Here is a 121,997-nt window from a genome sequence, read left to right as displayed (position 1 = left end):
AAAATTTACTCCTGTAAGCACTTTGCATGCATTACTTTAATTTGCACAGCCACCCTAGTGAGGTGGGGTTCGTCCCCCTCTCCCCCGCCCCACCGTGTTTTGTTTTGTTTACCATAAACATGAGAAGCACGGAGAGGTTGGATGACCTCCTTGTCTGAACCAAGATTCAAACCCAGATAGACAAATCCAGAGTCAGCCTCCTGCCCTGCCTACTTATATACCTTTGGTGGGCCAGTCATCCCGACATGCTGTGGGATTTCCCAGATCCATAAGGAGCAGAACTTGGTTTAAAGTTGGAAACACTCTTTTCCCCTCTTTTTAAGATCATTTTAAAGAGGGTAAGTTTTAACGTTAGAAAGGATTTGAGGAGCGATTTCACACAGGCCCTTATTTTACAAAAGGAGAGCTCTGTCAATGGACCGCGACTGTGCAAACACACACAGACACTCGTACGCAACCCAGTATATGCCTGATCCAAGCACTCTCTTTTCAGACTTTGTGACATCCCAGGATGCCTTCAGTCATTTCAAAGGTGTGATCGAATTCTCAAAAGAATATTAATCCTAGTCCATTTTAATTATGAAAATAAGTACACATAGACCCATATTCCAAAAAAAAAGGAGGGAGGACGGGATGCAAATACCAAAGCACCACTGCTTTGGGAAAACCAGAGGGAGCGAACAGAGGTCTCAGAATCTATATGGCAGCCTTCAGGCATCACCTCTATCCATGGGGTCCCCCCAAACCTGTTTAATTCCTGTTCTTCATCTGTACCCCCCAAATGACCTCTTCTTAGAATGCTCTCTTCCTAATCCCAACCCAAGTCTTCTCATGAGCACCGAAATTCACTTAAAAAAAATGAAGTGTCTCAAACTATTTGCATTCTGTGTCCAAACTACTTCAGCTGTTTTTGTAAAATGCCTGGCTGACCTTAAGAGTTAGGAAAATAAGTTCATTCTCCAAAATGCCAGATGATTCCTAAGTGGATCTTTTTGGAAATGCTCTAGTATGACATAAAAAGTTCACATAGCCATCTTTTTGCCTAATTTCCTAGTTTTGGGTAATTTTTCATAACAATTACAATGTGTGAAAAAACTCCTCTCTTCAAAGTCATGACCACACCCACCCCTGCCATCCTTTTAAGTCTTTGACTTCAGAACATCCCACCATGTCAGAGGCCCTGGAGACCACCTGTCGCAGACACTGGCCCGCAGTGCCCACGTCGTTATGGATGAGACGAGATACATTTACACAGACTACCGACTCCTGTGGAGGAAAGGGGCAGCACGGCTACTCTCTCAAGAGGAGAGCGCCCCAACCTTTGCCTTCACAGGTTTTTATTGGCTTTCAATGTGCACAGGAATACAGGTAAAGCTCATTAATCATTGTCAGGCAGTAAGGTTCAAATGATAGATAGCATACAAAGAACTACAAGGGCTTATCCTGAGTCAGGGTCTGTTAGCTAAGGGGCTACAAAACTTTGAGAAACAAACTCATTTCCTGCTTGGACCCTTATCATTTAATTGAGCGCATTCTTAGCAAAGCGGGTTTCACAGGATTTTACCTATTCTTTCTCAGGCCCGATCACCCAGGGAACCCGCCTTTTCCAGCACAGGGCTGCACTGCCCTCTGTCATTGTTTCAGGTTTAAGTCAGGCAGGGGAAGTAAGGCAGCCAGGAGATTAGGAGATTTCTCACAGACAGACTGAGGACTCAGGCTATGTCAAAGCTGAGGGGCGAGGGTCCATCACCCAATTTTGCTATAGCCCCCCAAGTCCTTCCCTGGGGCCTCCCCGTGATCGTGCCTGTCTTAGGTTGTTCCCCCCTTGGGGAATCTCACCCGTCATTGGCTAACTGACCAAAAATTGGGGGCCAGGCAGGGTGAAGAAAAAGGAGCAGAAGCAGCGCCCCTGCCAGGGAGATAAGCTTTGTCTCCTTAGTGGCTTATGGTCCAAAGGTCGCTCACTCAGGCTTAGCCATGGGGAGTTACAGCTTCTGAAACCAGGCAGGCCGGTTCCCAACAACCACCGATCACAGCCCCTTATTTGACAGCTTGGTCAGTGGAGGCCTCAATGTAGTAAAGGACTTGTTCAAGGTCACACATGCTGAGTGATGCGACCAGGGTTGGAACTCAGGACCTGGGCTCCCAGGCACCTGTACACTTTGTATCGCACCATGTCATCTTTACAATATCCTAATTTTCTTACTTTCTTACAGAGACTCAGCGCCCATGAACATAGGCTATGAATGTAATTAACGAAATTCTAACCCCTACTTGACCAATTACCACCTGGGTGGCTTTTCTAAGCCTCAGTCCCTCTCGGAATGTGGGGGTTAATAATTGTCACCCCTCAGGTGATCCTGAGGATAAATGAGAAAATGCAAGGAAAGCCAGAGCTTGGCAAACAGAAGGCACTCGAGAGATGCTAGTGGTGCATGGACGTGGGTTGCACGCACTGGGTAGAATGTCGCCATTAAACCCTGAGATGCAACCTTCCCAAGTTCTAGTGCACCACCCACATCCACTGTGGGACCCTTGACTGGGGGCCTGGCAGGGGGGGAAACAGGTCGCCTAGCCTGTCACCGCCTACTCCCCCTGGATCTGGATGATTTCCAAGCCAGGAAGCAGGGCCTGCCACTGGGAGCTGAGTGACTCAGGCACATGAGAACCTCTTGTTCTTCCAGAGTGACAAGAAGCACCTGTGCAAAGCCCCACCTGGGAGGACAATCAAAAAGAACTGTGTTTTGTTTTGTTTTGTTTTGTTTTGTTTTGTTTTGTTTTGTTTTGTTTTAAAGCACACAGCGTCCCACTCTCCTTTCTGCCACTCCCTCTGCCACCTCCACTGAGACAGCTCCAAAGTCAGACCTAAGTCCGCATTTGAGGGATTGAAAAAACACCCCCAAACCCACCTATCACTGATTGAGCTCTAAGTCAAATGACTAAAGAGGAATGGAGGCTACGTGTTAAAAAAAAACATGGACAGATAACATTTGTGGAGTGTGTGCTGTGTGCTAGGCCTACACTTTGATATGACGTGTCTCCCAGTCACTGCCTAATCAGGTCAGGACCATCACCACCCCCATTTCTCACATGAAACTGAGGCTCGGACCTGTGAGATGACGGGCAAGGGCTCATACAGCAACAGGTAACTGGAGCAGGAAGATCCAGGCTCTTAAGCTCTTAATACCCGTAAACATTACGTTACTGAGTTCTGCCAGCTAGCAAGACAGAACTAAAAATGCCAGTTCTTTTAAGGGCTGTGAGCAAGGATCAGACCCAGCCTTTTTCTTGTGGAGATGAAGGCACAGTGGGCCAGAGGTTTACAACAAGTTTGTGATTAGTGCTCGGGACTAGAACTCAAGTCTCCCGCTTCCAGATCAGCACTGTTTCCACACGCCCCACTGATGGGAAATGAAGCTTCCAGAGCAAATAAGCACGTGTGTGTGTCACTCATCATATGAATTAGTGAGTCGGGGCCTTGGCTAGGGGGTCAGTGGAAGTCAGGGCAGTCCTGGTCCTTCCTTAGATCCAGACTCTCGCCTCCATAGCCTCAGGCCGTCTCGGGAATGTAGAACTCTTATCATAAATTCTAGGTGCTTTTTGGTGTTGGGTGTGTGTGTAGAGGAGAGAGAGATCGCAGCGATAGTTAAATGAGAAATGTGTATCAAGCACATGATGTTGACTGAAGTTGTACTTAGTAATCGTGGGGCTTTTTTGGCAAGAAGCAAATAAGCAAGCAGAGTCTACGTTCCTTGCTTCCTACTCTCAGCCAGAGAACACATTTTTAGTTCTCTCTACCTCCCTCCCAAATAATTGAATGAGGGCAGAGAGATATAATGGCAGCGAGGTAGCCACAACTGTGCACACTTATTCACTCGGCACCCCGAGGTGAATTAACCATATACCCACAATTGCCCTTCCTCCAAGAGGCAAGGGCTTCGAGGGTCAGGGTGCGGGCTCTGGAGTCAGACAGAGCTGGGGCTAGGTCCCAGCCCTGCCACCACGATTCCCCTTGGGATGGCTCTGTGCCTGTTTCCACGTCCGTAACGTGAAGGTTCAAGCTGTGCCCAGTGCACGGGGTGGAGCAAGTGAAATGCCCAGTGCCTGGCATCAGCGAAAAGCAGCAACAATGACTGTGATAATCAATTCTATTGGGTGGGCAGGGACTGTTTATCTCCTATTTCCTGCAAGGACCCTACCACAGCCTAGAGCCGGGGAGGAGCTTGCTCTAGACCTCACCAAGTGTGTGCTCAGGATTGCCAGGCCTAGAAGGTCTTTCCTGTTTTCCTCTTTCTCCATCCTGACTATTTCCTCTGAGTCCCTGGACTTCCCTGGGATTTCTGGGGCACCACTGGAGGAGAGCAAAGGGCGAAGTGACACTGGGGGACATTCCCAGACTACGTAGCCTTGCCAGGCCCCTCCCACAGTTCCTAGGAATCCAGGCCTCCTCTGCTCCAGCTCCTCTCCTCCTGGCCTCCTGGTCTCCAGGTCAGGGTGTCAAGCAGATCTGGGTTTAGATCCAAGCCTGCCTCTGTCATCCTCCTGGTGTGGGAAGAGGTCAGCCAGGCCCGGCCCGGCCCCCGAGGAAGGCAGACCCATGGGAACCAGAGCGTCTTCTAACCCCGGGAAACCCTGACAGAGCCCAGAGAGCAATCCTCCTCTGGCCTCGCCCCATGTCCTCTCACGCTCCCTCTTCCCGGGCCCCTCCTGCTTCTCCCACCCAGAAGCCACTGTCACGGTGACTTGGCCTGCACTCCTTGCCGCTCCTAGCCAGGGACTTCCCTGGGCTGGGCCTCTGACCGGCTTTGGAAAATCTGGACTGTTAGTGATCAAAGGGTAGGCCACATCAGCCCTGGCTGCCAGCCCTTTGCCCACTCCCAGTGCCCCAGGCCCTGTGTTACAGGTGCAGCCCCAGAAAAGGTTCAGCTGCCGCGGGAGGAACACGAGTGGGGGAGCGCCCCAGACACCTGCTTGCTCCAGAGGCAGAGGGGCCCAGTCTCCCATCCTGTCTCCAGGAGGGCGGAGGTGGACTCCAACCTGGTCGCTTCCTGTCTAGCTTTAGATCACTCAAGTTCCCAACACACCCACACACTCCCTGTCACGGAGACACACACACACTCAATCATGTAATGACCCAGGCACTCACAGGTACTCTCACAAACATACCCACACGCAAATAACGAGCCAGACACACTCACACACACCCACACACTCCCTCTCACACACAGACACATACACAATGACCCAGACACCCACAGACACACTCACACATACCCATACACTGCCCCTCACACAGACACACGCACTCACAAAATACCCAGACACCCAAACACACACACACACATACAACACTGCTCTCATAACCAGACGCACACTCACACACATAATGCCCCAGACATTCACAGACACACACAAACACAAAAACATGCTTGCACACCTCCACTCACACAGACACACACATATACACCTCGGTAGATCTGACACACATAAACACAGACACACGTACATCCACGTTCACGCTTGTGTATGTACTCCCTTTTCATGGGGGAAGAATAAGACAAAAACAGACCTTTCTTTTCCTTCCCTTTGGAAAAACTAGTAGTGACTAGAGAGAAAAGACTGGCTGAGAAGGCTGGGGGAGAAGAGGAGGGCAGGAAGAGGAAATAACAGGAGGGAGAGAAGCAAGGAGAGAACCGGGCCAAGCAAAGAGATAGAGAGGCCCAGAGCCCAAGCCCCGGGAGGGGCAGAGGGAGCTGGGCCTGGAGCAGCAGACCCCAGCTGGCAGGAAAGCAGAAAGCTCTCAGCCCAGAGGCAGGAGGGTCTGGTGGCCCCAGCACCCTTGTGCCGTGAGCCCTTTCCCCACCCTGCCTGGCTCACTCCCCGCAGGCTGGCTCACTCACCTGGGGAAGGCCGGGAGAAGGCAAGGGTGCGTGCAGAGGGGGCTGCCGGCCCTGTGAAGGCTCCTCCGCTCGCTGCGCTTCTGCAGGAAGGAGGGCTGGGCTGGGCTGACTTTTAGGCAGGAGGGGAATTCCCCGAGATGGAGGAGCCACACAAGGCTCAGTGGAGGCCCCTTCCCACCCCGCTGGCTGGCGGAACCCGGGGCCCTGCTTTATCAGCCTCTACTTGTCGCTTCCCACACTGCCTGTCGCTTGCTAGGAATTCCCGGGAGGCGAGAAGGCTCTGGGGAAGAGCTGGAAGCCTGGTGATTCTCTGACTGGTCTGAGAACTGGCACAGGGCAGGGTTCCACCTGGCCTGCCCACCCCACCCCACCCCACCCCCTGGGTTCGCCCAAAGACCTCTGTTTCCTCCTTCGCCTAGGGTGGGGGATTCCAGTGTCAAGGACCCCAAGGAAATCACCAGATACCCAGTCCACATCCTCCTGCCCTCCGTCCTATGCCATCTGTTTCCACTTAGTCTGTGAATTCTCCACCGGGAAAGGGAAAATTGCTTCTTCCCTCTGTGCCAGATCTCACTCAGATGTCAAGTGGGGTCCTAGAAACCTACCCACCAAGGAACAGCCCAGCTCTGCAAGAACCAGCCGGTGCTCCAGAGCCTGGCTTCCCCATCCTAAGCCTCAGTGAGCCCAGCTGTAAAATGGGAATAACAAGTCCTGCTTTGCTTGCCTCCTGCGATGGCAATTAAACTAAAATGATGGTTTGTAGACATCCTTCAGAAACGATTTACGAACACAAGAACTCAGTTCATTATCTGCTGATACGGGGTGAGGGGGTGGGAGGGGCCCCCTGGGTGAGCTGGCCTTTCTTGCTCATTCCTGGTTCTAGAGTTTCTTCACTCTCACAGTTTCCTCAGACCACTTATGGTCTTACAGACCACTGAGGAGACAGGAACGGACAAGTCAGACCTGCTTCCTGCCTGCTCAGAACTCACAGATTTGGGGATTGCCCTGCCCAGTACAGTAACCATCAGCCACATGTGGCTATTCACAGATAAAGCAGTCAAACTTAAATAAAACCAGTAATTCAGTTCCTCAGTAGCAAGTAATTCAGTTCCTACTAGCCCCCTTTCAAGCTCTCAGCGGTCACTTGTATACAACTGCACACATACAGAACATTTCCATTGCTGCAGAGGGTTCAGCTGGACAGCATTGCTCTGGGGGCTGCAGGCCAGTTAATCAGTGATTACAGTAAGGGGGCGGGTAGAGCTGTCTGCTGGCAGGAGAAATACAGGGAGCTACGGGAACCTGGACCAGGGAGCATCTGGTCAGGATTGGGGCATCTGGGAAGTCCTTCTGGAGGAAGTGACACCTTAGCGGAGATCTGAAAGTGGCCAAGCAAGAGCATAAGAGTATTCCCAGTGAAGGGAATAGACCCTGCAAAGAGAAGAGGACATTCAGGGAACTGAAAACTGTTCACTCTGAGTGGACCATGGAGGCTGAAGCAGGCAAGGGGGAAGTAACGTAGGTAGGACCTGGAGAGACAGGCAGGCCAGGCCACAGGGGCTGCGTTCAAGGGGGCCAGGAGGTGAGGGAGGGGGACAGCTCGCTGAGTCCAACCCTCGGCCGCTTCTGGGCGCTTCCAATTGGGATCCCAAGGGCAGTGCTCCAGACGCCTCCTGGCACAATGGCCTCGCTCCGCAGAGGAGGAAGTGACGGCCAGATGAGGGAAGTGACTGTCCAAGTGAGTAAACGGAGGGACTTCCTGACTCTCAGTCCAGTGCTCTGTCCCACACCACATCCAGCCCCTCGCTTGCTGGCAGATGCCACTTTCTACATGTTCAACAGCCACATGGGACTAAAGGCACCTGTCCTTGAGGTAGACCAGGCGCTAAGGATGATGTACTTCCCTCCCTTTTGCTGGGAGCAAAATACACCTCCCCACACCCACGCTGTCTGGCACTGCCCTCTCTGCCCTCTGACACCAGACTGAAGGGAAGGGCCTCCCTCACAGCTCAGGAGCAGGCGGCAGGGCTGGTGGCAGGGCTCAGCCCCAGGGAGAGACCCCTTCCCTGAGTCCCTCCATGAAAGCTGCTGGTGACCTGGGTCAGCCAGAGCCCTCTGGGAAACTGAGGAATGGCCCTTCCTCGAGGAAATGGAGTTTCAGATTCCTCATCAGGAGAACACGTCATTCAGCCCTGATGTTTTTTAGATTGGGACATTCCCTCCAAATGTGATGTTTTCTCTCCAGAGGCCACAGTCGCCTGGGTCCTCAGAGAGTTCATGAACCCCAGTTTAGACCGGTTCCTGCCTGTGGAGTCTTCAACAGCAGGGGGACCCTGGAGGGCCAACGAGGCTGATGCAGTGGGACCTGGCTGAGCTGGAGTCTCCAGTTAGGAATACTTGGCTTGCACGTCCGAGGGAAAGAGGAGCACTGGGCTCCTTTCCCTGCCAAAATGCTGAGAGCAATTATCTTCCCACTCTTTCTCTCCCTCCTCTTCCTTCTCCCAGCAGTGGATCCCCTGAAACTGCCCTCCCTGTTCAGGCCGCAGGGCGGACACCGAGGAAGAAGAGGCCCTTGGGCTGGGCAGCGGAAGAGCTGAGTTGGAGTCCTGGTTCTGCTGCACGGTCCTCGGCAAGTCCCTTTCCCCGCTCTGATCCTCAGTTTCCCCTTCTGTAACGTAGAGGAGTCAGACCAGATCATTGCCAAGGGGCCTTCCATTCTGATACTGTGAAGAACTCTAAAAGTTCAGAAGGAGAAGTCAGGGCAGGCCAAGATGGCCAGGAAATAATAACAGCCACAGCTAATATTGAAGGAACGTGCACCAGGCGTGGTAGTAAGTGCTCTTGCAGGAATTACTGTGTGCATTCCTCATCGGAACCCTGCAAGGTGGGGTAGGTGCTGCTGTTTTACAGATGAGGAAACTGAGGCTCATAGTGGCTTAAGCCAATAGCTAATAAGTGGCATATCTGGAGTTTGAACTCAGGTCATGTCTCCAGAGCTCACCTGGAGGAGGTGAGATCTCTCTGCTGGGCCTCAAAAGATGGGGGAAGTTTGGGTAAACATGGGGACACTCTCACAGGACCACGCCTTTGAATCTTCATTATCTGCCCCAGCCCTCCCACCCTGACATCTCCGATCTTCTTGGTGTGTGGGAACAGCATTGGGCCAGCCTCATAGTAGTCAATTGATCAATATCTCTTCAGTGAATGAATGGACTGGACCCCAAGGGTTTCCTGATTCACCAGTTTTATTGAGAGCTCCCCAAGGCTGGGGGCTCCTCATGCTATTAGGACCTAGCCCAGGACTCTGGGTGTGATATCTGGGTCCCACCATAGACCTAAGAAACCAGACTGCCTGGCAGGGGGTGGGCCCTGAAGGCAGCATTTTTAATAACATCCCAGGGGTGACCTTAGTACTCAGTAGCGTTTGGGAAACCCAAGCTCCTAAAGCCAGGTCTTCCATCTCCAAAGTACAAATTATCTGCTGGTAGACAGGCAGCCAAGGGGAGCTCACTGTCATGAACCATCAGGTGGCGGTTTGCTGGCCCCCCAGACATCCAACCCGTGACTTCTGCAAACACGCTTTGAGTCTCCAAGCATCCGGCGGGTGCCAGGCCCACTGCCGTTCCTGAGTTCCCCGTGTGACCTCAGCAAGCAGAGTTTCCTCTCTCTGTCCCTCACTTTCCTCACCTGTGAAAGGGGGTCCATTCTCATTGCCCATGTATAGCCCTGAGCATAGCTATGTACCTAGAAGGACTACCCATTAGGATAATTTCATAAAGAATAACATAGGTCAGGGCCTCGTCAACTTTGGTGTCCATTAGAATCACCTGATCCATTTGGTCTTGGGTGGGTCCTTAGACCAGTGGGTGACCTTTAGCATTACCTGGCCAGCTATGTAAAAATACAGATGCCCAGGTCCCACCCCAAGCTAATTACAGAAAAATCTCAGAGGGTATGGTCTGGGATTGCTATTTTAAAAGCTCCCCAGGTGACTCAAAGTTGTGGCTCCCACTCCCGAACCTGCCCTCCCGAAAGTCGGTTCTGACGCAGGTGGTCCCTGGACCTCACTGTTCCAGGTGGTCTCGCCCCACCCGTTTCCCTCTTTCTACCGGGGAAGGTGCCTTCTCAGTACCAGGGTCAGAGACCGTGAGGATGACGGGTTTTAGAATCTGGAGAGAAGCAAGCTCTGTCCCACTTTCTGTGGGTCACAGAACATTGTACGTGGTGGATGTGGAAAGAAAAATTAAAACTCAAGCCAAGTCACAAGGAGGAGAGCAGGTACCTGTAACTCTGCCAGCATCTGAAAGATGGGATTCGGGGATGTGTTTTGCAAAATCGTGCTTTCCAAGGAAACAAATACAGAGTGGTATGTCGCAAGATTTTAGCAAAGGAAGATGATCCAAGGAGAAATGTTGCAACTTTGCTGCTGCAGGAAGTGGCCTCTTGGCCCATCGGATCTGGAACAAAGCTTAGGGATTGTCTTAACCAACCCCCTGGCAGGACAGAAGAGGTCACTGAGGCCAAGGGATAGGGAGGCACGTGCCCAGGGTCAGGCAGGGAGGCGCTGAGGAGCTAGCACCACAGTTCCGGCCACCTCAGGCCTGCTACCCTTTCCCCAGTTCCTCAACTACCTACCACGTCTGTTTTTGCTCTGCGTCCCCAGCCCACCCCCTACGCCCACACTCTCTTGGACAGCACCCAGCGTCAAAGGATGGGACTCAATCTGTGAGCCTGGAAGTACACCTGCCAGATGACAGGCACCAAAGCCAGCGGGAGGCTGGGGCACGCTAGAGAGGAAGGAGCAGTGTCTGATGATGTGGCCTGACCTCAGAAAGGAAGCCTGGTCACCAGGGGGAATTTCCCCGGGTGAGGTCTCCTGGCTATGCAAATGTCGTACTCCAATTAACCTGGACCCCGGCATGGGAGAAGGGCGAGGGGACAGAGGACCCTGAGAGAGATGAGGGTGTGGGGAAGGCAGGGAATAGGGTCTGAACCTCCCCAGGTGCCCGGATTGGGCCAGATTCATTCTCGTCATCTCACTTCGTCCCTGAGACATCCTCCTAAGTAGGAAGGCAGCCTGAGGCCAGTCAGGGGAGGGCACATTTGCCCAAGAAAATGCAGTACGTTCCAACCCAAAGGGAGACCAGGCCTCAGGAAGCGGCGGTGATGCTGATGGAGTCGCTGTGCTGCTGCCGCCGCTGCCACTGCCGCCGCTGCTGCTGACAAGGGTGACAGTAAAGAGGCTGGAGTCCGAGAAGTCTGACAAAGTTTCATTTTGGGTTTCCATCTCACTCACTGGGGAGTTTTATCCTGGGAAGAGCTAAAAGGCATCTCTCGGGAGGTAGTGACCCTGACCGGCTTTGGGCAAATCCCAGCGCTTGCTCAGAATGCTAGGGGTATGGCAGCTGGCGCCGTTAACCCTTTCACCACCAGCTTCCAGAACATTCCTAGTAACAGGAACAGAACGGGAACGACGTTTTTGAAGGAAAATCTCTCTCTCCTGCCTCTTTACCTTCCACTTACCTTGAGCCTCACTACCTCTCAAAGTCTTCCCCTGGGACCCTGCTCCCTTCTGAGCCTGATCTCACTGCTGCCTGGTTCTCCAGGGAGCTGCTCTTGCCTCCCCAGGGCACGGCGGTCAGGCCTGCGTCTGCCCTCCGCGAGTCTGGCTGTTTCTCCCCCCGCGGAAGAACATACACAGGAACAGGGGAGTCGCTGGTTTCGGGACCACGTGCCAAGAAGGGCGAACGTGTGAAAAGCAAGTTTGGGTACTTGTGCGGGGCGTTTCCTGTGTGGTCAGTAACACACACGTGGACCATCTGTCTTTCTGTTTGGTACCAGCGGTGTGTTTGTGGACCTACGCATTTTATTCTTTTCCACGTGGCCACCAGTGTGTGTTTCTGCTTCTGGAGGTACACAGTGTGTGTCCCTGTGGGTGTGACTGGCAGTGATTTGGAATCCAGTGCGTCTGATGAGCAGTATTTATAGGCTTTGAGTCAACACCAGCTACGTGGGGAAGTGGGAATGGAAGTCGTTGGCCCAGCCCAGGCTTAGCATCTCTATGTCCAGCCCCCAGCCGCCCGGCTCAGCTATCAGACGCTCCCATCCCATGGCTGTTTCTGTCCAGGTCAAGGCCATCTCCATGGCCATCTCAACTGACTGCAGCTGGCGGCGCAACAGGCAGATGGTGGGATCTGGGAGGGGCATTGGGACCATCCTGCCGAAGGAAGTGTGTGCTCTGGAGGCTGTCGCAACCCCTGGGCCCGGGGCAGGGGCTCACTCCTAGGTGGCTCTGACTGGGGGCTTCCTAGTCCCTGCTAAGCTGAGAGGGCAGTGGGATGGCCTGCACCCAGTGCCTTGGGTCTCACCTCCTGCCTTTAAAAACTGCTTCCCACCTCTGGGTTCCCAGGCAATAATGACTCCTGGCTTCCCCTCCTCCTGCATCTCTTTCATTCATTCCCCAGGGCAGGTCGGGACCTTCCCTTGGTTTCTTGTTCCCCATGTCTTTCTCTTCTTTCCTCCATCTCTGCTTCCTCCACTCCGGCTCAGATGCCCATTCCTCCACATCCGGGGAGTAAGGGCAAGCCTGCCCAGTGGTCTCCCGGGTGCTGCGCCCACCTCCTTCTCCACAGGGGCGTCCTCTTTCTAAAGGACGTCTCTAATCCTTCTTCTCTTGTCCCCAGCACACTCAGGGGCTGGCCAGAGCCTGGAGGGCCAGGTCCACACCCTAGCCTGGACTCTCTGTGACCCCCCAGATGGTGTTCTCACACTGGGTATGGGGCCCAAGGACCAAGGGGCCCTATCCGTTCCTCTACACCCCCTCTGTGCCCTCGCTCGAGCTGTTGCCTCTGCCGGGTCCCTCCTCCCCCCTTTAATGGCTTTCATTGTCGAAAGCCTACCTACCCACCTTTCGAGGTGCCTGGTATGTGCCCCTCTCCAGGGAGCAAGTCTAGGTTTCTTTGTGGTTAATCTGTGGCCTCTGCACTTGGTACTGCTTGCTATCGCGTGCTGGATGAGTTTTCTAAGCACCTTATTTCCCCGCTTAGCTTTCTGAGGGCTAGCAGCACAGTGTAGGGACGCAGGAGTCCTCAGAGGCGGATGAAAGAGGCTTCCCCTCCCTTCCTCATCCATGGAAGGGGATCCAGCCGATGTATTCATTACAAAGAACTGCTGTTTACTGAGTCCTCACCAGTCTGGAGCGGTGTGGTGAGATACATGTGCATGATTGCCTTGTTTAGTCTTCACAACACTGTGACAGAGAACGCTTTGTCATTCCCATTTTACGGATGAGGATATCAAGGCATGGCGAGGTCAGGTGACTTACCTACGCCCAAGCGGTTGGCTGGGATGCGAGGCTGGCCTGCCTGCTTGCCTGCCTGCCTCTGTAGACCTAGTCAGACTAGAATTTCCCACTTGCCCAACTTCAGCCGTAAACCGGGGGAGGTCCACCCTGGGAAACCTGACGTCTGAGGGGAGGGGAGAGGCCTGTGAGAGCGCTGATTTACTGCTTCTGGGTGCTGACACTTGTGTTGGGCAACCTCACACTTCTGCTTGGTCCATCTGCTTGGTCCGGCTTCCGCATTGGGAGGAAGAGGACAGGTCAGCAGAGACAGCAGAGCAGGAGTCAGGAGCCCCAGGTGCTGGCCCCAGACTTCAGTCGTGGTCACAGCCCTGCTCTCCAGGCCTCGGCTTCCTGGCCTATGAGACCAGGGGGCCGCCGTGGATGACCTCCAGGACCGTCCCGCCAATCCGGGATGCGCTCCCGACGGACCATGACAGGAGGCAGTCGCCCCTGCTCTACCGTGAAGGGAGGAATGGTTATGGAAAAGCCTCTCCCTGGTGTCCTTCTGGTGGCAACTCGTAGCTCTCAGCCAAGCTGGGGCACAGAGACCACCAGGGGGTTTCACTCAGCCAGCGGTCCCCACGCGGCTCTCCCATGGCAGGAAATGTGACAGTGGCAATTCCCAAACAGCTGCTCCGTGCCCCGGTTAAAAGGGCAACCCACTCCCAACCAGCCACTTCCTTGTGGCCCCAAAAACCAAGGCTGGCACATCCCAGCCTGGGGCTTCTGAAAGGGCTTGCCCAGAAGGGAGGCTGCATGGCTCAAGGCAGGAGGGGAACAGCGAGGCGTTAGAGGGAGCACGGCCCGAGGGGAAGGGAGAAGGTGGGAGAGTGTCCAGGGTGCTTATGGGAAAGCCCTGAACCCGGCTGGGCCGGGGCTGCAGGGTCCCCGTTCCGTCTGCTGCAAAAGTGCTGCCGCCCGGGGCCCATTGCTTCCTCTCTGTGGAAGTGACGGTTGTCTTTCTGTAACTGAGAGAGGGAGGTGAGAATTTCTGAGGGCCCCTTCCACACTTAGAAACCCTCACAACCATCGTCCCCTTCTCCCACTTTGAGACAGCCGCGGTTTGGGCTTCTGCTTTCTCTTTCCTTTTAGCTTTAGTTTAGTCCCCACCTCTCTCCCTTGAACTCTGGCCACAGAAGCAATCCCCGGAGAGTTATCGGTTATCAGTTGATACAGGTGTTTTGGAGGGAGCTGGGTGGGGCATTTGAATGGAAGCTCTTAAGGATTAGGACCAAGCCGGTCTGACTTTGCATCTTCAGCCTTGAGCACACAGCAGGGCACATAGGAGCCGCCCCATAAGTATAAGCTGTGTGAATGAATGAGTGAGTGAGGCACCCTGGATTCAGGAGAGTGGTTACTCCCCCCGCTGCCATGGATCTGGGGAAAAAATGAGGTTTGTCCTCTAGGCACCTGGGTCTTAACAAGATTATTGAAATAGACTCCCAGCTGGCCACGCTCCCTTGGGTTTTTCTCAAGTGCACGGCCAGATGCACCCCTTCCTTAGCGAGAAAGGCTCCCCCTGGTTTGTAAGATGGAATATGGACACACAGTCCTCTGTAACTGGAAGGAAACTCTTATTTCTAATCTGGTCTGCTTTACACCACAAACCCTGAGGGCCCCCACCACTGAGCAATCCCAGACCACCACCCACCCACTGTATGAAAATCAAGTGCAAAGTGCATGTTGGGAGATCGGAAGAGTCTCTCGTCCACCCTCATCCCCGGTTTCCCAGAGTCCCAGGATTCCTCGCTCCTCCACGTGTGTTCCCCTCAGCTTCAAGGGGCCTCCCGACTTCTGTTCCCTCAGGTCCCATCGCTCTTCCCTTTCCACTTGCAGCCCATTCGCCCTCAGTACCTATTTTTAGGGAAATTTCGTATTTGTGTTTGGACGCCTCCGCGATCTGCAGCTGATTTCTTGAGAACAAGGCTCAGAAAACAACTCGGGATCCACGGCACAGCCCCTGCAGTGAGGCCTGGCTTGGGGGCAGGGGTGCTGGCAGGTGAGCCCAAGCCTGTTAGGACCCCACTCCACACTCCCACGTGTCACCTCCCACCCCACAAAGGCTACGAGGTAAGCAGAACTGGGGGCCTGTTTTACAGACGAGGAAACTGAGGCTCATGGATGACATGCCCAGTCAGTTGAAGGCAAAGGTCTGACTCCACACAGCCTTAACCATTTTGTTCATTTATCTTCAGGTAACAGTGAAGTTGGGCAAACACCCCAAAAAGTTCAGCTGACTCTCACGGGGTTTGGGCTCACAGCCTGGCGGAGGGCAGGAAGTGGAGAAGACACAAGGTAAATTGTCTCTCAGACTCACTTTGTCAGAGACGACAGAGGGCTCTTCAAAGCTGTTGGGTCCAACCTTCACTGTACAAACGAAGAAACTGAGGCCGGGGGAGGGTGCTGGCTAGTTCAAGGTCGCACACTGAGGGGATAAGACCAGACCCACTGTCCTCCAACCACCCATGACCCCTGCACAGCTACAGTAAACACGCAATGAACTTCCAGGAGAGGCCAGGCAGCTGGGGCAGGGAGCAGAGCTCTGCAGCCAGCAGGTGCCGCCGTGCCGCGTCAGTGGACAACTTAGATCCCAGTCTCAGAGCAGAAGTGGAGCTGGGGGAAGGGAGGCTGAGAAACTACAGTTGAGTCTATTGCTTATCAGTGATCTTCACGAAGTGGAAACTTTCCACGGGCCTCCCCAGATCACGATCACATCTGGTGCCCTTGAAGGGTTCAAAAGAGGAAGTTCGGGTTTGGTTGTAGTGGATGAAGAGCACAGACAAACATCCAAGCAGCTGTGGGGGGGGGTCCCACGACGCAGGGTCAGACTCACTTGCTCCCAGGCAGGCTCCAGGGAGGACGCCCTGGCCTGCAGCTTCTCGGTTGAACACACAGATCCTCACTGGACACGTGTTTGTGTGTGTCTTTTTGTTTAAAGAGAGAAGTGTAAAGTAAATGATCTGGAGGCACATCCTACATGTCAATGGCAGACGAAAAAGCCAAGATCTTTTGCCCCACTCTCTCATGTGTGAGTGAGAAAACAGACTGGGGAGGGAAAGAGGCTGACACAAGGTAAATTGCTTTCCAGGCTCATTTGGTCAGAGACGTGTGTGCATATAACACGTTCAGAACTGCTGGGTCCAACCCTTGTTGTGCAAACGAAGACACCGGGGCTGGTGAGGGCACTGGCTAGTCCAAGATCGCACACTGAGGGAGGGACAAGACCGGACCCACTAAGTCTCCCAACCACCCACGCCCCCTGCACAGCTACTCCTGTGAAGTGTGTGGCCGACGCACACCTGAACCCAGGTATCCGGACCCCTGGTTCGGCGCTCTAGCACAACCACCCGGATGGAGGCAGGGGATGAAATGCTGGCAGACCTGTCAGCTGGCCGGAAGACATGTATCTTCCCCCATCGGCCCTCCCACCCCCACCCCCGTCCTGAGAACACTCAGTTGGCACCTGCCACCGCGCCCCACTGTTCAAAGCACAGACATTACTCATTTCATAGACAGAGGCTCGGTACATGTTTGGATTTGACAAAGCCCAAACGGGGGCAGGGGCTGTGGCAGGGACGGAAGGGTGGGGGAGACAGTGGGGAGGGGAGGTGGACAGAACCTACGACTACGGTTCTTCAGCCGCTCGGATGTGAGGAGTGACCGCTCTGGGCCTTCTGTGGCCTCTGGGGGTGGGAGCCTTTCCTAAGCCCCAGTCGATGACAAGAGCCCGCCCCTGCCCCTCTTCCCCCCACCCCTGCCCCTTCCTCAGTCTCTGAAGTTGGAGCAATCAGGCCCGGTCACGGTGGCTGGTGCTGATGACCATTTCTCGGTGGAGATGCCCGCCCAAGCTGGTGGCCCTAGTCCTCGCCACCACAGAGAGCCAGCAAGGCCTTCATGAAGTCTCCGGAGGTGTCGCCCTGGCAGAGGCAGAGGGAGAGCTGAGTAAGTGACAACAACCCTGACGGCCCCCCTGCCCCTCCCCCAGCCGCCCATTTTCCAGGAGCGGTCTGTGCATGTACAGATGTGTGTGTGTTTACCACGCCCCTTTTCTACACGGAAACAGACACGTACCACTCACACTAGTCTGAAGAGTACTTTTCTGAATTAAGAGAAGATCCCACACCAGCACACAGAGCTCCCCCATGCTTTTTCATGGCTGCATCGTATTCTACTACAAAGTTAGACCACCCTTTATTTAACAATCCCCCATGGAGGGCTTCCACTCCTGTTGTTATAAATAGTGCTGGCACAAATATTCTTGCCTTTGGGAATATGGATGGCTATGTCTGTAGCATAACTTCCTACACACAGAAACACCAAGTCCAAAGTGCACATGTTTTCAATCTGGGGATCTCCAATCTTCCCTTTAAAGGCGTGCCACAGGGTTACCTCCCCACCACGCCCGCGTGACACTGCCCGGGAGGTTTGCCACACACTCTAGTCACCCAAGGAGAACACTGACCTTCAAGGTCTTGGCCAGTGTCCAAGACAAGAAAGTGGGCTCCGCAGTGAAAAGAGTCCACACAAAAGGATCACACATTACACGCTTCCATTTATGTGAACTGCCTATAACAGGCACGTCTCCAGAGACAGAGAGCGGCTTGGTGGTGGCCGAGGGCTGGGGTGGACACCGGTGACGGGTTCAAGGACTGCGGTGGTGTGGCAGACACGGTTTAGGCTGGACTGTGTTTGCACAGTGCGTCACGTTTACTAACTTTTTTTAAATTACAGGTGCATTTTATGGTATGTGAATTCTACATCAATAAAATTTTTAAAAAACCAAAAAGAAAGGCTCCCGTACTATCAGGAAATCTGTAAGGATAAGCCTTTGCTCCGTCTAGAATTTACTGCGGTATAAACAGGGAGGCAGGCCTTCCACTTGGCAACACCCTGGCTGTCCTAAGAGGTCGCTCATCGAGAAAACTCCGTGGGAATGAGAAGGACGCCAGTTCTTCTGTTCAGGGACCTGACGCCCACCCCCTTCCCCTTCACTGACCTCCGGCCCCGGCCCTCACCTCAATGGCTTTGTGGAGAGACTTGTCGTATTTCTCAATGAACTCCCGCCGGACGTTGAGCAGGTCGATCTCACTCCGGGACACCATGATCCTGGTGAGGGTCTTCTCATCTGTGCCGGCACCCTGTGTGTGGGTGGGGGGGGACGGGCGTGGGGGAGGCGCGGGGCAGGAGAAGAAGCAGGGCCATCAGGCAAGGACTAGGGCTGCCCGTCTGCCCCTCTCCCCTTCCCCGTGGAAACCAGGGAGGGATGTCCTGCCTCCATTTGCCACACACAGTCCCGACCCAAACTCCCCTGGGCCTCGGACCGGCCAGGCAGGCGAGAACGGCTCCTGTGAGTTGAAGCGTAAGCCCCTAAATCCAGGTCCACCTGGAACCTCACAAAGTGACCTAACTTGGAAATAGAGTCTTTGCACATGTCATTAGTCACGGTCCCCCTGGGTTAGGGTTGGCCCCAGATCCGACGACCTGTGACCTTGTAAGAGGACACCTCCATGTGTACACAGAGAAGGCCGAGAGGAGAAGGGGTTCGCCCACATGCAGAGAAACAGCAGGGTTCCTGGGGTTAGAGATACTGCGGAGAGGCCCCCCAGAGCCTCTGGAAGAGACCAATCCTGCCAACACCTTCCCTTGGCACTTCCGGTCTCCACAACCATGAGAGAATGAGTGCTGTGGCCACTTGGTGTGTGGCCCTTTGTCACGGTAGCCCTGGGGAGCTAGCCCAGCACATAAGGAGCAGGCCCAGGACGGGCGGGGAGTGCGAGCCCCCAGGGAGCTCGGGTCACCGGCACAGGGGGCAGCGCTGGCACATGGCGAGTGCTCAGTCAATGGCTGTCACGTGCGGGGACCACAGGCTGACAGGGGTCTCTGCTCGTTCCCACCATGCAGGCTGCCCAGGCTCCATTGGCAGCCGAGACTCCACTCGTTGGGCTGAGAGCTCGGCCAGCGTGGCCTGGTGTCAGGGAGCCAGGGCCAGTCCCAGGGCTGAGCACTTGTTACCTTTCGTGATCATTAGTCACAGGAAGCAGCGTGCCACCTGCTCGAGTGTGAGCGCTGATGGGGCAGAGACTGTGTCCCTCTCACCCAGCTCCGGGTCTCCAGGGCAAGTCCCTCGACCCTGCCTGTGGGACTGGCCCTTTCTTTCTGGCGGGAATCTTGCCTGTGTGCTGTGGGCTGTTAGCAGAACCCCTGTCCTTGACCCACCAGGTGCAAGCAGCTGTCACTCCACAAGCTGTGGCACCCAAAATGTGTCAGAACATTGCCAAATGTGCCCTGGGGGGCAGAGCCACGCCCCACCCCAGGCTGAGAACGACAACCCTGGAGCCAGACAGAGGACGGATGCTGGTCGGCATGGGATGGGGGACACAGCTGTCACAGTGCTGACGGGAGGGGTGGCGAAGTGCTGGAAGGGAAAGGGTCAAACGAGCAGGTCTTACCTTCATGGACTTGTAAAGTTTGTCAGCGAAGAAGAGAGGCTTGTTCTTGACACTTTGAACTGGCCGGAAGAGAAGAGGGACACGGGGACACTGGTCAGAGCAGTGGTGCCCAGACTCCGGGTGGGGACTTCTCCCACCTCCTCTTCCCCAAACCCGGGCCTGCAGGTCATTGCCAACCCCAGGGTCATACTCAGGGCCTGGCTCACTCACTCCCCCTTCCTGATGTCGCCTCCTCTGGCTCAGCCCTAGGCCCAGCTCTGGCCGGTTTGCAAGTCACTTTGGCTGAGGTGCTGGCAGCTCACCACGGTGAGTAGAGGATGCCAAGGGAGGCGACCCTCATGAGCCCAAGGCACAGGGCCTCAGACTTCTCAGTGCGGAGGGTCACCAGAGAACTTGTTTAAAACTCAAGTGTTAGGCCCCAGCTGGGGTGGCTCAGTGGAGTAAGTGCCAGCTTGCGAACCAAAAGGTCACTGGTTCGATTCCTGGTCAGGGCACGTGCCTGGGTTTAGTCCAGGTCCCCCGCTGGGGGCATGCAAGAGGCAACCAACTGATGTTCCTCTCCCTTTCTTTCTCCCTCCCTTCCCATCTAAAAATAAATAAATAAAATATTTTAAAAAATTAAAATAAAGTGCAGGTGTCAGGCTTTACCCTAGCGACTCAGATTCCAGGAACATTTCGAGCAGCAGCTCTCAGAGCCGGGCTCCTGGACAGCTGCGTCAGCACCATCTGGGGACTCGGCAGAGATGCAAATTCTCACACCCACCCCAGGTGCGCTGAAGCTGCAGCTCTGAAGGCGGGTGACCAACTCCTCCCACTCTGCCTGGGACAGTCCTGGTGTGAGGGTGGCAGCCCCTGACCTCCCCCACCCCCACCCAGCAGTGCCTGGCTGGCTGTACCAACCCACCCCTTTCTCAAGGCCTGGGGGTCTCTGGCCCTCAGCAGCTGATGGATTTCAAGGCTCTAGAACCGACATGGGGGCATCTCAGCTTAAGGAGGAGAAATCAGATGCCAGCCCCAGAAAGCCAGAATGACTCTGGATATAACTATTTCTACGAGGAAGGCAGGAGGCAAAGACGCTGTGCACCCGGGGGCACAGTCACGCAGAGACAGTCCCCTGCGACAGGTTCAGGAACCCGTGGAATCACTGCACCATACACCGGCCTGCCAGGCTCCTTGTGCAGTTCCCCACCACCTTCCGAACACACCCCAAGCCCCTTGGCCCGAACGTCAAAGCTCCTACCTCCCTTTGCTCCCCTTCCTCCAAATGCACTTCGAATTCCTTTGTGGCCTCATCCTCCTCGGATGGAGGGGTTTCCCATCTGCCCTCCACTGCCTCACCTTCCCAAATCCCACCCCCATCCTGCAAGGCTGTACTTGACATGCACAGCCCTAAGTTCTATCACCTCCTCCAAGAAGCCTGCCCTGACTCCAGGCCCAGGACTGAGTCAATCCAGTTTAGAGCAGACTCGGCAGAAACTCCCATTCTCTGCAACCAACCCAGAAACCTAAGCCTGCCTCAGGGGACCCTGGGGCCTGCCGTGGATGGAGTGAAGTGGGGTGTGTGTGTGGTCACCCCTGTCCTGCAGGACACTGCAGCCCTACCCACCCCTCCTGGTTTCTTCCCCAGGGAGAGCCGTTTCCTGCTCCTGCCCCACAGCCTGGAACCAGTCCTCATGTTACCTCACCAATCCCACATGGGCATGACCCCTGGGGCCAGCACGTGGCACTGCTAACTTTCCAGTACTAGTAGCTGCCACAGCCATTGCTCAGGGACTCTGGCCATGTTCTCAATGCCCCCAGCCCTTGCTCTTGACCTCTAGCCCCTTCCTTTGGTCCCCGCCAGTTACCAATGGCCACGAATGCATCTCTGACGTCCCCAGACATTTCCTTCTTGATGACATGCTCCACGTCATAGTTGGTCATCTTGACGAACTCCTGGAAGACTGGCACCGAGAGAAGCCCCAGAGGAGGGAGGTGAGCTTCAGTTCACAGGGAGAGGGGAGATCGCCCCGGCCCTGCCCACCCAGCTCCACACACAGGCCGTGCCTGGCAAAGTAGAAAGGGGCAGCAGGTACAGATGTGCCCAGGCACAGTCGCTGTGGGAGGCAAGTTCTGACCTCAGGCTGCCTTGGGCTCAGAGCCTAATCCGTGTCCAGTCAGGCACTGCCCCAGGGCCTTGGTCAAGTTCTAGGAACCTGGGCTGGGGCAGTGGATGAGCATGGGTCCCAGTCACTGCTCTGCCAGAACTTACTGAATGCCCTGGAGGACCCCCTCCTCATTTTGGGGCTGCCCCTTCCTCCTGTGTCAAGTCGGGATAGAGACTAGTCCACATACTCATAGTAATAACACTAAGGAAGTTCCATGTGCCAGGCATTGTGCTAAGTGCTTTTCGGGAACTATATTTTCTCCTCTTCACAGCTATCATGTGTGGTAGAACTAAAACCCCAGGCTGGAGCTCAGGGAATTAAGACACAGACAGTCACCAGCTTGCCCAAGGCTTCAGGGCTGGTAATGGGAGACTGGAATAGGCACGGCACAGCCCCAGGGTTTCTCCTTTTAGCCTCGACGCTAAAGCACTTGACAAATTTCACTGGCGAGTGCCAGGCAGATGCATGCCTACAGGACTTAGTGGAGAGGACCCTTCATGGTCACCTCACGTCAGGGCCACCGCATACGGGTGTGCCCTGTGCAAGCAGCAGCTTGGGGGCTCATAGACCAGTACGTGGTCCTTATTTCATCGCCACCCCTCACGGCCTTGCTCTTGGCAGGTGTCCCAATGGGTCATGACACAGAACCTCTGAATCCTTCCCAACACAGAGTCACAAGCGGCCACCACCAACCCACTGGGCCAGCTGGCCATGGAGGTGAAAGCTACCTGCTTTCCCTCACCCCAGGCGTCCCGCCTGCTTCCCTAAGGAGGTGGAGGGAGTTGACCCAAGGCTGAAAGACACCAGGACTGGATCTCGGGGCTCCCTGCCCCAATCAGCCACTGTGCTCTGTTGCTGCGGGAGGGAGTGGGTGGGCAGGCAATTGGCTCCTCTGGTCACAGAGAGCTGACAGATTCTCCACAGATGAGAGGGTCTGCCCACTGAACCAGGAAGGGAAGGGCTGAGGCCTCACCTCTCCGGAGGTGCGGGTAGCTCCGCGTGCACAGGATGGTCATGAACCGCGTCTCCATGGAAGCTTTGTCTCCACCGCTGGACGTGTCAGCTATTTCCTGCGAGCCCAGGTGGGGGGTGAGGATTTGGGCGGGGGGGGGGGGCACGGGAGACACGAGAGCGCCTTGGTTATCACTCACGTCCACGGCCTTGCCTAGTCCGAGGACCGTTAGAAGTTGCCCTGCCCGCGCCACCCAGGGACACTGACATCGGCCCCTTCTTCCTTCCTCGGCCTCCTCACCCCCTCAAGCCCGTCTAGTCCCCAGGAACCCCGAGGATGGACACGGGAGCGCTGCGCCTCACCACCGCAGGACGGTCCCCCGGGGGAGGGGCAGACAGGCACCGGGTGTGGGGGAGCTGGGCAGCGTGCCTGTGCACGGGGGCAAGGAAACGGCCTAGCCGGTGCTTCCGCAAGTGTCAGCAACGTCATATGTACTCTAACACACCACATATGTGCCCCCACAACGGCCTCCTAGCCAGCTACCAGTTCTGTTTGCACTGACTTTAAATGTCCCCTTAAAGCAACCAGTTCCCCATGGGACGGGAGCGAGGCATGCTCGAATGTTTGGGAAACACTTGCCTGGCCCATTTTCACCCAGTGGGGCCCTTAGAGGAGAGGGAGAGAGAGAAGCTGTGGGCGGACCCCAGACCGCTGCCTGGCTCTGCCCCGCTCAGCCCCACCCAGAATCACACCCCACTCAGAGGCCTTAAAATCCACGGGACACCGTGACACTCACCAAGATCTCAGCCGCCACCTGAGAGCAGGGAGGAGAGAGAGGGGGAGGCAAGAGTCAGAGGCGGGGCCCAGAGAGGGTGGCTCTGGGGGACAAGGGGAGGGGCCTGGCTCAGGGCAGCCCCCAGGGGACGGGGACCACAGTGGGAGCAGGGAGGAGAGAAAACACCTTTTTCTGGCCTTTTGGGTTGGAGCTCAACATGGGGACAGGCCTGGGAATTATAAAAATGTCCACCGATAAGGGGGTGGTCACAGGACAGGGCACTCTGCTCTTCATGGTCTCGGGCAACCGACCTAGGGTGACGCCAGACCTGGTGTGCCCACCTCCATGGCCACTGAGAGGCCAGAGTGTGAGAAGGGCTGAGCTCCCTACACTCTTTTCAGAGGTGGAGGGTCCTCAGGGGACCCACTGAACCCCCTCGGGTGGGTGACAGACAGGAGGCAGGACTGCTGAGGCGGGCGGGGGGGCTCATGAGGGGCACAGAGCCAATCAGGTGGGAAAAGGCCAGCTGTTCAAGTCATTTTCAAAGGGTCCGTTTTAATCGTTGTCTTAGCCCAAGCACAAACTTTTGTTGGGACACGGTTTTGTTAGGCGAATACCGTGACTCGGAGTGCCCGGGGAGGACATATACTGAGCCCTGTGTACCCCAGGACGAGTGTTGACTGCTTATGTCCCCCAAACTCTGCCGACCACTTTAATCTATTGGACAGGCTAAAACCATCCCCTTCCTAAACTTCCCAATAGCTTTATGCTTTAGAAAACTCCTTTCCATTTTATAAGCTGGCAAAGTCTATCGTCTTATCAAAATTTAAAATGCACATGCCGTTTGGTTGGGCAGTTGTGCGGCCAGGGCTCTGCCTCGCAGATGCATCGGCAAAGCCTTCCGCGATGTGACGCCGGAGCTTCACTGCAGCAGTCTCTGTAATGCAGAAAACCTGGAGACCGCTGGTAGGTAAACAGGCTATGTATGGTTCACCCAATACTACAAATAAGATCCACACAGCCATGAAAAAGAATGAGACTGGTCTGCAGGGCTGATAAGAGAGTTTCCACTCAAATTAAGTAAAAAAGTAAAGCGTAGAATAATAGTGTTAATTGTGTATAACAGTGTTCCTTTTATCTAGCTAGGAAAAGATGAACACCAGCGTTTGCATTTTATTTTTCTTGAAATTTTGTTTCTATTTCCTCGATGTGCAAATCTGCTATTTTTATTTTTTTATTTTAATGTCAAGCCAGAGTTATCAGGGCTACTGGGATTATGGAATGCTTCTGGGTTTTATTTGTAATTTTTTACATTCAAACCAACCTAGCTGAGTCCTGAGGATGCCATCTAAGTGGAATGAGCCAATCACAAAAGGACAAACACTGCATGATGGGGAGGGCCCTAGAGCGGTGACACTCAGAGACAGGAAGCAGAAAGGCGGTGGCCAGGGCCTGGGCAGCGGGGACCAGGGCAGTCACTGCTCGATGGACACGGAGCTGCGGTTTGAGACGGAAGAGCTCAGTGGGTGGGTGACGGCGGGGCTGCACGGCAACGTGAATGTGCCCAGTGGCTCCTAACTGTGCACTCAAGAATGGTTAGGGTGATAAAACTGCTGTTACATTATATATGTTTTTATAAGTGTTATTAATGTATGTTTTATCACAATCTTTAAAATAACCATGCTAAAAAATGCCTATTTTTTAAAAAGAGGAAGGGGTTTTAAAAATTTAACAAAAAATAATTAAGGCGTCAACCTTTTTCATTTACTTGGGTCAGTGAGCCCCAGACATACATTTTTTTTCAAAGTGTCTTTAAGACAATAATATTTGCAGTATGGAAAACTCAGGAGGCTACTAAAATAATTCTCCAGAGAGTCAACACAAAAGCTTTTCCTTATGAGCCCAGCTACTTCTTGCAAAAATTAATCTGGGCTGTCCCTCCAAAAGTTAAAGAGCCTTATCCGCTCCTAGATACAAACTCAAAAGAAGTGAAAATGCACACGCGCACAAAGACTTTGTAGACAAATGTCTACAGCGAGCGGCATTATTCATAATAGCTCAGAAGTGGACCCAAAGTCCTATTGGCTGATACTCGCATTTTTAAAAAGTGATATATTCATAATGAAATACCATTTGGCAGTGGAAACAAATGAAGGAATACATATGGTATAATACGGATGCACTGTGAAAGTATTAAACTGAGTGAAAGAAACCAGCCGCAGAAGAGCACACACAACACGCTTCCGTCTGGGTGGAACGCCAGAGCAGGCGCATGTGCGGAGACGGAGAGCGGAGGAGCGGCTGCCTGGCGCTGGGGCGCGGGGAGGACATGAGGAGGAGCTGCGGTATGTACAGGGTTTCTCTGGGGATGATGAAATGTTCTAGGTGGATACTGGCGATGGTTGTGCAAGGCTGTGAACACACTAAAAACCACGAAATGTACACTTTAGATGGGTCAATGCATGACACATGGATTGTATTTCTCTAAAGCTGTTACATTAAAAGATAATGTGGCCCTGGCTGGCATAGCTCAGTGGATTGAGCTCGGGCTGCGAACCAAAGCATCGCAGGTTCGATTCCCAGTCAGGGCACGTGCCTGGGTTGTGGGCCAGGTCCCCAGTGGGGCCATGTGAGAGGCAACCACGCATTGATGTTTCTCTCTCTTTCTCACTCCCTTCCCCTCTCTAGAAATAAATAAATAAAATCTTTAAAAAAATTAAAAAAGAAAAGATAATCTAAGGGCTGAATTATCTAAAACTGGCCACGATTTTCATTTCACTCTGGGTCTATAATGAGACTATCCATATTATTTATTGCTTGAACTCAGAGCCAGAAGGAAGCTATTAGCAACTACTGCGGGGCAAGAGGTGAGCAGTGGACAGAAGTCACCCTGTCCACAACAGACCCGGACTTCCTGGAGCTGCAGGGGTGCCCGGCGCCCAGGGCGAGGGTGCGGAAGGAGGAGCGAGCACACACAGCTGAGCACCAACGTGCATTATCTGGGTGGCCCTGCATACCAAATGCCTTCAGTTTTGGGATGTATTTTCTGCCAGCATTTCCATTTCACCTCCAGAAATCGATTCAAAGAAAAAATCGTGCATGTGATAAAAGGGTTGGTTACTAGGAGGAGGGCCGGTTAAATAAAGTTTGGTGAATTCTTAAATGGAATAGTTTATAGCCATCAATTGGTGCTGATTTTAAAAAACATAATATGTAACAGTTTTAACAGAATATTAACTTTTAACTATTATAAGTCAGGGATGCTATATATATATGACAACTAGAATGATCTATTCTAAAATGTTAACAATGGTTGTTACTAGCAGGTTCGGGGATTTTTTTGCTTATCCCTATTTTCTAAAGTTTCTACAGAAGCTATGTATTACTTTTCCAGTTGTGAGAAAATGAACCCACAGGAAGATGAGGGGCTAGCATCTGTGAATCTGGAAAGGCAGCTGAGTTGGGCAGGGCTCTGGCTTCTTTGGTTGTGTCCACCCAGGTTCTCTCTCACCCTTTCTCGTCTGTAAAGGCTGCCAGCAAGGTTCACCACCGCCCCCTGCTGGTAGCAACTGGAAGAGTAGCCTCATAGATAGACCTGGCGTCAGGCAAAAGCATTGGGATGGCAGATGGATTTGGGATGAGTTTTTAAGCCAGGTTCAAAGACCCTCAGCAGCACAACAGGGCCACTCTGTTGAATGAGTGAATGAAATGCAGCCTCAAAAAGCCACTCTAGAGGGCTGGGTTCCCAGGCTGGCCCCTAACCAAACACACCCATAATGCAGCTGGAATACCCATGAATGGAACCCTGCAGCTTCTGACAGCTGAATTCCAAACCAGGGGCTGGACAGCTGGGCAGCTGGTTTGGAGGCTGCAGGGAAATAACTATACTGGGTCTTGGAGGATATTAGATGGTATTAAGTGTGGGCTTTGGAGTCAGGCAGGCCTGGGTTCAAATCACACTATGGGCACTTAGAAATTGTACCCTTGGATATGTAAGGAGTTTTATTTACCTCCAGTTAAAAACAAGGTGGGGGGGCGTGACATAAGAAAGTATAAAACAGTCTTAGCATAGTGCTCAGTACTTAGTAAGCATTCTGACAGTTTTATAATTGTCCAGGTCCAGCCAAGGATCCTTCCAGCTCAGGTGCTACTGCAGCATTCTGCACCGCTGTTGGTGGAACTGGGAACAGAGCTGGTGCCCTGACTCCTGATCCACAGACCCCTTTCCAACCCACCAACTGTGAAGGAGGAGGGCTGGATCCGCAGGCTGTGGCATCGAGGCCCAGCCCCCAGCACTCCAGTGTTTGGGGGACTGGGGATGGCTCAGGCAGAAGAGACAGAGACCCGGACCTGGGCCAGGCCACAGGGTGCTGGGAACAAGGCACAGGTGAGGGGGGCAGTGCAGAGGGCCTCAGCAGGGACTGCCCAGCTGTAGGGACACTTAGGGACAAAGGATTTGGGGCTGTGCAAATTCCATGAGAAGCCATGTCCAGATGTCAAGCTCCCCAGCCTTAGGAGCAAGGCAGAAGCAGAGAAGCCAAGAGGCCCCAGAGAACCCGCAGTCCCTTGTTCATTCAGTTAACAACTACAAATTGAGTCCTGGTCACGTGCCACTTTGGACACATCGGAGAGCAAAACAAAGATCCCAGCCCTTGATAAACTCGCTTTCTAGGTTCTCCCAGGATAGGACCTTTTCATAGACAAACTGGGAGCTGTAGCACTCACACCCCCTTCCCAGCACACTCTCAGACCCGTTGCCTCTGGGTGAATTTCACCAGGGCAACTGATTTGCTGTGTGACTTTCAGGAGTCACTCGTCCTCTCTGGGCCTGTTTTCCCATGGTAACACGAGGAGTTTGACCTGCATGATCCGTAATCCTTTCCAGCTCTGAAGGTCTGGGGCCCTCAGCCTAACTCTTCACACAGGAAACACCAGTAAGGCCAGCACTGCCTTCTCGAACATCACTCTGAAAGCTGAGAACCTTCCACATCTCACTTCTAAGGGTGGGAGGTGCAAGAGGCGCTGAGTCTGAGTGTCTCTGCCCATCACACCAGCCACGCCCCCCGCCAGGAGCCTTCCCCCTCCCAGAGCACGAGGGCCTGCCCTGGACGGGTGTCAGCTGGAGCCGCTGGGGGCCTCACCTGGGCATCTTCCCGGGCCTGGTCCCGATTTTCTCCTCCCTCCTCACGGTTCCCCTGCAGCAGGACCAGAGATAAGAGTCAGCCCCCAGACAGCCACCCACTCTGCCCCTCAGCAGCCACAGGCCCTTGCTCAGCCACTCTGCCTCCCTGAACGCCCTCCCTCAGTTGTAGCACGGGGACAATGAGCCCGCCATCCTAGGGCCGGCTTCGTGGGCATTCCATGTGAACATCTGGAAGGCACCTGGCCCAGGGCCTGACTCAGACACGGTGCACTGGCACCAGGGCCTGGCACCTGGGCTGTGAGAATTCAAGAGATGGTGACAGCAGTTCCGGGTAACAACACAGGGAAAGGTCACCCACATGGCTTTGTCCTGCCAGCTGGGTGCCCAAAAGGCCAGGCTGAGGGCCATCGGGGACAGCTGCCTGGAGCAGGTGGCACCAAACCAGCTTTGGAGAGTGCACAGTGGAGAAGGCACTGACCGAGGTAGTGACTGCCTCCTCGGGGGACTGAGTTGGCAAGTGGGGAACATACCCTCCCTCCCCCTCCCAGGGCCCCAGGGGGCCCAGCAGGCCTGGGGCTGTGACGGCACCCACCGTAGCCAGAGAGATGAGGATCCTTTTGAAGTGGCCGGACGTGTCTGAGCTCAGAGCATCCTCCAGAGACTTGTGGTAGTCTGACATGGAGAAAGGGGGTGTGGGCAGCTACTGGCCAAGAGGACTGGGGGTGGGGGGTACCTCGAAGCCAGGACCTGAGCCAGGGCAGTGTTGGGGGTGGGGGTCGTGGAGATGAAGGAGTTTGTAGTTGGTCCCTGGGGACACCCAGCCATCTGTTGGTCTTGACGCTGATGTGCCCATCGGTCCTTCACCTCCCCCTGCTTCTGTCCTGGGTGGGGTCTTGCCTCTCCCATTAACAGCCCCCGCCCCACCTTCATTTCTCATCCCCCTTCCCTCCTGCGTGACCGCTGCTGGGCCCAGAGGCATGGCTCTGAGCGTGCTGCTCCCTGGCCCACGACGTCTCCCATTTTAAAGCTGCTGCTTTCAAGAGAAAAGTTTCAACACTGGTGACCAGTATTCAAGGTTCTTCAGAATAATATGGGGTCACCATTGAAAAAACTGGTAAGTATTTCAAGATGGCGATGGTATGGCAGAAGAGACAGAGACCTGGACAATTAAGCAGGTGCCTTCGGAACACGGCCTCGTGTGGCTGCCCAGGTGGCCAGCCCCGGAGCTGCCCCTCCGCCCCAGAGCCCTGGACGCTCTCTCCCCGCTCACTCCCAGACCAGCTCTCTTCCACCTCCAGGCCTTTGTCTCTCGGGCGCTCCGTCTGGGGCACCCTCCCCCCAGACACAGGGCTGGGGTCACGCAGGCACTCATCAAAGCCTCAAGGCTCAAGAGCTGCGGGCAGAGCTGCGGGTGAGGTTGGAAGCTGGGGATCCTAGCTGTTCACCCGCCCGCGTCCCAGTGGTGCTGGGCCCCGGGCCTCCTCCCCACGGACTCACCTTCCTTATACGCCTCATTGATGGCCCGGATTTCGGCGTTGGTCCGAGTAGCCAGGATTTCGATGAGAGCCTTCTCATCGGTGCCGGCTCCCTAGAATGTCAAGGCAAAGACCTTCTGAACGACAGCCCTGGCCCGTGTGCAGAGGCCCTCGGGCTCTAAGACACCACCCAGGAGGGGTCGCTCAGGCCCCCAAGCCCCCTGGATTTTCTCCTCACACCCAGACGCGGCCCCCAGACCACAGACTGTGGCCCAGTCAGGGCCGAACCTGCCTGGCTGTCAAGATTTCTGGGACCCCCCCCAAAAATGGCTTTGGACCAAAAGTTAGAAAGATCAGAATATACAGTCTGTGCGTATGTGTCAGAACATAAGTATTCATACATAAGCACATAAAGGGAATAGGGACACGCATCACATGTCCACGTCTGGGCTCGGGGGGGGGGGCGGGCGAGGGGTCACAGATGACTTCCATTGTCTCCCCTTGTGCTCCGTGTCTGTCTTCTCAGTGAACACATATGACTTCGTCAGAAGGAAAAGTTTGGTGCTGGGGAAAAAACTATGCTGTTTGCTCACATTTGGCCGTGACGACTGATCCATTAGGTCTTCGGGACTGAGGCAGCCTGGGGAACCCACTACCAAGGGCCCCCACTCTGAGGGAGGCGGACAAGGCTGATTGACTGATTGATCGGTACATTCAAGTATCTGTGAAGCACCTGTCACGTGCCCCTGATGGTGCGCACTGCCGGGGCCACCACGGCGAGACCCCAGCAGTCACGCTCTCTGCCTGGGGAGGTTCTGCCCAGCGGCCAGGGGGTGCCTGGGCTCTCCGCCCGGAAGCAGACTGAGGCTGAGAGAGATCCTTAATAGCCTCTTCATTAAAAGCTGGCGTGTGGTGAGGACAGCCTGGTCCTCAGAGTGGCCCGAGACCCAGGGTCTAGTCCCATCCTTCTGCTTCTGTCTTTAAGCCATTCATTTTTTGCGTGTAGGAGTTTCGAAAGGACAATAATCCCGGCTAGCTTTGCCCAGGGCACGTCCGTTCTGCTCGGAACCCTTCAGAGGCCACAGCCCTAGTGATTTCGAGGCAGGATACTGAAAGTTAACGAAGTTCCCTGGCAAGAGGAATGAGGGAAACGGAGACAAACTAGTTAAATGAGGCTGAGCAATTAACAGCCCGCTAATAAATTGCAAGATCTTACCTTCCCTAACCAAGGACACATAGGAGGAGGCGGTTTACACCTCCCCTCGCCAACCAGCGAGTGAGGAGCTTAAACCACCCTGGTCAGGGAGAGGGATGAGAGACATCAGCGCCAGCCAACCCCAGACGGAGTCCGGGGGAAACGAATAACCAAAAAGCCCAACCAGAGCCGAGCGAATCCAAGATAAAGGTAAGGCAGGGACGCTGACCAGAGAGTGGTCCCTTACACGTGCGTTTTGATGGCGTTAGTGTTAAAGGAGCCGCCTGGAAAGCTAGTGAATATTCTGTTGAGGTCCTCCCGAGACCTCCTCTAAAACTCCCACCTTTAGGAAACAGTAAGAACCCCCAAGACAAAGAACCTAGTGCGTGCGTGCACTCTCTCTCTCTCACACGCCTGCGAACCCCCTTCCTTAAGCATGTATTTTCGCTTTGCTTCTCCTAAACTCCAAGGGTCCTGATGAGACTTGCAACCAGGGGATCAGTAGGCTGTGGCAGCTCATCCGGGCTAACCCCGAATGAACCTGTCCCTAAGGGCCTCCGTTTGCCTCTGTAACCTCCTTTCCCGAGTCCACGTGGCCCAGTCTCGGCCCCCTCCTGCTGCTGTGATCCCGCCTCTTCTGGCTTCCCTTCCTTTGTTTCACGGTCCCCAGCTTCAATAAATGTACTCTCAAAATCACATGGACTCGTGTGTGCAGTGAACTCTTTCCTGGAAGGAGCCAGGAACCCACATATTCTAGATTATGTTGGGGCAGACCGGCCCCGGTCCCTTCCCGGTGACAATCTCATGCAGTTGTCAAGTCAGGCTCTGGAGCCAGACACACCTGATCCAGATCCCACCATGCTGCTTCATAGTGCTCTGACTCTGACCAAGCAACTTAACCCGAGCCTCAGTGTTCCCATCTGCACAATGGGAACAAAACAAAAGCCTTGCCTTGTGGGTTGACAAGTCACTGAGCTGAAACACGGGGCCCAAGCTGCGTCACTGTGTGCTCTTACTGAGGGAGAGGAGCCCCTGGTACAATGGGAGCCTCGGGGCGTGAAGCAGCCCCAGCAGCAGCTGGGCCAGGACATAACACCCTTTCTTGCCACTTGCAGGGCCAGGTCTTCAGAATGCTCTTCATGCCCGTGACCTCGAGACAGATTGGAGACAGATTCCCACTGCTGCTGCTGTTCCGTCCGGATCCGTCCTGCTTCCTCCTCCTGCTCCGTGAGACCCCTCTGACCCCTCGGGTTACTGGGCTTGTGACCCCACTTGGATCAGCCTCAGTAAAAGCCAAGACTTTGGCAGAAGTCCTGGGAGGAAGGAAACCTTTCCATTGGAGGTGCGAGCTGCTGGGATATACTCAAGGTATTCTGCCACCACAGGGAGAAAGGCTGGCTGAGAGTGAGGAGCTGTGGAAGAGAGGTGAGCCCAGGTCGGGGAGAGATGAGAGTCCACATTGTTTTCACCCCTGGATTCAGCCACGTCTGAAACCAGACTGAGAGTCCTGCACTTCTCAGTCATAGGAGCGGACATTCCCTTCTGTGTTTAAGCCAGTTTGAATTGGGTGTAGCAGGGGCTCTACCAGGAGTTAGGGCCAATCCACCCAGGCCCTGAGGAGCACCTGCAGACCAGACCCCATCAGTCCGGTGCCCACACTGTACCTCCATGGCCTTCTTTAACTGCTTGGCGTCGTAATGGTCCGGCGGCATCATCAGCCCCAGAATCAGCCTCGCCAGGTCTCCAGAGAGCTCGGACTTCAGGTCAGCCATCAAGTCCTGCAAAGGGCAGAGCCAAAGTCGCACGGACATCAGCACTTGCCCACACGTGACTCAGGTCGGGGAGGGGAGTATAGGGACTGAGGAAACAGGGGCTCTGTGTGGATGCAAGGAACTGTCGGAGCCTCTGTCTGCCTTTGCTGCTGTTGGGTTTGCCCAAAGAGGGTGGGGAAGAGGAAGACCTGCTCTCCTTGCAGGCAGCAGACAGAGAAGGAAAGGGCCGCGCCATTTCAGTCTTGGGGGAAACGTGCCAGCCGAAATGAAGGCACAATGATGACGGACACTCAGCCTTGGGAACCTGAAGCCTCTCTGTGTGGGGGGATCTGGGGGACACCCAAAGCACTGAGTGAAAACAGCCCATGTCCTTGATCTCGCCCCAAGCCGAGTCATTCCCGCAAGTGTTGCTGATCACGAATAACTGGGGGAACGGGGAGAACGTGCCTGCAGGCAGCCCACACCTAACGATGGAGATGCTCTCAGAACATGTGACCACGTGGGGTCTCAGGGCCATGGAAAGCCTGCTGCCCCACTGTGCAGAGCTGGCCCCCTTAGCTCCCTTAGGGGAGTGTGGATGCAGGGCCTGGCGCCCAGGCTGAGTCCCTCACCCGGCCGAAGTGAGACTTGAAGGTCTGCCGAATCTGTTGCCGCTGGGCGTTGCTACGCTGCGTGACGATGTCGATGATGGTGCCCTCATCAGTTCCTGTCACCAAAGCCACATGGCTCAGAGGCAGGCCTGCAGCCCAGCTGCCCCCCACGCTCCCCACCGATGGGCCCTGCTGCCCTCTGTCAGAGGAGAAGCCTGGCCAGGCAGCCCTCTGGCTGCACAGGGAGTCCTGCCCCGGGCCCCAGCCACTGACGTCCCCTGCACTCCGCCCAGCACCGCCCTGTGTCCTGTCGCTGCAGCAGCGAGCGCTGGGTAGAGAGTCAGGGCCTGTGCGTTCTCATCCTAGCTCTGGCAACGGTGGAGGACATCCCGTCCCCTTCCTGGGACTCAATTCCCACACCTGTAACATGACTGAAGTCCAGCTGGGGACCCTGCGTCCTTTCTCTTCAGTTCCCCGGAAGGTGGACCCCAGGTCCCTCTAACTGCAGCAAGTTGGCTCTGAAAGGCATCAGAATGCCACTTCCTGCCTCTCGGAGTATTGCCCTCGACCTCAGAGCTGGTACAGGACTCTCCTTTCAAAAGCGTTTTTATGCCTGTCCTCCTAGAGTCCGAGATATTCTCAGCAGATGCTATCATTCCCAAGAGACACATGAAAACGAGTCCCAGAGCGGAGAGGACTAACCCAAGTCCCAGGGAGGTGCTCTGGGACAGAAGGGGCCATGGAAACCCAGCCCTAGAAGCTCTGTCCCCAACTGCCTTTCCATCCCCCCCAACAGCGCAGTTCTCCCCCTGGACAAATGGAGGCCTGGAGGGGGGTGGCCACCAGGGGGCGCTTCTATCTGAGAATTGGGACATGGAACAACAAGGGTCCATTTCCCTTGTTTAACGAGCACATGACAAAATTGAGAGTCAAGGACTGAAGGATTTGCCCAAAGTCACATAGTAAGTCGACTGGTGGCAAAGCCAGGGCAGGAAGCCAGGCTTTTTGGCCCAGTGTTTTCATCTGCACTAGGATATTGCTCCTGAGGGGCTGCGGACGCCTTGGTCTCTGGGAAGGGATTGTGCCCAGCTCCTCACAAACCCCCTCCCTCCCCTATTCCCTGCACTCAGGGAGCCAGGAGCCTCCCCAGGAGGGTGGAGACTCAGGGACCCTAGTGTGAGCCGCCTGCTCTGGCCCCGGCCCACCCCACTGCGAAACCCCGGAGGCCACCCCTGCCCCTTTCACATGTCCCTTACCAAGTCCCTTCATGGCTTTCCTTAGCGCTTTGGCATCTGCATCAGGGTTGAAGTCGTTGGCTGCACGCACAGTTCCCTTCAGCTGCAAGAAACAGAAATAGACTCAGCAGGTGTCTGGAGGCCCCCCGGGGGGCCAGGCCAGGAGAGGAGCATGCGATGAGGGCGGGGGGACTATCCCCGGGAGCCCCAAACCAAGCAGCTCGAGGGGGAAAGAGGCAGAGGTGAAGGCATAGCAGACAGACCCTTGCCCTGCAGCAGAGAGAGGGAGAGAGAGACACAGACCTCAGGCTAGTGCTGGGTGAGGAAACGTGGCCAGGCTCCTGCCCCAGGCGGCTCTGTCCTCGCTCCACGGGGGCCTCCCCAGGCCCTCAGAATCCTGCCCTGTCCCCAAGGCCCTCCTGCCTCTTAAAGAGCCACCCCCCCCAAGGCAACAATACTGTTCTGAAATACCAGAATGGAGTTTCCCAAGTTTTAGCTGCTCCTGAATGATCTGCACTGTGTTTTCCATATTTGTACACACCCTATACTGTTTTTTAATATTTTTACTTAATTCAACCTTTTTCCTGTTTTACTTAAATGCACTCATTTTGAAATACATGTTTTAAAGGTTTATCTTTATTCTCATTCTAGAGAGAAGGGGAGAAACACTGATGCGAGCGAGAAACACAGATTGGCTGCCTCCGTGAGCCCGCAACCCCGGCATGTGCCCCGACCGGGAACTGAACCAGTGACCTCTTAGTTACGGGGCCATGCTCCACCCAGCTGAGCCATGCTGGCCAGGGTAACTTTGAAACACATTTCAATACTCCTCGAGGACAAGACTTTTTGTCCATTTTGTTCTTTGACATATGCTTTAACCGTGCCTGACATTAAACACTCAAAAAATACTTGTTAAATGAATGAATGAATGAAATAATTTTCTAACACTATCATAAACAGGAAGGTGGTATCATGTTCCACAGACAGATAAAAATAACCCATAAAAGTATACATAGTACAAAAAAAAAACACCCCACGCTGTCAAATACATATCACCACATTTAAACAAGATGCTGGTCTTGCCCAAAGCAAACACTCTGCCTTTGACACTGGCTGTCTCAGCTCTCTGACTCTGTGAAAAAGGAAAACCAGCAGGCACGGCAGATGTGTGGTGCCAGACCGAGACCCTCTCTCTGGCATTATCAAAAAGACCGAGGAAACCGAAAGGGGGCAGCTTTGTCACCACGTGAGGCTCAATGTTGCCACAGAGGCGCTGCCCCCAAACTACATTCATTTCTCACACGAGTTAAGACCACACGCCATGACGGCTCCTGCCTCACAATTTGGGAAACGCTGTCCTAGGACGTCAGAGGTCAAGAGCTCTTCAAGGGCATGGAGACCGCCACGTCTAACACCTCATTTTAAAGGTGGAGGAGAGACGGAGGCTCCAGGGGAAGCAGGGGCCTGCCCAGCATCCAAGGTTCCAAATATTTTTGGTGGACCAAGCGCTTCCAACCCCTGAAGTGGTTTCTCCAAGCACTTCTGTGAAACTTTCGATCCCTCCTTTGTGGAGTCTGGTCTGAGGATGGCCAGGACAACCTTGAGTCCTCCTGTGCACCCCTGGGTGCCCATCTGTTCTCAGCTTTCGGGCCTCCCGAGCCCAAGGGTTGGACCCAGGATGGGACAGGCGCCTCCACGGAACCAGCCAGGTTAATAGTGAGTGGGCCAGAACACTCCCCAGAGTGTTAGACGTAAATGCAGGAAGCAGATACCCACCCCAGAGTGCCCGGCCCCAATTCATCACTGCAAAGAGAAAAGGAAGCTCCAGACGTGAGAACCAAAGATTCGGGCCGGCCACCAGGGGGCAGCTGGGTGCTAACGAGAACGGCAGGAAGGTGCAGGTGCGAGCAGAAGAGTGGCAGCTAGTGGTCAAGAGGTCAAGCAGGAGGTGGGGAGGGTCTGACCTCTACTCGGGCCACTGCACTAAGCTCCCACATCTGATAGGCCACCTGCGCTGCCTCTGGGAAGAACTGGCCAGCAGCACTGGAATGGAGGGGGTTGGGGAGAGGACAGGAAGGAACGTCACCATAGGCAACACTCCACACGTGTGACACATAGCACACACACACAGGCATGCATGCAAACACACACATTTTAAATAAACCCATCTACCTTCTCTCCAGCCTGTGCCTCATCCACTCACCAGACCCCTCACTCCATTTCTGAGGACCCACTACCCTCTCGAGAGCCCTTGCAATGCTGGCTCTGCCCAACAGCCTTCCTGGCCCTGGGTCCCGAGAGGGACAGTGTTTCTCCAACCCTTTGACCTCCCCTCTCTTCCTTGTAATCTCAGTGATTCCTGCTCAAGTCTCTCAAACAAGTGCGTGACCAGCTCATAGCCACATCATCTCTGCGCTCCTCTGCAGAGCAGCTGGGCACACCAGGTGTCAGCAAACATCTGCAGAACTGAACCGGCCCCTGTGGAGCTGACCAAAGCGTAACAGGAGGTCTTGTAGCCCTCACTTCCCTGGATCCTCCTAAACCCCAGAAGGGAAATCTCAGTACCTATAGTTCCCCTCCCAGCACACCAATCTGGTCAAGTCATGCTCCCACTGCCCAGAGGAGAAGCTCATAAGCCCGGAGGAGGACCCCTCCTGGTCCCATCTTTGCTCCCAGCACTCTACAAAAGCTCGACCTTAGTTGTGCAAATGAACCAGGCTGTGTCCGCTTATCCCCGGGCCTTTCCTCCATCCCAAGTGCTCTCCCCAGGCCCTATCTCCACTGCCATCCTCGTCTGCTTCCACCGTGGGTCTGTCTCGGCCTCACGGTCTCCGGGAGCCTGCCTCAGTCTGGGTGATGCACCTGCAAGTGCCGTCAGAGGCTCGTGTTCCTTCTGCATCACAGGACTGCCCCGTGTCTACACCCTGGTCTGTGTGCATTCCTAGGTCACCAGGTGCTTCCCACAGAGGTACATGGGACACATATGCTGAGTAGGGAGAGCAGGCGCCTGTACTTTCGCCATTGAATGGATGATGAAACTGAGCAGCAGCTATGAAGTAGCAGATCCTGGCCCACACCCCCAGACTGACTTTCCAAGTTCACAAGAGCAGACGTCTCAATGTACGAGAGATCATGCTCAAGTCCACACACGCAGACACTCAGACATTCACCTGCGTGGAGCTCCTGGCTGGGAGGAATCCCCACGCTCACCCAGTCCATCCATTAGGACGAGCCCAGGACAGGCCTGGCCTGCCACCTCCAAGGCCACTCCCCAGGCCCCAAGAGACACTTACTCATCATCTCCCCCACACAGCTTCAGCAGGGCCTTCTTGTATTCGCCAGAAGTGTCATTCTGGGGGAAAGGAGAGAGAGAAAGGTTACCTCTCCCCCAGTGTCACAGACAAAGAGGGGAGGTTCTGGAGAGCCCCAAACAGGGGCAGGCTAAGCATCTCTTCAGAGCAGCCCTGGCTCCCCTCCTCTCCAGAGGTGACTGAGACCGCCAGAAGGGTGTGCTGGGAAGTATTTAACAGCTGGGTCTCTGGGGGAAAAAGCCCTGATTGGTAGCATTTGCCCATTTCTGTGGTGTAAATACTTCCGACGGACAGTTCCAAGCTACCAATAAGCGCTCCCCAGCCCTGGGTCTTGGCAGAATGCCCTCGGGCCCTCTGTGCACCTGCCGGCTCCGCTCACCTTGATCATGTTGTACAGGGACTTCTCATACTTGGTCCGGAAGATCTCCCGAATGTCAAGCATGTCCAGCTCGCTCCGGGAGACCATGATGCGGATCAGGGTGTTGTCCCGAGTCCCCAGGCCCTGGAAGACAAGTGGGTTTAGGGGGACAGGGAGTTGCAAGGAGGCTAGAGCGCCGACAGCCCCCAGCCTAGTTGAAAACACAACTTTCCTAATAAAACGTTACAGTCAAGGACAAAAGCAGCAGAACGTGGCCACTCCCTCCCTGTGTGTCCCTCCTGCTTTTACAAACTCCACGCTCCGCCTTACACCATTCCCATCCTTGCTTTCCCTTCCTTAACCTAGCTTTGGAACTCTAAGCGACACATTGTTTTGGCTTGCATATTTTTTGAGTTTTGATTTTAGAGACAGGAAAGGAGGAGGGGGGAAAGACAGAGAAAGACAGAAACGTTGATTTGCTGTTCTACTCGTCCACACATTCATCGGCTGGTTCCCACATGTGCCCTGCCCAGGAAATGAACTCGCAACCTTGGGGCATGGGCGCAACGCTCCAACCCACTGAGCTACCCAACCAGGGCTAGCTTTGCATGTTTTGGATCTTTTTTTAAAAAAAAAACTGATTTGAGAGGGAGAGGGCGGGGAGTGGGGAGAGAGAGAGAGAAGGAGAGAGAGAGAGAAAGAGAGAGAGGTTTACTGTTCCACTTATTTATGCATTCATTGTTGCTTCTTGTATGTGCCCTGAGCAGAGACTGAACCTACACCTTCAGTGTTTCGGGACAATGCTCTAAGCGGCTGAGCTCCCTGGCCGGGGCCCGTTTTGGACCTTTGTCACTATGCCACTGTGTGTTTTCCTTTCCTGCTAATCCTGATGGACACCAAGTTGTTTCTTGTCTCTTCCTCATACGGACAATACTGACAGGTGTTGCTCCTGCTTCTTCCTCCGCCTGTGGCCTCTGGCGACAAACGCCTGTGCTCACTTACCCTGTGTGCTATGGGAACACCATCAGCTTCTGTGAGTCCTGCGTATAAAGTCCTGGGGAGCAGCGTTGTCTGCACGCCCAGAGTGAAACCGCTGGGTCACGAGTGAGCACCATGACCCTCAGCAGACAACGCCTAAGGGCTTCCCCCTGACCTTTGTCCTCTCATATCAACGTTCTGATTAATTAATATTTTCAAAAAGTGTGACTTCCAACCCTCAGGCTGCACGGCCCGGCAGCTGGCTGTCACAGGGCAGGTGTTCGGTGGGAGGTGTGTGACCACGCGGCATCGCAGGCTCTGGAGCTCACCGGGACAAAGGGCCCTCGCCCTGACCTGTGGCCGGTCCTTGAAGGCTCCCTTTGGCCAGTGGCCCATAAGGACTTGCCCAAGAGGCCCAATGGCCCAGGTGGGCAGGCAGAGACCCCCTCGCCCAATCTTGTTCACATCAAACCCGTCACGCACCTTCATGGCCTTGAAGAGCCTTTCAGCAAAATACTCCGGGGTGCTCCGGATGCACTTCACTGAGAAGAATAAGAGCGAGTTATCCTGGCTGCCTCGGAAGGAAGATGGGGTGACCTGACCCCTTCTCTGTGTTTATGCCTTCGGGGGCTACAAGTTCAAACCCAGGAAGAGCTCTGGCTCCTGATAACCTGCCCCCTTTTATCCCAAACACAGGGGACAAAGAAATCAGGAAACAGGCTGTTATCTGGGCCCTTTTTAAAAGTTAAACCCTCCACACAGCGCCTGGCACACGAGACAGTACACGCTCCACGAAACCTGCTCTCCTGGCCACTACTTCTCCACCCGGCCCAGGGCTCCTTCCTCGCCTTCTCTCTCTCTCTCTCTCACACACACACACACACACACACACACACACACACACACACACGGAGGAGGGAGCAGGGGAGGGGAATCTCAGTGCCGCCCCGCCTCAGCCGTGCTGCTCTGGCCACACCTTTGGAGTTCACTGCCCACAGGCTTCTCACCTTTCCTTCTCCATACCATGGAATTCCCCTTTTCCGTTCTCCCCCCTTGTTCCTGGGCCAGGATCCCAGACACCCTCGGAGCCCCAGAATGCAACAGCGGAACGTACCCACGGCCAGCATCAGCTTCTCAAAGTCCCCGGACAGCTCCCCTCTGATGCTGGCTTCGATGGGCTTCCCCGTGGTCCTCAGATACTCATCAAACACTGGGTGAGACAGAGAGTCGGGGACATCGGGAATGCCCCCACGCCACTGAGGACCATCAGGGGCATCAGAAGGGGAGGACGCAGTGCTCGGAACGGGAGTGCCAACGTGAAGGTAGGGCTGGTGCTTTGGGAGGTGGCTGGGAGGTCACGCACACGACCAGCCACCGTGTCGTCACACTGCATGTGCTGTGACGGACTGTGTACACCTCATGCTCCAATAGGAAGAAAGACTGGTGTTTAGATGACAAAGCCCAGCACCCTGTTAATGACTTTGGGAAAGGACCACACAAACCAGGGTCTAATAAAGTCAGAACTAGTTTTGGGCGGCTGTAGAAATAGTTCTACCAGCAGAAAAGGAAAAGAGAGTGGACTTCTTGGCACAACCCAAGGGGCAGCTGCAGTGTTTTCTGGAGCTTACCCAGCCGGAGATGCTGCTTGCTGCGATTTCCCAGAATATAAATGAACTGGGCTTCATCTGTTCCCCATTTCAGTTCCCCAGCCTCGTACAGGTCCTGAAGGGGAAGAGGGGGTGCTGACCGAAAGAGGAAACCTCAGGGGATAGGAATCTCTGGCCAAGCCCCTCAGAATTGATGTTAAATCCCTGAACATGCCGGTAACTGGTGGCCTCAGGACCTTTGCACATACCTTCTGCCCTTTCTTCCTGGGAAAACGACTTGACCTTCCAGTCCTATTTGTTCGCAGACACTTCCTGATGCCCCCGACAGAGATGTTCCCCTCCCTCCCTCTCTCTTCTAGGCTCCTATTGCTCTGTTTGTTTATAGCTCTGATCCACTGTACAATACAACGATTTCTTTCCGTGCCTGTCTGTCCACTCTGATGTGGACTCCTCCAGGATGGGGACTATGTCTTAGCATTCTCGACATCTGCCCCCGCAGCGTGGCTGGCACGCAGTGGGGCTCCAAACAGCCGGAAGGTACGGTGTGTCCAGGGAGAAGTGTTCGTGTGATGACTACAAGCCTCTCTCCTAGTGCTGTCTGATTTTGTTCATTAGCGATTCCCCAATGCCTGGCAGAGAGTAGGTATTCCATAAATACTAACTGAATAAATGAAAAAATGATGAAAGCTCCAACATAAACATACACCTTACCAACTTTACATACGTTGTATACCTTGGAAAGATAACATAAACACTTTCTTTAGGAAAGCACCATATAAATGACGGCTGTGAGCCAGTTATTTCTGGTACTCATGCAAATTACTTCGCCTGCAGCCCTTCCCTGGCCCCAACACCCCCCTCCCCCAGGGCCCCCTCGCTGTGCCCTAGGATCTCCATGGGGCTGGTTTACCTGCACGTCCTGTTGTACCAAGTCCTCGCTCACTACGTCATCCTCTTCCCGGGTGCCCTGGGCAGAGAGACAAGGGGCATGTGGTTCCCACACCAGAGCCCAGGGAAGGCCTGGGGGCCAGGCGGGCAGACAGGGAATGCTGGGAAATCCCGCTGGCCCATGAGTGTCCAGGAGCAGTGACTTACAGCAGCCACTGCATCCAGGCCGCAAGGTCTACTTTGTCTGGGATCACAGTCCCTCCCGCCAGCTTCTCCCTGCATCCTGGGAGCTGGGACCGGACGGGGGCGTCCTTCCAGGTGCTCCCATCCCAGAGGAAGCCAGAGCCTTGTACTGAGAACATCTCTGAGGGCAGGGCCCCTACCGCTAGTTCTGGCATGGCCCACGGAGCCCCCGACAAGGTCACAAAGGTCTGCCCGTGTGCTTTCTAGTAGGGGCTCCCATACCTTAACCCCAAGAATTCACCAATCAGGATCTGAGACCTGGGTCCTCCAATCTGAGCCCACGAGCTGAGAAGACACCAAACCCCACTGGCATTTGTTGCTCCCCACAGGCCCTCTGCCCCAGGTGACAGAGAAGGACAGTTGCTGGGGACAGGGAGACAGTCCCACTGGGCTGAGTGGTTATGTGGGCAGAGGTCAAGCCTATGCTTGTTTCCTCTTTCCCCCAGGGCTGTGCATCTCGGAATCTCAAACCCTGGTTCTCTTTGGGACGGAGCCTAAGCAGACAGAGCCGCAGGCTTACAATCTGTGCCATGCCACTGCCCCGCTGGCATTGGGCGTTGCCAAAGCAACATCCTGGACTCTAAGGTTCAGGCTGGAACTCTCCTTTCCAGAATGTGCCCTTTGGAAATGGGGGCAAAGGTCATGCCTTCCCACCCCTGAAGTTTCTGGTAATTCCCTAGCTGCTTAATAGAGGCAGTGGGTCGTCACGGTGATGGCAGGAAGAGAACTGGAATAAAATGGGGAGGGGGAGGAAGTGTCGGAAACAAAGAGGTGGCTTAATTTATGCTCATGTATAAAGCTTCCTAAAGGTTGGTCCTGGGAGCTGGCTTGAGACTTCTCAATGCCCGTGCTCACAGGGCCGGCGGTCCCAGAGACAGCGGCCACAAGGCTGGGCGGGCACAGGTGAAGCGGCAGGTGTGACCTGCTTTCCTGAGCACTGAGCCATGCAAGGGCAGGCCTGCTGTCGCCAGACTTGCAATTATTCAAAAGAACCCAGAAATCCATTTTCTAACAAAATCTCCCCATTTGCAACTAACTTCAGGCCGCCCCAGGAATGCTGCAGCCCTGGCTGGAGAGGGCAGGGGTGCATGTGGGGAGAGGCTACTCCTGGGCACAAGGGAGAGGGGTGTGTGCAAAGGGGAACGTGGGGTCACCTGTCTATGCAAACCGGGGTAACAGAGCAGACACCTGGACACTCAAATTCTGCACCAGGTGAGCCAGAGGGAAACCATCTCAAGTTCAAGGATAAAACGGGCAGAGGGGGAGGGAGTGGCCACAGTCTATGAGGACTTACACCCAAGGGGCCACCAAGAAGCCCCTCACAGGCTACCATGTCTGTGGGGTCGGGAGATGCCCACAGCGCTCTGCCTGCACTCCGGCTGAGAGCTCTGGGGAGGGCCCCAGGTGGACTGACCTGGAGCAGGACGACGAGCATCTTCTGGAAGTGGCCAGATGTGTCACCAATGATGTCAGCCTCCAGGTCTCGCTCGTAGGCTGCAAGGTTGGAACACAGCAAGCTCTAGTCCCGTGCCCAGGAGACCCCGGGGGTCCAGGAGGAAGGCCCCTGCTGCCCCCAAAGGGTCAGATATTGGGTACAAACCCCCTCTCCAGGACTGCCACGGCAAGACCCAGGTGTATTTTCAGAGTCCCTGCACTGATCCACGACGGGATATGATGGGATCTGTCGTTTCTCTGTCCCCACCAGTGCTGCCCTCCTCTGGGCACCACCATCGCTCCCTGGACGGCAGCCACAGCCTCTGACTCCTCTCCGCGCCTGCGCTCACTCCCTCTCCAATCCACAGCAACGGGGCGACCCCCTTAAAGCCCACATCTGATTGTGGGCTCCCCTGTGTCCCACTGGATTTACAATGAAACACAATCTCTCTCTCTTGGCCTACAGACCCTGTGCCCAGCCCTCCATGGCTCCAGCCTCAGTCTGGCTACCAAGCTCATTTCCGCCCCAGGGCCTTTGGACTTGCTGGCCACTCTGCTTGCTAGGATCTCCTCCCCACCCTCCACAGTACTAGCTCCTTCGCATTTCCTCCCCAGACAGGCTTTCCCTGACCACCCGTCTGAAGCAGGTCCTCCCCAGCCAAAGTTTGATTCTTATCTCATGTGTCTCCCTCATGACAACGACATGTTGGCATCGTCTCTACCTGCAGGTTGTTGGGGCCCCACATTCCCTCATTGTTAGTCCACAAGCTCTAGGAGCAGGGACTGCGTGGGTTTTGCCTGTCACCACAGCCCAAGAGCCCAGCACACTGCCCAGCGCAGAACAGGCATTGGGCTGGCCCACACGTCCATTACTTGTTTTCTATAAAATGAAAGTCACATTTTTCATTTTCACCAACAACTTGATTGATTTGGGTCTTTTGAGTATGTCGGCTCGCTCCTGCTACTGGCTCTAGTGGGCAGAGGCCAGGGGTGCTGCTGAACCTCTGCCGATGCAGAGGACAGCCCCACCGCACAGAGTTCTCTGGGCACAAGGTCAGTAGTACCGGGACACTTCGCAAGCCACTTGTGACACGTTCGGTCAGCCACAGCACCTTCTCCACACGCTGCATATCTTTTTTGGAATTTTAGCTGCGTTTTTACCCTTCTTGAAATAATAAAGCATAATGTACCAAAAAATGTTGCATATTTTCTTCCATCTTTAATATTAAAGCAGCTGCACAAAAATTCACCAATTAAGTTTTTTTTTAATACACGCTGATAAGACAGCTGTCACAATACAATCTGACAAAACTGTTCTGAATGAGGTTAAAGACAAGCACTACTAGAGCCACTGCAGGGAAAAAACGTAATGGACTTTTGGGCCAACCCAGTGACTATTGGACGGACGGACAAACAGATGAAAGGGAAGGAGGAAAGAAGGTGGCTGAATAGGTTCTTAGGTCTCCGCCGTTGCAAGCACCCCCATTTCGTATCCAAAAATCCCCAGCAGCCCCTCCCACCCGTCTCACCATCTTTGTACGCTGCCACCAGCTGGTGGATCTGCTCATTGGTCCGGGAAGCCAAGATCTCAATGAGGCACTTCTCATCGGTGCCAATGCCCTGGGAGAAGAGAAGGGGCACATGAGTCAGGCGAGGGCCGGGATGGGAGGTGGCCAGCCACGGGCTGGAGTCCTGGAACGGCCGGAGCTATGAAACCCCCAGCACTGAGGGTGCTCCTATGGCAGCTCGTAAGCACTGATTGGGAATGCTGCGCTGAGATTCAAAAGACATGGGTTCTAGTCCCGTCTCTGCCCGTAGCTTGCTTTGTGGCCTCTCATTAAGAAGCTGAGTCTTTCTGGGTCTCAGTTTTCTCATCTGTAAAATGGAGGTGCTACTAGTCGTTCTACAGCCTCACAGGGAGATGGAGAAGGCAAGGATCACCCACATTGCTAAGCTGATCAGTTTATGGAATGGATTCATGTCTAAAAGCTCATCTGAGGCTAAGATCATAGGACTTTATCAATCCTAAAGTGCTAGGTACACTGAAGGGCTCTTGCTCTCTCCCCGCTGCCGGCAGACTGAGCTGCTCCTCACATCCTGAGCAACCCCCACGGCCCTCCTGCCACTTGCTCTCCAGCCTGGAACGACCTTCCCACTCTGATCAACCAAGTCCTCTCCAGGCTTCCGGTCCCAGCCCGATCCTCTCATTCTAACCCACCCTGCACCCAGGGCCTGCCCTCCTACCCTCCTTGAGTACACCGCTGGCCTCTGGATATTGGATACAATTTGTTTCCATGTCCTTACATGTTGCTCCCTCAGGACTGGAAGCTGCTAATGTGGTGGTCTGGGCTAAGGGCCCTCTTTCATGGGGTCTGCCTCACACTGACAGCTGTCCCACATCTGCCCCCCCGCCCCCGAAGGAGACTGCGGTACCCTCTGGGACAGGGTCTGGGCAAGCTGCCTCTTGAAGCAGGGCCCATCCACGGGTAGATGCAGGGGGCACGGCATATGTGCTAGAGAGGCCAGAACCCCTCTTCCCCACGCCCACACCCCCAGCACACACAGACTCCTGTTTCTTACGGAGAGTGCGTCTTTAATTTCTTTGGCATCACTGTAGGCAAGCGGCCTCATCAGGCCCACAATCAGCCGCTCAAACTTCCCGGTCAGCTCATACTTCAAGTCCGCAATGAGGTCCTGATGGGGATGGGGGAGGGAAGAGTGGTTATCATAAGAATTATATTGAATGAGCACATACTCTGTACAGGCTCTGGGCTAAGTGATCTCATTGAATCGTCACTCTTGGAGGTGTGTGCTATCCTCAGCCTGAAGAACAGGCAGGCTTTGAGATCACTGGGAACCTGCCCAGAGTCACAGAGCTAGTGGGTGGCAGTGCCGAGTTCCACAGCGCCCTGCCTCTTCCCTACCACTGCTTATTTACCAGTTTATTGTGTCTCCCACTATCTAGACACCCGAGGGGCTGACACGCCCCTCCTCCCAGGTCTGGCTCACCCACGTAGCCCCAACACCCAGCACAGTGCCCGGCACACGGCAGGTGCTCTAGGCAGCCCGTGGCTGAATGGTCCCTGACTGAAGAGAAGAGAAGAGAAGAGAAGAGAGAGGCCAGAAGTGCCAACCCAGAGGCGGACCTGGAGTAGAACACCCAGGAAAGACCCTGAAGGAACACACGGGTGAATGAACTCATCCCCCAGCCCCACATGCCTGCGCCCTGGTTGCCACGGTTACCTTGCCATAGAGGGACTTGTAGCTCTGGGAGACCTCCTGCCTCTGCCTATTGCTCCGGGACGTGATCAGCTCCAGTATGGCCTCCTTGTCACTGCCTGGAAGAGGGGAGGGCACCCATCACTCTACCCCTACCTGCCTCCGGGAGCCCACCTGGGCTGCCCCCTGCCATCCTCGGCCTTAGCCCCCAGTCATGAGGTGGTGGCATCGCAGAGGAGGATCTATGGGGACCTGCCGAGTCCCACTAAAAGGGATCACAGCACACGCAGGATGTGAGCTCAGAGGGCCCGCCGTTCAGCTCCTCATCACACAAATAAGGAAACTGAGGCCCAGGTGGGGGGCAAGGACTCACCCAAGGTCTCACAAGGAGCCTGGCTTAGAAAAACTCAGGTGCCCCAACACCCAGGAAAGAGTTCTTTCAACAAAGAAAATAAAAGAGAATAATAAGAACCAACTCCGGGCGGGTAGTGGTTACCCCACGAGGGTTATCAGTAGGAGGCCCTGCAGGGAGTTTCCTACTATAGAAGGAAGCAAGTTAGGTGGCGGGTGTGTGGGTGAAGCTTTTATTATTGGTCTGGAATATTTCATTATAAAATCATGAAAAATTAAAAAGGAGAGACAAAAGATGTGTGAGTGTATCTTACCATCTCACCCCCATCCCTGAAAGGGCTTTGGGAGGGGCCCACATGTGGGGGTACCCCCCAGCCCCCTTTCCTGTGACCCCACGCCCAGCGTCCGGCACCCACCGAAGCCCTTCATGGCGGTGTACAGAGCCTCGGCGTCCTGGCTGGCGTCGAAGTCTGGGAAGTCATGAATGGAGCCGCGGTACTTGGCACCCTGTGGGGGAAAAGCAGAGAGTGAGCTGCTGACCCTGACCCTGGCCCTGGCCCAGAATGGGGCTCCCCGCCCCAACCCCAGGTCACACTCCCAACCCTGGCCCCAGGCAGTATCCAAGCTGAGCCACAATCCCCTAAAATTGAGTGTCAACCACGGAAAGCCTGGGCGAGGGAGGGGATGGCTCCCCAGGTACCTCCTGCCACAACCTGCCCCCAGGACAGTGCCACTGCCCCGCCCGAGGGAGGGGGCTCGGCCAGACCCCCTCGGCCCTGCACCACCTTCCTAGGAGCCAGGAGAGAGAAAAAGCCAGGCTGAGCACAGGGACTGGAAATGACCCCTACAAGGGTAATAAGAACCCCTCGTATTTTTATGGCACTTTCTGATTTGAAAAGCCCTTTTGACTCCATTGTGATTATTTTAGCAGCTTGGAGAAGCACTTAAGACCATGTCCATCACAGGACCCCAGGAACCGAGCCCCGAGAAGGGAAGCCAGGGTCACCGGAACCCAGCTCTCTGGCCCGGTCCCCTCCGCTCTCCGGCTCCAGGAACCCTGCAGCTGCCAGCTTCTGGGGTGGGAGTCCCAGCCCAGGAAGCCCAGAGCCACCCTCAATGACAATGCCAAGGCAAGGTGCCGCCCCCTGGGGACCGGTAAACTGAGCCGTGAACTGGTGTCTGAGGACAAGCTGGCTGGGTCCTAGGGGTGGAGGGGCGGAGCCAGAGGATCTCAGGGAACCTGAATGCACAATAGGCCGGTTCACCGGGAAGTCAGAGGTGACCGGGGAGAGCAAACACAGACCAGACAAATGCTGGGGCCCCAGGTGCTGAGCTCGCACAGCTCGGGGGCAGGGCACTTGACTTGGGCCGGGAGGGCCTGATGTTGCAAGCTACAGATTCAGGAAGAAGGAAGACCCAACCCTGTCTTTCAAGAGCTTCCGACCCAGTGGGGAAGAGAGACATTATGCACACACATTAGCATAAAGCTTGTAGCAAATACCTAAGACAGAGGCAAAGTAATGAGGAAACAGCAGCGGTCAAGCCCAGCTGGGGGAGGGAATCTGGGGAAGGCTTGTGGAAGCGGTGGGGGGGAGACCACAGAAACTGCCTTGCAGGAGGAAGAGGTGCACAGGCCAAAGGGAACTCCAGCCACCTCCCGCATCTCCCAGGGCCAGCGTGTGGACCTGGCAGGCACTTGGATGCGCTCTGGTTTATGCCTGCCATTGCTGGCTCCTCCAAGGTATGCATGCGTGGGCGCGGAGTTGCTATTTCAAGCTCTGACAGGGCGGGTGACTAGAAAGGGACACGCTCCTCTTCCCGCCATCAGTGAATCCCTTGCAACCTGATCCAGCCCCGGGCAGAGAAGGAAAGGGGAACACACGCCAAGCTCCGGAACCAGAACACAGATCCTCCCTCTAGAACGCTCCATGAGCCTCTGTCCCGCCCACTGATGCATTCCCGGCGCCCAGCATGGGGCCGGGCACAACGAGACACTCGCTGCACGCTTGTGTCCTAGACGGAGGGGTGTGTGAATGGATGAAGACCGAGTGTGTTCTGAGCGGGTTGAAGACTTCCTGGAGCGGATACCTAAGCTGTGCCCTAAAGGATGAGTAACAGCTGGCCCCCAGAGGGGCGGGGTGGGGGTTGGGCTAGGGCTTCATACAGAGAAGAGACAGCATGGCAAAGGCCTGGAGGCAGGAGCAAGCAACATTCAGGGAAGCAAGTCCAGACACTTCGGTGCCCGGTGCCCAGGAGCGAACGAAGATAAGATAGTAGCGAGTCTCCAGCAGGAATGAAGGCAGAGGTCGCAGAAGAGACAGGGAGCTGACCATCCTCTCCTGCTGCTACTCCCACCTCTACCTCCTCTCCCCTCCTCCCACCCATTTTGGGGGCTGAGGCAGTGTTAGGGGCAGGGGCTGCAGCTGAAAGATGAAGCAATGCCATCCCAGGCAAAGGCGCACCTAATGACTGACACCAGGCTTGGTCAAAACGTCCCCTCAGAGAAAGGCTGGGCGAGTGGCAGGGCCAGTCTCCCCCAAGGGTCTTTGCACAAGGACATTAAAATCTCCTGGGGATGACCAGCCAGATCAGCTCTCCCAAGACCCTGCAGGACCATGGCCACCAGACAAGGGGGCACAGGGAGCCTGAGCACTGGTCCCGTTGAGAGCCACAGACAGTCCTTCACATCATCCAGGCCCAGGTGTGCCACCATCAGCCATTTTCACACCACGCTGGTGGATTTTGCATCTCCAAGTGCCACCTGTGCAGCCATCCCCATTTCTCCTCTGGCAGACGGGTTCCTGGCCTCAGGTGCCCATGGTCGAGGGGAGGGGAGGGCAGAGGCAAAGGGACTTTCCACCTTGAAATATTCAGCAGGTCCCGATGCCAGCTGGTGAGCAGCCTGAACCCTGGGGCTCTGAGGTCTTGGGCTCCATCCAGGCTGCTGCAGGAGGAGGAGGTCTGAGGCCTCTTGGGAGCAGAAGTGACATCACCCAGAGAGAAGGCCACCAGCCAGCCAGGACTCCCTCCGCTCGAGAGCTGCCTTGCTCAGACCTGACCCAGGCCCTCGTCTCTGCACCTCTTGGAATTCCAGGCACCAGCACTTGCCCCTCTTGCCCTGTCCTCAGGGTGTTCTTGTGCCCATCAGCACGTTCCAACCCACACATCTCTGTGCAGATGAAGCCACAGAGCCACGCCTCTGGGACACTGCACTATTTCTTCACGTCTCTGGGCCTCAAGTTCCCCTCCTCTGAATGGAAAGAGGGGGAGGACAGCAATGGCACAATTATCACAGTAGAAGCAACTGGGGGTGACCTGGACCGGAGAGATGAGGGAGTGGCTTGTGCTGTGCCCATTGCGCACGTGTGTTGGGAAAGGGCACACACACCAGAGGCAGGACGAAGCTGCTCGTGGCTGGGAGCAGTGGACACGACTGTACAGCTCCTCGGCCTTCTGGCTGAGATCAAGGGTGGAAGACCTCTGTCACTCCTCTGTTGTGACTTCTGCAACCTCCTCCTTCCCCTAGGCCTTTGCGCCCCGAGCCTGCCAAACTGCCGCCACTGCCGGAACACACTGTCTCCCTTCTGGCCTTCTGCTCCAGCGAGCTCTCTGCCCAGACAGCTCAGCCCCCGGCTCTTTCTGAGTAGCTCCCCCAGGCGGCTGCTCCCGTTCCCTCCACCTGCGCACCCCCAGAGCTCCTTCACTGCCCCACCAAAGCATCAGCACCATGCATGGGGGGCTCTGACTCACCCCATTGGACCCCTGAGGCTCTGCCACCTTGGGACTTTTGCTTGCAGGATTGAAACAGTGTGCAGACAAGAGAGGGGGCCCCAAATAGGGATTTGGAATGGGGTCAGAACTCAAGGTGTCTAGGAAATATTAGAAAGACATATAAGATGTCTCCACCCCTCCCCCGCACAGGTGTGAGTTGGGGGAAGGGACACAGGGAGCAGGAACATGCAGAGCTGTTTTGTGCAGCCACAGCTTTGCAGCTAATCCATGGCATGGTCACTTAACACATCTATAGCCTTTAACTGGTTGCATAGATATGTTAAATAGCTGTGGCCATGCTCTGAGCCAGGGGGATAGAAGGGACTTCCACCCAAGATGTAACTGGGGGGCAGGTCCCCCAGGTCACAGCAGCTGTGTGAGAGCTTGGAGAAGACTGGCTCCACGACATGGGGCCACCCCTGCCCAGACTCATGATGGCAGCCCAGTAAAGCTGGAATAATCATGGCAGGTGCAACTGATTGCAGGAGGAGTTGGAAATGGGGGTACAGAGGAAGGTTGGCACAGGGATTTAAACCCAGACACAGCAGCCACTGGGGAGAAGAACCATGTGGTTTTGCCAGAGTGCAGACCCCCGCAGCTTTGGTGAAAGGAGAACCACGCAGCTTTCGGCTTTGGGGTGCTCCCTTTGGCCGTGTAGCCTGGGAAGCAGGAGAGACTTTGCCTGGAGGAAGGGTGAAAGAACTCTTGCCAGTAGGCCATGAGAAGGTGCCACATGGCTTTGGATTAATTAGAGATCCTGCCTGGATGGCGACACAGCTGATGGTGCCGGCAGCCTGAATCACGGACGTTTGCTTCCTTTCCTGAGATATGGTACCCCAAATTAGGGCAGGGGGAGAAGGAAGCACTGTGGATGTCTGTGGATATCCAAAGGACTTTGATATTTTAATGAAGACATTGGGTCACTACTTTAAGTCTGTATAGCTTCAAATAAACACTTCCTTTCCTTCTCACAAATCTCTGGCATTGAGACATCTTTCCTAATACGGCGGATAATCGAACCTAGTGGGCGATCCTTTCGGTAACTGTATATCGTGCCCACTTGGCCCCTGTGTGTTCTGTAACAGGATGTCTACCTGGCCCCTGACCCACGGCAAGAAGAAACCACGGGTCCAGTGGTCTGGGAGCACTGGACAAGGGGTCCAAAGATCTGAGCCTATGTCCTGGCCCCTTTGATCTCCCAGGGCCTGATCCATCCACTTCGGTCACCTAGAACCTTGCCACTTGAATGCCTCCCAGGGAGTACTCAGAGAAGGACTACGCGTGGGAAATGGAGAACGGCATAAGTTCTGCCTCGGACCTTTGCCCATAACCACTGATGCTCTCTCCTCCTGGCGAAAGAGGCCACTTGGGCAAGGCATACTCCTTGGATGTGGGCAGGGCGGCCACAGCGAGGACTCTCTGGAGTGCCCTGGTCCTGTTTCCCATGACACACTGTGCTCGTCAAACACTGTTTGTTGGGTGCCAGGCCACGAAGACAGGGATGGAGTTTAGTTTTCACTGAGCTCAACCACCTCGCAATGGAGACTGAGGCCCAGAGAGGGCAAAGGACTCACCCAAGATCACACAGCTTCTGTGTTATGTCCATGGCCAGAAGCTCTGTGACTGAAGTGAGGAACAAAAGGGGCCAAGTCAGGTGTCCCTTAGCTGGATTCTCCCTTTTCAATCCCATTGTTGCAGTGACCTCGTCTCCTTCTCTAAAGCCCACAAACAAGGGTCTCTCGCAGGCAAATCCTGGCATGGGATGACCCTAGCTCTTACCCAGGACAGAACCCCATCCTGGCCACACACAGGAGCAAAAGCTCTGATACATCTCAAATTCTACTGCCCGGCAAAGTGGTCAAGGGGCATGAAAGACTGGGGTCTCCTAAGCCGGGGGAACTTAATTCCAAATACAAGGGACAGGGAACACTTCCACCTCCAGAGCAGAGAGGACCCTCCGGTGCTTCTGCTTTTCCAGTACCCATTTCCCTTCCTAGGGAACCATTTTTGGGCCATGAAGTTCCGGTGTGATGACTCCATTGTCTGGATCCAAGTTAGCCAGGCCCGGCCAATGAGAACCAAGCCTCTGACTTGCCCTAGAATCACGGGGAATAAATTACGTTGTTTCCTCCCAGCTGCCCAGGAGCTGCTGGTGACTAGTGTACCAAATCAGGGAGGGGCTGGCCCAAGACTGAAGCCACCCAGAAGAATTCCAGTTCAGAGGCAGGATCCTGATACTACCATTGGGGCCCCTGGATCCAGCCAGACCTAAAGGCCTGGGCTTCTCAGTCATGTGAACCAATCTACATACTTTCTGCTTAGGATGTTGTGTGTTGCCATGAGTCACTCGTCTGAAAGAGCTGTGACCGGTAATAGGAACAATGAAGCCTGCGAACCTCTTCTGCTCCTTTTGAGCTGAAGGTACCAGGGATCTGAGCAGCACAGCTGGTGACTCTGGGAGCCCAGGCCCGGGGAAGGCAGAGCACGGCCCTCGGGGGGAAGGGGCTCCTTACCTGTGCTGTCTTGGCCATGGTCTCAGGTTCTGCAGCAGACAACACTGTGGAGAAGAAAGAGACCCCGTGAGACTCCCTTGCACTCTGCTCCCCTCCATCCTCTCCGCCAAACTAGCTCACCCGTCCCTCCTCCCACAGGAGACTGTGTCCCCCTGGCTCTTCCAGCTGCCTCCAGGCCTCCAGGTTACACGACACCCAAAACCTGGCTCAGAGCCAGTTGAGTTCTTCAGAGGACAATGGCTAGACTAGCCGGTGTCCAGACAGTCACACCAGGATGGGAGAGGGACCTGGAACCCAGGGGGAGAGAGGTCACAACTGACTGTGCGGCTCCCCCAGGCCCGGCAGGGCACCTTCCCAGGTATGGTTTCTGCCTAACCCTCATGGCAACCCTTGCCGACAGCAGACTCCCGCTTCTTAAATAGGAGGAAACTTGGTGGGGACACTGCTGCGGGAGGTTAAACAACTTGCCCAAGGTCACACACAGCTTACAACTGAATTCAACCAAGTCCAGGTTCCAGAGCCCATGACACTTGCACCAGGGCGCTCTCCCTCCAAGTCACCATGCACGGTTCCGAGACCCAGGGCCCAGCGGTTGCACGTGAGAGGCCCTGGGGCCTCCCGGTCACCTGCTGCAGTATCCGAAGGGCTACGATTCCTGCGCAAGCACAAGAGTTTCAAGCCCTGCTTTTCTGGAGCTTACACTGTAATGGGACAGGCTACACATGCACGTGATAAAAACTCGGGAGAAAAGATAAAAAGCCTGGTCAGGAGAGAGCGACAGTGGTCAGGCTCTCAGGGACCGTGTGGATACCCGGATGCAGTGCGGCAAGGGCAGCGGGGAATGGGGGCGGGGACGCTCGGAGGATGAAGAGGATGCAGAAGATACGGGGTCAGGGGACCCAAGCCTGAGGCCACTGCAAAGACCTGGGAATTTTCTCGGATGCAACAGAGTCATGGAGGGGCGTGACTGAGAAAACAGGACACGACCTTCCTGAAGATGTTGGGACACAGGCTCTGCACTGAAGCGGAAAGAAACCAAGGTGAGAGTCAACGGTATTCTATGATGTGCAGTGCCAGGTGGGTGCTTGAAATACTGGGGGTACCACTTGGAAAGTACATGGCTGTCTAACCACCATGCTATACCCTGACACTAATACAGAATAATACTGAATGTCAACCGTAATTGGAAAAGGAAACTAAAAAAGAAACCAAGGCATCTTACCTAAAGAGAGGTGAAGGAGAGGGTGTAACTGGTTTGAAAAGGGGAAGGAAGGGGAAGGGGCCAGGCTCGTGAGCTCTCCCAGCAGGAAGGCAAAGATGGAAGTGAAACAATCTTTTCAAAACGAGAGAAAGGAAGACCAGCACTTTCCATTTTATGGAAATTAGGCCTTTTTTTTTTTTAAATCTCCACCCGAGGACATGCTTATTGATTTTAGAGAGAGGGGACGGGAGGGGGAGAAAGGGGGAGAGGAACACGGATGTGAGAGAGAAACATTGATCGGTTGCCTCCCATACAGGTCGCGACCGGGGACCACACCTTGAATCCACAACCTGGGTGTTTGCCCCAGCCGGGGATCGAACCTGCAACCTTCTGGTATACAGGACAATGTTCCAACCACCTGAGCCACCCGACCAGGACTATACTGCTTTGTAAAAGTAAAAATAACAACTCTATCCAACACACTCACTGAGGCCTAGGAGGAGCAGAGCTGGGAGAGAGGGTGGACACCAAGGAGACTTTCCAGCTCAATGCTCCCCAGTCCTGCACACCCAGCCCACCGCACTTCAGCAAACAACAGAGAAAACCCTTAGGGGACAGCAGCCCCTGACCTCAGTCCATATAACCCGCTCTCTCTGCGGCGTCCCTGGTGACAGCTGACACGAGGGGGAACGCAGGTTTTAGAGTCACACAGGCAAACCTGGATTCAAGTCCATTTTGTCACTTATTAGCTCTGTGACCTTGATCGCATTACTCATGTCTGTCTGAGTTCCAGGTTATCTCAAGTGCAAACTCGGGCCAGGAAGATCTGTTCTCGGTCAATGGTGACATTCCCCACACGAGCGGGAAGTTCTGAGGTCAGGCTCTTCGTGTTTGCCCACAGTGGGTCCCCACGACCTGCCCTCGGGTCCCCCGCGCCGCAGGAGCAGACGGACGGGAGACGGTGCTGGGAGGGAGAGCAGAGGACGGAGATCTGCTTGCAAACACACTTCGGTTGCCCTGACAACCAGGGGCCCCTTGGTGAAAATACGCTCTTCTCCCCAGGAAATGGAAACTCCTCCCCCACCCCATGCAGGGGAGGGGGGCCCACGCCCACCCCAGGGTCTGCCGTGGCTGAGTTTCCCCGGGCCTGGGGAAAGGGTGGATGAGGGAGCTCCAAGGCCAGCAGAGAAAGGGGCTGAGGAGACCCAAGCAGTCAGCGGAGGCCGAGAGGGGGGGCTGAGGCCTGTCACCTGCAACTCCAGCCGCAGAGCATTTTCTTTTGGCCTTGGTGACGGAAACTCCAGCTGCTGGCTGCAGCCCAGGCCGTCTGGACCGGAGCCCCTGCCCTAGGAGCCCCGGCGCAGAGGAGGGGCCTCCAAGTCTCCGGGAAAATACTCTCAGCTCTGTTTATGCGTGTGTCCTGCGAGTGCACGCCGTGTGGGTACACGGAGAGCAAGCCGCTCCCAGAACTAGACGTTCAGACTGCAGTCCAGGGGGGCCCATCTCCAGCAGCCCCTCCTCGGAGGGCTCAGGGACACGCTGGAGCTAAGCACAGAGGCGCCGTCTACCCTGGCCTACCTTGGCCTTACAAGGGGCTCTGACTCTTCCCAGAACAACCCAGACTGTACTTCCCAATGGGGTGAATAAATGTTTTGTATCCAAGGTTTCAGAAACCCACAAGATCCTTAACGAAAACGACCCACTACTCTGAGCCCCTCATTTTCTAGAGGGAAGGTGAGCAACTGGCCGAGGCCCAGACAACAGCCAACCTCTCTGTCTCCCCGCCCTACCTACGTCCCAACAAAGCATCTGCACAGCCATGAGCCCTGGCTGGGGCGTGACCCCGGCTCTTGTTCCCAATCTGTCTGCAGCCTCAGACAAGCCAGGTTCCCTCTCTGGACCTCAGTTTCTTCATCTGTAAAAGGGGTGTATTATCGCTCCCTGTCTGGGAAAACCCAGGGTGGATGTGAGGCTTTTACAGATTTGACCAGGAATCCTCAAATGTCTCCGAGTATCATCGGTCCTGCAAGGCCCCCCCACCTCCCGGCCATGGCATTCCTCTCCAGCACAGCCCGCCACCCCAGTGTGCAGGTTTCATCACCTTCCTTGAAATGGTTTCTCAAAACCGGCAGGTGTGGCCCCTCTGGGCCTCCGCCTCTCTCCTCCGAGGACCCTGAATCCCTCCTGACCTGGCTGTCCGAGAGAGCTCCTCCTGGCTGCTCATTCCAGAAACTCGCTCAAGGGTGGGTAGCCTGGCGGCTTGGGGCTGCGCTGGCCACCACCTGCCTCGGTCCTTGAGCCTGCAAGCAATCAAGTTTCCTCCCTTCCCCTTTGGGGGCTCAGGACTGACTCTATGAAGCATGTTCTGAGGCGGAGAACCCACAGAGCTGGCGGGGCCTGTGGCTTGCTGCTGCCCAACCTCGGGGCTGGGTGAACCGACAGCCGTGTTCGAGTGGGCAGTCAGACAGACAGCACGGAGCAAGGACAGTGGGCCAGGTGCACAAGGTCACCAGGGCAGAAAGCCCTGAGTGCCCGGTGACAGACACAGTTAAGAACACAAGGGCCTTGCCCCCCGGGGTGACCTGTCCTCCCCAGCACATATCAGCTGGCAGACCCCCTGACTTTTCCTCGCTGAAGATAACATCTCGGCCTGAGTTCTGTTCCAGCTCCAGGCCCAGAAAAGCGGCAAAACCAGACCAGCAGTGTCACAGTTGCCTCAGGACAACCGGCTGCCATGACTAATGGCCCTGTGCCAACCAATCAGTGGAGGCCACGGCCTGAGAGGACACACCTGGAAAGCTGATGAATATTCTATCAAGACCCGACCCGACCCTCCGACCTCCTTAAGATTCCCACCAGCAAGACAGAAATAAAAACTCAGGACAAAGGACCCAGCCTCCACCTTGCCCTCCAGGGTCTGGAGGTCCGGAGCACAAAGCGCCTTTCCTGCCCCTCTCCTTCCCCTACAGGCACCTCTCCTGCCCACAGTTCCCTGCCGTTCCCCACAAGGTGCGAACTGCCGCCAGGGGGGTAGCGGGCACTGAGCAGGGGTAGCCCCTGAATGAGTCCCCTGCCCTGCCCTTGCCCCCCCACCTTGACTTCCCAGTGAGCTAGGGCAGCCCAGCCCAGCCTCTGCCGTTGCTTCTGTGCTAAGTCCTTCCTTGCTTCACTGTGCCCAGCTTTAACAAATGTCTGAGTGTGCTTTGCTGTGGCCAAAACATCACTGCCTGCTTTATCGCGCTTTGTCTCTTAACTGAAATCTTTCCTTCAGGAAGAGCCGAGGTCTCGTGTTCTGGTTGGCAACAGGTAGACCATGGAAGCCCACGTCCTAGTCGTGCGAACGGCCTGGGATTCAAGGTCAGACACGGCTGTGGGCCACAGCTCTGCTCCCCGCACCAAACTGTGATTTAAGGAAGTTACCTGAACTGAGTCTCCCTTTCCACATCTGCAAAATGCATTTAAATGGTATCTCCACACACCGAGCAATAAATGAACACTGAAGGAAAAGCCCTTACACAGTGCCGGGCACAGAACCAATGGCAGCTTTTTCTGTGACGAGCCCAAACATTACGAGCAAGGGTGGGGGTGTGGCATCCTAAGGAAGAGTGGAGCTTTTGCACTGACGACCTGAGTTCGAATCCTGACACTGCAAATTCTTGGTTCACAGCCTTCACTGAGTTAGGTCCTTTCTCTGACTCAGCTGCTTCATCTCTGAACTGATCATCCCACAAGGGTTTTATAAAAACTCAAGGAAATAAGGCCAGTAAATTACTGGGCAGGGACAGATGCCGACAAAGTGTGTAGTGAGTGGTGGCTTCTGTCGCCACAGCCATCACCATTAGAGCGGTGGTCCCCACTGTGGATGGTCCACTTCGGATGCCTGTTGCACATATATAGAAATGAAATACACACGTCAGGGCTCCAGGCTGATAGAAGTTCACCGTCAAGAGTGTGGGCTCAACGTAATTAAGCAGGTGGAGGAAGAGAGGGAGGAGATGTCAGGCAGAACAGAAACACCAGCATCACAAAAGGCACTTCTGTCCTTAAAAGGTGGCTTGTGGGGCTCTGGGGTCACACAGAGTGCACTTTTAGGGAGGGAGGACACCTTGAGCGTAAGGGTGTGAAACCGGTGTGTGGGGAGGGCAATGTGAGAAAAGTCAAGAAGTAACCTGGAAGATCGTGCAAAAGATACCCCCCAAACTCCTGTGTCCTGGGAGTGCCCAAGGGACTCCAACCTGAGCTGTGTCCCTGCCCTCACTACAGGCCGCCCTATAGCCCCACCCTCATGGCCCTCGGCACCCTCCCTGATTCTTCTGCTCCCCTCCCGCCAAACCAGGAATCTCACCTGCCAGCGTTTCCTACCCAGCCTCCTAGCATCAGCACCAGTGCCTTTTCATGCTGATGCCATTAACAACCACTGGGGAGTTTTTCAAACTAACCAATTCATACATAAATAAGGTCAAACCGCCCCCCCCCCCACCGCCCCGAGATTCTGACTCAGCAGCTCTACACTTCGGTCATTTTTACCCACTCTCCTACATGGGTCTGCCAACTCTTCTAGGAAGCCAGGGGGGGATTTCTGCGGCCGCTGAAGCCCCACAGCCCTCCGAAACCACCTGCCCTTGGCTGGCTTGGGTCACCCCCCAAGGACGTGTCCCTGCTCTGGAGGGCGGAGGCTGCTTGCCTCCCCAGTGCTGTGGGAGGAACTTGTGCTGCAGCTTCTCTAGGTCGTCTGATTTCAGTCTCCGTTTTTGAGCTATTTTGAGCTCAGTAATGTTTGGATACCTAATGGTAATACAAAATCGTTCCTGTAGCCAAAATCGTTCCGGATAGCTCCTCCGGTCCTATCCGGTCCAGAGGCCAATGGGTTTCTCTCTCTTTCTGATGGAAAAACTAGTTTGCCTCCAGTTGTACATTCCTTTCGATATAAAGAATGTGTCTACTGATTCCCTTTGGAGCTGGTTATAACATCTGCCTGGTCCAGTCATCAATTCATGCACAAAATAAAATCTTTAGCACATGGTCGTTTTTACGTCGGTGTGAGTCATGATTCTTCTCCTTCTTGCAAAGTACTGTATATGCATCTTTGCTGCTTCCCCACCACAGCCTGTGGCTCGTGGCGATTGCTGGATGACATGCACTGAGTAGCTTTAATGCTGTCTTTAGCGCCCCCCCTTGAAAAATCACGGTGTAGGGAAGGAAAAATAATTCTCCTTTTACTAGCCCTTCTACATTCTTCCAGCTGGTTTCATAAAAACGTGAGACAGCTTAACAAGAGAATACCCAACTTACCACGTATGTACATATGAGGGTTCCATAGGAACATGGGACTCATCGACAAAGCTCTAGTTGAGGCTTATAAACCATCTTGAATGAAGGAGAAAGCGGGGAAGTAGCTCGGACGTCAAAGAGGAGGCAAGCAAGGTACAGGCAGACAAGAAGGAGCGGGCATCTGGGCCGCCCGGGAAACAGCGGGCCCTGAGGGGGTCTAACCCCGGCCTTCCTTCCTCTCTGTCTGCCACACTAGGCTCACGTTATGCTCAGGTGGGTCTGCCCAGGTAAATATGCAAAGGTGACCCCCTTCCTGCGCCAGGTTTTTCTATCTGAATTCTTCTAGACAAGGAAGGGGGAGGTAAAAGGCTATTCTTGAGTCATTTGTTTCTAGAACACAACCAGCTTAAAATAATCGATATCCATCCCCCCACCCAAAAAAGGGCGTAATTGGGGGTGGCAAACTCTGCTCCCCCTCAAGAGAATAAAATAAACCAGCCAGCCTGGTGGTTTTATTCCTCGTTATAGAGCCAAGAGAGGAAGTAACCCAAAGGGTTAAGTAACGTGCCCAACTCAAAGAAAATGAGTAATTAAGTAGGGGCTCAGTTTTCAAAAGATATTTCTTGAGCACCTCTTGTATGCCCGTAGGTAGGGCTGGGGACCGAATGAGAAATGGGACAGAGGAGTCTCCCAGCCACCACCACAAAGCTGGCAATTTGGTGCAGTAATGTGGGTTTTTTGATCCTACACACCACCAGTAAGAAAAGAAAATAATTGTGCATTCATGAGGATAAAAATATACTTTTTAAGCATGAGATAAAAAGCACATATAATAAGTCTGAAAGTTTTTCCTATACCTTCTGACTAAAGAAAGCCACCTTTAGCGTGTGGATGGACACGGGCCACACACTAACCCTGACGACCTTGGGGGAGGCCCGTGTGGTGAGACGTACAAACCCAGAGACCAAAAATAACCCCACAGCGGGGCCTGAAATGCAAACTTTCTAACTAAAAGCCAGTCAGAGCGGGCAGTCTAGTTCTGAGCTAGACTCTTCCCCAACAAAGGTCAGTCTTAACCTTAACCTTAACTGATCTCGTCCGATGTCTTTCTGCATCTGAGATAACAGACCTTTGGAATGTCCAGGCAAGGTGCCCCTTCCCGGACCCCTCTGGGGAACAACCACCACACCAGGATGGTGACCACGAGTCCTCTCACTGTTATTGCTAAGTATTGACCGTTAACTGTCCCAAACCCACAAAAGTAAAAGAGGTGGTGTCTATTCCTTTTACTTCTTATCCAACCCCAGAGATTCCGCCTCCTGCTTTCTCCTGCCTCCCCAGCCTATCACCAGTGGATTTCATACTGCCTCACATCTTCCCGGGATTCTGATCTAGAAAGTAAGTGGTGAAACTGCCATTCTCTTGAGCATTTTCTAAATTCATTTAAGATTTTCCTTCCCGGCAATTGTCATCAGTTCAACTGAAATAAACTCACAGACATTCTTATAGGTTTGGCTGTTTCTTACGGTTGACAAGTGCCTCCGGGGGTACGTACACCCCACTTCAGAGGCCCCTGGCCTAAAACACCTAGGTCCCTCCCCTTCCTCTTTCCTGATGGCTCCTCCCCCAGCCCAGCCGGAGAAGACACCCGGGACCAGCCCCTGGCCCTCCAGGGGCCTCCTGGGTAAATGGCATTCCTGGCCCTGTGCGTGGGCACACCCAGCTCGTGCACTCAGGTTTCTTAGAGAGCAGTATCTTTCCCTCTCCTGACCCAGAAGCATTGATCCTAGGGCTGGGCAAGGTCCCAGCTCACTGGGGTGGTGCCCAAGGTTGGAACTGGACAGCCCCCGGTTAGAATCCCAGCTCGAGTCACTTTCCTGGGAGGCAGCAAAGCACAGTGCCCCCAGCACTGAGGCTGGAGCCACAGGGCCTGCGACTGAGCCTTGACCTGCGACGCAGACACCTTCCTTGGGCAAGTACTCAGCATCCCAGGTAAGACGGGAGATAAAAGTGCCGTGGTGAGGACGGGAAGAATTAAGACGGGCTTAGTGCTGAGAAGAGGCCCTGGCACTCTGGCCACATTCAGGGAGTGTATCATTTCTTCCCTCAACTTTCCAAGGCCGAGTTTCCACATCTACAAAATGGACACGGTGACAGCATCTCACGTATCACGGGCTCAGCCAGGGCCTGCCAGGACGGAAGGGTTTAATAAAGAACAGAAGTTACTATTTTATTATTACTTAAGGAGCGCCAGGACACCCGTGTCACAGACGAGGAACCCGAGGAGGCACAGGTCACGCGCCTCCTGCAGCACCGCACTCTCCCAGGGTCGCAACGGTGGCACCCGCTTCTCCAGGCGCCGCACTCTGCAGTTCACAAGACACTTTTACACCTGCCACTCCAGACTCTCCTGAGGGTGAGCGTGAGGCTCATCCCCACTTTGCAGGTGGGGGGGATCTGAGGCTCGAAGAACCCAAGGACAGTCATTCCTCCTTAGCCAGTCTCTGTGGGGGCCTCTCTACCTCGGGAAGAAAGGCAATGGAGTGCGGCTGATTCCAAGCCAAGACGTTGATAAGCATAAAGGCACCCCTACCACACAGGCAGGCTTCCTCTCCTCCCTTGGGGGCGGGGGGGGGGACGGAGGACACACACACTCAGAAATCAGGGTAAAGACCACATCCTGTGCTTTGTCCCCACCCAGGAAGTATCTTGGAGAGTCTGGGTGGGGCGAGGCAGGTGACACCACTGAGGCTCCCCAGAAAATCCTAGAATGATACAACAAGCAGAGCCGTGCAGCCCCGACCCATCCTGCCAGCTGGGTGTCCCGGGCACAGCTCTCATCTCCCTAGAGAGAAAGGAACTAAGGCCCAGGGGGCAGGTGTGCCCAGGGCACCGGATGCTTGGGGGCTGGGGCTGCTGGCCCAGGGCCCCCCTGGATGCCGCAGTGCAGAGCTTCTAGACCCTGGCAGCCGCCCATCTCCGCAGAGCTCCCCCACTCCGCCCCAGAAATCAGCCCCACGAGGTAGCCCCCTCCTTTGTACACCCAGGGGCAGCCCCCTCCTCTGTACACCCGCCACACGTTCTGCCCCAGCAACAGCTGCGGCCCTCACCCAGAAACTGCAACTGTGTTCTGTATCCTGGCAGCCCGCCTTGGGAACAGGGGTGGAAGGCAGAGGAAGATGGGTGAGTGACTGTCGCAGCTGCAGAGGGGGAGTGGACGCCTCCGCCTCCCCGCCCCCCACCCAGCCCCACCCAACTCCCAGAATTCTAAATCTCACAACAGTTGAATCCTAGAATACCAGCACTGGAAGTGGCGGCCGACTCCAGCAGACTCTGCTACAGACGGGTAGTCACTAAGGCCCAGAGAGCAAAGGGGCTTGCCTGAGGACCACCAGCACCTGGAACTATATAACCCAGCTTTCCACTGACCCCCAGGCCAGTGCCCTCTGCACGGGGCAGGCCCTGAGGGCCAGAAGGGCAGAGTCCCTGGGAGCTGAAGCCGGGCGGGTCATTCACCCAGAAGAGGAAGGACCAAGAGTTCAGGATATCCCATCTGAATCAGTGGGGCCCAGGGGTTAAGGTGTGCTTTGGGCAGAGGAGGAGGGGGAAGTGAGGGAAAGGGAGGATTAGGGGAAACCAAAGTTCTTTCACAAGCCCGGGAGCCATATGTCCAAATTTGGAATAGTGCTGGAAGACCCACCAGGCTCCAGAGAAGAGGAGGAGGCCGGAGGAGGCAAAGGCTGCGTTCATCCTCCCAACGGACCCCCTGCCCCTACCCCTGTCAGGGCCTATACAAGCCTGAAATCAAGACTTTCCAAACCAGTAATTATTTATTCCTTGCAGCTGACAAATAAATCAATTTTCACAGCCACTGTTTCCTCGGAGAGGGGCTGGGTCTATCAACTCTGGACTTGGAAACTGAGGCTAGGCGGGAAAGCCACGGATTCAAGGTCACACTCCAAGTTGTTCCTGGAGCTGGGCTTCCATTCAAGGAACTTGACCACCGTCCTAGTGTTCCGGGTGTTATCTGAAGCCCCCAGACTTTGGGAAGGCCTAAACTGGGCTTGGGGCGAGGGCAGGAGGAAGGGTGGGGCCCCGCCTGCCTTTCGGAGACCAGTTGGGGGCCTCCTTTAGAGGCAAGCAGGGTTCATGGGGCCTTGAGGTGTGCACAGCCAGTCCTCCCCACAACGACAAACTCAAGCCACTTCGTCTGACTCTTGTAGTCTCCGGTCTTCAGGCTCGGCCACACCCTTCCTACCAGTCGATCCTTAGATCCCCGTCCAGCCGCCCCCAGCCCCGGGCCTTCACAGTCTCTCCAGCGCCCTCCCCCCACAAAGCAGGGTCTGCAGCTGCGGCTGCCTTAGCCCTGGAGCCCCCGGCCCTGGACCACACCCTCCGCAGAGCCCGCCCATCCTTTCCCCTCTGTCCCCTCCCCTCCCCCCAGACAGGGCGCCGTCCGCCTCCGATTCTGCGCCTGCAGCCCTTAATTTGCTCCGCTGCTCTCCCCCCAGACACACCCAGCCTGGACCCTCTCGGGTTACCGCGCCCTTGGGTTGCAGTTCCTGCGCCCCACCGACCCGCTCCCGGGCACCCCCTCCCCGTATCCCGGCGGGAGGCATGAGTCCGGGATGACTGGGCGTTTATTGATCTGCCCCGTGTTCTTGCGGCCCCCCGGCCGGGGGGTTCCCTAGAGCGATCCCCTCTCCGGCCTCAACCCACTCACCGCGCGGCGAAGGTCTCCAGTCGCGGGCCGGCGGACGGGCAGAAGGACGCGCGGACGCGGAGCTCCTGGGTGGAAGCCCGTTAGCGGAGCAGCAGCAGCAGCAGCAGCCGCAGCGTAGGGCGGGTCGTGAGGACAGCCGTCGGCTCCCGGGATGGACACGTGGCGCGCAGGGGCCAATCGGGCCCGCCCCACCTCCCCTCCTCCAACTCCTCCCCCCTCACTTTCCTTAGCTCCGGGAATCTCAGAATGTCACCAGCGGGGGTCCCCTCCCTGAGACCCTCCTGAGCGCGCAGACCTGGGACTTGAGACCTGGAGAGGGGAGGAGGATTTGGCCAAGATTACATGGCCATTCAGGGATAGAAGTCAGGGCTCCCGACTTCAGTTCTGGACACTTTCCCCCAGATTCCTACTACTTGCCAAAGCTCTGTTGAGAAACAGAACATGGAGGCTTGACGAGACCGAGGCCGAGCCCTCTATTCGCTTGGTCGGGTTCCATTCCGCAATAGCGCATCGGGTCCGTGACGTTACTCAGCCACTTCCCCGGAGAGAAGAGCCCAGGGGAGGCCTGTTCCTTGGCCCTTGTCACAGAGCCAGTAAGGTGTGGAGTCAGGGGTGGAAACTGAGCGAGGTGACTCCAGAGGTGCTTATTCGTGCTGGCTCTGGATAGTGCGTCGTCCAGGGGAAAGGGAGACAAAAAGACACCCCCCCCCCCAACCCCTTCAGAGCAGTTCTAATCCAGGGTTGTGGGGAAAATAACAGCTTTTTTTTTAAATGATAAACTCTTTGGGAATCCAGAAGAAACTGAGAATAATTACCCCCAGGGGATTTGTAAAGACTTCCCGGAGGGGGTGATATTGCAGTGAAGGTCAGTAGTACCTCCCACCCTCTGCCCCCTTAGAAATTCTGCTTCCGTGAAAAGACAGAAGGTGGCAACTGTGGGCTGTCACTCAGCTGCAGAGTCTCCCTGGGCAAGGCATTTAACTGCCCTGATTATCAAGTTCCTCATCTGAAAGAAAGATAACCAGAGCTTCTGCAAGGATTGTCCTCCTCTGCCACTCTTTCAGAGGCCTCTCAGCCTCCCACAAGGAGACCTGGTTGGAGAGTCCCTCCATCTCTTCATTTCCCAGCAAACACTGAGCACCTGTTGCATGCCAGGCGCTGAGCTGGGAGACGGAAGTAAGCAAATGGGAAGTGGGCCCCCACCCCACCTTCATGGAGCTCCCACCCTCACGGCAGACAGAAGGTTAGGGCATCGTCACAATGCGGTTCAGTCCATTGTAATCTGGAAACGGTACAGCAGGGCAGTGGAGCACAGCAGGCGGCCTAGTCTCCCCCGGGCTTGCGAGAGAGAGCGATGCTACGCTGTCACCACAAAGATCAGTGGAATCTACTAAGAGGCTAAAAAGAAATTAAAATAATTATGCCCTGGCTGCTGTGGCTCAGTTGGGCGTCATCGGGCGAAGTGGAGAGGTTGCCGGTTTGAGCCCCAGTCAGGGCACAAGCTGGGTTGTGGGTTCGGTCCCTGGTCATAGCATGTACTGATGTTCCCCTTTCACACTGATGTTTCTCTCCCTCTCTCCCCCTCTCTAAAAATAAATAAACACAATCTTTAAGAAGTAATAATTACCTTCAGATTAGGAGGGACTAGTTGCAGGGGTGAGGGTGGGGGCTTGTAGCTCTTGTGAGACTTTTACTCTGAGGCATTGGGGGAGCAGTTGCAGAGTGCTGAGCAGAGGAGGGATGTGACATTTTTGTCTCCCCCCTTTTTAAAAAAATCCACATAACATATATTAAGCATTTACAGTGACCAGTTTGGTGGCATTTAGTACATTCTTATTGCTGTGCAACCACCACCTCTGTCTGGTTCCAAAACATTGCCATCAACCTAAAAGAAACCCCTTTCAGCAGTCACTCCCCATTCCCCCTCCTCTCAGGCCCTGACAACCCCCAGTCTGGCCCTTTGTGTCTGGCTCCTTTCACTGAGCAAAACTGCATTCGGGTTCTCCAGAGACCCGGAACCAATAGGGTCTTATAGAAGCAGGTGTACGAGGAGATTTCTCATAGGAACTGGCAGAGAAGTCCCACGATCTGCCATCTGCCAGCTGGAGCACCCGGAGAGCCAATGGTCTGGTTCAGTCAGGATCTTAAGAACTAGAACCTGGAGCTCCGAGGTCTAAAGACAGGAAAAGACAGACATCTCCGCTCAGTGAGAGAGAGAGAGTGTAATCCTTGCTCTGTCTCTTGCTCCGTTCAGATCTTCAGTGGACTGGGTGAGAAGGCGGCCGCCTTCACTTAGTGCACCGAATCAAACGCTAACCTCTTAATAACTAGCCACGTGCTAAGCCTCACACACACACACCCAGGAATACTGTTTTTCTAGCTCTCTGAACATTCCTTAGCCCAGTCAAGTTGACACATAAAATCAACCATCACGATAAGGTTTTGAAGTTCATCCCTGTTGTGGCACTCGCTGGTACTCTGTTCTCTTTACTGCTGAATAGTGTTCCACGGTATGGGTGGGCCACGGGTTGCCTATCCGCTCCTCAGCTGACGGGCCATTGTGGACAGTGCCGCTCTAAGTGTCTGTGTGCAAACACTTGTTTGCGTAGATGTTTTCAGCTCTTTTGTGGATTTACTGGAGAGGGGAATTGCTAGTTCATACAGTGATTCTACAGTGAACTTTTTGAGGAGCCGTTGAACTGTTCTCCACCACAGCTGCACCATTTTTCTTTTTTAAAAAAATATTTTATTTATTTATTTTTAGAGAGAGGGAAAGGCAGTGAGAAAGAGAGGGAGAGAAACATCAATGTGTGGTTGCCTTTCATGTGCCTTCTACTGGGGACCTGGCTAGCAACATAGGCATGTGCCCTGACTAGGAATCGAACCAGCAACATTTTAGTTCACAGGCCAGCGCTCAATCCATTGAGCCACACCAGCCAGGGCATTTATTTATTTATTTATTTATTTACTGCGGTTCCCCCAGTCCTGGAGCATTCCCTCAGCTTCCAAAGAGCTCTCATGCTTCCCCAACCTCCTTTGTACAATCTCAATCTCTCTTTTGCTTGTGAAGAAGCTGTCTAAGTGGCCCTCAGCTGTCTCCCGGGAAGAAGGGCTCTAAATATCTGTGTGCATTCCATGTGTTGTGGGGGAGGGGCGAGCTCAGCCTCCCCCTGCATGGCCATCTGGGACCGAATTCCAGCTGCACCCGCCACTTTATATTCCCACCAGCAACATACAAGCATTCTCTGTATCCTTACGAACACATGATATTTTTAGTTTTTAATGTTGTTCTAATTGGTGGGAAATGGTATTGCATTGTGGTTTTTTAAAATGTTTTAAAAAGATTTTATTTACTTACTTTTAGACAGGGGGAAGGGAGGGAGAAAGAGGGGGAGAGAAACATCAGTGTGTGGTTGCCTTTCTCATGCTCCCTACTGGGGACCTGGCCCACAACCCAGGCATGTGCCCTGACTGGGAATCGAACCAGCGACCCTTTGGTTCGAAGGCCATGCTCAATCCACTGAGCTACACCAGCCAGGGCTGCACTGTGGTTTTTGACTTGCCTTACTCCAGTGATAATGATGTTGAACATCTTCTCAACTCCTTGTGGGCCATTTGTATATCTTTGATGAAATGTCTACTCAAATCTTTGCCCATTTTTAAATTGTGTTATTTGTCTTTTTGTTGTTGAGATGTAGAAGTTCTTTATACACTCTAGAGATGATGCATGTCTTAAAGGGTCACTCACATCCCTGTGCTAAGAACTCTGAGTCACCAAGAGTGGAAGCAGATCCGTTCAGAGGCTTTTGCAGTAACCTGGGCAACAGGTGCAGGCGGCCAGACCAGAGTGGAATAAATGGAGGTGGTGAGAGGTGCTCAGAGACTGGATGTATTTGGAGGCAGAGTTCACGGGATTTCCTGAAGGACTGGAAAAGAGGTGAGAACAAAGAGAGGAGTGGGGAATGACTTCAGGGATCCTGGCCTGAGCCGCTGGAATGATGGGTTACGGTGAACTGAGATGAGCAGGATTGTGGGGGGGACTTTTGGGGGCAGAAGTGGGGAAAAGGTCAGGAGTGCAGTTTTGGACAGTTCGCTTCCGATTTCTGTCACACGTCCAGGAGGAGACGTCGCAGAGGCGGTTGGACAGACAAATCTGGAGGTCAGAAAAGAGGTCAGTGCTGGAGATGGGAATTTGGAAGTCCGAGGCATACAAGCGCTGCTCCAGGCCCGGGAAGGAGATGAGGTCATCCAAGGGGAAGAGAACGAGGGACAGGCCACACTGAGTCAGGGAGAAGGAAAGGATCCAGCCACGCGGGAAGCTGGAAGGAGCCGGCTGTGACGTGGAAGGAAACCCAGGGGAGAGTGGTGTTTTAGAGGCGATACGGAAAAATCACCCTGAGGGGGAGGGAGTGCTCATTTGTGCCAAATCTGCTCCTGGGTCCAGCAGACAGGACCCGAGAACCCATCAGGGATTTCACACCAGGAAGGTCCAGCGTTTCTCTGCTCCGAAGAGCAGACCTGGGGGAGTGTGTGTGTGTGTGTGGGGGGGGGGTGGGTGAGGGCCAGACAGTAATGGGCTGAGGATAAAAGTAGCAACTACTCATTCCAGGAGTTTCGCTGCACAGACCAGTGAAGAAACGGGGTTAGTGAGGGCAGGGGTGGTGTCCAAACGCTTAACTTGCAGTGCAGGAACTGACGTTGGGAGAAGTCCTGGCCTTTGCCCAGGGGGAGCTCCCGTGTGTGAGGCAGGATGGAGCGCCGGGGCCCCTGCACGGCGGGCGGGGCGGAGTCTCATTCCCGAGCGGCAGGAGAGGCTGATGATGTGCTGCGCTCCTTCTCTTTGCGTCGGTCGTCTTGCTTCTGGGAATCGGTCCTAAGAAAATAACTTGAAACATAGAGAAAGATTTGAGGACCAACAGTGTATCTTTAACAAAAAAAAAAAGAAACAGTCTGAACCTCCAGGGAGCCATAAAAATAGTAAGTGAGCCTATGTTGTGGGGTCACACTAGCCCGTAGAAGCAGGCGAGCATGGGATGGAAGAAACACACTAGGATGACTTCATCTTTCTGGGCCCGCCCCAACCCCCTTCCTCTGTGGCACGACCCTTCCAAAAGTCTTTGTAAGAGAGACTGTTCGACGTGGGCCAGAACAATGGACTGAGATTCTGGACTTTCTCACCGCACCCGCTCTGGGCTTTCCTTTCTCTGGTTTAAGGGGGAAGTCAGATCACCAGGCTGCCCTCTGGGGAAGATGGAGTAGTCAGATACTGCCACCTGCTGGCAGGTTTCAGTTCTGCTGGCCTCTACCAGGAGAGGGTGCCCCGCGCTGGGCATTCCAGAAATGGGTCTCACTTGGGTAAATTCTCTAGAGGAAGGAGCCCCAGGCACTACCGTTTGCGTGACCACCAGGAAGCCCCCTTCCTCCAAAAGCCCCCTTAAGGTCTGTCTTAGTGCCTGGCATTCCTCTGTAAGAGATGAGGATTCCTTCTCTCTATGGGAGTGAACATAGGAGCGTCTAACCACTTGGCGTGAGGCAGATTATTTTCTGCTGTGGGGTCTCAGCAACGTGCAACACTTAGTTGTGGGCAGGCAGGTACCTGAGAGGGTGGAGACCCGGAGAAGCAGCGTGCACACAAAGGGCCGAAAAACCACAGAACCACTTTACTCATGGTTTTTATCGTTTGTTTTATTACTGTAAAAATAATTAGTAGCCATTATAGATAATCATAACATAAAAAAAGGTAAAGTCATAATCCTACAATCCCGAGATAGCCTACATTAACACATCATTCTTTTATTACATAGTAGTAGCATTAATATACCGACATGTATGGAATATTATGTGCCACACACTTATACTTTTCTTTGCAGAACATTGAAACTTATTGCAAACATTAATTTATCTTTTATAACCCTTAATTTATTGTGAACATCTTCTTTATGTGATTAAATGTTCCTAAAAATTTTTAAATAACTATTAAATTCCATTGTATGACTTGTAGCATAATTTGTCTAATTGCCTATTATTAAACAGTCAGGTTGACTTTGATTTTTTCCGACATGGCTTTGAGATTGTTTTCTAAAACTTGAGAGAGTAACAAATATTTTTTGAGGCTACTGATAACAAGTTGCTAAGTTGCCCTCCATCAGGGGAACTCTCCCTCACAAGGCAGGAGAGACACCATTGCACCTCAGCATCATTCTGTGTATTTCATAAGTCACAGCCACGTCTGCATGCATTACTCCTTCACAGGGGAGGCGGGCAGAGCAGACGCTATGACCCCGTCCACAACACGTGGCCTCGCCGGCTGGTGGGGATGCACCAGGATCCGGGGAGGCCCTGGACGTAGCCTGCGTAACAGCCACTTCATGCCTGGACTCAGACTGCACCTTGTGGCTCCTGACTCCAGGCTGTCTCATGGATCCCAGAGACAAATACTTCCTTCAGGTCTGACAGCACGTTCAGGTCTTGAGAACACGTCACTTCTTGGACGTGAGAGTGTACAGTGGACCTTCCAGGCAGCTCATCACCCCACAACAAAATCAAGCCAAGACATGACCTTGACCCCTACAGGGAGAGTCATAGGAAGGCTGGGGTGACCGTGAAAAGGGCAGGCCTGTGAGTTGCTGCAATTAGAAAACCAGCTGCTCAGTACAGAGCTTCACAGCACGGTCTTTAAATGAAAAAGCAAATAAGCAGGAAAAGCCCTGGGGTCTGCGTCCACCACATTCTAGCTGAGCAAGCATTGCCCTGTTTCCCCACCCCACCCAGATTGTTTCCTTAGTCATAATACCTAGTTAGTGTAAAAGCATCCAACTCAGAAGTTTGTTGTTGGAACTCACTGATACAATGATAGAAACCACTTAGCAGCAGTGAGCACATAGTAGTGAGACAATAAATATAAACATTGCTACTATTATTAAGTAAATGGATATAGTCCTGATTTATTGATAATAAGAGGTGGGAGTTAGTTCTGGCTGGGTTTTGGCCCCTGTAATTTTGTTTTGTTCTCGGTACAACGGTAGAGAGAAGGGACAGGAACAAAGGATTCCTTAAGATTGCCTTTGTGCCCTGGCTGGCGTAGCTCAGTGGATTGAGCACAGGCTGCAAATCAAAGTGTCGCAGGTTTGATTCCCAGTCAGGGCACATGCTTGGGTTGTAGGCCACAGCCCCCAGCAACCGCACATTGATGTTTCTCTCTCTCTCTCTCTCTCTCTCTCTCTCTCTCTCTCTCCCTCCCTTCCCTCTCTAAAAATAAATAAACAAAATCTTAAAAAAAAGATTGCCTTTGTTCCTATTTGAGAAGACTCTGAGCCTCTAGCATTCTAAGATTCCATTTATTCCTGAAGTGGTTGCTTTAAGATTCTATGAGATTAAGATTCTATAATTCTGAGATTCTTTCTCAGGGTTCTAAGATCTCACGACTCACTCAAAATCCTGTTGAAAGATGCTGTTTGCGTGAAAGGAAACCTCTTCTGAGCCTGGCAGAAGCTTGCCTGACTAGCTCTTCCTATTCTCGTGGGTTTCTCCTTAAATAGCACTTCTTCAGAAATTCCTTCCTGACTCTTTCTCCAGTGCACTCTACCCACCCCTTCCCACGTCTCCTCTGGAATCCTGCTCTTCCCCAGCCTAACACGGTCCTGACTGGTAATCAGATACTTGTGTGATTCGGTTGATGCCTGTCTTCCTGTCTCCATTGCTTGGTAAAGTAGATTCTCAAAAAAGCACAGTTGATGAATGATAAATAAATGAATGAATGAATTCTACAAGTCAAAGATTCCATGAGTGTTTATTCCCAAAGTCTGCCATTCCAGACCGTCCCCCTCCCCCCTCCACTGAGGATCTGAGACCAGGAAGCGAGTGATCTTCCCAATTCCATGACACTGCCCGGTCCGCTTGTGCCCGGCCTCTTCTGCTCCCCACCCCTCCACTTCTTGCCTCTTTGGGGAGCCCTTAAGTTAGAGTGAAGTCTGGGCTGTGTGTCTGCTGTTGCAACCAGCCTGGACCAGTTCGTTTGTTTGTTCATTTATTTATTCATTCATTCATTCGTTCAGCAAATGCTTGGCTAGTGCCCACAAAGTGCCAGACACTGGGCTAAGGGACAGGGACCAAGGGTGAGCAGAGCAGACCTGGTCCCAGTGTTCACAGACCTCACACACTAGAAGGCTGGACACGGGCACCCGGGACATAACCACGAACAGAGAGCAGAGACCGTGAGAGTGCTGCGGGATGGAGAAGAACAGTGCACGCACTAGGCCACCACGAAGCGCTCTCTGGGGCCTTCAGCTGGTCCCCTGTGCCCATTCTCTGGGACACCTGCACACTGTCCTCGTGAAACCTCTCCCTGGGGGGCAATCAGCGAGAACTGGGGCTCAAAGTGGTGACATGCCAAGCTCCCGGTACCCCTCAGAGTACTGCCCCCATCAGGCTGAAAACTAAATCATCGCCTCTCAGAATGCCTCTCCTTCTTACAGGACTCGGTCACTGGGAAGGAGCTCTTAATGCTCCACAGCCTCCTTGAACAGATGGGGAACGGAGGCCCAAAGAGATGAAGATGTTCAAGGTCACTCAGTTAAGTAGCAAAGTGAGAACAGAACCCCAAGCTCCCCATTTTCTCTTCTTACCCACTTCCTCCCACTACTGCCAAGAATGACTACTGAGTCTATGTACGCAGAGGAATCTTGCATCAACCTGAAGCCAAGAGGGGTTCCACCTCCTTCTTGCAATAGTTAGAATGCAGACAAAGCTCCACAGGACAGGGAGAGGTTATGGCTACATTTGGAGGGATTTGCACTGTGGCGTCTCCTTAGGTTATCTGGCAACATGTCTGTACTGAATACCATAACAAACATCTTCAAGGAACTGTAGCTATTTGAGCCAGGAAATGCTAGTTCTTGCTCATTGAAGCTTCATTTCCAATTGCAAAAAAACTGGAGACAACCTAAATTGAAACAACCTAAAAGTCCTTTGGCAAGAGAATGGATAAACCGTAGTAGAGCTGAGCCACAGAATGAAGCACTTTAAAAAGTAGAAAGGTAGGTCTCCAAAAGGGACCAGGCACATGGCTGAGATTAAAAGGGAAAAAGAGCAAATTTAAGAAAAATATGTACAATGTCAAATCATTTCAAGCTTCATCTGTAATTTTTTGAGAATGAACTTTATTTACCTATTATTTACTTAAGTAAAATATTTTTTCCCCAAAATACCATCCTTTAGAACAAGGGTTAAGAAGCTTTTTCTGCCAGTGCCCAGACAGTAAGTGTGTTGGGCTCTGTGGCCCCGCCCCCTCCCTCCGTCACCTGCCATCGTGCGAAGCAGCCCGGACCACACACATGGGAGTGAGTGTGGCCAGTCTCCAATATGGCTTTATTTATGGACACTGCGATTTGAATTTCACGTAATTTTCATGTGCCACAAAATTCGTTTAATCACTTAAAAATGTGAAAACTATTCTTAGCTCACAGGCTGTGCAGAAGCCAGTGGCCGGCAGATGTGGCCCAGAGGCGAGAGCCAAGCCCTGCTGTAAGCCCGGTTCAAGCCCCGCCTCCCTTCTAGCCACGCTCACCTATTTCGTCCTCAAATATTCCTCTTCCTCCAGGACCCTCCTGTGACCTTCAATGGCCCCTCCAGCTGCCTCCCGGCTCCGCCCACCCGTCTGGCCTTGGGGACCCTCATCTCCTGGCGGCTGGGCTGTTTTTTCCTGAGCAGGGCTCTGAATAGATCCATTCACCTTGGCGAGAGGGAATCCAGAGGGAATCCAGAGAAAAGGATTTTGTTTGGAGTCGTAGAGAAGCCAGGACTCGGGACTTTGATTTGCCTTTGAAATCAGGTCCCCTCCCCTGCCTTTCCCAGGGGTCCCCTGCGACTGCCTTCCCTGCTCACACCCTGCCAGCCCCAACAGTCTGTCCCCTGCAGAGGCTGTGGCCGCATCAGCAGTGCAGTTCCGGGTTGCTACCATGGACCCCAGGACCCTCTGCTTCCTGTCCTGTTGCCTGCTCCTCTGTGTCATTCCAGGTACGAGCTCTCCTTCCAGCCCCTGGGGTGTCCTGAGAGGCCCCATGCCCCCGCCTTTCCCAAGAGCACCCTGCTGCCACATGGGGAAGGGGAGTGAGGGCTGGGACCCTGGTGTCAAAGCTCCGCCCCCACCCCCCCATTGTCTGTGCCACCAAGCCTGGGTCCGGTCACCTCTGTGAGCTCAGCTTCTTCCTTGATACATGACAAGGATGGGCTGCGTGGTCTCCCAAGCGCTTTCCGGAGCCAGCAGGCCTCTCCGACCTGCGGCCAGAGGCTGCCCCTCTAAGGGCAGGAGTGCCTCAGATGCGTGGGTGGTGCGGGCGCTGGAGCTCTGGAATCGGGCAGCATGAATGCAGCTCCTCCACTCACTGGCAAGATGGGCTAGACCAGTCTCCAAGACTCAGTTTGTTCAGGAGTAAGGTGGGGACGACAGTAATCTTCAAATTATAGATTGGGTTTGAGGGTTAAATGATGTCACGTATATAAATGTTCCGTCTGGAGCCTTGCACGTAAATACGCAATAAGTGGTGGCAGTATTACTTTAATTGTAAAGACCTTGATGATACCTGGTCGTAGCAAGATCCTATAATTCTAAAAGTCAGAGTGTTTATTCCTAGGTTCTTCAACTCCGAGAGCCTGTCATTTTGCTCACAAAGAGCAACTGGTGGAGGGCTCCCTCGGGAGCACAGCCTGAAGTGTTTCTAGCCCAGAACCTAACAGAAGACAGGTCCTTGGGGAGGCGGGGGGCCCAGAAGACTTTTCCTCCATCTCTCCTCTTCCAGCCACCCCAGGGAGAGGCTGGGACTGGAATAATCTCTGCAAGAGAATAGCTGGGCTTGGAACAGGATTCGGAGGGATGGTGTCATCCCAGACTCCCTCTTCCAGATGCCATTGGAGATATTCCCATGTGGCGCTATCAGATGTTATTTAGGGAGCTTCAGACAGAAGGGAAGGGGCAGGCATCTTCCTGGGAAGAAGCAGCTCAGTGAAGGGTTGGCGGTTGGAACTGCAGAGTTACCGGAAGGAGAAGGAGTGGAGGGTAATGGAGGTGATGTGATCTCAGACATCTAGAACATGGGCACTGAGAAGGATCCCCGAGAGTCCTCCAGCCCAGGGACTTAAACACTATGCTCACCCTAGCTGATGTGGCTCAGTTGGTTGGTTATTGTCCAGCAAACCGAAAGGTCAGGGGTTCAATTCCCAGTCAGGGCACATCCGTGGGTTGCAGGCTCAGTCCCCAGTCGGGGCTTGTGCAAGAGGCAATGAATTGATGTTCCTCTCCCCCTCTTGCTCCCTCCCTTCCCCTCTCTCTGGAATCAATTAAAGAAAATAACTTTAAAAAACACTGTGCTCTAAGGAATAATTCTATTGTTTTATTGCCTGTGCAGGGGGCGGGGGAGAAAGAGGGGAAACAGTGGTTGAAAAGCTGGATGGGTGGGTTTCCAGCCCCCACCCCTGTAACCAGAGCAACGCTGTTATTATTTTTTGTCATTGATCTTCCAATATTTCAAGAGAGGGTTCTGCTATCTAGGCTTTATCTAATGATTGTTTTTGCTTTTAAACTTGAAAAGCTTTGGTTTAGTCCAACCTCTTCATTTTGTAGATGCAAAAACTGGGACCTAGACACAGCAAGAAGAGCAATACAACGTGGTAGCATCGGACAGGATCCCTTGGGCAAACTCCATGACACTCGGTATCCTCGTCTGTGACATGGGGATGTCTGTGAAGGCTTTCTGGCGGGGCTTTGTGAGTGTTGGAGAAGATAATGCACAGACAGCACTCTGCGCAGTGCCCAGGGGCCCGGGGGTTTTAGTTAGGATCATTAGCATCATCATCAGGTCCTGAAATGAAACTTGACATCTTCCGGAAGTTTGCCCAAATGACCTGTTGGCTTGGAAAGCCGAGAAGCTCCGAAGCTGTGCACCTCTGGTGACAGCTCCCAGGGAGCCCTGCCCACGTGGTCCCGCAGCCCACAGTCCTGGGCAGTGGAGCCTCCACTAATGAAGACGTGTTGGCAGCCGCCCTGTAATCAGGGCTTGCGGTGGGCTCTGTCGGATCCGGCCAGGACGGCCGCAGCTCTGGGAGCCGCTCTAACCCAGCCCTTGGTCAGACTTCAACTCCAGGCCACACAGGGGTCCAGACCCAGAGTCCAGGGACTTCCTACCCACCTTCCCCACTGCTCTGACAGCGGTCTCTCAATTAGGGCAATCAGAACCAGGAGGTGCCCCTGCCCTTCTCCCATCCTGCCCTCTGGTTGGCTTGCTTCATGGAAGGCCTCTATCTAGGGATGTTTGTCTGTTAAAGCATTAGCTTTATATTTGGATTTTTAAAAATACAGGACTTGTGGCAGACAGAATAACGTGCTCCCACAGGTGTCCACATCCGGATCCCCAGAACCTCATGTGGCAGAGAGGACTGAAGGCTGCAGGTAGAATTAGAGCTGCTAATCCACTGACGTTAAAATAGGGAGAGTCTTCTGGATTATTCACACGGTATAATGATTACATGAGCATCCTTAGACGTAAGAGAGGGAGTCAGACAAGAGAACCAGAGAGAGGCGGCTGCGTGAGGAAGGCTCGGTCCCACGTCGTTGGCTTTGAAGCTGGAGAAGCGGGGTCATAGCCAAGGGTAGGGGCAGCTTCTGGAAGCTGGGAAAGGCAGGGACACAGATTGTCCTGCTCACACCTTGGTTTTAGCCAGTGAGATCCACGCCAGACTTCTGAGCTCCAGAACTGTCCGGCGATGAATTAGTGTTGTTTTAAGCCACTAAGCTTATGGCAACTTGTTAGAGCAACAACAGAAATGAGCTAACTGTTCGTGACGACTATTTATTGGCTGTTATACTCCTGGCACTGCACTAAGTGCTTCAGGTATATTCTCACTAAATATACGCAACACAGGCAGACCTCGGAGCTGTTGTGCGTTCGGTTCCCGGCTGCTGTAGTGAGGAGTGTAGTATCTCAATAAAGTGAGTTGTGATCTTCTTGCTGGTGGAGGGTTTGTGAAAAACCGCAATGTCTGTGAAGGACAGGAAGCGAAGCACCAGAAAAGGATGTACACCCGTAGTCATGCGAGACAGGTGTTCCTGTTCTCATTTTCTACAGTAAATAGGAAAATGTGGCTCAGGAAAATCAAGCGACTTGGCCAAGGTCACACAGCTGATCTGGGGCAGAGCAGGGAGGGAAACCCCAGCAAGACTGGCGCTGAAGCACCTGCTCCATCAGCTCGTCCAGGGTCCTGTCCCTTCTCTGGTGTGGCCCAGACACCGCCTCAGAGAGTCTTTGTCTTTAGATGCCAAACTTCGGTGTTCCAGGCCACCCCGTCAGTGCGCTGAGCCCAGCTGCTCTCTCTGAGGCTGCGTTTCTCAACCTGTAAAGGGGGTGCTACATGCTCACTGGGTGGCCTTTGGGGGCTATAGTGAGGATTAAACCAGAGAGTGTGTGTGCTGGGGGGCGGGGGGCGAGTATTCTCTGTGAACTAAGTGTTCTTCCCATGTGTAGAATTTAGAATAAATCTCCTCCAAACGACCAAAACTTCCTCAAATTGTTGAAACGCCCTTTCCCTCCAAGGTGCTCCCAAGCCCACCCTGTCTCCTCTGCAGCTGACTTCCAGGAGCGTGGCAGGACTCCAAAGGCCCAGAAGGAGAAGGATACCAAAGCGGCCAGCCCCGGTGCGGGGAAGCCCTCAGGAGCCCCAGGCGGGAGAAGACCCACATCAGACGGGAGACAGAAGTCCCTGCAGATGAAGACTCCTGTGGAGCCTGCAGCTCCCAGCCCACCGGCCCCCTCCATCCTGACCCAGGTGGTAGGGCGGGGTCGCTTCCAGCAGGTGGGGGACTCTCTGAGCCTGAGGGCTGGGGAGTCCCTGGAGCTGCGCTGCTGGGGAAAGGCGGTCCACTGGAGGGTGCCTGCGTACCTGGAAGAGGAGGGTGAGGGGCGCCTCAGGTATGGGCTGGAGGGACTCCTGCGACAGCCTGGATGGGGCCGGGGGTCAGTTTATTAGCACTTTTTACAGGGATTAAAGCAGCCCAGGGCCCACACTGGGTGTCCCATTTTGTACAGCTACAGGCATTTAAAAGAAGCAGTAAAATGGGCTCAGAGGACCATCAGATGCATAGCGGTTTTACAGAATGGGAGGCAAGGCTTCCCATTATAAAACTGGGTTCAGAAGACCTGTCTACTTTCTCTCAATTAAGTCTCTTAAAATGAGAATTCCGAGGACTCTGCCTCCTTTGGCAGGTGGAGGTGCTCAGAGGGCAAATGCTGACCTGGACAAAGGGACATAAGGAAGGAGCCAAGGAGCACAAGGGAGTTTGGGGGAATCCACTTGCAACATGTGGGCACAGTCAATGGGGAGTAGATGGGCCAATTAGAAGTTGCGTGTGGGATAGGCGAGCCAATCAGAAACTGTGGGTGGGGCCCATACAAAGCCTGACATCACCATTGGGGAAGAGGAGCTGGGTGGGTGGGGTGATGAAAGTTGGGGAGGAGGTCTGTCAACCAACCAAATGCCATTGGGTGTCTCAAGCTGTCCCCATCTCCTGCCCCCATTGACTGTTTTTCAGAATCAGGCACTTCAGGCAGCACAGCAGGTTACAGCTGGTGAACTCCACGGGCGCAGACACGGGGGAATACAGCTGCTGGGCCTGCCAGGATGCCGCCTGCCTGAACGACCAGGACCGCCAGGGAAAGACCTTTATTTTCTTCACAGGTACCCTGGAGTCAGGGTCTCCCAGAACCTCGGTCCAGGGAAGTCCTCCCGACATCACTGTCTTAAGTCCTTCCCCTTAGTCACACCTGTGAAATGCAGGGATTGTGCGGGTGGTTCTCCAAGATCCTTCTCATGACATTCTGGGGTTCCGTGGCTAATTCCACGGAGAACCGAGGGGTCCAGCTGCGTTCCACTGAGGAAATAGATGCCTCCTCTAGAATCAGCTGGGTCTCCCCTTACTCAGATCCAACCATCACAGCAATGGTGGCCCAGTCTAGAGGTTCCTGGCCCTGACTCAGTGGCACCTGGAGACCTGTTAAAACACACTTTCCTTGGCCTCGTGCCCATGAAGCCCGAACCCCAGGATGTCAACAGGTCCGTCCTACAGGGAGGTCCTGTCTCCGGGAAGATTTGGGAGCCAGCGGACAATGTTTTCCAACTCCAGTTGCCCAGGAGGGTCATCGTGGAACTTTAAAACCACTGACTGCACACTCCTCCAGTAGGGCTCTGATTTACTTGGTCTGGGGGTGGTGCCCGGGTACTGGCTATTTTAAAAGCACCTCAAGGGATGGTGCTGTTCAGCCAGAATTAACCACTGCATTTGTCTGACCCTGGAGCCGCTTCATTCAGTACAGAAGCCACTAAACCAATGTGGCTATTTAAATCTAAATTACTTAAAATGAAATAAAGTTTACCATTCAGTTCCTCCGTTGCACTAGCTACATTTGAGATGCTCGATAGCCACATGTGGCTAGTGGTTACGTGTTAGACAGGCAGGGTGCAGAACATTCGCCATCGTGACGGAAAGGGTTGCTGGTTGCTGGGCAGCGCTGCTCTAGAAAGCTGGTCCCCAGATAATTGCTACTCACTGCACCATCGTGCACCCAAGAATTGGACCTCAGACTATGTGGCTAAAAGCACCTTGACAGAGTTTGATAAGTGTGTGCCTCCCACAGGCCTGGTGCCTCGTATCTGGTAACCATTTTGCTTCTCATCAGCTCTGCAAAGTAGGCCAAAATGCGATTATCACTCCTACCTGACAGAGAAGAACAAAGGCTGAGAGGAAGACAGTAATTTCTTAAGATTTTACAGCTAGTGGGTGGCAGGATTGGGAATCCACTCAGAAATCTCAACTTCAAGTTCAGAACTTCCTGTAATACTTTTCACATAGAAGGGCCCTCGGAGACCAAGCCATCTGAACTCTCTCAATGTACTAATGAAGGCACCGAAGACCAGAGAGGGAAAGAGATTTGTTTAAGATGCACAGCAAGCTAATGACAAAAGCTGGAACTAGCAGGCTGGCCTTCAGCCCCTAGTCCAGAGCCTCTTACCAGAGAGGAAAGAACATGCAGATTGGAGACGGGCAGGGACAGCGGCATTTCAAGGCCCCACAAAGGACCTCGTGCTCATGAGCAGTGACAGAGCATCGGGAGACAATAAATTTTGCCCGGAACTCATTCTTCTTTCTCCCTCCTTCCTTCCCAGACCCGGAAGAGCTCTTTGTCCCCACAGAGAATTATTATGAAATGGTACAGTTACGCAGCCATCAGCCAGTCCTGCTTCCCTGCCAGGTGACCAACCCCCTGGCCCAGGTGACGCTGCATCGAGAGTTCCCCCCAGAGGAGGTCCCAGTGGATGGGACGGATATCTCCTTTGATGTGAAGAAGGGCTTCACCATCCACCGGCCCCGAGCTTCCTTGGCTGGCTCCCTCTTCTGCTTGGCCAGCCTGGGAGGCATACGGCAAATCTCCACCAAGTACATGCTGATCTACATCAACTGTACGTGAGCCCAGGGCTCTGGGTGGGCAGGACAGGGCAGGGCAGGGCAGGGCAGGGGAGGATATGGGGAGGGATGCCTCCTTTGGGAGCCTCAGATTTGAGATCTGTGGAGTATGGAGCTCTAAACCACCAACCACCTTCCAACAATATTCTGTGTATTCCAACTATCTTGTCCAGACGTAATCAGCCAATCAGCTATTGAGTTGACCTGCATCAACTCAGCCTTCCTGTTCATCCATTTATTCTTAATCAAGTCACATTATTCCATTCATCCATCCTCCCTCAAATCAACCATTCCATTCACCAATCCTCCGTCAATCAACTGTTCCATCATCTACCCCTCCTCTATCAATTCAACCACCTCCACCATTCATTCTCAGTCAATTTAACCATTTCACTCATTCCGTTCAGTCATTATAACAATCAATTTGACATGTTTGTGCCTATTTCTCTCCCGTCTTCTCCATGGCAGACCCATCTTCGCCCCCCAAGCCCACCATCCAAGCTTCGGCAGCGTCGGTCCTGCTGGGAGAGAACTTCAGCGTGACCTGCACGGTGCTGAGCAAGCCAGAGATCGCCGTGGACTTCCACTGGGAGTACCCGGGGCAGAAGGTGAGCGGAGGGTGGGAGGAGGCTGTGTGGGGTGGCGGTGTGCTGGGGCAGGGGTGTGGGGTGACGGATGGGGATGAGGGCCAGGAGCGGTCACAGCAGAGTGGAACCGCTGCTTGACGGGACAGCCGATGAACAGCGATTCTAGTCCCAACCCTGACACTGCTCCTCTGAGCGGCCTTGGGAAAGTCGTTTCCCTTTCCTGGGCCTCAGTTTCCTCATTTTTCACACAGAACTACTTCTCAGCTTATTGTCTAAAAGTGTACGAGGTGTCCCTTTGATAATTTACCCAACAATAGTTACTGAGCACCCACCGCCTGCTGCCGGACACGGTGCAAGGTGCCGAGACCGCACCAATGAGTCAGTGGACTGCTTTGCGGGAGCTTGCAGCCCACACAGGGAGGGGGAGTGAACAAACGTGACCGTCTGGAGAACCCTACGAGCTGCATCAAGGATGAGACAGGGCTGTGGCCAGCTGTACTTAAGACGGAGTGGGCAGGACATCTTCTCCCAGGTGACATTCGAGCTGAGACCAAATGGCCTCAATCACACGGAAACGGGGCTTCTGTCTGTTAGTCTTCTCACTCAGAGTTTCGTATACTTTTGTCTTTTTGTTTCTGGGAGAAAAGCTCTTTCAACATTTCTTATAATGCAGAGCTTGTGGTAGCAAATTCTCTCCGCTTCTGTTTGCCTGGGAAAGCCTCTATTTCTCCTTCACAGCTAAAGGATAACTTCACTGGAGGAAATATTGGGCTGATTTCACTCTTTCGATATTTTAAATATCTCTTTCTACTCTCTCCTGTCTTATAATGCTTCTATTGAGAAATCTGATGAAAATCTAAGGTTTCCTTTGTAGGTCACGGTGCTTTTTTCCCCCTGGCTGCCTTGAGAATTCTTTCTTTGTCTGATTTTTGAGTCTGAATAAAACGTGTCTTGGGAAGGTCTTTTTGTGTTGGTACACTTATGTGTTCTATCAGCTCCTTCAGTTCTGAATTCTAGTGCTTTTCATAAAGTATTTTGTTGAGTATGCTTTCTGTCCCCTCTCCCCCCCTCCTCCTTCTGGTATACTTATTATCCTGGGGTGCTCTTTCTAATGCAGTCGGGGGGTTCTTGTAGAGCGCTTTCATTTTTAAAAACCCAATTCTCTTCCTCCAGGGTTATTCCCAGGTTTCTGCCTTCAAGTTCACGAATTCTGTCTTCCATCCGATCCAGTCCATCTTCGATGTTTTTGAATGCATTCCTAATTTAACACCTGAGCTCATTTAACTGCCTTTCTGAGTTTTCTTTTATATCGTTGAGTTTCCTCCTACCAGCAACCTCAAATTCCGCCCTTTAAATCAGTCTTCCGTGACTCTGAGTTTGGTGTCTGGAGACTTCTTGTTTTCTTTCTGTGCTCCCAGGGTTCCTCTGCTGTTCGTGGTGTTTGACGGGTGGCTTCTCTGCCCAAGCACTGGCGGTGGGGCGCTCCTTGGTCATTCAGACCCTGTTTTGCCCTCGTCTACTCAGCAGGTTTATAGGGTGGGTGCCTTCTCTTGTTCTCCAGCAGAGGTACGACAGCACAAGGTTTCGTTTTCTCTCACCTGCACCGTTTGCACACCTGGGCTAGTGGCGGAGTGACATCCTTTAGACTGAGGAAACTGCTGCAAACCCGCTGGGAATGGTGGTGCCGCCTCTGTGACCAGCTCTCCTTGGTTACAGGGCATGACCCCTGTGGTGGGGGGATGTGGTGGGTGGTGGAGAATGGCTTTTGGGAGCCCCCAGAGCCACCTGCTTTTCACTAATGGCCAGTGCCCTGCTGTTCCTGGAGGCATCTCTCTGCCTCTACTGGCTCTGCTGGGATTGGTAGGGCTGGGGAGGCTAGTTCGTGATTCACGGCTCTGTCCCCCTGCTGGGAATGGCAGTTGTTTAAGGCTTCCCAGCCGCCTCTACCCAGCTCTGCTGTGATGGGGAAAAGAGAAATGAGAGGCCTTTTATTTTTCCCCAGGGAAATGGCTTCTGTCCCTCTCACACCCCAGCCCTAGTGTGAGGGCTGTGGCTCCACCCTCCCATCGTTCCCTTGCTGGCTGGAGTTGCAGCGGGCACCGAGCTGCATCTGTTGCCACAGTCCCTGCCCGTCCCGTCCCTACTCATGCCAATACGCCGCCTTCAGACGTCCCAGTGTGTGGGCCTTCCGGGAGTGTCTGCGTGTCGAGCTGGGGATCCTTCGAGTTCTAAATGCCCAACTCGTTGTAAATTTAAGGGGAGAAACAAAGGAGTCTTTTCGCTCTGCCATGATGGTGATGACGTCGCTTTAGGAATTCTTAAAAGGGGTTTCTGGAAGAGCTGGAATTTGACGTGAGCCTTGGGGGGAGGGCTGGACCCAGCGAAAGGGTGACCAAGGGGAGCCTGCCCCCAGGGGCTTTCGGACATAGAAATGGTGGGGATCATTTTCCCCGCTTGTCAAAAGCGGAAGCTGAGACCCAACAAGGGGAAAAGAACATGCAGATGGTTGGGAGACCCCAGTTGCACTCCATCAATGTTTCCCCAGACATGTCCCTTGGAATGGTAGAGTACCACCCACCCCCCAAAGTGTGTTCTTAGGAACAACTGCCTCTTACAACCATCACCCACAGTGGAGGTTCAGAACCTGCACACGTGACAGACGCAGTGGTCTGAGTCACCCCCATTTAACTTTGCTTGCTCAGTGTTCCCCAGCAATTTTGATAATGGGTCCCCCTCATCCCTCCTTGGTGGAGGGAGTGCCCATCAGCATCCCCCCAGGACCAGGGCACCACAACGCCCACCCAGGAGGGGCTGCTCGGGGCTGAGCTACCTGCTGCAGCTCCGTGAGCAAGGAGGAGACCCCGGCTGCTCTCTAGGGACTTGCAAAGCTTCACATTTTCCACAAAGAACCTGGCCTTTCAGGTGCTCTGACAATGAGGTGTGGTCTTGGGCAGGTCACTTCCCCTTTCCCTCGAAGGCTACCTGGTGCCTCTTACCTGCGTGCTGGTGCCTGAGTCAGAGACGGCTTTTGGGGAAGCCGATGGTTCTCCTTGTCTCCTACAGCTGGGCCGCCCCCGCTACGTCAGCGAGCGGGCCGACGTGGTGCGCCGGGAGGGCCAGGTACAGCAGGAGGCAGAGAGCACCCTGTATGTGGAAGAGGCCCGGGCAGGGGATGCTGGCGTCTACACCTGCCGGGCCACCAACCTTCAGGGCACTGGGACTGCCACCACCCGCGTCCATGTGACCCGAAGCCCTCGGGTCTCCCCTGTCCCTTCCTAGCTCCCTCCCTGGCTGCAGGCATCTGGGTGCAAAACAGTGGGCAGAAGCAGGTCACTGTGTAAACTTTGGTGTTTTTTATGCCAAGAAGGTGCACCCAGAGGGCAGAGAGAACCCCACCCCTGATCCTCTCCTGCATCTACTTTTACCACTCACTTCAACCTCATTGCCTCACTCCAAGCCCTGACCTGGTCTGAGAGCCAGCCTCCATGCCGACCCCCGGTCCCAAGGCTGGGCAAAGCTGGGGCCTGTGGGACACCGGTACCCAAGGAGGGATCCCAGAACCTGCCGAGTCACCCAGGTCCCAGGACTTACTCCTCCCAGATGCCTGCCCCTCGCAGAGGTATCAGGAGGACCCCCCTCCTCCTTCTCCCAGGAAAACACGGAGGCCAAGTGAATACTGCTGGGAGCTATTTGGTTTCCACAGCTCGTCTGCCCCAGGGTGAGGCTCTGACCTCAGTTAGCTCCTCGCAGGCACCCCAGGCCACACGAGGGGCGCCCTGCTCCCCACAACTGGCCCTTTCTCCCATTAGGACAATGCTTTCTAAAGGGCATTCTGTAGGCTCAAGTGCTCTGACACTCAGTCCAAGGCGCTCAGGAAATTCTGAATACTTTGCTTCTTTCTGGGCAATTTGCAAAGGATGTTAGTTATTAAAGGTTCTGAGAAGTCCTGCAGTTTGCATATCTGTTTAATCTGATCGAACCTGGAGTTTCTCAAAGTGCTTGGCCACCAATTCTTTTCTTGTTTTTCCCTATTAGAGTCCAATGAACTAGTGTGTCCCCGATAGGCTTTGCGAAAGGTCAGGTGGAGACGTACGTGTGTGTGTGTGTGTGTGTGTGTGTGTGTGTGAGATTCATTCCAGAGCTGCCCCAAGGCTCCCGGGTGACCTGTTTGCCCACGGCTGCAGAAGCAGCCCCAGAAGCAGCCCCAGGCCCTGCTGAACTCCCAGAACTGGAAATGGACAGAGAAGGCTGCCTGGGATGGCAGAGAATGCGGAAGGCAGTCAGGAACGATGGAGGAAACCGCAGCTCTAGTGGGCTAACTTTTCCTAGGTGCTGGCCCAGGGCTGGGGGGCTGGAGCCAGAGGCCTCAGGCAAGGCCCTTGGGCTCCTATGATCTCAGTCTGCTTCAGGGCTGAAGAGGGGTGAGAACTGGCTTCAAGGCGGTGATGCATATCAGAGAAGGGTGGTGTGCCTGAATGCGCCATGCAAGGCAAGGTTGTTATTATGGCCTCCAGCTGACCCGAAGCTTCCTGAGAGAATCTTAAGTCCCCAGATGTCAGGGCTAGACAGGCCTGCTGGAGTTAGTTCCTGCAGCCACCCCTTTGAACTGGGGGGGGAAGCGGAGAGCTAGGTTCTGGGGGCCTGGGATCAGGGGTGGGGGGAGGAGTTAAGACGCAAGCAGGAGTAAAAGAGAGAAGGAAGTGGGTGGGGCCAGTAGAAAGAGGAAGGAAGAGAAAGACTGTCACAGATCTGATCTTCCCAGAGCCTGGGGAGAAAGAAAAAGCACAAGATAAGACCTGGATGACAGATGAGGTCCCAGTCCAGGCCTTGGGAGTCCCACTCCCCACTTAGGTTTCATCTCTGTATGGAGATGAGGTCCCAGCTTCGGCCATGGAGCGTACTCAGACCTGCCCGGTGCCCCTGTGCCCACGGGGCACTGAGACTGAGGGATCTGGAGGGCTGAGGAGTGACCTTTGCCTGGTCAAGGGGGAGACACTCCAGCCATCACCCCTGGGCTGACCAGACTCTGGGTGGGACCAGGAGCAGTGGCCTGTCCGTTGCCCTGCCCGGCCCCTGCCTTGGCTGGGTTGGCCCCTGGCACGGCCAGCCTCAAGGGCTGCCAGTGACCCCCCTCCCAGCCATTCACTTGCCCCAGTTGATTCACAGGGTCTGGCCCACTTCCTCCCCCATCCCGCAGCTCCTAGTCTGACCCTAGAATGGGACACTGTAGTAACGTAAGAGTCATTTGTTCAGTTTCCCCAACGGCTTCAGAGAAGCGGTAAACTGAGGCCGAGAGAAGGCCAAGGCACAAGGGGGGCGTCTAGGGGTAAGCTGGTGAGCCGGCAGCCAAGCTGACAAGTGAGGACCGGGAGGTGGTGTCCTCTTTGTCTCGAGGTCAAAGTGGCACAGGCTCCCCTGGACAAAGCCTCAGAACTCCCCGGCGTGAACAGAGAGAGGGGAGGGAGGAAAGGGCTCCTCTTGCTCGTTCCTGGGCCAACTCAGCGGAGGGCCTCCCAGGGCCTCTGGGCCCCCTGGGTGACTGCGTGGCCCAAGCCCCTGGGGCTCGCTGGGCACACACCCCGGTTCCCATCGCCCTCCCGCCCTCGTCCCCTCCTGGGCGCAGAACGAGAGGCCCCTGCCGTCTTCTCCGGAACGTCCTGGACAGGGAGCTGCGACCACAGGCGTCATGGCTGCCCAGGCCTGGAGCCTATGTGGCCAGGAAGGAGACCTCAGTGGGAGTGACGGAGGCCAGGGGGTAGGCAGGGGCGGCATCAGCCCCAAGGACCCGGTACAGCAGCTCCTCCTTCTCCTGCTGGAGCTGTCGCCGTAACTGCGACTCCTTCTCCAGGGCCTCGTGGGCGAGAAGCAGGTCGTCCGAGAGCTGCCTGTGGGAGCAGACAGAGGCCGGGCTGCCTCTCAGGGCCTCCAGCGACCTCGGAGACCAACCCGCCCTCCAGGACGCCTTCCTTCGAGGCGCCAAGGCCTGCTCCAGGGTCCCCGCTGCCCCGTCTTGCCCGCCGTGAACACAGTGGCCATTTGATCTGTTGACCAAGGAGAGTGGCCCTCCCAGGCGGACAGCTCTGGGATCCGTTCCGCCCCGACACTTAGCTGTGTGCCCTTGAACAAGTTCTTATTTACTCTCGTCAAGTCGCACTTTCCTCCTTCGTGAGAAGGGAAGGAGGATAACGTGGCCCCGCTCTCAGGGCAATAAGGAGGCTCAGAGGAGATGCAAACTATTCAACAAGTTATGCCTGACCCTCGGGGTTGGCTGTCATTTACCACACCCTTAGAGCTGACTCATTTGCGCACTTCCATCCATTCATCTGGCCTCTTGAGCTCTACGTTTCTGGTTCCCCCTTCTGAGACTGGGCTCCCCCGTGAAGCCCACTCAGCCAGGACAGGGACAGACAGATCCTACTCAGGGCCTCGGTTTAGGTTTCCAGGCAGAGCCGGTCCCTAGGGATACCTGACTCTCTAAGAAAGAGGAGCCCTGACCCTTGGGGAGTCCACCCCTATCAATCCTCACCCCCCAAACACACACACACACACACACACACACACACACACACACACACACACACACGTTTCCCTGAGACTCTCAACTGGAGATGTTGGCAAAAAGGGTGGGGACAGGGGGAAAGGAGGCAGGGGGACAGCTACCTGGACACGACTGTCTGCTTGCGGCCTCGGACAAGGAGGTCCTCATTCTCCTGCTGCAGGGTGGACAGCTTCTCCTCCAGCAGCAGGTTTTTCTCTTTCTGCAACAAATCAGAATGAGCTCAGGGAGCCACCCAACTCCCATGACACAAGGCGCGCCATCACCTCCCTCTTATCTGCGGTCACTGAAGACACCGGCTCATTCCAGAGCAAATGCTACATGTCATGGAGCAATAGGATGACTTAAAAAAGGGAAACTACGGTGGGGGGGGGGGCGTGGAACAGAGGGCTGCCAACATGAGAACACGGACAAAAGAGTACGGCCGCCATCTCGTATTGCCGTCATTTCAGAAGAAAAAGGATATCCTTGGTTCTCCAAAAGCCCGGGAATATAATATAAAAAATCAAGTTGAGTGTGTCTGTTATGCGATGCCATGAAAATGGCTGAACAAGTCTGTGTGGGCCATCTGAGATGGTCTGATGAGAACAAACGTCCTGTGGCACACCCAGGACCAGGGAGACTTCCTCCAGATCAGCGTGATCTCCGTTCAGACTCAACCCTCGGTTTCTGGGGGCCCCCTTCTCCTGGAGACAAGGCCACCTGTGCCTTGATGCCCACTGCTCCCCGGGCCTGTGCTTGCTGACCCTGGCCTCCCATACCTGTCTGACTTGTCAGCTGTCCTCGGCCCCTGCTGGAGGACATGTGGCATCTGCCAACCCCTCCAGATTAGCCATGGTGTCAGCTGAGTTACAGCAGCATGAGTAGCAAGATAAGTGCAGGACCCAGATGATGAGGGGCCACTGCCTGACACAGACTGGCCACAAACCAGCCTCAGCTGTCTCACGGGCCAGCACAGGTGGCAGATCCAAGCCGGTGGGGCCTCATCAAAGTGCCTACGCCCTGCACACTCTCCCGAGGAAATGCTCAGAAAGCACAGGCCTGACGCTGCCTCCCCCCAGCCGCTCCCACCCACGTACCACCGTTTCCATGAGGATCAGCCGCTTGTCTAGCTCGTGAATACGCTCATTCTTCATCTCGATGACAAAGTGCAAGCTCTCCAGCTCCTGCTCCCAGAACTGACTGGGGCTCCCGTAATCCTAGACAGGGACGTGGAGGGACTTCATCAGACCAGCAGGCAGAAGGGCAAGGGCATCTCCCTCCTCCCGAGTCTGCCTCCAACTCACTATTTGACTTAAACAGACATCACCTCCCTGTCTTGACCCATGGTAAGTGCTTAATATGTTGAATCTCACTCTGCCCCATTAACACCCACTGAGGCATCACGGATGAGGAAGCTGTGGCTCAGATAGGTCAAGTTGCTTATGCTAAGTGGTAGTGTTCGCCCCTAGTTCTCTCTTGACCAGAGCCTGAGCACTTTAGTACCCCATAATCCTCTCTCTGTGCCTTCTTCCCTGTCCACCCCCCCCCAAGTGACACAGGGACCCTGTTTCTTCCAGACACTTGTGAAGGTAAGAATGTCAAGTCCGAGCCCTGTCTGAGAAGACAGACTGGACTTTCCTGTTGCCCAGACCCTGACCTTGGTGGGGATTCCAGAAGGGAGGGCCCCCAGGTGTACTGCTACCTACCTGGATGTGCTTCTTATAGTCTCGGCTCAGAATGGACTCCTCTACCCTCTTCATCTTGGCCCGGAAGTCCTCCAGCTGTGAGTTCAATGCATCGATGGTCTCCTGGGGAGGGGAGCAGGACGGAGATGACGGAAGCCTGGCTCCCAAAGGCAGAGGCGGACCTCTCTGCACCCCAGAGAGAGATCAGGTTCCTTCTCGGGCTCCTCAGTCTGTCTTTGCCCTACCATACCCAACAAAGCGGGCTGCACCCACTTCAACCACTGCTTGAAACGAGCAGCCCCACTTCTTGTTCCAAAGCCTTTAATGACTCTCCATAGCCTTGGGGACATTGTCCTGGTATTCAAGGCCGGCGTTAGCGTGGCATTCAAAGTGCAGCCGGATCGGGCTCGACCCACACTCCCAGTCTCATCTCTCACTGCTGCCCGCTACACACCATCCCCTGCAGCCAAATATCACATCACTCCTCCAACTGCAAGGTGCATTCTTTTCATTTTTTTCAAGTTCATTGGTAGTCAAGTCTCTGTCCATCACCATGTATCTGCCCCCCCCATCCCCTCCACCTGCACCAAGGCACATTCTTGTCTCCGTAGTTTTCCCCTGCCAAGAACTTCCTCCACCAAAACCTCGCCTATTACCTTCAGGATAGAATGCAACTCCTTACTATGATTCACAGGCTCCCCGCATCTGGCCTTTCCCGACCCCTCCAGCCTCAGTTGTCTCTCCCACTGTTCTCTGTACCTCAGGCATCTTGGACTTTTTTCAGGTCCACAGTCCAGGTTTTTTTTTTTTTCCTGCGTAAGGCACCCTTCCTACCGTTCTTCATCGGAACAATTCTAGCCTATCCTCCAGGTTCTGGCTTAGACCTCACTCCTTCTAAGAAGTCCCTGACCAGCCCAACAGGGTCAGGTGCCTTCTTTCAGGCCTTCCCAGATCTAGTGCACCCACCACCAGTCTGATCGCACGGTGGCACCTGGCCCATGAAGTTTCCAAGATTGTCCCAACAGTCCTTGGAAAAATAGGCTGACCCTAATCTCCAGCCTGGTTGCCACGTCACGGGGCTGGGAGACACGGGAAACAATCAACTCTGTCCCCGACACCTGGGCCAAGACCATCAGCTTCGGGCTGCTTTGGAGCGCCATGCTGCTTCCCTGCGGGTCCTCCCCTAGTCTCTCAGAGACTGACTGGCCCAGCCCCTCTCACCTGCAGGGCCGCCTTGGCCTCCTGAAAGGAGTGGGAAAGGGCTTCTTTCTCTTGCTCGCATGAGGTCCGGAGGACTGTAGGGGGAGGAGACAGATGAGACCTCTGTGAACTCAGACAACCAGACACTTCACCCTAAAGGCTCCTGGCAGGTCTCACGAGCCCCAGAGAGCCCCAGGGGCCACCTGGAACCCAGACAGACCAGGAGTATGGAATGCTCTTGTCCATCCTTCTGCCACATGGGCTTGGGGCTATGTTAGAAGTATAGTGGATACTGAATAAAAGCTCTTATAAATGGAAACAAATTATATCCTGGGGGGAACCATGAGCCCTATGAGATGGTGGGGGTGCCCACACCTTGCTGAGTGAGGCTAAGATCCAGAGATCTTGCGGCAAGCTGGTTCATCTCAGCCAACGGCGCGCCATGGAGAGTGCGCAGGGCCAATGTTTGGTAAGCTGGGCTAGCCAAACGGTGAAACCGTTAGGTCCTTAGTCATCAGACTGTGGCACAAAACCGTGGTGAGTACATTACATGCGGGGCCAGGAAGTCTACCTGGTCCTGGTTCTGCTTCTTCAAAACTGAGAAGCCTTGAGAAGATCACTTAAAATACCCACAAGTCCTTTTACTCGACTGTGAAATGGGCCAATAAGCCCGGCAGGCGTCTCTGAGGGGTGAGAAGAGGACTTGCAAGGGCTTTCCCAGCTGGGCAGTGCTCTGCGGAACCGGATGTATGACTCCCCAAATCAGTGCAGTTACAGTTTTCATCCCGCCTCCTCTACAGAGTACCTTGTGGAAGGTTCCGACATGGGAATGACCAATCAATGGTGGGATGGGAAATAGGACAGAGAGGACAGGAAAGTTTAATACAGTCAAAGGCCCGGACATAAGAGGTCTGTAGCACAGTGGGCAGTGGGCAGTGACACAGAGAGAAGAATGTTTGATGACATAGATGTGATGGAGAGGCATCTATATTAAAATTACAGGCTTCATTTTTTAAGGTTATGGGCTTAACTAGCCTCACTGACTTGCCCATCAGGACAGGTTCCACTTCCAGGTGAGGAGGAGGGAGCATGCTCCATCCTGTCTGCCCAGCGGAACGCAGCTGTAAAACCCGGACGGAATACACGGAGCAGCTGTTTCCAGACTCTGGACAGTAAGTGGTGGCAGGCAGACTGGGCAAGGAGACAAGAATCTGAAGTACCACCAGAGCAGGAGATTTAAACAAGACCCAGAATCTCACGTAACTCAAATATTCAAAATGTCCAGGATACAATGCAAAATTGTCCGCGCATGAATCCAAAATGGCTCAGCATACACACCCAAAATTGCTGAGCGTGCAATCCCAAATACTTAGCACACAAAGTAGCAGAGAAATCCCAACGTGTCCGAGAAAAGAAATGCAGCAGATGCCGGCCCCGCGGTGCCACGGAGCCGTTGCAGACACGTGAAGGCAGCCGTTGCAGAACTGCTCCTCAGAGCAGGGCGACCACTCTTCGAAAGAACGGGAAAGCAGGCGGTCTCAGCAAATAAACGGAAGATATCCAGAAGAACCAAAAGGAAATTTTAGAACTAAAGAAATGCAATGAATGAAATAAAAAGCTTACTGAGTGGCCTCCAGAGGAGAGTAGAGATGACACAGAAAAGAGCTAACGAGGCTGAAGGCAGATCAATAGGAATGACCCAGCCTGAACAACAGAGAGAAAATACCGGGGAAAGATGAACAGGGCCTCTGGGACCTTTAAGACAACCCCCAATGTCTAACATTTGTGTCGTCAGAGTCGAGGACAGAGAAAAGTGTAGTGCAGAAAGACTGTTTGCAAAAAGAATGGTTGAATACTCCCCAAATTTGGCAACACAAACCTGCAGATTAGAGATGCTCACCGAACCCCAAACAAAGTAAACCCAAAAGAATCCACAGCCAGACCCATCACTTTTGAGAAGTAATGACAAAGAAAAACATCCTGAACGGAACCAGAGAAAAGTAGTGTATCACTTAGAGAACACAACAGTTTGAATGACTATGGATTTCTCACTAGAAACCTTAGTGAGTAGAAGGATTAAGAACATTTTAAAACTGCTGAAACAAAAGAACTATAAATCCAGAATCCCATTTCCTGTGAAAATGCCCTTCAGGAAAGGAGGTACAACAAAGACATTCTCAGGTGAAGGTGCACCATAAGAACTCACCACCAGCAGACCTGCTCTAAAAGGATTACTCAGGGAATTCTTCAGACAGACGGCAGATGATACCAGAGGGAAATGAGGGACCTCAGCATGTATGGGAAGAGCCACAGAACTGGTAAGTACCTGGGTAAATAGAATAGACTGTTCTTCTCCCCTTGAGCTATTTAAAACATGACTGATGGTTAAAAGCAAAAATTATAACATCATCTGATGGAGTGGTCAGTGTATGTAGTTGAAACACAGACAAGCACAAGAAAACGGGGGGTGATAGAGGGGCCCACAAGATGGTAGTTGCCTACATTCTACTTGAGGTGGTGGAAGATTCATTTAAGAAGATTGTTACATATATTGCAATTCTTAGAGCAGTGATTATATGAACACACACAGAAAGAGTAACAGCAAAAGAAAGAATAGGTGAGTTAAAGGAGAATATTAAAAATATTCAAGTACTCCAAAAGAAAGCAGGAAAGCAAAGACAGAGCATAAAGAAACAGAGGACAGAAAACAAATACCAAACAACAGACTTGAATTCAACCATATTAATAAGAACATTAAATTAAATGGCCTAAACATAATAAATAAACAATGGAAAATATCTGAATAGATTTAATACCCCCCCCAGCAATATGCTATTTATAAGAAATCCACCTTATTTATTAATGAGAGAGAGAGAAAGAGAGAGAGAGAAAGAGAGAGAGAGAGATTTGTTGTTCCACTTATTTCTGCATTCATTGGTTTATTCTTGTATGTACCCTGGCCCAGGATTGAACCTGCAACCACGTCGCACTGGGCGACACTCTAACCAACTGAGCTACCTGGCCAGGGCCTTATAAGAAACTCACTTTAAATATCTGTCACAGGTAAGTTACAAGTAAAAGGGTGGAAAGCTGTAGTGGCTGTATAACTTTCAGAAGAAGCACATGTGAGAATAAGGGCAATTATCAGGGATGAAGGAGACGATGATAAAGAGGTCAAGTCTGCAAGGAGACACAATAATCCCAAATGTTTACACACCTAACAATGGTTCTCCAAAATATGCAAAGCAAAAACTGACAGAACTGAAAGGAGAAAGAGACAAATATACAACAATACATGATATAATTATATACTGTAATTACAGTATAGTACAATTATACTCCTCAATATTCAATAGAAAAGCAGAAAATCAGTAAGAGTAAAGAAAAATTGAAGAAGCCCATGAACCAACTTGATTTAATTGATTCATTTATAAAATATCCAACCTAACAGCAAGTGTGCATTCTTTTCAAGTGCACCTGAAACAGTCACAAGATAGGCCACCCTGAGTCATAAACCAAACCGTAACAAGTTATCAATATATTTATAATGCTAAAAATAAAATCAAAGCAATGCTTGGAGAACAGAGCTGTTTCCCCGCCACAGCCTCATGAGGCAGGGAAGGTAGGCTTGAGATACATGGAAAGTGAACTGAGACCCAAGGCAGATTTCAGACATGCAGAAACTGAACTGAGGTCAAAAGACAGACTCCGTCTCACGGGGTGCATTAGTATTAAAACACTCAAATTCCCAAGGCAAAGGCCTTGATTTCAGCTCAAAACATTTTGTGCCGATGTTGCAATATGTTTCAAGATTCTTACCATTGTTCAGACCTCTGTTCTAGTTATGCCATTTCTGGGAATCTAAGGACATCATGTGAAATGCGGGCACATCTTTGTGCAAAAGACGTCCAGTGCAGTGTTATTTGTAGCAGTTAAAACCTAGACGTCTAGACTCATGAGAAATTAAAGAGGACCACACATGCAATGGTCTTGACTTCATAAACATTTTAGTAGCTGCATAATTACATGGAAACATGTTTGATACCATGTTAAATGAAAAGAGCAAAACTTTACCTGTAAGTAGTCATCTTTTTAAAAGATAAATAATTCTGGGGAAAGGTCATGCGAATACTGATGATTACAGGGAGAACTGGCATAACATTTTCCAGGTTAATTTCAATCGCATCAAAAATGTATGTAAACTTTTCCAAAGAAGATACACAAATGGCCAAAAGACACATGAAATGATGCTCAGCGAAATTAGTCTTAGGGAAATGCAAATCAAAACCACAATGAGAAACCACCTTGTACCCAATAACATGGCAAAAATAACAAAAATAATAATAGTATCAACAACAACAGAAAACAACACGCATCGGCAAGGACGTGGTGCAGTCGGAACCCTTGTGCGTTTCCGGGGGGATGTAAGATGGTGCAGCCACTGTGGAAAACAGCTGGCAGTTTCTTCAAAAGGCTAGCATAACATTACCGTCTGACCCTGCAATCCTACTCCTGGGTGTACACCTGGGGGAAGTGAAAGCAGGTGTTCAAGCAGGTGCTTGAATAGTGGCACTATTCATAGTGACCAGTGCCAAAGGGTGGAGATAGCTCGTGTGCCCATCAACTAGTGAATGGAAACAAAGTGTGGTGTGTCCATGCCAACAGTTATGAAATATTACTCAGCCACAAAAAGGAGTGGGGTGACTTGCAGAATGGACAAAGCAACAACCAAGGAATGGAGTGCAAATGCAGCTGCAGTCTGGATGAGCCTTGGAAATACCATGCTGAGGGAAGGGAGCCAGAAGGAGAGGAATCCATCCACTCATTTCCATTTACACGAGTGTCCGGGATAGGCAAGGCCCTGAGACAGAAAGCAGATTGGTGGTTGCCCAAGGCTGAGGGTCAGGGAGCGGGGCCTGTGGAGTGACTGGTGAGGTCAGGGGTTACTTTTCGGGTGATGAGAGTCCTGGAACTGGACAGTGGGGATGGCGGTGGATGGATAATTGTGATGAACATGGCCAAGATTTTACAAAACAGGTTCACACACATGTAAGTATCATCACTATTGCAGGAAGTGGCAAAAGTCTAGAGGTACCTAAATGCCTAACCTAAGGGGCCCGGTTAAATGAACAAGGGTGCACACTAGAGGGTTACGTTGTCATTAAAACTTATGTCACAAGAGTTTAATGACAAGTTGTTGATACAGTTCAAAGTAAAACAACAATTCATCTTCTCCACCCAAAGTATGTATGTGTGTATAGATATATATTCTAGATATATACAAAAAAAATGAAAGGGACCTACATCTAAGGGATAGCTACTGAGTTCCGAATGGAATTGCATACACTTTTAATTTTCTCAATAATAAAATAATAACACTAATAATTATTTGCTAAATCTCTTGCAAAATATCAGGCACTGTTCTAAATACTATCCATGTAAAAGTTAAATTAAATTAAATGCCCTGTGAACGAAGCTGACTACCTTCTCCAAGGCCACATGGCTGATGAGTGGCAGAGCTGGGATGCAGACCCAGGGCGGCAGAGCCCGAGATCCTAACCGCAATGTTGTAAGATCTTTTTGTTTAACCTTAGATTCTAAATTTTCTATGACGACCACATTTGGTAATGTAAGAGGAAAGAAAGCTATTTGAAAAAAATTTTCAACCTATCAGAAATTGTACACACTGTCATTATTGCGAGGAAGAAATGTGAATATTAAAAAAGTCTCCTATAAGTATCGCAGGTTCGATTCCCAGCCAGGGCACATGCCAGGGTTGTAGGCCACGGCCCCCAGCAACCGCACATTCATGTTTCTCTCTCTTTCTCCCTCCTTTTCCTCTCTAAAAATAAATAATTAAATCTTAAAAAAAAGTCTCCTATATGTTTAGGTTTTTCAAATTTCCTTTATGGAATATGAATTGCTTTTAAGAAGGAAAAGAAAAAACCTCCCAACTAAGGTAGAACAAGACATGGTGTCAGACGCTTAAAGCAATGCCCCAAAGAACAAGTCCAAGGATCCTGCGGATTCCAGCCATAAAACAGCCTACTGCTTGTGAACCAGAGGTAGGAGGGCAGGGCCCGTGGCCCCCCCCCGCCCCACCCCACTGCCGCAGCCATGAACTTGGCAGATGGGACGGAAGGAGGGCGCTCCCACACCCTCCTCAGAGCAGCATCTGCATCCTTACCCTGCAGGGCTGCCTCATGTTCTCCCTCCAGGACTCTGCGCTGCTCCTCCAGTTTCTCTCGGAGCTCTAGTTCCCTCTCCTTCTCCACCTGGGGGTGGGGGTGCAGAGCTGGGTGAGGCTGAGTAGGTGCAGGTGCATCAGGGCCTCACTTACGCATTCACTGACCACTAGAGCTATGTGGAGCCAGGTGATCAGAGACCCCCACCCTCCCCCCGTCAGACTGATGGAAACGTGCTCATAGCGGTGAAAGACCCCCAGACACAGCAGGCGTGGCTGACTGCCTTCACTAGGACCTAGAGGGGGCGTCCCAGGGAATTATCCAGGTGGAAAGGGATTTAGGAGTCTTCTAATTCTGAAGCCCGCTCAAGGTAGGAAGCCCTTCTACTTTGTTAGCATTTCCCCAGCTTTCTGTGCACACACAGGATACAATGAATCGTAGGCAAGCAGTTACAGATATTTGTTCAAGGATAAAGAACTCCCTACTTGGAAAAAGGAGCAATGGATACCACAACAATAACATCAAAAGCTGGTCCTCTTTCTTGGATTTTGCAAGGTGAGTGGAGCAGGAGGAAAAGGGAGCGCTTGGGGCTTACCTGTTGTGCCCATTTCTTCTTGTCCTCCTCATGCTCCTGGAGAATCCTGGTTATATCCTTCTGGTGCTGCTCAGCCTCCTCCGACGCACACAGCTGGACAGTTGTGGCTATAGGTGAGAAAGCAAAAATAATAAAAATAAATAAATAAATAAATGAATAAACAAAGATCACACTGACCCAAAGTGGGGTGATGACACCAGCAGAGAGAGTGGGAGGCTGGGGCCCAGCACCCTAATCTCGGCCTCAGGAGTGGTTTCAGCGGGGGCTGGGTCTCCCCAGGCAGCCCCCTGACCCCTGGCCTTGCAGACCTCCTTCCGTACAGGAGCTCGTGGTCCCGTGTTGCCCTCCAGGGCCTACAGCAGGGCTGGTAACTGACAGGACAGGTTCAGCCCATTTGCACTACCCAACACTCCCCCCACCCAAAAAAAAATTACTTGCTGGTGTTTAGTGACTGGGCAGCTTTTACTTAACACAGATTTCCAGCTTTTGTGAAGAAGCCAGAGAGCTGCAGGGTGTGCCTTTGTGTCAACCAGGAGCTGGGGTCGGGGGGCAGCTATCTCCCACCCTGTCCAGCACGTGGCTCTCCCGTTTGCCACAGTCCCCACCTCTCCCTACTGAGGTGTGGATAAGGGGTCCTCTCTGTCTTTGGCTTTACCTGCAGGGGCCTGTGAGTGACCCTCGACTTTAGCATTTCCCCCGCCGGAGGGTGAGGAGCTGTGTGAGCAGGAGGGAGACACAGACAGGAAGTCTGGTCCTTGCTTAGAAAAATCCCAGTCAGGCCCCGCTGATGCCACTTGGAGTCTGACAGGCTCTGCGAGCGACCTGAGGCAGCGACCCATCCCCTCTGTGCCTCAGTTATTCAATATGTGAAATCAGGACAGTAACAGTACATTTCCCGTGGGGTTACTGAGATAATTAAACCAGAAACAATGACAACAGGAAGACAACAGCAGCAGGTATGGACCACTGAGAGCTCAGCACGCCCAGGACCATGCCTGCTCTGCTCCAACTGCCTCACAGGTATCACTCACATAATTCTCACAGCCACCCCACGCACGTCACAGGCGAGGAAACTGAGGGACGGAGAAGTTAGGCGATTTGCCCAAGACCTCCCAGGCCACCAGTGGGGAGAAGGGCCATGAAGCCACACGAGCTGACCCTGCAGCGAGCTCTGCTGACTGCCACCTCACTCCCGAGACGGCGCACCAGGAGCCGTGGGAGTGTGCCAGGCGCTCGGGAGTGCTCGGTGCTCTCTGCTGCCCACCGCGTGGCTTCTGAATGTGCACCAGGGCTCGAGACCAGCGTTAGAGGCCAACACCAGTGCTGCTGGCATCGTTATTCGTGTTGGTGTTATGATCACAGACCGCCCCAGGCGGGGTCTGGCCAAGGGGATGGTGAGAAACGTGGGAACAGGGACCACTGAGCGAGAAGTCACCACTGACCCCGGCCAGTCCATCTGGATAGAGGAAGAGTGAGTCAGTGCCCTGGGTCCTGGTGGACAGCAGTGGCCAAGATCAGAGAGCCCCACGTCTCACAGGTCACTGAGCGCAGGGCCCCGAGTGTGAGTCCACCAGACCAGTAGCAGACTGGTCCCCAGTGGGGAGAAGCTTATTCAGAAACGACGTCATCATTAACAATGCAGGTTCTCCAGCCCCACTCCCAGAGATTCCGATTTCACTGGTCTGCGGTGGGGCCCCAGGATCTGTGTCTTTGATGTTTCCCCAGGTAATTGTTATGTACAGCCGGGCTAGAGAAACTCTGATTTCTGGGCCAATTGCTTATCTGGTACTTGAACTTCATCTACAATATCCCTGACCGCCTCCAGGCTGTAATTAAACACTTTCGGAGGTGCAGAACTCATTCTATTACTAGGCAGTTCTGATGGTTTCAAGCCAACCACCACACAAAAAATTCTTTGAGATTGGACTGAATTCTGCCTGCCTGTTCCTGCTACCTTGAGGCCCTAGCCGTGACCTTGGGCTGACACCGTACAAGGCTTTTCTTCTCCATTGAGGGCACTTTAGACACTTGGACAGAACTGCTGTGTTTTTACTGCAACATCTTCTTTCCAGGTAAAACATCCTCTTTTCCTTTAACGGTTCCTTACAGGACCTGGTTTTCAGATCCCTCATAAGTCTGTTTTTCCTTTCTTCCTTGTACACTTTCTACTTTTTCTGGATTCCTCTGAAAATGTACTTTACAGAAATAAACTCAGCACTCCAGGTGTGGTATCAACAGCCTGGAACAGGAAAGCCCTGGTCAGGAATATCACCTCCCTGATTGCAGGCACAATACTCCTATTAATGTGACCTATCTAATAGCCCATGAGATAATTAAGTAGATATATGACCTTGGTTAATTATAAAGTAGAAAACCTCATGGAAGGTATTTATGGAGCAGGCTACTCACCTGTGTCCCCATTGGGGGGACCCAGTTCCTGGGGCTCTGGTCTGGGCGGCTGATCTGGTTCTTGGCGTCTCTGGAAGAAATGGCACAACCATGAGGTGGAGGTAGAGGGTGGGGGAGGTCATTGTGAGGACAGATGCTGCAGCAGGTCTCTTCCAAAGGCAAGGTGGGACTTCCGACTGTGCCAGCCCCGCAGGCTGCCTCCCTCCCCACCCCACGGCAGCACTCCCTCTGCATGGGGGGGTTCCCAGGGCAGGGCCTTGCGTCACGGCCAGGGAAACCCGTGTGAAGAATCTGATGTGGGCTGAGCACTCTTTAGATTCCTGTGGTTTGTCTCCTGCCACAAACCACGGGGCCCTCCCTACCCTCTCCTTCCTTATCCCAGGACTTGGCCAGACTTGGGCTTTTACCCTCACTGTAGTTATGACCTTGAGGTACTTCCCAACCTTCACTTCAGAGAGAGTTCCCCTTTCTTCTCAGGGCCTGCGGCCATCACAGCTTCCAGCCAAGTTTCCCCTAAAGTTCTGTGGTGTGGGGAGCAGAGCATCAGAAGTCAAGGCCATGGTTTTACCTGCTTATTACCCGTTAGAAGGGGCTGCTTCCTCCACCAATCACAAGGAGGCAGAAGTACTTTCCTTGCCCCCTGGGGTGAGACACTGTAACGGGATGTACCAGGCACTATGCTGTCGTATCTGCACTATTTGTCTAATCTGTAAAGCAATCCCGGGAAATGGGAATATTCCCAGTTTAAAGATGAGAAGGCAGGTTAGGACTCCATCAAGGCCGATGAGGGGGTAACTGGCAGAGTCAGGTATTGGAGCCACACCTAGTGGGCCCTCTAACCAGTCTCGGTCGGTGCTGGTTGGATCCGCCAAAGGACAGAACTGGTGGGTGCAAAGGGCATCCTACACCACAGGGTCAGTGGCGCCCAGATTTTCAGTTTTCCCAGGTGAGCAATATTTTTAGTAGGAGAGTTGAGATGGATTGACGAGCAAGGATGCTGAAAAAGATATTGGTAGACTATCATTCTCGATTCATAAAATAGAGGATGTTTTAACCTTCCAAAATACAGGAAGGCAGCCCCGAGGCCACTTCTCCCAGGAGAGTGGATCGACATCCTCACGGAACGGTGCGGACATGCGCACACCTTTTACTTTCCCGTCTCACCCCAGAGCGGTGAACATTCGGTCCCGGCCTGGCACTGACCACGGGGCCAGAATTGGGGTGGAAAAAGTGTAAGCTCTTTGTATACTTCTCGAGATAGTCTTTAAAAAGTAATAAAAAAGATAACCTAGACCTCATTTTGGGAAACTTGAAAAAATAAGTCAGCCCATAAAAAGGCTGTGAAAATGTTCAATTGTGAATAATCACTGCAAAAGAAAAACTTTATCAAATTGTAAAAAAGTAATTATTAGCATAAAAATTATTAACAATTTCATGAACTCAAGAACCACTGAAATGCTGCTAGAAAGCCTACTTCTGGTTGGGGAGGGAAGATAAGAGAAGGCTTCTAGAACATTCTGTTCCTGGCATGGTGTGAGCCCCCACCAAACTGAGGGAGGCCAGGTGCCTCCCCCAGGCCCTGGTGCCCCAAATGGGCTCAGTGGCCAGGCGTTGCTGACAACGGAGTCCTCGGTCCACCCCATGAAGACTCAGCCCGCCCTTCCCAGGGGAGAGGGAGGGGCCCAGCCCAGGCACCAGCCAGGGAAGCTGTCAACACAGGAATCGGGAAAGTGACAGGAGCCAGCCTCTCCACCCTGGGCTGGAGGAAGGAGGGAGATAAACATAAATGGTTGTCTCATCCCTGTTGCCGCCACTGGCTACACTAATCTGGGCAATGTTTTCATGGAGTGAGAATTCCTAAACGCAGTCAAGGCCCTTCCTCAAACTTGGACCAATCCCTTTCCTCCTTTGCGAAGCGGCAGCGAGGAGGTCTGCTTTAACCCATGGCCCTCTGGATGTCAGAGACTAGAGTGGCCTGAGCAAGAAGTTTGGGTCGCCCGGATCTGGATTCAAATCCTAAAGCGGACACTGAGTGGCTGTATGATGTCCCCAAGCCTTGGCTTCCCCTGAGGTTGGTTTAAGGGTTAGATGAGATAAGGCACCTGCAACACCTGGCACATCCTAGGATCGAAGCACGGCCTAAGTTTGCCACTTCATATTTGAAAAAGACGGCAAGAACACAGACTGCACAGGGCTTTGGAGATTGCTCAGGCTGCCTTCGGCCTCAGGCTGCCCGAAGTAAGATCACAAAGCCCATGAGAAATCCTCTTCTTCCCGAGAAGCACCATAGAAAGGGGGAACTCTCCGTCACTAACTGCTTCCGGGTCATAGGCAGGACGCCACCTGCCCCCAAGTCCCCAGATCCCGCCCAAACCACCCCCAGGACCACTCCTTCAGAAGGACATTCTAGGCTCGTCAGTCTGTCCTCAGTTTACTACCTCCCTCCTCCTCCCCATTTTATTTTTTTGAGTCCAGGTAACATTATGTAAGTGTCAGGAGTACACATTTAAATGGGATATCTGTGCACACTACTAAGTGACCACCACTGTAAATCGAGTTTGCACCCATTGCCATGCACTTGGCCCCTCCCCCACTTCGCCCCCCGGGGCCCCTGCACCTCTGGTAACCACCAACCTGTTCTCTTTATCTAGGAGCTTTTAATTTTGCTTTGTTTATGCATTTGTTTTGTTTTGCAGATTCCACATGTAAGTAAAATCCTACGGTATTTACCTTTCTCTGTCTCACTTATTTTACTCAGCACAACACCCTCAGGGTCCATCCATGCTATCGCAAATGGCAAGATTTTTTTTAATGGCCAGGTAGACTCCATTCTATATATGCACCCCAATTTCTTTACCCATTTATCCATGAGTGGAAACTTAGGTTGTTTCCATATCTTGGCAATTGTAAATCATGCTGCAGTGATCATAAGGGTGCAGGTATCTTTCTGAGTTGGAATTTTTGCGTTCTCTGGATAAACACCCAGAAGCGGAATAGCTGGATCAGTTTCGTAGTTCTTTAATTTTGTGAGGAATCTCCGTACTGTTTTCCATGGTGGCTGGCTGCACCAGTTTACAATCCCATAACAGTGTACCAGGGTTTTCTTTCCTCCACCTCCTCTCCAACACTGGTGCTTTCTTCTCTTCCTGGGAATGGCCAGTCTAACAGGTATGAGGTAATACCTCGCTGTGGTTTTGACTGGCACCCCGATAATCAGTGATGCTGAGCATCTTTTCCCACGCTTGCCAGCTATCTGTATGTCCTCCTTGGAAAGGTGTCTGTTCACATCCTCTGCCCGTTTTTTAATTGGGCTATTTACTTATTTTTATTATTGAGTTATGTGAGTCCTTTATATACTTTGGAGCCCATTTTCTTAATATTTGAATATTTGTAAGCATCTTTTTCTAATTGTAGTGGCAGCAATATATATGTGTATATATATACACATACACATATATTCAGTATTGGAATATTACATTATTTTCTTATATCTTAATTTTTCAAGTATATTATGAACATTTACTACATGGCATTAAATATCCTATAAAAAACATTAATTTTACTGACTTCAGTATTACGTCCTTATGGATGAATTTAATCAATAATCTACTGTCGATTATTTAGATTATTTCCATTTTTCAATTCCCAAATTATGCTTTAGTTAATGCACTGATGTATGAGAGTTTTTTACACATCTAAAAGCACTTGTTCTACCCTCCAGAAATGCTGCACCAATGAGCTCACCTACTCACAGCCCACAAGGCCAGTTTCACTGCACCACGGCCAACATGGAATAGTATAACTTTCCTAAAAATGTGGGCAACTTGGCCAAAACCAAACCAAAACACCCTGCTGAGCCCCAGCACGTGCATCCATGTGTTCATGGCCATCCCATGCTGCCAAAGATGCCCCGGCCTGGCTCACGGGCACCCCTCGGAGAGCGGGGTTTGGTTCCAGGCCACCACAATCAAGCAAGTCGAACCTTTGTCCTGGTGGAGGGCGTTGCCTTCAGTTTGTAAAAACGCAACATCTGCGAGGAGGCACACAGCGCAGGGCAATGAAACGCCTGCCTGCACAGGCGGCAATTCCTCAGGCTGCCGGGCCCAGCTCACACACCGTTTCTCCTCCATCTCTCCCCAGGACTGAGGCAGCTCCCACCAGCTCCAGCCTCCAGGCCCACGCAGACACCCATGTGAGGCCCCAGCTGGTCACCTGTGTTTCTCTTGGAGTCCAGGGGGCTCCCAGAGGACAGGGACCATTTGCAAAGCCCACTGTGGATTTGCCCCGTCAGGATGCCCAGAGCAGTATTTGCAGGCATGTGGCCCACGGGCCTGCTGTACTAGAACCACATGGTGCGCTGGCTTAACTGGACTCCCTAGGCCCCGTTCTAGACCTAAGAATCTGGGGGCAGTGTGTGTGCTGGGAGGCTCCAACCTCCAATCTCTTGGTGACTCAGGTGCTCATTAAAACCTGAGGATACATTGCCCAGAACTGAGTAGGCACTGATAAGCAACCACTGCATGGAAAAATCCCCAGGTGGAGCCTGACCACTTCCTCCACAGAGGTCATGGAACAGAGTTCGCCCTGCAGTGGGAGAGGACGGGACCTGGGAGGGAGACGACAATTTCCCGTCCAAAAGCCAAGAGCCGGGGGAGGCTGAGGACAGGGGTGGGACATCTAGACTGAGCTCTGGAAAAGGGATGGCAGCTGGAACCCGGGTTCCAGCTTTGTTCTGCAGCTTTAGGGAAGTCCATTTCTCTCTCTGGACCTGTTTCACATCTGTGATGGGTCTGGGTTGGAACAGATGTTCTCCTCGTCCTTCTGGACGCCAGGGCGGCCCTTCAGCTAAGAAGGACGCCTGTATCTTGGTGACACGTGCAGTTCTGGGGCCCAGGTCCTAGTTGTCGAGCAGACCAGAGCCCTGCCCTGTCTTCGGCCTGAAGCTAACCTGGTCTGAGTGGGACTCGGTTGCCCAAAGTGAACACAGAGCCAGACACAGTGGGAGGACAGTGGCCCGAGCTCGGGAGAAGCCAGACAAGTTCAGATGGGGCCTGGCAAGGCCCCCTAGAATAGGTTCGCACTCTGGAGGGTAAACTGACCAATCGGAATGCGTCCAAGAGGAGCCGACAGGACGTGGAAGGAGACTCCAGGCCAAATTATAGGAGGGACCGTTAGCAGAACAACAGTTGGTCAGTCTCAAGAACAGTCAAACAACCGTGGCAACTCTTTTCAAATCTCTGCAGAACAGCAGCAACTTCTAGCCTGTGGTCCACAGTCTTGGAGAGCAGGGTTGTGCCAAGGACTAGGAGGTTCAAGAAGTTTCACTTCAGCATGAAGAAGGATTTCAGAACTCTCCCAAACGGAAGTAGGCTGCCTCATTAGAGGGCGGTATATGGTGGTGATAGTGAGCTCCCCATCACTGGTAGCATACAAGGAGAGGCAAACTTCATTTTGCATGTTGAACCAAGGGAACTCAGAGAACCCTCAGCTCCAACAGTCTATAATTCTACAAGGTATCCCTGATGCTCAGCAAGTAAAGATTTCTGGTGAGCATGAAGTGTTTAGCTAGTGCAGATGGGGCGTAACAACCACCTGCATTAACAGAGCCTCGGAGGGCTCTGTTGAGTGCTATGCTGCACTTTGGGTGAATTTCCATAGTTGTACACTCCGGGGGAGACTCCTCCACTTCCCTCGAATCCCAGGCCTCACCGGGAAAGAATGAGTAAGGCAGAAACTGCCTAGCTCTTCCTTACCTCGGGAACCCTACTCGACGGAAGCCGAGAGTAGCCCTAAGGACGGCTCAGCCTCTCCTGAAGACACTGACCGGCCTAACCTTGCTACAGGGACCACAACTCCACCCCCTTTGTGGGACTTCGAGGCTTTGTGCATTTCTGAGGGAGTGCTTTGATTTATGTCCTCAGTGATCCGGCTTAGCTTACAGAATTTACTTACTGAAGCCACGTTGAGAATTCACCTAGGTCCTTCCCTGTCCCCATAAAACCACAGCCCTGGCTTCCCTTGGCGCAGTTCCATCACATCCATCTTGACCCAGAAGACAGGGTTGCAAGGACCCCTGAGGTCAGTCTATTCCAATCCCCACCTCCTATTTCCAGATGGAAAACGTGAGGCCAGGGGAGCAGAGGCTTAATGAGAATCCAGAATCAAGGTGGAGCCTGGAGGCCCTTCCGTTTCCTTAGTGCACGTACCAGACTGATCCAAGCAGCTCAATGCGTAGGGGCCGGGTGATTTTGAGCCGCCAGGGACTCAGGTCACACCCCACTGCAACATCAGAGCTGCCTTTCCGGTGTCAGGACTCAGTGTGGGTGGGGCCAGTGCCCCATCAGTTTCAGGATCTGAGCAACCACAGTCAGAGCCCATTGGCTGAGGGTAGAGGCAGGAAGGAGGTGGGGGTGGAGGCCCCAGGGGCCCCCTCCAGGGCCTTGGGCGGAGGAAAGGCAGGGCCTAAATGCTCAGGGCTGTTGAGAAATGTTAGTGTTCACACCCAGATGACAGAGGCTCAGACAGAAGAACGCCGTAAACACAGGCCTCAGTTTCCCCACCTCTAAGACGGGCAGAAGAATTTTGCCAAAGCAATGCCTGAATTTGATTTGCATTTTCACATTGTCAGGGATGCTTAAGATTTGGTTCAACGCCTTCTGTTACACAGTGTGGCATCAGCATCCCCCACTGCCTGTCTGAGGGGGCAGACCAATGTGGCTACACCACCCACGTAAAGGAAAGCACGCCAGGCTGTACCACTCAGCTGTGCTGGGGGCACCGCCTGTTGTGGGAACACCTGTGGTACCCCCAGAGCACCCCGAATGGGGGGCTGGGCGGATGTGGTCTCCACTGCTCCTGCCTGTCTGATTGGCTGATGAGGGAGAGGTCAGGGGAGGACAGAACCACGCCCTCTGAGGCACCTGCTGAGCCAGATCAGGGCACACGGCTGTGAAGGCCTTGTGTGCAGGGCCCAACCCCAAGTTCACACATGAACAGGCTGAGGCCTAGTGAAGGGCTCTTCAATAGACCATATTCTTCTGCTTCCTCCCTGGAGCCCACCTTTTCCTGTCCCCTATCAGCTTCCCGGGGTGCCTGCCAGTTCCAATCGCCTTAAAGGGCCAGGAGCTGGCAAAAGACTTGGCACCATTTCTGGCATTTGGGTCAGCCTGGCAGGCAAAAGGACTCTGAAGGAGCAGGACAGAAAATGAGGTCAGTGGCAGGGGTAGACGAGGTCAAAGATACACTGCCAAATACTGACCTGACTCCCCAGCCCGACGGCAAACTCCCTTGGGAGTCCAGGGTTGAGGCCTTGGCTTGCCACTTGCTTACTGTGTGACCTTGGGGAGTATCCTCCCCTCTCTGGGCTTCTGCTTCCTCCTTTACGTGGCAGGGGGTGGGCAATGGGTAGGTCAGAGCCCTCTGGGTCTTGATGCGCTGTGGGTGCGGAAGAAGGGGCAGGGTGAGGTCGTCCTAACACCTCGCTCTCTGTCAATCCTGGTGTTCACTTGGGCAGGCCAGGGCTGGCGGTGCAGTGCACTCAGCTGTCAGCCCTGCACGAAGACAGCTCCTCCGAAGGACAGGCATGGTGGGGCCTAGTCAGGAGGGCCTGGGTGGGGGTCCTGAGCCCTCGCCCTGACCCCCTGTCCTGGAGCAACCCCGTAGGGAGGCACTAAAAGGGAGGGCCTAGAGCAGAGGATGACAGCTCAGTGGCCACCTTCCAAGTTCCACAAGCATGCTCACCTCCCTGCAACGGCACTGCTGGCAGAGAGAGCCCGGCAGCCAACAGTGAGCATGATGGCGCCCACACGATGCTCAGGGAAGGGCCATTTGTTGTAGGGAAACACCGGAAACTGGCCTCACGTCCATAACTGGCTTGATACATGGAGCACCGTCCGATGTTATTCCCATGTTTGAAAACACACAGCAGATCTTTACATACAAAGATGGAAAAGTTGCTCTGGCCAGTGTGGCTCAGTCGGTTGGGGTGTTGTTCCATAAACCAAAAGGTTGTGGGTTCAATCCCCAGTCAGGGCACATGCCTAGGTTGTGGGTTCAGTCCCCAGTCACGGAATGTTTGAGAGGCAACTGGTCAATGTTTTTCTCTCAGGTGGATGTTTCTCTCCTTGTCTATCTCCCTATCTTGCCCCTTCTCTCAAATCAATAAGCATGTCCTCAGGTGAGGATTTTCTTAAAAAAGGGATGGTAAGGTTGGTAGAATATCAATATGCAAAGTAAATGGTTTCTATTGGTACCTAAACGTCCAGGAAAACACACCTAGACAAGTGCAAATGGATGACAGTCATCATTTCTAAAGGAAGGACTACTTAAATTATGGTCAATTTTGGTTTTACTTGAATCCTGAAAATGCTTAAAACAATAGTGTATTCAAGTTCTATCTGTACAAAGACACTAACAGGAAAAAAAATGCCTCTCTTGGCACTGCCACGCGGCCGAGGTGGCCGTTCGGTCGATGGGAAAGCGAGGCCCAGAGACGGCGTGCCCACTCACAGCCCGCTGGGGACAGAGGCAGCAGTGGGGCCCACTCCTGGCTCGCATTCCAGGGCTCTTGTTCCTGCAGAGGCTGCAGCTGGGCCCTGTGGTCCAGTACGATCTCACCTCACCTGGCTCATACCCACAAAGCCCGTTTCAAATGAGGTCATATTTACAGGCTCCGGGCGAACAGGAGCGTCGGAGGGGCGCTCTTCACCCAGCACAGGTGACTTGTCTGCCGCCAGGCTGCTTCCTCCAGGAGGGAGCAGGGGGTCAGGCTGCCCGGGCAGTGGGGAGCCGGCCGGGAGGCCTGCGGGGCTCACAGACTCTCAGTGACAAAGAACTCCACCTCTGGGGGAAGACACGCTGAAAGTAGGTCAGTCTGTACATGGCTTACCTGGGGGGAGGGGGAGCGTGGACGGGGATGGATGTTTTATGCATTGTATGGCATTTGGCCTAGTTGTTCTGGAAGATTCAGATTTGACAACAAAAAAGTGACACATGATAAATGATTTTTAGGGATTAGAATTCACTTGCCGGGAGAAGGATGGCTGGTCTTCGGGTAACAGACAGATTTAGACCCATCTGCGGTGAAGACGGGTGGATCTTCTCTGCTCCTTCTCGTCTCCTCCCCTGCCCCCCGCCCCACAGTGGGCTCATGGCCGCTTCCCTCCACTCACTGCCAGTCCTGCTCCCTGTCGGGCCCTGTCCCCTCAGGTTACCCAGGAAGGCGCACAGTGCCCTGAGGGTGGGGGACACTGAGAGGACAAAGTACAGGGGGTGGAAACCCCCAGTGCACCCCAAAATATCAGAGCCAGGACTCGGGTCATCTGTTCAGACTCTTCCTTTTGTGGGGGGGTCCCCTACTCTTTCCAAGTTGATTTTTAAAAAATCCTCACCTGAGGACATTTTTTCATCGCTTTTTCAGAGAGAGAGGAAGGGAGAGAAGGAGGGGAAAACAACATCAAGGTGAGAGAGAAGCCTCCCGTTTGCGCCCAGACTGGGGACCAGCACCTGGCCCGAGGATCGGGCATGTCCGGACCGGACACTGCACGCACCCACGCTGGTGCCCAGACTCAGCAGCCTGGGTGTGAGCCCTGGTCAGGAACTGAGCCTGCAACCCTTTGGTTACTGACGATGCTCCAACCAACCGAGCTTCACGGGCCAGGGCTCCCAGGTGACGGACAGTTTGAACGTGACCGTTCGTGAATGTGATACTGATACCCATCAGGGCTCCCTTCCAGGCTGAGTCCGGCTCTTGTCACCAGCTGACCTAGGGACTCTGAGATGTCAGGGGGCAGCCCCTCCCACCGGGGCGTCACCATCCTGACTTGCCGGCCTCTCAGCCACTAATTTGAAGTTTTATCGTTTCTGCCCTTTTTATAATGACAACAACAAACACAAAACAAACACAAGTGCTGCCGTGAAGCACGGGCCCCAAACTCGACACCAGCGGGGGCAGAGATGAAGTCCTTAGGTGACCGGGGCACAGCAAGCGGCCAGGGCGCCTACCCTAGCCGCCTGGGAATTCAACTACAAAGGGAAAGAACAGAATTGAAAACATGTACACGTGCAGAAAAGGTGTTACCAAAGGTGCATCTCCAAGGCAAACAGGACCGAAACTTTTCTAATGGGTTTGATGTCACCGAGGGTACAGGCGTTCCTTCATAGCACAGAAATCCGGTTCAACCTCCCAAGGTTTCAGGGTGCATACGTGTGGAAGCCTGTATCCGGGTTAGCGGGGAGGATTTGGGGGGATTATTTTTCAGGCTGGGCACAAACCGCTCGGAGGCCGCGTACTCACCCACGTCCCTGCGGTGTCTGCGGCAGAGGGCGCAGCCCCCAGGAAGGCAGCTTCCTTTCCCAGCCCCTCACCGCCCCGCCCTTGGCACGCTGAGTTACACGGTCAGATTTGCCCCACTCCTACTAAGCAGGTGTTACGGGCATGGCCTGTCACGTACCCCACTCGCCCTAGCACAAGGTCAAGTCCATCCACCTCCAGACCCAGCCAACATGCCATCTCCCTCGGGATACCTTCCCTCGTCCCCAGCTCTCCCCTCCGAATGCAAAGGCGCACTAGCCCAGAGTTAGGGTGAAACACAGGAATGCTCATGAGTAATGTCAACACCCACGTGTCCAACTGGTTAAATAAGTCACAGGCCAGCCACAGAACATTAGGGAGCCATTCAAAATCATGTCTGTGTGGACTATTTAACATGGGAGAATGCCCCAGCACAAGGCTGAGTAACTGAAACACAACCATGTAAAACAGTCACACTGGCATGTATTACACAGCAGGAAAAGGAATGACACTGAAATGTACAGAGTCTATCTCTTAATGATGGGATTAACAGTGATTCCTCCATTTCTTTATACTTTTCCAAATTTTGATATTCTGCCTCAAACAATGTAATAATCAGAATAATTACATGTTTGAAGTGGAATCCTAAATATTTGCTAGTCCAAAGCTTGCATCCCCTCTTCTATCCTTGCCAAAATATCATCTGACCTCTACTTGAACTCCTCCAGAGATGGGGAACTCACTACCCTTCTTCCTCATGAGAGGTAGAATCAGGCTTCCTTTAGCTTCCCCTCACTGACCACAGTTCTACCTTCTGGAGCAGCAGAGGACAAGGCTGTTTCTCAGGCCCCTCGGCAATACTTCAGAGGTTGGAAGGCAGTGGCCAGCCTCCAGGCCTCCAACCCCAACGGTCTTTCAAGGACATTAATGTTCCCCCGCTCCCACATCTCTGCCTGCCTTCCTTGGGTACAGTTTGGGCAGGGATGTCCTTAGAGTGTGACTATGTTTCCCTTATGCCATTACCACATTTCCCTCTTATCAGGGGTGTGCCGCTTGCTAGTCAGTGTATCAGGGCTGCTATTAAACACATTCTTTCATCGAACCTTTGGAACGACCCTTGAGCCAGGAGCTAATATCACGCTTATCTTACAGATGAAGAAACTGAGGCATGAAGAAGCCAAGGTCCTTCCACGGTCACTGGATGGATCCAGATGGAGCCAGGACTGAAGCAGCACAGAGCCCAGAGCCTCGCGTGACAAGTTAATACATGGCCACGTGAATCCAGCTCTAAAACCCCTGCCTGCAGTGTCTCTGGTTGAGTTGACTTCTACCCACGCAGGCTGTTCCATGTCACTCCCTTCTGCGTCTTTCCCTCTGTCCCACCTGGCCTGCTCCGTGGACATGATCACGAAGGGCTGCTGAGAGACTGACCCATCGAGAGCCTGCTGCCCGAGGCCCTGCTTTGGGAGCAGTGCTGCGCAGGTCCTCTGTCCGCCTGCTCAGGGCTACGGGGCTGTGGCCAGAGCAGAAGCCCTGGGACTGGGAGTTCAGACGGCATACCAGACACCTGCACAGAGGGTTGGCCATGAGGTACCAGGTGCCCCTCCCTGCAGAGGGGCTGGTAACCTGTCGGGGAAGGAAGGCCCTGCACACTCCTACAGGTGAGTCTACAGAAAATTTGTTTCCAGGGCCCCTCCTCTGTCTGTCTGGCCTTCTCCAAAGTCCTCCCAGGGGGCATGGCCACATCAGCCATGGTCTCGGCCAAGACAGGTACAGGAAGGACCACGTCACGCAGATAGTTCCTCAGTGCGCACCCCGGGTCTGCGAGGGATCCCCACACGTTCATTCACCAGGATTTCAACTGTCCCCATAAGGCAGTGACTTGGCCTCTCAGGAGTCTGGAACAGCTGGTCAGCTGAGACCACCAGGCACTGTAACAAACTCAGCAAACCCTCAGATCCTTGAACCCGGAGGGACTCTGAGAAGTCCTAGTGGTCAAGCCCCTGTCCCTAGCCAGAGTAGACCCCACTGAAAGCTCTGGTCTCATTCCTTGCTACCTGCCACCTCCACTCTCCATGACAAGCCCCATCATACTGAGCCTTTTTCCGGTTCACAGCCTTTGCTCAGGCTGTTCTCTCCGCCTTGACTGGGTAACTCCTACTAAACCTCCAACACACAGTCAAGGCATCTCCCCCCCTCCCCTGCTCCCCCACCGATCCAAAAAGCCTTCCAAGGCCGAATGAGCTACTCCTTTCACACGCTGGGCTAAGCCCTAGCCTGGCTCTTATTTGGCCCACGTCGACTCACGCAAACATTTACGTAGCTCCTGCTCTGTACCAGGTGATGAGCACTGGAGAGGGCGTGCAGAAGACCAGGCTCAGTCGCACAGCTTTGCCACCAGCTGGCTCTGTGACTTTGGACACATTACTCCTCCCTAAGCCCCGTGTCCCTCACCTGTGAAGTGGGGAAGACGCTGCAGCCCACTCAGCCTTACTTCCAGGGCTCTCTGAGCTCAGCAGGGTGTGTAAGCGCTCTGTAAACTGCCACTCAGGTTGAGTCACTGTTGTGGTGACCCGTCCCCCTCTAGTCTGAGCTCATTTTTGTGCATCTCATCCTCAGACTCTCCACGCTCACCCCCCACCAGGGAACTGGCAGCCCGTTGGGGATGGGCTTAGGAGCTCTGGGGCTGGCACCTGGCTGAGAGACTGGGTGTGAATGTGAAACAGGCATGAACTTTAAACAAAATCGACTTACAAGTCCTGTCCTACAGGGGCAGGGCCCTGGCATTGCCGGGGCGAGGAAGACAGGCCAGGCTGCTCTGAGGCAACAGGGTGAAGGCTTTCACGCCAAAGGGCTTTGGAATCATTAAGAAGCCACCAAAAGTGCAGGGTAGGTGCCGAGACCAAGGACCCTGGACCGGGGGACTGAATATCAAGGCTCTGCTCTCAGTTACTCTGTGTGACACCAGTCAAGACCCTTCCCTTCTCTAGGCGTCCACCTCCATCCGCACACTGGGCGCTTCAGCCCAGGTGGTCGCCAAGGTCCCCCCGCTCACTTGGGTAGTCTGTGCTGACTTTACTTGCTCTTCACAGTTTGGGGCAGGGGTCCAGGACAGACGGGGACAGCGGTAAGGCCCTCAGGAGGGCCAGGAGGCACGGGACCCCACGCTCACAGTGGTCTCCTCTTCCAGCCGGTGGAAGGGCCGGCCGGTACAGGGCCCTCCTTCAGCCTCCTGCCACCGCTGTGCGGATGGAATTCACCATTGGCCCACTTTGCAGACTGAGAGGTTGACACAAGTAGACAGAACACAGACTCTCAGACTGTTAGAAACCATTCTGCATTCCCCCCCTTCTCTGTATTGAAGGAGAAACTGAGGCCCAGAGAATGGTAAGGATGGTCAGGGTTTTCTTGGGGTCACACATCATGTTTGTGGCAGAGCCAGGACCCAACCCCAGGACCAATGTCCACCTATCGCCAGCTCGATTACAAGGCTCAGGCCTGGCTCAGGTCTGTCTGCCCACCACCCCTGTCAGCCGGCCCTGTGCTTCTGCTGATGAAGCCAAGCCTCAGTTTCCCTGCTGGAGCCAGGGAAGAAGACGTGACGGTTTCTGGGCCAGAGCTTGATGAGGTTTTTTTGCACTGGGAGTAAAGGAGGAGCCAGGAAAAGCGGGGGAGGTTTTGTACTTGGAACCAAAACTTATCTTCCCGGACTAGGCACGGGGCATGGCCACACAGGGAGCAGGGCGGGGACAGCACTGACTGCCCAACAGACTAAAAAGCTTGTGCTTGGGCACAAGCACAGCAGGTGCACAGAGGGACAGAGAGAGGCTCAAATTCAATGAAAAACGACCAAATATTCTCAAAGTTTGGGTCCTGTCAGGGTTTCCAGGGGGCTGATTATCAAGTTTATGGGACCACCTATTCCCATTTAGCTGGAGGGCAGGCAATAGGAGGAAAAAGGGCCAGGACTTGAGGGGTCCTCCCTTTTCCCTCCTCACCTCAGGATGCCCCCTAAGGAGGTTGTCCTTCAGGCTCTAAGATCTGAACCTTCTGGGCTTGTCAGACCCCAAGGGGCAGCTGGTCCCACTGTAAGAAACCTGAGTAGTGTCTCCTGGGTCCTAACCCAGCTCTGAGGCCCCTTGGGGGATCCGAAGGGAGGGAAGGGGAGCAGGCTGTAGGTCTCCTCCCTCTTTGGCCCCTCCCAGTTCCTCCACCCCCACCGCACCCCGGGGCAGTCCACAAGCACCCGCGTGGCTTGAAGAGACTCTAGATCAGCGATTCTCAAACTTTAAAGCTTACTGTCATCAATCACCTGAGCCTCTTGTTAAAAAGCAGGGTCTGTTTAAGCAGTCTGGGGCAGAGCCCGAGATTCTGCATTTCTAACAGACTCCACGTGATGTGGATGCTGCGAATCCGTGGACCACTCTGCGAGCAGCAGACCTGGAGAGGGTCTGCTTCGGAGACGTGGGAAAGCCGAAGGGCCGGGGAGGTCAAGTCACTTGTCCATGGCCACACAGCAAGCAGCCCCAGACCGGACAAGGGCATCTGCCACAGGCACTAGGGATTTCCTCACTCTGGCATTGGGAATTAGGTATCTGCCCTTCCCGGGCCCTGGGGCCGTGTTTGTAAACTCCGCTGCCCCGCGTGGCTCAGCCCCGGGCCGGGGGCAAGAGCGCCGCCCGGCGGAGCCTTCCCCGCCTCCCTCTGTGCCGGCCTCTCGCAGTTCTCCGCCCGGCGCCCCGGGCTGCCCGGAGCGAGCCCGCGGGGCCGAGGATCCCCTGCAGCAGAGCCGCTCCACACTTCCCTTCCCTTCCGAAGGCAAACTTCTCGGCCGGCGCCCTTTACCTTTTGGGGGGCTTTGCAGCAGCTCAGCCTGCTGTGTCTGCAACCCATTCTCCTCCGGGGGCTCCCGGACGCCGCCTCCCAACTCCGGGGCCCCCAGAGGGCCCTGCCGTCCGGGCCCCGCGGCTGGGTCCGCGCCTGCCGGCCAGGGCTGCCGGCGAGACCATGAAACTGAACCTGAAAGCGCAGACTTGAGCCCTAGCGGCGCGGCCGCGCGCCGTAAATATCCGAAGAGCGGGACCTTGAGAAGCCCGTGGGGTTCGCAGCTCCACCGCTCGAGGCAGGTGACTAGAAAGAATTCTTGTAAATGTAAATGATAGGAAGCCCCGGCCAGAGCGGAAAGGATCCCTACGAGCAATGGATGCTTTTCTGGGTCCTCAGCAGAGAAAACGGCAGGAAAAAATGAAAACAATTTTTAAAAATTCAACATAACAGCTGCCATTTATTGAGGGCTGTGTCTGTCCCTGCTTCTTCATACATATTATTTCTATTTTTTGTCATCTCCTTGCAACAGAGGTGTTATTGCCTCCATTTTACAGGTGAGGCTCAAAGATGTGATTGGCCTAAGCTCACATAGCTAGTAACTACCAGAGCCCAGGTATGACCCAGTGTTAACCCCAGAACCTAAGCTTTAAACCATCTCCTTACAAATGCATAATAATATTAAGTTTGCTTGCAATGTGCCCTCACTTGTGGGTGGAGAGCTCTTTGCAGCTCACGAGCGTCTGTGATATTCGACTCTATCTGTTTTGGATCAGTGATGTCCCTAAGAACAACTTCGTGGGAGCGGGGTATAAGGGGACTAAACGGTAATGGGAAAAATATAATAAAGATGTTTAAAAAGTAAAAAAATGTATAAGCCAATTAAACATTGAAGAACAATGAGAAAAAAAAAAAAACCCAACAACTTCGTGAGGCAGGCAGGCATACGCAGTGGGAATACGGAACATAAAGTGCCAGGGCCCGGGGGGAAAAAGGCTTTTTATCTGCCCTCACTGTGTTACCCGCTGAGGTTGCTAGGAGTGGCAATACGGGAAAAAGACACCTAACTTTGAAAATCAGTGTGCAGGCATGTCTGTGTGTGTATTGGGAAACCACAGAAGGCCCAGAAGACACTTGGAAAGGTGTGGTGATGAAAGGGACTTGCAGTCGAGAGTGGGGAAAAAACAGGAGACCACAAAAGAACTTCCCCCTGCACAGAGTGTAAGACCAGTTGCAACAGGCTATCTAATAACGAAAACCAAGGACACAGGTGGTGTTAGGTTCTTGGAAGTGTGAGTAACACAGGATGGTGGTTCACAAAATGTGGTCCCAAATCTGCAGCATCAGCACAACTGGGGAACTTTGTTAGAAATACAAATTCTCAGGCCCTACCCAGACCTGCAGATGCTAAACTCTGGGGCTGGGTCTCAGCAACCTGTAGCTTCCCAAGCCCTCCCAGTAATTCTGGCCCATGCTAAAGTTTGAGAGCCACATGTAGGGCGGGCTAAACAGATATTAAGGAAAGAGTGTCTTCTTAAATTAGCAATGTTTCTTGAAGCAGTGCTTGTGATTTAATCAAAACCAAAACCAACAAACAAGCCAAAAACCGAAACAACCACAACATCCAAGAAATGAAACTTGGTTAAATAAATTATCATTTATCCATAAAGATAGAATGTCATGTAACCAGCAAAAATACTGATGAGGATAAATGTTTTACACATTATAAAATGTAACAAATTCATTCTTATTGAAAAAATCATTAGTGACTACCTCTGGATGGTAAGTTTTGGGTGTTTAAAATTATTTTCATTTTCTTATACTAAAAAATGAGTATGTACTTATTACCATTGTAAAGAATTACAATGGGAATTAGTATTGTAATAATAGAAAGATTTTTTTAAAATATGATTTTTAAACCCATGCATGAGACTGAGGCTAGTTTTTCACCAGGAAGCCATGGGTAAGTCTGTGAAATGCCAAAGAAATAAATGACCGTGAATTAGCTAGGTAGAAAAGCAAGGAAAATGGCAAAATGTGGAGAGGTCATCTTGAACCAGTTGTTTTTCCTTTTGGAGAGTTCCCCACCTAAACATTGAAAGGCTGAAGTTTCTAAATTGTTCTCAAATTGTAACGTTAACAATGGAAATCAATAATCTGGGCTGGTGTGTGGGAACTAGGAAGGTTATTCTGTTCCCGGAGCCCTTTTCTCAAGTGGTCTGGCCTCCAGCTTCCCTGAGCTTTGTGGGAGACTAGTCTCAAGTTCCCACGTTCATACAACTTGCTTTTTTGATTATGTGCTTCAAAGTTTCTGCCTGAGAAAATAACTCTAAGGAGTTTTTTGGGGGTTGTTTGTTTGCCTTAGTGACTTGACTTTGAATATGTTGCTAATGAACTTTGAGATTTTCAGTGGTTGATGTACCAGTTGGGTTAGGTTAGGTTTTGCTGCAGTAATGAAAAGCATAGACATCTCAGTGACTTAACACAAGTGAAGCTAGCTTTGGCTCACACTGCATGTCCAGCACAGGGGCAGTGGGCTCTGCTTCACTGCAATATTCGACACTGTCCTGTATGCAGCCATCTCAGCACCAGGGCTCCAGGGTTGGCCAGGGCAAGAGAAGAGAGTGCACGGAGAACGGTGCATGGAGTCTTCAATGCTACCACTCAGAAGTGACACCCATGAAGTCCACTCACATTTCATTGGCCAAAGTAAGTCACACAATCATGCCCAACTTCAAGGTGATGGGGAACTGCAATGTGTTCCCAGAGGGAGAGGAGAACCCCAAACAGTGGTGAACAGCAGTAAAGTCTACCACACTCAGATAGCAATAAGCAGATACTATGATGTGCCCATTTCTTGGACAACTTGGGTGAATAACTCATCCTGATTTAGCATCAAAAATCCTACGTCCCAGGAAAATCCTAAGCCCTAGGCACACTGGGATACTTGGTCATCCTATGGGCAAGGGATACTGAAGATAGAAGAGAAGAAGACTAAGTTCTTGTCCTTGAATTAGTTATAAGCTGGTGGGTTTTTTTTTTTCTTTTACATTAGACTTATGTCTAGGAAAAGATGGGAAGCAATGCATAACAGGTTATAAAGCTAAGCTAATGTTAAGTTATATACTCCATGTGGAAGGTATTAACATTAAAAGGAGATAAGGAGACCATGGTGACCGCGGATGGGGAAGGAGGACTTCCTGGAGGCATATATTAAAACCAAAGGACATTTATGCCAAAGGGAATCCTAGAATCTCAGGTTGGGATGGGATCTGATGCTTCTCTTCTGTCGCTCGCAACCCAAATCTCTTTTATAACTTCCTTTCTAGGTATTTGTGGAGCCTGTGTCCAAACACTTTCAGCGATGGGGAAACCACTACGTACCTTGCCGTATCTAGGGAGGAAGGAGTAGTTAGTTACAAGGAGCAGGAACAGTGCGAGTCAGGTCAGGGTAGAGTGTGGAGGTTGGGGAGGGTGGGGAATGAAAAATTAGTGTTTGTAGCTCGGTTGCCTGTAAAGGGATAAAAGTTGAGGGCGGGGTGGGCTCTCTTGGGAAAGATTGGAAAGAACAGCACAGGGATTATCCAGAGCCTATTCCTTTAGAAAAGCACAATGTGCCCATACATAAGAAGTTTTGCATAGAATTTCAGGCAGTTCAGGGCCCTCCCCTGCGATGGGGGCTCTGTGTGGATCCCAGGTTAAGAATCTTTCAACTCAGCGGTTGCTAAACATCTTTCTAGCCCCCAAAGCCTTTTCTGTTCACATCCTTCTTATTGAGCCCAACTGCTCCCCAAATGCGTGTTGTCTGTGCAGAGTGTCTTTCTCCACCACCCATCTCTGTGGGCTATAATTCTACCTGTGTGTCAAACGGCAGCTCAAATGTCCCCCTTCCGAAGGCCTTGCAGCACCTGTTCTGTGGTTCTCACAGCACACTTGGCAGCCTTCCGCGGAATTACACTTGTTTGTGCGCTCTGCGCGTCCTCCCTAATGGGCTAAAGGTTACACAGCTCTGTCTCCTCCCTCCTCACCCCGCCCGATACTTAGGAGATTGCGGCAGAGATTTCCAGTCACCTTGTTCAATTTTCATTCTTCCCTCTTCCTTAGTTACAGAATCCTGATATTCTCTGAGACAGCAATGTGCTGGGCCAATTATCAGGCTAGTTACCCAGCTTCCCTTGCATTTGTGGGTGGCCAGTGATATGTAAGGGGAAATTATTGTAGGCGCTTCCAGGAAATCTTTTAATAGGAGAATGGCTCAGCTTGGAGCAGGGATCCCCCTTTCCTTGTGCCACACCCTGCTTTTCCTGCCTGGAATACAGACTTGATGGCTGGATTCCAGCAGCCATTTTGTTATCCTGATCAAAACAATGGGAAGTGCCTTGAACTCTGATGAATTTATGGAGCCCCTATACCAGCGTTGATCAACTATTTCCTAACTTTTTCACATAATAGAATAAACAACAAATTTGTTTAAGACACTGCCATTGAGATTCTGCCCACCAGCAACAGAATGCAATCTTTAACCAATTCACAGTCACTAATTAAGTTTTGTTATATTGAATTGAATAAGAATAATTTTCTCTTAAAGACACTCAGCGTAGCCCCAAGCTTCAACTCTGCAGGTGGAAAATGAGGTTCTGCTGAGAAAGGTACCTTGGATTTGCCAGACTCTGGATGGAAATGTTGTTTTTGCCAGCTTCCTCTTGGAATATATGTAAGAGAAGGAAATGAGAGGAAACCGAAAATTGTTGCATCCTAATGCTTCTGTCAGAGTGTTGCAGAAAGAATGAGCAGGCTCATTGGCTTCAGAACCACCTGGGCACTGTTGGTTAAAAGGCGGTTTCCCTGGAGCCCTCTCTCCTTTCCCATCTATTGAACGAGGGCCTGAGGAATTTTCACACTAAAATGTGAGCCTCATTGGTAGCATGGTTGTGGTGGGTCATCTCACCAGGGAGTCAAATTGCTACATTAATTATACTGAATTGAATTAATGGGGGAGTCCTTTGAAAGGAGAGTGGAGTCTGAGTAATGCTAATTAGCAAGAAGCATCCCTGCCTATTTTCCCAGGAGACCTGTGGTCTGGGATTTGGGACTGCCCTGGGAGAGGTGGCAAGATTCACGTCACCCCTTTTCTTTATCAAGCAAGCATCAGTTCCTGTCAATAACCTCAGCTTATGTCCCCTCCTACACGCCCCCTCATGTCCCTTATCAGAAGACAGTGTGTGCACCCTCTGAATGTCCCAAGTGACATCCGTTCTCCACGCCATTTGGGTCCAGACATATTTGCTGTGACTCCTGCCTCAGGGAACCGCGGTCTCCGGCAGCCTCCCTTGCTCTCTGATTTGAAAAATAAATGGTTTTCCACCTTGTCACCTGCTATTTAACAGCAGTATAAGCAGCCCCTTTTCATCAGATAACTGCCCTAACCCGTCCTTTTTGGAAAATTCTGAGTTCCCTAACCCTGATACCGCCTTCCTCGCCCCACTGCGATGGATGCCTTGCCCACGTGCAGCTGACCAAAACGAGACTCCGCGGATGGCAAGGACAGGGACTGTGTTTTCCAAGGCAAAAACTGGAAAACATAATTTGACAAAGGAATTTATGACATTTACATTTTTTATTGACTTGACTTTGTTCATCCATTTATTCTTTGCCAGCATATTGGAATTCTGGGGCATCTGGATAGTTTGTGAGGGCAAGGAGGCAGAATATTTGTCAATGGGAAGGGCCCAGAACACAGGGGGATATACGGGTGAGGTCCAAGGCTTAAACCCTAAATGTCCACAGGGCTGGTGGGCACAGAGAGGAGGACGGGGCCAGCAGGAGATGGGGCAGGGTGCGAGCTGGGAGTCGCACGCCCTTCAAGAGGAGCACAGCGGGGCGTGTGGCCGCGGACGGGCGTTAGAAGGAAGCGAAGGTCTAGGCTGGCCCGACCTTCCAGTTTTTCAAGAGAAGCTAGAAATTGTTTGTTTTTTAATGTAAAATAAATCTCTTTCTCTCTCTTACACACACAGAGTCCTGTAGGCTAAACCAAATATTTACTATTTGCTGGGGATTGCATCACCTGTGATCCAGGTAGCCACACAATGTAACAAGAGGTTGGGGCAATACCATGAAAGCAAAAATGGTACCTAACTGGATCCGGGAGAGGAAAGGGAAGAGCCGGCTTTATGGAGGAGGTGACGTCTGAGCGGGGCTGTGCAGATGAAGTAGGGGCTCCAGTCTAGAAAGTGGGGAAGTGCGATCGATCGTGTGTGGGGTCAAGGAGGTGTGAATGGCCTTGTTGTAGTGATCATTTTGCAATACACACAGGTGTAACATTTTTAAAAAGGA

The 121,997-nt window shown here is 53.2% G+C and overlaps 3 protein-coding genes across 4 annotated transcripts; 1 reads left to right on the top strand and 2 right to left on the bottom strand.

Moving 5' to 3' along the window:
- Positions 1-16,746: 16,746 nt before the first annotated feature.
- Positions 16,747-64,998, bottom strand: ANXA6 (annexin A6). 2 transcript variants are annotated; one of them, XM_045826085.1, is made up of 26 exons: positions 64,844-64,998; positions 53,649-53,692; positions 47,781-47,871; positions 47,038-47,132; positions 46,375-46,488; positions 45,324-45,414; positions 43,775-43,854; positions 42,140-42,196; positions 41,251-41,344; positions 40,737-40,832; positions 40,106-40,164; positions 38,666-38,788; positions 38,269-38,327; positions 36,940-37,018; positions 34,997-35,078; positions 33,762-33,856; positions 33,043-33,156; positions 30,206-30,296; positions 29,301-29,380; positions 28,707-28,760; positions 23,587-23,604; positions 22,812-22,908; positions 21,539-21,634; positions 19,692-19,750; positions 18,258-18,380; positions 16,747-17,159 (listed from the first exon to the last, which is right to left on the bottom strand). In XM_045826085.1, exons 2-26 carry the CDS (start codon positions 53,664-53,666, stop codon positions 17,100-17,102), a joined length of 2,025 nt encoding a protein of 674 aa, XP_045682041.1. In that variant the 5' UTR covers positions 53,667-53,692; positions 64,844-64,998; the 3' UTR covers positions 16,747-17,099. The 2 variants fall into 2 exon arrangements, with proteins under 2 accessions (XP_045682041.1, XP_045682047.1); XM_045826091.1 differs by lacking the exon at positions 23,587-23,604.
- A 9,778-nt stretch (positions 64,999-74,776) lies between these two features.
- On the top strand, positions 74,777-85,750 carry LOC123807236 (platelet-derived growth factor receptor-like protein). The gene is made up of 6 exons (XM_045820909.1): positions 74,777-74,857; positions 78,459-78,801; positions 79,422-79,567; positions 81,053-81,346; positions 81,819-81,958; positions 85,001-85,750. The coding sequence occupies exons 1-6, from the start codon at positions 74,800-74,802 to the stop codon at positions 85,214-85,216; spliced, it is 1,197 nt and encodes a 398-aa protein (XP_045676865.1). The 5' UTR covers positions 74,777-74,799; the 3' UTR covers positions 85,217-85,750.
- Positions 85,751-85,884: 134 nt separating this feature from the next.
- On the bottom strand, positions 85,885-118,245 carry CCDC69 (coiled-coil domain containing 69). Its single transcript, XM_045822720.1, has 10 exons — positions 118,174-118,245; positions 115,686-115,880; positions 100,550-100,619; positions 98,141-98,247; positions 97,548-97,635; positions 91,382-91,455; positions 90,182-90,283; positions 89,573-89,692; positions 88,598-88,695; positions 85,885-87,822 (listed from the first exon to the last, which is right to left on the bottom strand). The coding sequence occupies exons 1-10, from the start codon at positions 118,243-118,245 to the stop codon at positions 87,645-87,647; spliced, it is 1,104 nt and encodes a 367-aa protein (XP_045678676.1). The 3' UTR covers positions 85,885-87,644.
- Positions 118,246-121,997: the final 3,752 nt, after the last annotated feature.

Source organism: Phyllostomus hastatus, unplaced genomic scaffold (genome assembly GCF_019186645.2).
Source record: "Phyllostomus hastatus isolate PE091 unplaced genomic scaffold, TTU_PhHast_1.1 phas_contig_150, whole genome shotgun sequence".
NCBI classification, from domain to species: domain Eukaryota; kingdom Metazoa; phylum Chordata; class Mammalia; order Chiroptera; family Phyllostomidae; genus Phyllostomus; species Phyllostomus hastatus.
Note: the sequence above shows the minus strand (reverse complement) of the source record. Positions and strands in the feature narration are given on the sequence as shown.

Bases quoted from the DNA above. Each gene is read 5' to 3' on its own strand.
- ANXA6 (XM_045826085.1), bottom strand. The intron at 43,855-45,323 runs GTGAGACGGGTG...CCAACCTTGCAG, and splicing joins GGTGGCAGCGTACAAAGATG to CCTACGAGCGAGACCTGGAG. The intron at 30,297-33,042 runs GTACAGTGTGGG...TTGACATTCTAG, and splicing joins AGTTAAAGAAGGCCATGGAG to GGAGCCGGCACCGATGAGAA.
- LOC123807236 (XM_045820909.1), top strand. From the start codon at position 74,800: ATGGACCCCAGGACCCTCTGCTTCCTGTCCTGTTGCCTGCTCCTCTGT. The intron at 74,858-78,458 runs GTACGAGCTCTC...TCTCCTCTGCAG, and splicing joins GCTCCTCTGTGTCATTCCAG to CTGACTTCCAGGAGCGTGGC. The intron at 78,802-79,421 runs GTATGGGCTGGA...ACTGTTTTTCAG, and splicing joins GAGGGTGAGGGGCGCCTCAG to AATCAGGCACTTCAGGCAGC.
- CCDC69 (XM_045822720.1), bottom strand. From the start codon at position 118,245: ATGGCTGCATACAGGACAGTGTCGAATATTGCAGTGAAGCAGAGCCCA. The intron at 100,620-115,685 runs GTAAAGGGCGCC...CATTTCTTCCAG, and splicing joins GCTGCAAAGCCCCCCAAAAG to AGACGCCAAGAACCAGATCA. The intron at 97,636-98,140 runs GTAAGCCCCAAG...CCCCACCCCCAG, and splicing joins AGAAGAAATGGGCACAACAG to GTGGAGAAGGAGAGGGAACT.